The 141,401-nt window shown below is 43.3% G+C and overlaps 5 protein-coding genes and 1 long non-coding RNA gene across 37 annotated transcripts; 2 read left to right on the top strand and 4 right to left on the bottom strand.

Annotated features, from left to right (window-relative positions):
* The first annotated feature begins 19,493 nt into the window (after positions 1 to 19,493).
* SEPTIN8 (septin 8) lies at positions 19,494 to 44,931 on the top strand. Of its 23 annotated transcripts, none has more exons than XM_023617710.2 (10): positions 19,494 to 19,657; positions 31,438 to 31,558; positions 31,994 to 32,189; positions 32,539 to 32,725; positions 33,745 to 33,906; positions 34,464 to 34,560; positions 34,781 to 34,949; positions 35,170 to 35,302; positions 35,433 to 35,623; positions 43,578 to 44,931. In XM_023617710.2, exons 1-10 carry the CDS (start codon positions 19,628 to 19,630, stop codon positions 43,741 to 43,743), a joined length of 1,452 nt encoding a protein of 483 aa, XP_023473478.2. In that variant the 5' UTR covers positions 19,494 to 19,627; the 3' UTR covers positions 43,744 to 44,931. The 23 variants fall into 23 exon arrangements, with proteins under 23 accessions (XP_023473478.2, XP_070090453.1, XP_070090454.1 ...); XM_070234352.1 differs by having other exon boundaries at positions 19,497 to 19,657; positions 43,581 to 44,931; XM_070234353.1 differs by having other exon boundaries at positions 19,497 to 19,657; positions 32,545 to 32,725.
* On the bottom strand, positions 41,691 to 48,089 carry CCNI2 (cyclin I family member 2). Of its 3 annotated transcripts, XM_070234370.1 has the most exons (6): positions 47,321 to 48,089; positions 46,950 to 47,078; positions 46,304 to 46,378; positions 44,758 to 44,898; positions 43,563 to 43,793; positions 41,691 to 42,941 (listed from the first exon to the last, which is right to left on the bottom strand). In XM_070234370.1, exons 1-2 carry the CDS (start codon positions 47,946 to 47,948, stop codon positions 47,026 to 47,028), a joined length of 681 nt encoding a protein of 226 aa, XP_070090471.1. In that variant the 5' UTR covers positions 47,949 to 48,089; the 3' UTR covers positions 41,691 to 42,941; positions 43,563 to 43,793; positions 44,758 to 44,898; positions 46,304 to 46,378; positions 46,950 to 47,025. The 3 variants fall into 3 exon arrangements, with proteins under 3 accessions (XP_070090471.1, XP_070090472.1, XP_070090473.1); XM_070234371.1 differs by lacking the exon at positions 46,304 to 46,378 and having other exon boundaries at positions 47,321 to 47,897; XM_070234372.1 differs by lacking the exons at positions 41,691 to 42,941; positions 43,563 to 43,793 and having other exon boundaries at positions 44,725 to 44,898; positions 47,904 to 48,073.
* Positions 48,090 to 53,058: 4,969 nt separating this feature from the next.
* KIF3A (kinesin family member 3A) lies at positions 53,059 to 99,560 on the top strand. Of its 4 annotated transcripts, XM_001502905.7 has the most exons (19): positions 53,059 to 53,296; positions 55,848 to 56,121; positions 67,755 to 67,899; positions 68,048 to 68,132; positions 73,687 to 73,792; positions 78,620 to 78,759; positions 79,157 to 79,354; positions 79,671 to 79,845; positions 83,478 to 83,576; positions 85,474 to 85,545; positions 87,692 to 87,700; positions 90,680 to 90,836; positions 91,234 to 91,414; positions 91,626 to 91,736; positions 92,088 to 92,213; positions 93,353 to 93,406; positions 93,760 to 93,828; positions 94,404 to 94,528; positions 96,499 to 99,560. In XM_001502905.7, exons 1-19 carry the CDS (start codon positions 53,291 to 53,293, stop codon positions 96,545 to 96,547), a joined length of 2,181 nt encoding a protein of 726 aa, XP_001502955.3. In that variant the 5' UTR covers positions 53,059 to 53,290; the 3' UTR covers positions 96,548 to 99,560. The 4 variants fall into 4 exon arrangements, with proteins under 4 accessions (XP_001502955.3, XP_023473482.1, XP_003362869.1 ...); XM_023617714.2 differs by lacking the exon at positions 87,692 to 87,700; XM_003362821.5 differs by lacking the exon at positions 85,474 to 85,545.
* A 3,165-nt stretch (positions 99,561 to 102,725) lies between these two features.
* Positions 102,726 to 113,655, bottom strand: IL4 (interleukin 4). 2 transcript variants are annotated; one of them, XM_070232625.1, is made up of 4 exons: positions 113,430 to 113,655; positions 113,093 to 113,146; positions 108,064 to 108,192; positions 102,726 to 103,090 (listed from the first exon to the last, which is right to left on the bottom strand). In XM_070232625.1, the coding sequence occupies exons 1-4, from the start codon at positions 113,562 to 113,564 to the stop codon at positions 102,995 to 102,997; spliced, it is 414 nt and encodes a 137-aa protein (XP_070088726.1). In that variant the 5' UTR covers positions 113,565 to 113,655; the 3' UTR covers positions 102,726 to 102,994. The 2 variants fall into 2 exon arrangements, with proteins under 2 accessions (XP_070088726.1, NP_001075988.2); NM_001082519.2 differs by lacking the exon at positions 102,726 to 103,090 and adding an exon at positions 105,567 to 105,668 and having other exon boundaries at positions 113,430 to 113,564.
* An 8,369-nt stretch (positions 113,656 to 122,024) lies between these two features.
* LOC111767952 (uncharacterized) lies at positions 122,025 to 122,986 on the bottom strand. The gene is made up of 2 exons (XR_002799914.2): positions 122,817 to 122,986; positions 122,025 to 122,226 (listed from the first exon to the last, which is right to left on the bottom strand). It is a non-coding gene; the product is annotated as an uncharacterized lncRNA (long non-coding RNA).
* A 1,949-nt stretch (positions 122,987 to 124,935) lies between these two features.
* Positions 124,936 to 129,446, bottom strand: IL13 (interleukin 13). Of its 4 annotated transcripts, none has more exons than XM_070232616.1 (6): positions 129,284 to 129,446; positions 128,847 to 128,918; positions 127,714 to 127,988; positions 126,634 to 126,687; positions 126,264 to 126,368; positions 124,936 to 125,911 (listed from the first exon to the last, which is right to left on the bottom strand). In XM_070232616.1, exons 3-6 carry the CDS (start codon positions 127,840 to 127,842, stop codon positions 125,798 to 125,800), a joined length of 402 nt encoding a protein of 133 aa, XP_070088717.1. In that variant the 5' UTR covers positions 127,843 to 127,988; positions 128,847 to 128,918; positions 129,284 to 129,446; the 3' UTR covers positions 124,936 to 125,797. The 4 variants fall into 4 exon arrangements, with proteins under 4 accessions (XP_070088717.1, XP_070088718.1, XP_023472665.1 ...); XM_070232617.1 differs by having other exon boundaries at positions 124,936 to 125,908; positions 129,284 to 129,423; XM_023616897.2 differs by having other exon boundaries at positions 124,936 to 125,908; positions 127,714 to 129,446.
* Between the last annotated feature and the right edge of the window lie 11,955 nt (positions 129,447 to 141,401).

The raw sequence follows: 141,401 nt of genomic DNA on the forward strand, positions 1-141,401 counted from the left end.
CGATGGTCCTCCACCCCAGCCCGCCCCCACCTCCTCGCACCCAGTCTCCTTGCTCCCTTGTGCCTTGTGTCCACTCCATTCTCTACATGTAGGCCAGAATGGTACATTTACAACACCGATCTCATCACTTGGCTGTCTGTGTAAAACTGTATTTTAAGAGGCTCACGAGACCCTCCATGATACAGCTTCTGATCAAAGCAGCACATGCACATGAGCTTATAATGGAAAGCATAGTGCTCTGATACACCGTTCCCCACCCTCAGGCTTTCTCCCTACAGAACCTCTTTTGGCCAGTTCTGAGTTTTGGTACTTCTGGTGGTCACTCCCACATCCGCAAATATTGTGCTTCTACTGAAGTTTCTTGATTTAAAATCTCGAATATCCTAGTACAGTAAATAAGGGTTTAGTTGACTTCTATTACCTTTTGTCTCACTTCTCCATCACCAGACTATTCCTAGTTTCTCCTCAGGTCTGTTCTGAAACTTCAAAAATATACTTAAACCTTAATTTCTTGTTTCCTGAATCTTGAACAGATTTACCACTAGCTTACGACTTTGTAAGGTGGGAACATTAGAGCTCCCAGCCTACCATCCCCTTTCCATGCCCCGACATTCCTTTCCTTATACAGTATACAATTTGATGACGTTTATATTCCATTTAACCATAGTGAACTCTTCCATAAATTCTTTCCAAGTTGATTTGAAAGGCAAAAAAATTCTGACTTTATAATAACCACTAAAAACTGCTCACTGCACCTCCTCTCTGTGCTGTGTTTCCGTTTGCTTCGTACTTGACTGCTGCCTTTCTTGTCTACCTTTTTGTTTTTCTGGGAGTGTAAGTATAATTGCCTTTCTTTTCTTTCTTTTTGCATTCTATGAATTTCCCAAGCCATCAGTCATACTATCTATTCTACTGAATCCCTGCGCCCAAACCCTGACCTTTCTCCAAGAGCCCTCAGGTCGGCCTGGCCTGGTGGCTGTCCAGGCTTGCTGCCCAGCTCCCAGCTCTCATCCTGGGACTTCCCGTAATTGCTCTCCTGGGTTGGATGCACAGTTCGTGAATGTCGTATCTTTTTCTTTCTCTCAGCAACTGCTGAAGCATGCTATCAAGTAACTTCTTAAGAAAAGATGCTTAGGGAGTAATTTTTTATTTGTTACTTTTTTGTTATGGAAAACTTCACATATAAAAGGAAAGGAAATGATATAATGAACCCTCGTATACCCATTAACCAGCCCCAATAATTATCAACTCATGGCCAGCCTTATTGCACCTACACTCCTAGCCATTTCTCACCACTTCCAGACTATTTTGAAGCAAATTCCAGATATCATATAACCAGTAAATATTTAAGTATGTATCTCAAAAAGGTAAGGGCTCTTTTTAAGAAACGTAATCACTATACCATTAACACACCTAAAAATTAAATATAATTTCTCAGTATCATCAAATAACCAGTCAGTATTCACATTTCCCTGATGTATAGTAATGTTTGCTTGTTTGAATCCAGTCCAATTGCAGTTATTCAATCTGTCTCTTGAACCTTTTCTAGTCTGTGGTTCCTCCATCTCTTTTTTCTCTTACAATTTATTTGCCGAAAAAGAACGGCTTTTTTGTTTTTGTTTTTCTTGTAAAGTTTCCCACAATCTGGATTTTGCTGATTGCATTCCTGCTGTGACATTCGCCATAGTCCTTTATCTCCTGTACTTCCTGTGAATTAGTAATTAAATTGAGAATCTTGATCAGATTTCAGTGTGATTATTTTGGGGGCACCTTCATAGGTGGTTTTGCGTGCTTCCAAAAGGAGACACATCGTGTCTACTTGTCTCTCTGATGATGTGAGCAGCCATTGGTGATCCTTGCCTAGATGCATTATGTCATTGGGGATTAAAACATGGTGATATTCTATCACTCCTTCACTTATTAGCTGGAAGACTTCTATGTTAGGGAGAAATTTCCCTTTTACTATTTAGTTACCTTGAATTTCCTTGGGAAAGGTCAGGCAAAGTCACCCCCCCCTTTTTTTTTTTTTTTTTTTTACCATTTTTCAAAATAATGAGTTCCTAGCATCTTCCAAAGGCAACCTGTGAGCTTTTAAAATTTTACTCATGAATTTAAGCATATTTGATGTGTTTCAGTTCATTACGGTTATCATCCTTAGTGACACTCACCTCATCCCTTCTTTTGCCAGTGGAAACTTTGTGCAGTTGGCTCCTGAGCCTCTTGCCTTCACTCTTCCTTGATATCTGAAATGATAAGATGTTTCGCTTTCCTCTTGTGTATTTCCTATCCTAGACATGGAATAAACTATTATTTATTTATTGAGGTAACATTGATTTATAACATTGTATGAATTTCAGGTATACATCATTATAGTTCACCTTGTGTATAAATTACATTGTATTCTCCACCAAAAGTCTGGTTGCCATCTGTCACTGTACAAATATGCTCCTTTACCCCTTTTGCCCTCCCCCCACCCTACTTTTCCTCTGGTAACCACCAATCTGTTCTTTGTATCTATGAGTTAGTTTATCTTCCACATATGAGTGAAATCATATGGTATTTGTCTTTCTCCCTCTGACTTACTTCGCCTAGTATAAAACCTTCAAGGTCTATCTGTGTTGTCACAAATGGCAAGATTTCATCTTTTTTATGGCTGAGCAGTATTCCATTGTATATATATACCACATCTTCTTTATCCGTTCATCCATCGATGAGCACTTAGGTTGTTCCCAAGTTTTGGCTATTGTGATTAATGCTGCAATGAACATAGGGTTGCAAATATCTTTTCAAATTAGTGTTTTCATGTTCTTTGGATAAATACCCAGAAGTGGAATAGCAGGATCATATGGTAGTTCTATTTTGAAATTTTTGAGAAATCTCCATACTGTTTTCCATACTGGCTGTACCAATTTACATTCCCACCAGCAGTGTATGAGGGTTCCCTTTTCTTCACATCCTCTCTTCCTTTTTTTTTCTTCTTCTTCTCCTCACTGAAGCCCCCCCAGTACATAGTTCTATATTTTAGTTGTAGGTCCTTCTGGCTCTGCTGTGTGCAATGCTGCCTCAGCATGGCTTGATGAACAATGCTAGGTCTGCGCCCAGGATCTGAACAGGCAAAACCCTGAGCTGCTGAAGCTGAGCGTGCGAACTTAACCACTCAGCCATGGGGCCCACCCCTACTTGTTATTTCTTGTGTTTTTAATGATAGCCATTCTGATGAGAGTGAGATGATATTTTGTGTTTTTGATTTGCATTTCCCTAATAATTAGTGATGTTGAATATCTTTTCACATGCCTGTTGCCCATCTGTATATCTTCTTTGGAAGAGCGTGTGTTTAGATCCTCTGCCCATTAAAAAAAATTTTTTTTAATTTATTTTATTTTATTATTTTTGTCTGTGTGTATGAGGAAGACTGGCCCTGAGCTAACAACTTGGTCAATCTTCTTCTTTTTTTTTTTGCTTTTTCTCCCCAAATCCCCCAGTACATAGTTGTATATTTCAGTTGTGAGTCCTTCTAGTTGTGGCATGTGGGACGCTCCCTCAACGTGGCCTGATGAGCGGTGCCAGGTCCGCGCCCAGGATCTGAACCAGTGAAACCCTGGGCCGCTGAAGCGAAGTGTGCAAACTTAACTACTCGGCCACCAGGCCAGCCCCTCTGCCTATTTTTCAATTGGGTTTTTTTTTGCTGCTGTTGAGTTCTTTATATATTTTGGATATTAACCCCTTATCAGATGTATGATATGTAAATATCTTCTCCCAATCAGTAGGTCGTCTTTTTGTTTTGTTTTGTTTCTGCTTTATCTCCCCAAATCCCCCGGTACATAGTTGTATATCTTAGTTGCAGGTCCTTCTAGTTGTGGCATGTGGGACACTGCCTCAACGTGGCCTGACGAGTGGTGTGCCATGTCCATGCCCAGGATCTGAACCAGCGAAACCCTGGGCCGTGGCAGCCGAGCCCGCAAACTTAAGTGCTGGGCCACGGACCGGCCCCATTTTGTTGATGGATTCCTTTGCAATGCAGAAGCTTTTTAGTTTGATGTAGTCCCATTTGTTTATTTTTTCTTTTGTTTTCCTTGCCTGCCAAGACATATTCAAAAAGATACTGCTAAGACTCATGTCAAAGAGCACACTACCTTTGTTTTCCTCTAGGAGTTTTATGATTTTGGGTCTTACATTCAAGTCTTTAACTCATTTTGAGTTAATTTTTGTGTAAGGAATAAACAATTTATCATTGTTACTGGGTTGGTCTTTTTTCTAGACTTTTTAAGTAGACAGAGCTAGAAATGCATTTTTAAAAAGAGAAAATGCATCATGAATTCATACTAAAACTTCTAAATCAAATTGAAGACTAAAGATTTTTACTTATCTCGTGGATCTTATATCTCCTTTCTCCCACACCCAACATGAGGTAAACTTTGCACCTTTTTAAATGTCAAAACATTTCTTCATTCTCCTTTATGGTGAATTGACCACTTGACTTGGTGTGGAATTCTGGGTTGAAAATAGCTTTCCTGGAAAACTTTGAAGATGTTGCTCTGTTTTCTTCTACCAGTGTTGCTAATGCAAAGTCTAATGCCATTCTAACATTTTTCTTGTATGTGGCCAACTTTTTTTTTTTAAGGGAGATTTTAGGATCTTTTCTTTATCTTTACAATTCTGAAATTTCATATTTCAATGACATGTCTTGATGTGAGTCTTTTTAAATTAACCCTGATCCATACTTGCTTGAGAAGGTGGATGGGGAGAAATAGTCAATATACCAGTGGCCAATTAGCCTCTGGCTTTTATCTCCTCTTCAGATACCTGTTGGCCATGACATCTGTGCTCTCCGAGTCCAGAGCCTAGGAGGGGCATGTCAACAGTGGATGCCACCCCTCTGTGAGAGCTCTGGGCTTCATCCACTTGGCTTCATCCCTTCATCCTTCCACTTTCTGCCTTCTAGAAATTTGTTGAAATCCTTGATCTGCAGATATCTCCTCCTTTTCTTTTCTGTACTATAGAAGAAATGAATATACTTTAAAAATTTCCTTACAATTGTTGTGATGGGATCTTGGAAAGAGAGGAGCTAAACATGATCTGGGACTCTCAGCCTTGTCCCTCAGTACTCTTTCAGTGACATTTAGCTCTTCTCAGTTCCTAGAATGGGTCTCACTTCCTCTAAATTCTGGTGCTTTGACTGGGAATATTTCTCCCTCCCCACCTCCGCCCACACAGACTTTGTGCCTGGTTAACTCCCACTTGTCTTCCAGTCTGTGTCCCTTCCTTGAGGTCGTCTCCTCTGATCTTCCTCTAGGTCAGGTCCCCCCTTATTGGTGCTCCCCTCACATTCTATACTTTCCCCATCACCACACGTCTCCGTCTACTGCCATTACTTGTTCAGTGCTTGTCTTCAGACCCTGAGCCCCTTGAAGGTAGGATCTCACCTGCCTTGTTCAGAGTTATACTCCTGCTTCACAGAAGTTCTCTGTGGGCAGCCAGGAGTCAACGCGTGGCCAACGTGGCTTCTAGGAAGCTACCTGGTGGCAATGTGGGTGATGAGCTGGAGAGAGCCATGTGAGGGAGACAAATGAGAAAGTTATTGCTGGATTCCACAGGAGATGAAAAGCCCTGAACTAGGGTGGAGGCAGGAGGCTGGAGAGCCTGGTTGAGGACAAGTTTATGAGGCCTCAATCAGGATTTGGTGACCTTTCATATAGAGATGAGGGAAAGTGAGTCTTCAAAGATGATTTCACAGTTTCTATCCTGTGAGGGGAGGAAAATAGTGGTGCCGTTTGCTGAGACAGGAAGTTTAAAGAAGGGGAAGGAGCAAGTTGAGTTTGGACAAGAATTTTTCAAGTTAAGAGGGGTTTGTGGGCCACGTGGGAAATAGCTGCAAATGAAGATTTGCAGCTACTGCAAATGGAGCTCAAGAGAGACATCTGGGCTGGAGCGATGGGAGTCATGAGCCTCTAGAGGGTGGATGACCTGAGGGTGTGGGTGAGCCCACGTAGGAGAAGATGTAGAAGAGCAGGACGGAGCAGGTAGAATCTCGGTCCTGAAGGGGCAGGTGAAGGAACAACCCACGGAGGGTAAGAGGATGGACCGGACAGAGAGGCAGGAAAGCCAAGGGGAGAAAGAGTTTCAAGAAATAAGGACATAGGGAAATGGCTAAATTGTGGCACGGCCATCCCCTTGGAACATGAATGAAGAGCTGAAGGTACTGACAAGGAGCAAAGTACATGCAGGATATTTGCTAAATGAACCCAGGAACTTTATTCGTTCAACTAATGTTTACTGAGGACCTTCTAAGTGTCCAGGCACTGAAGATTCATTAGTGAGCCAAACAGCCAAAAATCCCTGTCCTCGTGGAGCTTACACTATAGAGGAGAAGGCAGAAAACAAATAAGAAAAATGGAAGACACAGTATGTTAGAAGGTGGCAAGTGCCAAGGAGAAAAAAATAAAGCAGGTGAGGGGGGATGGGAAATGTAGGGAGGGTTGCGATTTCATGTAGGGTGGCCAGAGGAGGCCTCACTGAGAAGGTGACTTTTGAGGCCAGCCCGGTGGAGTAGTGGTTAAGTTTGTGCGCTCTGCTTCAGTGACCTGGGGTTCACAGGTTCAGATCCCAGGCACAGACATAGCACTGCTCATCGAGCCACACTGTAGCAGCATCCCACATAAAATAGAGGAAGATTGGCACAGCTGTTAGCTCAGCAACAATCTTCCTCACAAAAAAATAAAAAGAGAAAAAAATCAAAGAGTGAGAAAGCTAGCCATGTGGATCTCTGGGGAAGAAGCATGCCAGGTAGGGAAAGGAAAGAGTTACGAGTGCTCCAGGGGTAGCAAGGAGTCCAGGGGGGTTGGAGCGGAGAGTGCAAGAGAAGAAGTCAGAGAAGCAATGAGATGCTCATATCAGGTACAACCCTACAGGCCATGATAAGGACTGAGGCTTTTATTCTGAGGAAGGAGGGAGCCATTGCAAGTTTAGGAGCGTGGTAGTGATAGGATCTAACTTGTGCTTCAACAGAATCACTCACCCAGCAAGAGAACTGGCATTGAGAGAATTGGCATTGAAAGTTCTTGCTTTGAAGCCCCAAGGCAACGATAGATAAAGCATAGAAGGAGAAAATTCAGAAGTCGGAGGTACAGTCAAACAAGATAAACATTTCCGTGGACCAGAAACAGAACGTAAACCCAGAGACTCCAGCCACAGGTCTGATGGGTCTGCAGTCCAGATGCAGTGGATAGACCCAGGAGCTGGGCTCTTGTGAAGTGTGAAGGGCCAAAAATACTCCTTATAAGGTAGGCGACTAGAGTCAGGCTCACTGAGGGAAATCAAGTGCTGGATGGAACTTGTAGAATGAGGTGTATAGTTTCTCATGTTTGCTTAAAAAAAAGAAATCCACACTCTAAATGTGCATGAATTCTAGTTTTGTTTATGCCTGGACAGATATCTGGAAAGACATGCGTCAACCCAGCGAGTGGAGTGGGGGGGGGTTTCCCACTCTTTCCTTTTTATGTACTTCTGATATATTTGGCTCTTTTTCTCAATGAGCATGTACAATACAACAGAGAAAGTAACAGGAGCTTAGTGCAGTGTGGGCGCAGTAGGATCAGAATTGAAAAGAAGCCTCTGGGTTTGGCCATTAAGAGGTCACTGGTGACATCAGCAAGAATAGTTTCCATGGAGTTATGGAGACAAAAGACAGATGACAAAAGACACAAGACACCTGAGTGAGTTGAAACATAGACTGCTCTTTCAAGGAGTTGGACAGGAAAGGGAAGGAGAGAGATAAGAAGGGGACATGAGGGGGCAGGGGTCAAGGCAAGGCTTTTTTAGATGGACGAGACTTGAGGGTGTGGCCTGATAAGAGAGAAGGAGTTGGGGGGCGGGGGAGAGACTTAAGATGTGGGAAGAGGAAGTACTAACTAACTTTGTAAAAGGGAATGCCTGGGGAAGAGTCTGAGCGCTACTTTCCTGGAGCCCAGAGGGAAGGTGGTCCAGGCAGTGCCGCTGGACACAAGCGCTGGGCTGGGTGAGTGGTGAACAGTGGGCTTGAGGGTAAAGGCTTTGGAAGCTGGCCCATGCCTGGCAGCTTTAGTTAGTGTGTAGCCTGTTTGCCCCCATGTCTAGCCTGTCTGTATTTCTCTGACTGTCCACCATACTGTGAGAGCAAGAGCCACACCTGATTTATCCCCATGGCTCCAGCACACAGTAGGCATTGAGTTAATGTTTGTTGACTGAATGAATAGATTTTCTTTGTAAAAATGAGGTCAAGGCTTCGGCTGAGTGTGAGGGGGGATGGCCTGGGGGAGAGTGATTAATATTAGGAGCAGCTGCCGTGGGGAATGGGCCAGGGTGGTGACTAGGTACAAGGGCAGGATTTCTAAGCGACTCTGGGAGGTCTGCTGAGCATGCAACCATCAGTAGGTAGTGCTGTCAGGCAGCAGGACTGGTGATACTTTTTTTTTCTCATGCAACTCCAGGCAGTGCAGGAGCATGCTGAGAAAGCAGATGGTTTTTTTGTAATGTGAGTTGACCTGCTGTCATTCTCTCAGTGGAGGCCTGGGAGAGTTATTGTAGCTCCCCAAGGCCCTGGCTTCATTCCTAGAGAGCGTTTTTGCCTTGGGTGGGTTCATCCTTTGTGTTTGTAGCTGCTGTGTCCAGAGCAAATTAGTGTGCAAGCCTCAGCCCAAATGTCATCCTCAGGGAAGCCTTCTCCTTCCCTCTCTGTCCTCGAATCCTCCTCTGGATCCCTGGCAGGGCGTACCATGAGTCCCACTAGGAAGCCTGGGCTTGGGGTGCAGTATCTGCCAGGGCAGAGCACGCACTGGGAAGCTGAGAGCCAGCTTGAGCCATGGGGTATCCACCAGCAGGATACTGCCAAGCCCAGGAGAGCAGGAATGATGGTTCTGGAGGCCAATAGAAAACCAAAGTACAGGTCACACAGGGCAGGGTGGTGAGCGAGACAGATCCAAGGGGGAACAAGGTGGAGGGTGGCAGTAGGAGACTAGAGCAGGTTGCTGGCACAAGGCGGCTCAGGATTTGAGCTTAATAATGCTGGTGCTTGTGCCTTTGTATTTGACTCCCAACACATTTTGCTTTGCTGAGGGCAGGTTCTTAAAGGGGTGGCCAAGTTCTGCCGTACATTATTATAATTAATAATTTTTATGTTTGCTCTCCTGTTGAACTCTGGCAGGCAGTACCCATGCTTTATTACTCTCCTGCTCCTGAGTATGTGCTCAGTAAATCTTTGTTGTATGAATGACTAAATGATCTCAGTGTTCAGTCAGTCCAAGAACTTCTATAATCATAATAGCCTGGGCGAGCAGGATCCTGAGAAGTGAGGAGTTCTTCCTCTCTCCTCCAAGAGGGACTTCACAGATGAGAACAAATTCTAAAGGCCCCGTATCAGCAAGCTGTCAGAAAAATGGACTCTTATCTTAAATGAACTCAGTGTATCTGACCTGGAGTCAGAAGACCAGACTAAGTGAACCCTTGTGACTTTGGACACCTGCCCAACGGCTATTTTCCCCTTCTTTTTTTTTTTAACAGGATTCCAATGTTGTTCAGATAGCAGTGCTCCCAGCCTAGGGGATGAATAATTATTGTTTGTCATGTGGGATATTATCTTGATGTGATGAAGCTTCCAAGTACTCTGTAGGCAAACTGTCCAGAGGTCATGAACAGGGTTCCTAGACCAATTTAAGATGGTCGAATCACCCAGATTAAGGATTCAATATCAAGCTTGCAGTGAGAAACAGGGGAAAGAACTGAGGTTGGTGAACCCACTTAGGGTAAGGTGAATGCAGGGCGGAAGGAGGACACGGCCTGTGTCCCGTGTTCCGGTTCACCTTCTCTCCCTCTCCTCCATCACCCTTCCTGCTGACAGTGTGGTCATGAGAACCAGAGTTGAGATTGAACAAAGGGCTCAGGAAACAGAAGGTGCCTGGAGCCAACACACACTCTATCAAAGAAACACGGAACAAGGACCCCAATTACAGCCACAGCAAGTGGATGACCCTATGGGCAGAAAGGGAAGAGCACATGAGGGCCAGATGGGATCCTAATGGGGACTGCCAAGGGGGCTGATTTGGGGATGACAGCTGTCAATCTCGAATTAGCATGATCCTTACCTTATAACTTGGTTTTTTCATCCCTTTCTATCTACAAGTAACACTCTGTGTTCTTGTATCCTTTTTCTCTATTTCAACATCCATATGTTTCATTTATTCCATGTCTAGCACATCTTGCAAGTTACTATCTATACTTAACACATCTTATGAATTTTGCCCATTTCTTGTTTTTCTTGCTTTCTACAGCAGATTTAAATATTCTCAATAATACAGCCAACACATATTACATTAGTCTGAGCCAACCTTTGGCAATTTTGAAACTTCTGTGTGGCCATGTGACTCGTTTCTGGTCAATGAGACCCCAGAGGGAGTTTTTAGGGGGTATCTGAGAAAGATTTTCTTCCTCGAAAAAAGGCAAGACCAGTGCATGGAAGAAGTCCTTTGTCCTCCTTCCTTCCTTCCTATGTCTTTGGCACGAAACAGTGGCTGCTACATAACAAACACTCAACAAACGGTTGGTTGATGAGTGAGCGAACGGTGCTGGTGCCCAGCCTTTTCATCTGTGACTCTGAGATCACGCTTTATCTTCCAACCCAGCTTCATTTCTTTTTTTTTTTAAAAGATTTCATTTTTTTCCTTTTTCTCCCCAAAGCCCCCCGGTACATAGTTGCATATTCTTAGTTGTGGGTCCCTCCAGTTGTGGCACGTGGGACGCTGCCTCAGCGTGGTTTGATGAGCAGTGCCATGTCCCCGCCCAGGATTCGAACCGACGAAACACTGGGCCGCCTGCAGCGGAGCGCGCGAACTTAACCACTCGGCCATGGGGCCAGCCCCCAACCCAGCTTCATTTCTAAGGCCAGGGTTGGGAAGGTGAAAGCAGGATGCTGAAAATGAATCTTGTAACCGTCATTTAATAATAATGTTGTTAACAGCAGCTAACATTTATTGAAAGTTTACTCTGTATCGGAAATGGTTCTAAGCATTTCACATTTAATCCTCACAATAACCACATAAGGTGGAAATTTTGCACATGAGGAAACTGAGGCACAGAATGTAAGGTAACTTACCTGAGGTCACCCAGCTGGCAAGTGGTGGCCCTGGAATTTGAATCTAGACAACTTGAGTTCAGAGTGCACAGAATTAGACACATTGCCATGTGTTGCTGCTGTAACAAATTAGCACACACTTTAAGCAACACAAATTTGTTATCTTATAGTTCTGGAGGTCAGCAGTCCAACACAGTCTTACTGGGCTAAAATTAAGGTGTTGGCAGGGCTGCAGTCCTTCTGCAGGCTGGAGGATAGAACACATTTCCTTGCCTTTTCCAGTTCTAGATGTTGTCTGATTTCCTTGCCTTGTGGCTGCATCACCCTTATCTCTGCTTCCATTGTCACATCTCCTTCTCTGACACTCCTGACTCCCTCATAAGGACTCTTGTGATTACATTGGGCCCATCTGAATAATCCAGGATAATTTCTCCATCTCAAGATCCTTAATTTAATCACATTTGCAAAAATCCCTTTTGCTATGTAAGGTAACATATTCACAGGTTCTGGGAATTAGGTTCAATATCCTGTACTACACCAGGTCCTGGACCAGCAGGCCCCAGGTCCTGCAGCAGCAGTTCTGTTACACACCAAGGAATGAAGGAGTGTCCCCTCAAACCTTTGCCTGCTTTCCTAAAAGCTTCTGACTTGTTTCCTGCTCCCCCTCAAGCCTGCCCTACCCTCCCCAGCACCCCCAAGCAGGGGAGGAATACTCAGTAAGGCAGTCATATAAACCAAACAGGTGTGTTATGGGGCCTTGGACTCTTGCTCATCAGTTCATCTAAATGGGGTTCTAGTTCCCTCTGTTTTCTTTTTTCTTTTTTCTAAAGATTTTATTTTTTCCTTTTTCTCCCCAAAGCCCCCCAGTGAATAGTTGTATATTCTTTGTTGTGGGTCCTTCTAGTTGTGGCATGTGGGACGCTGCCTCAGCGTGGTTTGACAAGCAGTGCCATGTCCGCGCCCAGGATTTGAACCAACGAAACACTGGGCTCCCTGCAGCGGAGTGCGTGAACTTAACCACTCCGCCACTGGGCCAGCCCCTAGTTCCCTCTGTTTTCATTCCTCAGTCAGCTGGCCCCATCCTTATGTGTATGTTTTCTTTACTGCTAATTTAATTTTATTTCTACTTCTAATTCAAGTTAGAGTTTCAGCAACCTTGAATTTGTTCTTCCCATCTCCCTGGCCAACCTTTTGGTTCCAGGTAAACTTTACCTCAGTTCTCTTGACTCAGACTCAATGGTTCCCCTGGATTCCTTCCAGTAGCAGCCTTTTCCAGACCCATTTTATCTGTCAATAAATTCCTCCCAGAGATGTGGTTTTCAGACTTATTTTTGGCTGCAGAAGAACCCTTTGTTGAAACGAAAGCCCAATATATAAAGCAGGTGGAAGGGAGCTGTTAGGAGTGGGGATAGAGCCCCACTAGCTGGGTCCCTTCTCTTCCCCACTCTTCCCCATGGCCACTCTGGGCCCAGTTTGAAAAGTGTCGCTCTGCAGACCCCTCCCACTTAACGTCTTGCCCTGCCCATTTGCTTCTCCTCAGTTAACTGTCTCCTTTCCTAATGGCTTCCTTTAGCGCCTTGGCCAGCACGAAGCATTCTTTCTCTGTCCGCTTCCCTCATGCTCTTTGAAGGTCACATTTTTTCAAAAAAGCAAAACATTTTAACTTCCTCATCTCTGCCTAGCACGTCACCATGTGGGGCTTCCTCTCACCTGCTTGTATCCCACCCGTTTACGGCTGCAGAGATGGAGGCCACGCTGAAAGGGGCTGGCCAGCCAGCTGCACATCACCTGGCCTTTCTGTAATGTGAGCATCTTAAGCGCTCCGCTTACATAGATTGTAGCTCTCTGCTTACTGGACAGTTGCTGTATTTTTTCCAGAGAATTATTTTTGGTCACAACTACCTTGAAGGAGCAGAAATGCTTTCATCTCAGGGAGGCCCAGGTACCAATGTGCCTGTTGGGTGGTGAGGATGGGGGCAGAGCCGTGGGCAGGATCTTCTGACGGGTCATGTGGAGCCACTTGTAAAGTTGGTATCGACCCCTGTACTCGGGCCCTCCAGACCGGGTTTGGAGTGGGGTTTCCTCCTCAGTGGGCTGCTCTAGACCACATGGGTTGCTTCAGGAGTCCCTGTAGCCTCAGGGACAGGGGACCTGTGGGTGTCTCTGTGGCCCATTTACTGAGGACATCCACGGTGCCTCCTGAAACACATGGAGCTGAAATTTCCAGGCCTCTCATTTGTATGGTCCTGTTCTTCCAAGTCTTGTTCTTTGCTCATTCTGAATAAATAATTACTTCCATACCCAATCTTCTTTTTGTAATTGTGTATTCTTTTTCTTAAAGAAAGCCTACCAAGTTCTATAAGCTTCAGACCCTACAAAACCTGGATATGTCCCTAGAAACCACGGTCTTAAGGCTGTCCCAGGGGACCTGGGAACCCTGTGCTAGGGGAGTCTCTTCTGTGAAAAAAGGCCGAAATTGTCACCTCCAGGGCTTTCCAAGGCATTCTTAGTGCTTTGTGTACAGGGCACCCATGCCAAATGCTCTGGCAGAAGGCAGGGAGGTCCAGGTTTGACATGTTTCTTGCCCCATCTGCAGCCTGCAGTTTCCACTGTGGAACTCTGAACTCGGACAGCCGGAAACTCATGAGGCCAAGGAAGGGTTCCCTTCTGCTGGTTCTCCCCCCTGTGCCACACGCTCCTGCATCCAGCCTTGGTGCAAACTCTGGCCAGGCTTCCTGGAAGAAGGAGTCAGAACACGGTTTCTTCTCTTGGGACAAATTTTCCATCAGGCCAAGACTCCTGGTCTAGGCCTCAACCTGGCAGTACTGCCAGTTGACTGTAATTCCTAAATCTGGCTTTTAAGAGTCATGTTTTGCAAAATGAGGGAGCTTATCTGCCTGGTTGGGACATCTCAGGACTTGTGAACTCAGTGCCTAGGACCCAGCAGGCTCTTTGCATCTGCTCTGTCTTTGTATAATTTCAGAGCTGTGGATACAAGTCAGACATGAAAGCCAGAGATAGCAAATGCTGCTTTAAAAATGTGAAGGGGCACTTCTAGATACAGAGAGTGGATTAAAGCTTCCCCATGGACTTTCTCTTTCTCAATTCCTAACAAAATAAAAGAAAGTAGATAAAACCACAGAGGAGATTTACTATCAGCAACCAATACAATAATCTTCAAATTTGGCATCCAAAGAAAGATACAGAAGATTTTGGAGTGGCAAGGAATGGCACAACGCATCTCTGCTCCCTCCCCTGCCCTCAGTGCCCAGAAATGGACAAAACCCTGAACATTCTCCCTAGTGCTCTTGAATCTGAAAGGAAATAGATGTGAGTCATGCCCTTATATTCCTCCTCTTCTGAATGAGCAGTATTACAGAGTGTGCTGGGGAGAAATAGGGGAAGTAGGGAGCATGATGCATGGAGCTGACTCAGCTGATGGAAATAAAGGCTCCAGAACAACGCTTCGACTTGAGAAATTGATCCAAAGCCTGGCTTATCCCCCTTCCTTGGAAAAGGTGTATAGTGTCCTCCTCTCCAGTCCCAATCAGGCGACATGAGCCTTGTGCCGGACATTAATCAGAACATCAGGACAGGAGCTCACGCAGGTATTCCAACAAAGACTGCACTCTGCTTCGGCTGAGCTCTCCTCTTTCCCCTCCTCCCCTGCAGACTTCCAAACAGGGTACAGAATCCAAATACCCAGCCTCTCACTTAGCTCAGAGGGAAAAATAATGTGGTCTCAAAGAGTGGGGAGACCGTCAGTGAGCCCCCCTCTCCTGCCATTATGTTACAGCAGCATAAAGAAGGTCTGGACAGAATCATCAAACCAAGATGGAAAGAAATGGATGCAAACACATGGCAGCAAGTTATTGACGATAATAGCGGGGAAACAGTGGGCAAAAGACAAGGGCTCCGCTCCTGCCCCCCAAAAGGAAATTCTTCACAACTGCTTCACATGTAAAATGACTTAATAAGAAGATGAATTTAATAAATTGGAGGCTCAAAGACAGGATGATAAAACAAGAGAATTGATGGAAAGGAAACAAATCGAGGACAAAACAACATTATTATAGAACAAATAAATAATTAGAACTAACAAGAAAGAGAACTGACCCCACTGAAACTCAAATTACTGAATTGGGGCAGCTAAACAAGGTAAAGAGAGTCAAGAAATTAGAATTAATAGAAGTGGAATACAGACAAAGATGATCCAATATAAGGATTAATTAATATCCCTGAAGAAGAAAAACCAAAAATAAAGCCAGAAGAGAATGTCTAATGAAGAAAGAACAAAACTAAAACTGCAGATTGAAAGACATACTGTGTTTCAGAAAAGCTTGATTCAGAATCTTTAATACTAATAAGTGTCTTAGTTAAGTTATTGAACTGAAAAAAAGGATGAAGAGTGACTTCTTTAGGAACACAAGCAGGAAAAAAAGTCACCTACAAGGGGAAAGACTGAGGCTGGCCTCAGACTTCTTCCTAGAAGAAAAGGGAGCAAAACCCACCACATTCTGTGGGAAAGAAAGAAAGTGAGGCCCAAGAGTACTGTACCTAGCCAAGATATGGTTCCAGTATGACAGACGTTCTTAAACATCCAAAACCCTTCTTGAAAAAACAGCTAAATTCAGCCCATTAAGAGATGAACTGAAATAAAGAATTTGCAAATGGAGAAGTCTTGATAAAAGGACCGGCGACAAGCATTGAATTCATTTAAATCTAGAATGTATACCAAGTAACTATGCAATTACATTTTTACAAAACAGAATATGATTATCATAAACTTGGACAATGTAATAATAATATAAGTAACGAAAGTCAGGAGGCAGGATCAAGGGAGATGCAAAGATAAAAAGAATTGTGAGATCTAATACACACATACACAAACATAATTGAAATGTGTAATTTCAAAAAACGACTTCAACCTCTTAATGCTTTTCACAACTTTTGTTTAACCTCAGAGGTATCTTTTAGGAAGTAATATCTCTTGTGGTCAAGAAACATTATTTGAAGTTCATCTCTTTCTTCAGTTTCACTTCTTCTAAATTCAAGTAAAATTAAATTTAATACTTTTTATTAAAATAGCATCTGTGTTATGGTCCAATTCTTATAAAATATGTCTATGATCTTTCCTCCTATCTGTAAATATGCACAGAAAGCTTTCTGGAATGATGTAATGTAATGGTCATTTCTGTGGTTGATTCTGAAAGGTGGTATATAGCTGATTATTTTCTTGATTGACTTTTTTTATATTTTAATTTTCCAATAGATGAATACAAATTTTAAAATATTAGGAAAGTTTTTTTCAGGCATCTCACTGGAATAGAATAAATAGTCCAGAAACAGTCTTGGTAGAGATTGCCACTCTCCCCCAATGTCTACTCTCTTAACATTTTATGGAATTTTTAGCTGTATACTTGATGGCGAGAATTAAGACCCCATTTCCCAGCTCTAGCCAATAGGATGTAAGCAGACGTGCCATGTGGCAGCTTCCGGAATCATTCCAGAGTGTTTGCTCATTTTCTTTTTATCACTGTCATCCCTCCTGCTGCCTGGAATGCAGGTAACACCATAGGGGACCCTGAGGTCAAGGCCTTTCAAAGCAACAAACATAGATGAGTGTAGAATGTCACATCATCCAGACTGCCTATCTGGATAACGTGAGAAAGAAAGAAACTTCTGTCTTGTCAAAGCAACTAATCTAATCCCAACTGATCCACAGACCTGATACCGACCCTGGTATCAGTTTCCCCACATTAAACCCAGCATATATGGGGTTAAAACCAAAACACTCATTCCCTGCTTACTCTCTGGCTTCCTGCCTCCAGAATCCGCTATCCTCCATGGAGACAGACACCGTCAAGGACAAGCACCTGGACCATCTCCTCCCCACAAAGAGATACGAGCTGGTGGGAAAGCTGCTGACCAGCAAGGTCACGAGCTCCCTTCTCTCTGCAAGTGTCTCAAAGCCAAAGACAGGATGGTGGGAAAGCTCCAACCAGCAAGGCCATATGCTCCCCCACCCCTACCTAAAGCCCCAAATAAAAACCCTTCCTTTTAGCTTTTCGGGGAGTTTGGGATTTGAGCGTTAGCTGCCCTCTCTCCTTGCTCAGCGCTGTGCAAAAATAAAGTTCCTACTTTCTTCTACCACACCCGGTGTCAGAGATTGGCTTGCTGCACAACGGGTGAGTGAACTCACTTCAGGTTCGGTAACAGACCCACACACACATATAGAAATTTAGTCTGTGATACTATTTGCATTACACATCAGTGGGGAAAGATGAAACAATTGGCTTGGAACCCACATTAAAAAAAATTATTGATGGACTGAATGTGACAAAAAATTTTAAAACATTTTATAAGAAAATATAAACAGAATATCTTTATGAATTTGAGATAGGGAAGGACTTTTTAAAAGGAGTTTTATGATGAAAACCATAAAGGAAATAACAGGTAAACTTTACAACATCAACATTTTAAACTTTTGTATCAAAAGAAACTATAAACAAAGTAAAAGAGAAGCAACAGTGAGGTCTGTCCTGTTCAAGTTCAGTGTGGTGCTGGGTGTGTGTTGGGGGTGGGGCCAGAGGAGTGGTCAACAGAGGAAAGCTGCATATTCTCTTTTCCTCTCAGACAGCAATGATGCATTATCAAAAGATAATTAGCCTATCAAAAGATCTGAGGACTTGTACAGAAAACTTTTTCCTATATGGAACTCAGCATTTCATACACACAGTTATTTAACTGTGGGACCACTATGTGTGTGCGTCTGCGTGTGTGTATAACATCCTTGAGCCTCTCCTGGGTGTATAAGGAACACTTGGAAATGCTGCTATAAGAAATAACACTTTGCCTCTTGTGAGAAATGATTGTTGCATTCACCTTTGTGTCCCCACAGGTAACTCTCACTCCTTCAGTAGTTCTGACCAGCCGTAGCATTGGGGGGGGGCGGGGAGGAGAAGGAGAGGAAAAGAGAGAAGAAGAGGAGGAGGAGGAGAAGGAAGGAGAAGGAGGAGGAGGGGAAGGGGAAGAGGACTAAAGGAAAAGAACTTTGGGGTTTGGAGAGTGGATGTAAATTCTCCTAATAGAGTGAACACATCCCAGGAGAAGCAAGTCAGCTGTCATCTGGGCTTTTCCTTCTCACAGCCACTAGCTGGGGCTGCTAGAAGTAGATGTTTTCAAATATGCTCAACCAGGGATAAAAAAGATCATTTTAAAGATAATTTAGGGCAGATCCCAGAGATCTGTGATGCAGAAAATGGCAGTTGGGACAGATTTCTTGCCAGTTATAGGAAAAGAAAGAGGAAAGAGAAGACATGGTGTAGGATGATCAATTCGACATTGATTGACCTCTTTCTCTCTCTGGGCTCTGACATTAAGGCCTTTGTAGTCTAGAGAGGGAGATTTTAGTAAGCATTTTATTCTGAGTATAGTTTAAAGCCCTGTACTTATTTTATCTCATTTAATCCTGTGACATAGGTACTACAATTATTCTCATATTTAGGATGAAGAAACGGAGGCACAGGTCAGTAAATTGCTTAAGGATAAAAGGTTGGCAAGGGATGGAGGCAGGATTCCAACCCAGGCGGTTTGCAGTCGGTCCAGCTTTCTTTACCACTGCCCATTTCTTGTAGATAATACAGCCGGTAAAACACCATGATAGAGAGGAAGAAAGGGAAAACTTGAGTCAGAAAGGACCAGCAGGATGTCAGTTCATCACAGAGACAAGCTACAGTTTGCCCGAGAGAAAAGGGAGGGGAAAGCCATTTCCCAGTAAGAAGGTCAACTGCCTGAAAGCCAGTGGAAGAGGCAGGGAGGGGCTCCTCTTAAAGCCAGGTGTGCCAAGACCAGATATGGTCTTTGGGCACCTCCAGCCAGCACAAGTTTCTGAGTAGCAGGGACAGGCCGGGTTGTCTCTCAGGAATATATGGGGGTTGGGGGCTCTGTGGAGAGTGGACGGCCTGGGACCCGGCCAGGGGAGGAACAAGAGGCAAAACTTGCCACATTCCCAAAGAGAGAGCAGAGACAAAGGCAGCGGGAAGAGAAAGAAAAGGAGAGTTTCAGAGGGTTTGGAGCTGGATTTTGTATGGATAGTCAGTGAAAAGGACCAGAGCCCCCTGAGGCCTTCAGCTTGGGCAGAGGTGTTAGTTTTCTGAGTTTTGTGCACGTTTTGAGTAGCGAGATTGGCAGAGAGAATGTGCATACATTGGAAGCCGTGGTCCTCTTAGCGGTGTTCAAATTCCATTAAGACCTCGCCCCAAGCCCTTGGGGCAGGCAGGGTGATGGTCACTAGCAATTTGATGCCTTGACTGTTGAGGTTGGCTTTTCTATTGCACGAATCCCGGGCGTGAACTGCGCATCCAGAGCATTGGTTGCGCAAGATGTTGAAGGCTGGTCCCTTGCCCTGGAAGGCCGCTCGGCCGGACGCGCGGGTCCCGCCCCGGGTCCCGCCCTGGCTCCGACCAGAGCATCAGGTGGGGTCCAGGGTACAGGCATACGACACTGAGGCCCCTCCTGGACCCCATGGGCCGCACGCAGCCCGTCGACACTCTGGTGGGTGGTCCCAGTGTATTTGCAGGCCCCGAAGGGGTAGAGGCGGTCTGGTGGGGGGAGACCCCTAGGGCGCACGCTGCAACGCGCTTCCCTCCCGACGTCACCGGTTTCTTTGCGCGCGGGCCCGGGACACTGACATCCGTGCTCGGCTCCAGCCTCCCAGGGACGCGCGGCAGGCCGGCCGGCACCAGCCCCGGCTCCCCAGGCACTGCCCTCCCGGCCCCCCAACTCACGGACTACAAGTCCCAGCAACACTCTCAGCTGGCACCTCCCGCCTCGCCGTGGAGACCCCCGGCCGTCCAAGCGGCGGGGCTCGGGCTGTGCTCGTGGCCGGGCCAGGCGGGGAGGCCGGTCCCGCGGGCGGGGGCGGGGGCGGCTCCGCGGCTTCTCCCGCCGCCGCCGCCAAGGGGAGTTTCCAGGAAGTGGCCATATTGGATCCATTCAGCCGCAGCCGCCCGGGCGGAGCGCGTCCCGCAGCCGGCTTGTCCCTGTCGCGGCCCGGGTGCTCGCCCGACCCGCCTGCCCGGTGCAGAGCTCACCATGGCGGCCACTGACCTGGAGCGCTTCCCGGTGAGGGCTCTGCTGGGCCGCGGCGCGCGCGGGAGGCGCGGGGCGCGGGGAGGGGGCCGCCCTGCAGCTGGCCAGGGGCGCGAGCCGGGCTGTCAGCGCCGCGCCGCCGGCCTCGACGCCGGGCGGGCTTGGGGGCTCTTCGCAGCGCTCGCCTGGGGTTCCGGGGCGGCGGGCGGCGGCGCCTTGCCGGGCGGCTGGCGGGGTCGCCCCCGCTTGGGCACGGGAGAAGCAGACCCCTTTCGCGGGAAGGAGCAAATAAATACGCGCCTGGTTCCGGCCAGGTGCGAGGACAGACTGGAGCCCCGCGGGCCGGGGCGGAGGAACCGGGATACCCCGGCCCCCATCTCCCTGGGTGTTTCTGTAGTGCTGGGGAGATTCCTAGCCGCGCAGGTGCTGTTGGATGGACACAACTGGTGAGGATGAAGACCCAGGGATCCGAGGGAGTCCCTCAGATGAGCTCAGGGCAGTTGCAGACTTGAGTCCTAAAGATCCTGGGCCTACCTTTCCTTCCCCCTCCATCTCCCAACCCCCACGTCCACCTCTCCCCCAGACCTCTATCCCCCACCTAAGCGCTTGGATCCTGGGTGCGATTCCAGGCAGGTCTGGCCTCAGTGATCGGGTCTGAGGCAGCCATTCCCCAGGAACTGGAGGAATTCCAGATTCAGCCCAGTGGATGTTTGTTTGGGCCTCAGTCCGCGTGTGACTTCTGCAGGGCTAATGTCTCTGATGGTCCCTGCAGGGGTCTCTCTGGGCCTGAGCCAGCCAATAGCCAACTTCCTCAAGGTTTTTATAATTCACTCCGGGGGAGGGAGGCCTTTTGGGGATTGTGTCTGCTTGTCCTCTGGTGTCTAAGGCTGGATCTGGGTGTGTCTGGGAGGCTGGGCTGTGACAGTGAAGGAAGCTGTGTCCTCTTGCCAGCATGTGAGGCCCTGGTCGTTGGAAGGGGGAGGGAGGATCCGGGGCTGTTGAGGGGAGGGGGAAATGCTGAGTATGTGACTGATAAGGAATTGGTTCTGGGGCTAAATAAGGGAGCCAGGACTTATGTAATTAATGCTATAAATACTATCATCTGAATTTGTGTATGTAAATTTTCTCTTTAATCTGAAAATACATTTTGTTGGTCTATTTTGGAACAGAAGCTCTTGATTTCGTAATTTCTAGACTGGGGTGTTTTATTCCCATTGAAGAGAAGGCTATGTGTCAGTTAAGTAAGTTTAAATATAGAGAGAACGGTTTCAGGGGTTGGGCACATCAAAGGTTCACCTCACCCCTGCAACGTAAATAGGAACTTATGTCCCCAAGGAGGGCAGCGCCAGAATCCTAATAGACCTGTGGATCAGCTGGAGGCCAAGAGACCTCTAAGTGTTTGCGTATCTCTGCATGCGTGTCTGTGTGCATTTTCTGTGTCCAGCTGACTAGAAAGTTATGTCTGGGTCGTAGGTCTGTCTGTGGCCGGAAGTTGCTCTAACAGCTGGTCTTGCAGGGGGAGCGGTATGTAGAGTAACCAGAATCAGACTGCCTGGTAGGAGTCCTAGACTGCTACTTACTGGCCATGTGACCTTAAGCAAGTTATTTAACCCCTCAGTGTTCTCATCTGTATAATGGGATAAAAATACTGCCTCCCTCATAGGGTTATTAGGAGGATTCAATGAGAGGATCCAGGTGAGGTACTTAGAGCAGTATCTGGCACGTGCTAAGGACACAGAAAAAAATGATACATGATATCTCATGTCCTTGTGGATGTGAAGACTGGCCCTCTGTATAAGAAGGCAGCAGAGAATGAGTTTGCTCTGTTACATGGCACTCTCCCTAGGGGCTCCCGTCACTGCTTGTCCAGAGTTTGTCCTCAGAGGCTGAGCTGAGAGGCCTGCTGCACTACCGGGAGGTGGGCTGGAAAGGCCATTCCTCTCAGATTCCTGTGTTTGCTGTTAGACCATTTCTGTGAGGATTTGGGGTATTATCCCCATGGTGGGCCGAGGCACAGAGAGGGGACTGACTCAGGTAAGATATACAGCCTGAGCTCAGGAGCCTTGGCTACCGGGCCAGGTTAAGCTAGATGGATGGATGCCTTTCATGCCCTCCATGCTCTGGGCCATCAGCCTCCTGAGAGGACTTGGACAGGGTTGAATTTGGGTGGAGTTTGACCTTGGATAGGGTAGGGTTTGACCTGAATTTAGGAGTTTGGACTCCATTCTCCTCTCCTTGCTTGCCATCCTGGGAAAATCGTTTCTTCCTTTATCTTGCTTTAAAATGGGCACAACCATATTGATAATTCTTCAAAGAGTTCATGGAAGGTTAATTGCAGTCTATGCTGTGTTTGAAGATATGCTTGGGTGTCTCGCCAGCCCCAGGGTTGATGCTGGTGTTAAGCAGTGGCCATGAGGCTGTGATCTGTTTGAGCTGTGTCAGGTCTACACTGCCCGTCAGGCCAGCCCGGTGATCAGACCAGCCCTAGAGGGCCTGGAACTGTACCAACCTGGAGCTTTGAAGGGCATACAGAGTTGTACTTTGAGGTCAATGTGTGCTGGGTTCCTATTCCCCACATAGCATGATGTAAACGCCATAGGCTCAGCAGCCTTTACATCTTGGCTGGGCCCTACTGAAGCCTAGATCGGCCACAGGGTTGGGGTGGACATCTCCTGGACAGCTCTCTAGGGAGTTTCTGTTGCCTCTTGCTGTCTACTCTTGCTCAGCTCCTCCTCCTTACTGGGTCCCAGACTCTGGGGTTTACCCTTTCCTGCCCCCACGGGCCATCTCCTGGGTTTCTCTTGTCAGAATCTCAGGTTCTGAAGATTGTTTGAGGTTCAAACTCCATGGCGGGGGAGGCTTTAGGGCCAAGGGAAAGTGGAGATGTGAGGGGGAGAGGAAAGAAGCGTGCAGCATGGCAGCCTCACGCCTGGCATTCCTCCTAGTCAGTCACCCCCCCATCTCCGCTTTATCCCAGCACCATCTGTCACTTCCGTTGTCACCCCTGTAATCCTGACTCTTCCCCAAGAAGCAGGCTATCCAGACAGTGCCTCTTCCCTCTCTGAATTAAGAGCTGGTGGGAAGGGATGTGGGAGGCAGCCCTCTCACCAAGTGAGGCTCTGTCATAGAGGGGTATCTCCCTGTCCTGTAAAAATGGCCAGGAACCTTGCTGAGCTGTTCCGGAGGAGAAATGAGAGCTGAGCAAAAAACGTCTGTGCAACTCTCAGTGCCTGGTGGCGTTGGAGGGTCATAAGTGAGCACCACCTGCAGAGCTGCAGCCCTGCTCCCTTCTCTGGGAGGGGGTCTGTCCTGTTCTGCCTCCCTCAGGCACATCGTACCATGCTGTGGGTGCTCACTGTACGGAGGGCTTCCTGGGATCTTGATTGGAATGGGTCAGAGCAGGGAGGCTGATGGGAAGGCATTGGTCATCCAAGGGAGCACGTGATAAGGGACTGATGAGGGTAGGAACAGAGAAGGTGGCAAGAAGGGGAATGATCACAATGCCAACAAGATGGGAGAATGGATGGAGGCTGGAAACCTAGGGCCTAACTTTTGCCAAAAGCTTTGGATGGCAGGGAGGGCGCTGGATGCTTTGTGCTTTGTGCCCATCCTCTTGTTGATGCCAGCAGCTCGCAGTTGGATGAGGACTCAGACTCTGGTCATAGGCAGATTTGGGCCTGAGAACCAATCCCATGACCCGAGTACCCCTTGGGATGACATAGAGGGTGGAGCCTTTTGAGTTTTAGGCCCTAAGATGGACTAGGTGGAGGTGCGTACTTGGAGCAGTAACTACCACAAATGTCTCTGTGGCTCAGGTCCAGCTACCAGAAGCAAGCAGCTGCAGGATGACAGAGCAAAGGGCCTGAGGGCTGGCTGGCCTTTGTGTGTCCCCTGCAGCCTCTTTAGTCTTCCTGCCTCTGTGCTCCCAGCTTGGGTCTTGGGATCCCCATGCATGGCCCCTAAGGCACAAATTTTGGCAGACAACCAGATGTGGAACTGTGCAGACAGGAGTGAGACACATCTGCCTGGGGAAAGGATGCCTCCCAAGGTCGGTGTGCCCTCGTGATCAAGCTTGGGTGTTCTGTGCTGGAGCCATCTGCATCCTGAGGGCTCATGTGAGGAACCATGGCTGGGAAGAGGTGATAGAGGACAGGGCAGGGGGCATCTTGGCTATAACTTAGGTTGTGCTGGGTGGTCTTGGAGAGAATTAGATAGTTTGCTCCTCAGAACATATGGCTTCCAGGTGGTTCTTGGCTCCTACCTAATGTGGAGCCGGGTTCTGGCTACTCTCTGAGGGGCTTCCTGGGCTTGGGCCACCTAGGGCCTGGGGTTCAGGAGGGGCTGTGGGCATGGACCCAAGTCCACTCACCAGACCTGGCTGTGGGACCAGTGTGCAAGTCTGATACTCTGCCTGGTGCTGGGTGAATGGGGCAAGAACAGAGAAGTGTAGCAGTGCTGCCCCAAGCCTCTGCTGGCCCATGTTGGTGCCCATACATCTCTCTGCCACTTCCCAGCACTGGCGTCCATCCTAGGCTGGGAGGAGGGCAGGGTCACCTTTGCTGCCCACAGTCCTCTTTCCAAGGGTAGGGTCTCATTTTCTGTGGAACACAGGCTGCCTCCTTCTAGTGATGTCCAGACCACTTGTGGCTTTCCTGGCTGTAAGGCAGTTGTGCTGCCACCAGAGTCCCTGAGCCAAGTGGGAAAGTATGAACACCTGGGGTTCCAGCACCTTCTGAAGCCCAGAGAGCCTTCTCCATCTGCTCCATGGTGGAACGGACCACTCCTTCTCAGGCGGTGCAACAAAGCTCAAGAATGTGTCTGTGTCCTAGGCCTGGGGCGTGGTGGGTGGGCCCAGAGACCAGTAACTGTGCTCTTGGCTTCCTGGAAAACTGATTTTCACATAAGAAGTGTGAAACAAACCATTCCAAATTACTAAGCAGCAGCCCTGGCTGTCTCTGTGCAGAAAAAGGGAGGAAAGTGCCTCCTGGTGAGACAGGGAAGCAGAGAGAATGGAGTACTGGGGTCAGGGCATGGGATGGCCTTGGGCTTCTGGGGGTGGTTTTGCTCCCAAAGTCTCTTCACTTCCCAGGATGGGGGAGGGGATGAATGGCCTTGTGAGAGTGACTGGTGGCCTCCTGGGACCCAGCTGTACCTTGCCATCATTACCTCATCTGCCATCATCCTGGTGCTGTGAAGCTTGATCCCTGCTCATGTCCTCTCAGGTTTCTGTTGCCGCCTTAGAAGAGAGACACTTTGTTTCCCAGGTGTCCTCTTGATTCGGGACAGGTATATGTTGCCTGTGTTCTTCCTCCTGCCCAGGGTAGCAGCATTCCCAGCCCTACCCTCCCACACACATCCCTTTGGTTATTTCCCGTAACCTTTGACCTGGGCTTAGAGGCTTGCTGTGGAATCCTGGGACCAGAGCCTAAGCCTTTCCTGGGAAAATTCCTAGGATTCCTCCTCGGACTCAAGGACAGTTGCGCTTTGACCAGGGTTCTGGCCAGAGGCCTCTGCTCTGGCTATTTAAGGCCCAGGCTGCTTAGAGTAGCTAGAGCTGGGGGTAGAGCAGTTTGTGCCAGGAACGTGGGTGGAGAAGGCTCCCAGTGGTGCGATGACTCCTGGGTCCATTGCTCACCGACTTAATGGAGGGCTGGAGCACTCCTGGGGAGTGGGCTTCCCGTCTGCCTGTCCGAGTGCTCAGGCCAGTGGGTGCTAGGCATGGGAGCCTAGCAGAGAAAAGTGTCCAAAGTCCAAGGCACCAGGGAACTCTGTGGAAGGCCTGGGGTGCAGGGCTGCTCTTTGTCAAGGATTCAGGAGCCAGATACTTATGGTGGGTTATCCTCTCTGCTCCCACCCTGACAACTAGCCTAGTTTGAGGGGTTTGATCTCAGGGTTCTTTATTCACCCACAGCTTCCTCGGCTCTATTGGTCCTGACATTCAGCAGATTTCCAATTCCTTCTGGATAAAATCCTGTTTTTATGTGGTCAAGCCATGAGACATTGTTTCTCTCCAAAACCCATCTCTCTTCTTGGTAAAAGGGGCAGCTCCTCTGGGCTGGCAATCAGAGCTGCTTCAGAAGGCTCAGACTGAGCATTTCCTGGTCAGAAAAGGACGTCCTGACGTCCTACTTATCCGCTGGGCTGCAGAACAAAATGCCATTCTCCACTTTGTTCTGGACAGCCGGGCATGGAGGAACAGAGCCGGCCTGAGCAGTTATTTCGGTGGTTGTCTTTGATGTGCCCAAGAAATGATGACACAGAAGCCTGGGACCTGGCTCAGGAGCCAAAAGCTTGTTAGTGATTAGAGAGGGGATAATGGCCCTGTGGAGTTTCCCATTATGTACGTAGAGCTCAGGGCTGTCAGCTCTCTTTCCTGGAGGTTTGAGGACAGAGCCCCCTGAGCCGGCACCCCAGGAAGTTGTGTGTGTGCAAGGGCCCAAAGCAGCTGGGTCTACCTCTCACCGGAGTCCGAGTTAAGTTGTGCAGCCTGAAGGCTCCTCCCTCGAAGCAATCTCCTGTGGTCTCCATGCTCCAAGAATGGAGACTTGGGTGTATTGTCCTTCCAGCTCACTCTCCTACCAGATCTGGGGTTGCAGACTGTCAGGCCATGGGCCACATCCAATCCCCAACATGTTTTGTTGGGCCCTCATGGTATTTTCAATTTGTATTGGTTGCCAACCTTTAAAAATGAGGGGGTTTCACATAAAAATCTAGATTTCTGGAGTCTCTTGAAAAACTGGAAGGTTTGGCAACACTACGCCTGGATTCCCACAGTTGGCTGGCGTCACAGAACCATGGCCATGGTGGACCGAGCCCAGGCTCTGCAGTTCCCCACCATTCCGGCCTCTCCCCGGGGGACCCCACACTCGGCCAAGTCAGCAGGTCTTTTATCCAGCAGGCAGTGGAGTGATGTGGCTGGAAGCATGGGTTTGCAGTCATACTGTCTCCATTCAGATCCAGGCTTCACCCTCCTGAGCGGTGTGGTCGTGGGCAAATTACTTAATCTCTTGGCACCCTAATTGTCTCATCTGCACGGTGGGGGTAATATTACAGCCTACCCCACAGGCTGTGATCCGTGGACTAAATGAGATTAGTTAGAGTCAACCCTGGTGAGCACTCGATAACTGCTAGCTATTGTTTTCATTGTTACTATATTGCTTCCCTTCCCTCATTTATAGTACCTGCCTGGCCTCTACAGCCATTTGAGCTTAGATTGAATTAGACTGAGCCCCCGAGGTCAAGGATCTGGTGTCCTCATCTTTTCACTGGCAGCCCTCCCAGTGCCAGGCACACAGCAGATGTGCCCAGTGATTGTATGTTGAGTGACTGAGTAACTGAGTCGGGAGCCTTGTAAGATTAGGGGAGACACTAGAGCAGAGTGGTTGGGGCAAGGGCTTGGCTGCTCTCAAATCCCTGCTCTGCCCTGATTAGTTCTCTAGCTTCTGTGCACCTCAGTTTCCTGACCTTTAAAATGGGGATAATAATGGTGTCTGCCCCCCAGGGCGGGGAAGGACTGTGTGGGAGACTAAATAACTCGGCTCAGCTCACACAGGGTGGTCCTCAGTGGGCTGCTGGTGTCATCATTTGACATCCGTTCCTTCCTTTGGTTGTAAACACAAACTACTTTCCACACGTTTTCCTTCTCTCCTTGTCCTTGCTCTCCTCGCTTTCTCCCTGTTCCTCGACACTCAGAGTTTTACTTCAGAGACTAGCAGTCAAGATTCTTTTAGTTGCAAGTACTAGATAGCGCCACTCAACTGGCTTAAGCAGTAAAGGGAGATCTGGCCAGGGCTAAAGGGAAAAGCCCAGAGGTAGGGCAGAGCCTGGCTCTACTCTGTGATGTTCTTGGCTCTGCCATCCTCTGTGAGTGGGCTTCAGGCTTAGGCTAGCTCCCCTAATGGTGACAAGATGGTCATAAAGGTTCTCTCCTCCTGGGTCACTTGCCTATACCTGAACCAATCGTGGGATCATGCTGATTGGCTTGGGACTATTAGGACCCACCCCTGGAGTTGGTGTTGAGGCCTTCCCTGCCAAATTTTAGGGCTGGTGGCCAGGTAGCCAGTGAGAGACCTGAAGTTTCTCTCTGAGTCATGGTAGCTAAGACATGCCAGTGCTGCTTTGGTGCTTTGGGTGCTCCTAGGCTGCGACCCCACACAGGTCAGCAGAGACACCTGGGGCGGGCACCTTGGAGTGAGTGGTGCACCTTGGATCACATGTTGTCGATGCCAAATACAGGATCAGGGAGCTTGGCATTAGTGAGAGTCACACCTCAGTAGAGGTGGGAGGTCAGATCAGTCTCCTGAGATCAGGTAACAGCACCCTGCCCCCATCAGGACCAGTGGCCATTCTTCTGTGTGTGTACATGTGTGTGTTCACACGCTCTGGAGATTGACACTCCTATGCCTGAGGCTCCTGAAGGCATTGATTACCCCAGGTCTGTGGCCCCTGGAGTGACAGAGTGCAGCCTGGGCAACAACTTGGGAATGAAGACCTGCCTGAACTCCACACACTTCTGGAGTGAGAGCTGAGCTGTGTGAGCGAAGGCAGGCAGGGCCCGCTGAGCGTGGATGGGTGGGCTTATGTGAGACCCCCGAGTGCTGCTGTTAGCCTTTGGAGCCTGGAACTGTAAGAAAGTGGGGTAAACTCAGGAATAGGATGGTTTTTGTTTCTGGGCAAGTACTCTGCAGTGGAGCGTGTGTGTGAGTGTGCGTGCGCGTGTGTGGTTTCCAGACACAGCTGACTGGGTGGGTTTTGGCGGCAGACTACAGGATGTTGGATTGCATCCTGATTGTGTCACCCTTGGAAGAAGAGGATGAATAAACACATAGCCTTCTTTGCAAGCGCAGCATGCCTTAAAGTTTGGAGATTTTCAGTCTCGCCTGAAAAGAAGAAAGCTCTAGACTAACTATTCTGTCCTCCATTTGATCCTCAAGCTGCTGCGAGCAGGTGGAACAGAGACTCAATAACGAAGCTCTGTGTGAGGTGGGCAGATGCCCCTGATGCTGCAGCAGTTGAAGATGGTGTTCAGTAATTTATGAATGGTAGTGTTGTCTAGCATGTTGGGCTTAGTGGTGGGAGGGTGGGAAGGATGGAAAACCTGACCTCCCCCAGCCTGAAGCCAACTCTGTGGAGCTTATGGGAGAGTTGGAGAACCAGGATGCATTAAAAAAGGACAACTACTAGTTGAAGGAAATAGGGTCACAGCCAAGTGAGGGCTCTGGAACGTCAGCACTTAGGGGCCAGGTCAGAGCAGGTGCGGGGGAAAAAGTAGAGTGAGCTCTGGAGCCCAGGGAAGGGGCTGAGTTTGTAAAGTGCATTCAGAGGAAACCAGCTGGGTGGGAACTAAGCCTGTGAGGAAAGCCTCAGACTGTGGAGGGCCTGCGATGCCATGCCAGGGACTTTGGGTCTGACCCAGAACATCTTATGCTCCATTTACTGTTTTTGATGTGGGCTCCAATGAGAGGAAGCTGCCTTTGGGGCCTCTCTGTTGGGTTATGTTTGCAGCCCGGGAGGGGTGTTGGGGGAGGACCTGGGCTTGAGTGGGGAGGTTGTGACATGATGCCCTGGGGATAGTAGATAGGGAGAAAGGGTCAGCTATAAGAATAGAGGCTCTGTTGAGAGAGGGTTGTTGAGAGAGCAGGTTTAGGGGTAACCCCAGTTTCTTTGAGGGGATAGTACAACTACCCAAATGGGCCACGTGGGGTCTAGGCTGCCAGCAAACACACTTGGGTGTCATCAATGCAGAGCTACAGTGATTGAGCCCAGGGGCAGTGTTGCGGGGGATGCATGATTAGTGGAGACGAGAAAGGGGTTTGGGTGCCAGGGGCTATGGTTGGGAGGAAAGAATGGTTGGAGGGGTTCAGGCTGAGGCCACAGTCTGCGGCTGCAGAGAGGTCAAGAAGAGCTCAAGAGCGGATCCCTCTGTGGGAGGGCAGGGAGCCAGCGCCCTGCATCTGGTCTTGAGCCCCCCTCTGCCCACTGTGCCCATATCCACATTGACATAAGGGCTGCCACGGTCCTAATCAGTAGCTTCTGGGGCTGTCTTCAGTTGGGCCTGTTTCCTCCCCTCTGGAGCCGTGGGCAGGATGGCAGGATGAGACTCAGACCCACTGCCCTTTCCTGTCCTTGCTCTTTCTAGCTGGCAGTCAGGGCAGAGGGGCTCAGAATGGAGGAGGCATGTTTCTGCCCAACATGGAGCTGTCTGGGGCCTGCCCTCGAGAGGGGCCAAACACGGGAAGGCTGAGCCTGGGAACCTTCCCTCGGAGGATAGCATTTTACCCCTATTCCCAGGGAAGCCACAGAAACCATCTACACAAATTGGAGTCCAACCTTGACCCTCTGCTTTGGGTCCTTGTGGTTTCTTTTTATAGTGCTGTGGGCCAGCTCCAGTGGCCCCGGTTCACTCGGGACCTTCTGCCTGCCTCTCTGCTAAAGCTGGGCCTCCACATTCTCATCCAAAATCCTCTGTCTAAATAACTAGGGTTAGGGTGGGGTTGGGAGTAGGGGAGGAGGTGGGGGTAGGGGTGGGTGTGAGAGGGTAGCATGAGCGAGAGGCTGGGAGTCCCTGGAGAACAGCAGGGTGGCAGCAGGGAGGATGCCTCAGAGACCAGCCCTCAGACCCAGTGGTGGTCTGAGTGAGCGCTGGTCCCTGTAGCAGTGCCGGTGTATGCGTTCCACGCTTGGGTGCGTGAGGAGCAAGGGGTGCACGTGGAGGACCGTGAGCCTGGCCTCATGGGGAAGGCCCCCCGATGGAGCACATATGTGAGGAGGCTGGGCCAGACCTGTCTCTGCTCAAGTTCTGCTTCAGTAGGAGGGTATGTGAGGCCCGGGAGGGGGCTGCAAGAACACACACATTCTCCAGTCTTGGCCTCTTGAAATCTTTAAGATCCAGGGACCATCTGGGGCCTCCTCCTGTGGGAGGACAGGTGAGCCGTCAGGGGTAGCAGTCATAGGTCCTGGGGCCATCCATGCCAGGAGATGCCCCAGGCTTTGGCAACCCTCATCCGTCAAGTGGAGCAGAGCCTTGGGTGAAAGGGACCTTTCCCAGATGGTGCGCTGAGGCCCAATGGGCTCCCTCTGTGAAGACTCGGCCTGGAGTTGGAGCTCTGGTGCATTCACGCTGTGTCCTGAGATTTGAGGAGAATTTAGACAAGGGGGGGCGGTTGACTCAGGTTTAGCTTTCCCCCTACTTGGCCCCTCTTCCCCAGTGGGCTCACTGCCTTGCTCTATTTCTTTCTTGGCAGAATGCAGAGCCAGAGCCCCGGAGCCTCTCCCTGGGCGGCCATGTGGGCTTCGACAGCCTCCCTGACCAGTTGGTCAGCAAGTCGGTCACTCAGGGCTTCAGCTTCAACATCCTCTGTGTGGGTGAGTGTCATGGCCTGGCCAGGGGGCACCCTCAGACAACACCAACGAGGACCTTCTGGGAGATAGGGTGCTGCTGCCCTGGCCACCTGTTGAGCTGCAAGGGGACCTCACAGGCAGAGCGACGCTTCTGGGGTCAAGATGAGGCTTTGATTGATGTCTCTGCCAGGGTCAAGGGCAGAGTTGGAGCCAGGGCCTGACTTAGAGTTGCCGTGAAGTGTAAACAGGATTAGACGTGTAAACTAAGAGTGTTTATCACAGAGATTTAGATTCATTTGTTTGTTTAGAAAAACATTTACTGTTGTTCCTACTATGTGTGCCCCTTTCTCTTGTATGGAGGCTGAGGATGTTCAGGCACCCACCCAGCCTAGCCAACAGCCAGGGACAGCCCCAGTTCCAGCCTTTGACAATCCCCTCCTTCCACTCCCCGCTCCCCAGGGGAGACTGGCATTGGCAAGTCCACACTGATGAACACGCTCTTCAACACGACCTTCGAGACCGAGGAAGCCAGTCACCATGAGGAGTGTGTGCGCCTGCGGCCCCAGACCTACGACCTCCAAGAGAGCAATGTGCAGCTCAAGCTGACCATCGTGGATGCTGTGGGCTTCGGGGATCAGATCAATAAGGATGAGAGGCAAGAGGCAGGAAGGGTGGCCCCGCCTAGTCTCATCCCCATCTCACTCATGTTGGCCTTGGCTTTAACACTTTGCCCAAGCACTCCTCATGCCAAGCTGCTCCCATATGAATAACCGAGCCCCACACTCCATGGGGGCCAGAGGAGGGCCTCTTGGGGGAATATCTGAGGTCCTGAGGACCCCTTGTGGGTCAAGAGAAGGGGTCAACCACCTGTACCCAGGCAGGGATTCCCAGGGAGAAGCTGTTTGTTCCTACAGAGAGAAGGCTGGTGGGCAGCCTGGCTTGGCTCCAAGCCGCACAGGTTGCGGCTCAGCTGCCTGCCTCCTAGGTGATGGAGCTGTCTGTAGTTACAGGCCTATAGTCGACTACATCGATGCGCAGTTTGAAAACTATCTGCAGGAGGAGCTGAAGATCCGCCGCTCACTCTTTGACTACCATGACACCAGGATCCACGTATGCCTCTACTTCATCACGCCCACAGGGCACTCCCTCAAGTCCCTAGATCTGGTGACCATGAAGAAACTAGATAGCAAGGTATGCACCTCCCACCCCAACTTATTCCATGGGCTCCATGGTCCTCCACTGAGGTGAGGTGGGGTGTGGTGGCTGCACTGTGACTGTCCACTACGGTCCTCAGGGGCTCCACTGGTTGGGGGCTTGCAGACAGCCTCCAACCTTGGGTTGGTCTTCTCTCTATTTTCTCTTACCTCTGTCCCTATTGCTGCAGTGGGCCCCCATTGCTCTGGGCTCTTTCTCCAGAGCTCTGTCCTCTGGGTCTGGCCCTGAGCCCCTTCCTTCTAGCTGAATCGATTCTTATTCTCGGCCTCCTCCTCTTAGAGTTACCTCTCCCCCTCGGCCCTCTGACCCTCTCCCCAGAGCGTCCCAGTTCTCTCTCAGTTCCTTGTTCCTCTGCTCCCTTCACTTCCCTTGTCTTCCTGCTGGATTTCCCTTGGGGTCCTCCTGAGCCCACTAGAGAGAGGAGAGTTAAGGCCCAGATTTGAAGGCGAGTGAGAAGTAGGTAATGAGAGGGCAGCTTCATGGGGGCAACAGGAAGGGCTTGGGGTCCTGGAGGGCGTGTGGCCACACAGTCACCTGTTAGCTCTCACTTGAGTGCCATCCGCATCTCAGGAGTTAATTTTCACTGTGAAAACTGGGATACGCTTGGCCTAGGAGATTTTAAGGTCTTCCTGTGGCTACTGATGGGTCATCTTACCTGCTTACAGAGGAGCTCAGCCCCCGCTGCTGCTTCTGTCAGGCCCTAGGCCAGTGAAGACCTTCAGAGTACTCTGGGTCAAAGCTGCATATGCCCAGGGGTCTAATTTTGGGGCTGGATGGTGGTTTGGGGGGAATCGGGGCTGTAAGAAGCACTGCAGCCAATTGTTACGACCCATCAGAATGGCCCCAGGTGGCTGGGTTTGGGCCAAGACTACCCATGGGAGCAACAACTCCATCTCTCTGGCTTCCTGCCCCTCTGTCCAGGGATGTGGCCTGGGCAGGCTGTCCACAGTCAGGGAGTAACTAATCTGCTGCCCCCTCTTCCTTGATCCTGGCAGGTGAACATCATTCCCATCATTGCCAAGGCTGACACCATCTCCAAGAGTGAGCTCCACAAGTTCAAGATCAAGATCATGGGCGAGCTAGTCAGCAATGGAGTCCAGATCTACCAGTTTCCCACTGATGATGAGGCTGTTGCAGAGATTAATGCAGTCATGAATGTGAGCGCTGGGCAAGGGCCTTGGGACTCTGTGGCCAGAGGGCTTGGAGCCGGCACAGACTTCTGACAGCCCCGGGAGACTCGGTCCCCAGGATTCCAGCCTTAGCTTCTCCAGGACAGACGGGTGGGCATCTGGGAGCCAGCCAGTCCTTTGTCCTGTGGGAATCGGGTATTGTGCTGGTACTGGTGCTTCCTCAGGTTTCACAAGATACGGACTCAGGGCGGGGACCTGAAACCTGTAGGAGTAGGCAGGCAGGATGCCAGGCTGGGAACTTAGAAGAGAGCCAGGCCCACAAGATCTTTGAAGGAGCCTCTACTGGCCCCTGGGGAGCCCAAGGGCTGAAAGAATACGCTAGAAAACGTGGAAGGGGTATTGTGGGTTCAGCCCACTTCCCTTTTGGAGGTTCTAGGATACTTCTCTAAAAGACAGCCAGGAAGTGAGCATCTGGCTAGACCTTGTTCAGGTTTGGGCAACCTTCCCTGGGGCCCAGGGGCAGTGAAGGAGGGTCTGTTAGCTGTGTCAGCTCAGTGCTCATGCATGTGTGGGCCCCTTTCCAGGCACACCTGCCCTTTGCCGTGGTGGGCAGCACCGAGGAGGTGAAGGTGGGGAACAAGCTGGTCCGAGCACGGCAGTACCCTTGGGGAGTGGTGCAGGGTGAGTGTGGTGGGGAGTGCACATCCCCAGCTGGGGGCCTGAATTCAGCCCCTGTCCTGCCTTGCTGCCTGTAGCCCTGTCCTGTGTCCTCCCTGTGCCTATTTGTTACCTGCCCTGCCTCTGGAGTCAGCCTCTAGCACTCTGACCACTGTCTTGAGCCCTGTCCTCCCCGTGCCCTTATGTGTGCTTGCCTAATGCCCCATGAGCCCTTTGCTTTCAGTGGAGAATGAGAATCACTGCGACTTCGTCAAGCTCCGGGAGATGCTGATCCGGGTGAACATGGAGGACCTCCGTGAGCAGACCCACAGTCGGCACTATGAGCTCTACCGGCGCTGCAAATTGGAGGAGATGGGCTTCCAGGACAGTGACGGTGACAGCCAGCCCTTCAGGTGACAGCCTGCACAGGGAGTGAGCCTGTGTTCACATCCACAGCTAGACTTGCCATGCTGGCATCTGCTTCTGGGGTCTAGTGAGCCAGGGAGAGCAGCTGTTGGGACCCCAGCATCCTCTCAACCCCCCTGGAGCCCATGTGATTCTGCTTCTCTGCCTCTGCCCTACCCCATCCCACCAAAATCCCATTCTTGGCCTCTGTTCTCTGGGTCACCACAGCCTACAGGAGACATATGAGGCCAAGAGGAAGGAGTTCCTGAGTGAGCTGCAGAGGAAGGAGGAAGAGATGAGGCAGATGTTCGTCAACAAAGTGAAGGAGACGGAGCTGGAGTTGAAGGAGAAGGAAAGGGAGGTGAGTGCCGGGCTTGGGTGCTGTGGTGAGGCCAGATGAGGGAGGAGAGGGCCTGGCTTAGGTGGCAGGAGGGCCTGGGCACCTTCCTGGCCCACACGGAAGCCTGGGCTCCCTCATCTTCTGCTCCCAGCTCCACGAGAAGTTTGAGCACCTGAAGCGGGTCCACCAGGAGGAGAAGCGCAAGGTGGAGGAAAAGCGCCGGGAACTGGAGGAGGAGACCAATGCCTTCAACCGCAGGAAGGATGCGGTGGAGGCCCTTCAGTCTCAGGCCTTGCACGCCACCTCGCAGCAGCCCCTGAGGAAGGACAAGGACAAGAAGAAGTAGGTGGCGGGCTCCCTGGCCTGCTCTGGCTCTTGCTGTCTCCTGGGCACTCACTCTGTCCTGCTCTTGGCTCCTACTTTCGTTCTCACTCACTCTCACTCTCTTTCACTTGTTCATCATTTTGCTCTCTCATTTCACTTGCTTTCCTGCCTCGTTCTTGCTCACCTTTCTTTTTCTTTCACTAGGGATCTTGACATCTCAAGATACAAGTATCCGTGCACTATCTTGTATTCATGCACTCTCTTGTACCAGTGACCTGCCTTCCTCTCTCTCTCTCTCTCTTCTTTTCCTGCAGCCTCCTCAAGAGCTGAGGTTCTGAAGGCTGGGTCACACAGGCAGGGAGAGGCCCCCAAGAGAGTGGAGGGGTCTCAGGGAAGGTCTCTCAGGCCAGGAGAGGGACAGCATTTCCAGAAAGATTACAAAAGCTTCTGTGGTTTCTGCTTGGACAGCTATGGTGCATGCCCCTCAGTCTCGGAGGTGGTAGACATGGGACCCATATTGGCTGGTAGGTGGTGACTGAGAATAGTAGAGACTTGAGCCCAGTCAGCACTGACCCCCTGGAGACTATGATCACTACTTGGCTGAAGGAAGGACAGCAGCTCCCTGTCGGGGCTCTGTGAGTCCTGCTAGGGAGAGAGGCTGCCCTCAAGCAGAAGTTGGTTTTTCCCCCAGAGAGTAGACTTGGAGGAGAGAGAATGATGGAGGACAGCAAAGAGGCTTTATCCCAGCTTCCAGGAGTGCAGTCAACTTATTGGCCAGATGGGGGTAACTCTGAGTAACTTCCCCTGGTGTTTTTCATAGCCTGTTTCCAGCTGTCAGCTGGGTCCAGATGCCTTGGCTCCTGGGGATCTTGCTGTCCCATCCCACTTCATTCAGTGTCCCAACCACATCACACTATGTGGATCTCATCTATCCTTGCTTCTCTCTGCCTCTGGCCTGTGTTGGGTACCTTCCTTCTCTTGCCAAACCAGTAGCTAAGCAGGTGTACCCATCTTGGCCCTCATTCTTGGGCTCCTTGGAATCCCATTGCCTTCTGAAATGTTTGGGAATGTGTGTGCCCAGCCCCTTCCTTCCTTGGTGGCAGTGGAGCCTTGTGGTTAGAGCCATGCAGTGCATAGCTGTGGCGCCAGGATGCTGCTTCTGGCATTAGCACTCTCCCTGCCCCCCAATACTGTATTCCCTAATACATACTCATCCATGTACACACATACATGTACACATATGCTGTCTTACCCTCTCTCCTGCCCTCCCTCATACACAGATGCAGGCATATAACCACTAACACACAGAGCCCCCAGACACACATGCACAGAGGCACAGACACATCTAAGGAAAAGAAACTTAAAGGGCTTCTCCCTGGGAGAGGCCAGGGGGACAAAGCCAGGCATTTAGGAATTGGATGCTAGTTCTCATTCCTAAGGCCTGTCCCTCTGCTTTGGGACAGACCCTCGTCCTTTCTGTAGTCTCCCCGATCCTGCTGACTGGTAGCCCCACCCAAGCTGCTGGCACTGCTGGGATAGATGAGTCCCTGCCTGCCTGTCGCCAGGGAGGACCCCAGCCCCATACTCTCCTCAACCATGTGAATTGTGCTCTGCTTTGCATTTGCTTCCAGCTCTGGTCCATGTCCAGCTCTTGGAGTGGTGAGCCTGGGGGTTTTGTGGATTGGAACCTGTGTGGTTTTCAAGCTAGTGGCCCAGAAATCTGGTTTCTCCTGGAAGACCTGGGGTACGCAGGTCTTTGACCTAGGTGTTAGTACCCAAAGTGGCTTTGTCTTGCTTCCTGCCAGCTTGTCCCAGGCCATCTTGTTAAAGAGGAGGCAGGCAGAGTTCCCTAGGAAATAAGCTAGGAGAAACCACTCGGAAACTGAAGACAAGGACCTGTGGCCAGGTCAGGTCTGAGGGCCAGTGCGGGAGGTTCAGGCTGGCTACAGGGGCACCAACACAGCTCTCAGGGTGGAAGCTCATCACTGGGTCTGGTCTTCCTGCTTTTCCCATGTGCCCTGGGCTTAGAAAACAGGTCTTTTCTGTTTGCTGGACATGCTAGAAAGCTTCAGTCAGTTTGGCCTCTGGGAGAGACTGCTCCTTTCCCGCTGGCCTTACGGAGGCTGGGAGTGGGGTAGGTGGGGTGGCTGGGAGCACCCCTTCCTCCTGCCCTGGTCAGGGGAATGGGGTGAGTCGGGAGTGCATTTGGGGGGTGTTGTTTTTCATGACCATTTAGTTGAATGGGTTTGATTGGCTGTACTTATTCTGCAAATTTCGGTCCTATGTTGTAAAATTACTTCCCAATCAGATCTAGACCCTCAGCCTGGGACACCACAACTGAAGCGAATTCTCTGCTTTGCTTGTCACAAATGCCAAACTGACTGCCCTTTCCCAATGTCCATCTTGCTGTCTATTGCTTCCGTTTGATTTGGTCGTCTGCGTACCTTTTAATGTGTCTGTTTTTGTTTTGTTTGTTTTATTTTTATTTTTCAGTTAACGCACGCACAGACTTACATGTCAAGAGCGGACTTTAGACTTTCATGTGTTAAGTTGCTTGAGTTACATCTTGTGACCCTTCTCCCATAACATGGTGTGAGGACGGACTGGGAGCCGGTACAGACTCCAGTGTTTACAGCCATGCTTTTTCCCCCACCCCCACCCCCAGGCTGCCTGGGGCCTGGCGGGCCACCCCTCTCTATGCAAACGTGTCAAAGCCATGAATGCTGGAATCCAAAACTGACGAGGTTTATTTTTTTCAGAGCCAGTGGCTGGTCTTCCATTTACAGTGTCACTATTCCTTGACGGAGCAGTTATGTGCCGCTCTAGCGAAGGCCCCAGCCGCGATGCTCGGCCTAATTGTTCAGCGTCAAGATGGGGACTCACGCGGTGCCCTAGGTGCGGCCGCGTGGTCTGGTATACATGCTGCAAAATTCGCCCGATTCCCCTTCATTTTAATTTTTCTAACCTAGAGCTTAATTTCAATAATAACTTTTAAAACACTTCTAAATTTTTATTTTGGCACGAGTGTAAAGACAAATAATATCCTCTCCCATTATTTTCATAAGTAACACAGATTCCCTGATTTTTAAAAACTAAAAATATCTCTAAACCTTTCTTATGTATAAAGTATCCCTATAATACATAGGGAGAGGTGGGTAATAAACATCCTGTAATGACAGTGTTTGGAATTTATTTACGGATGAAAGTGGAATGTGAACAAGGCCACGTCCAGTGTTTTCACTGTGAATGTAAATGGAACAGCAGCCCAAAGCCGTTGTCTGTGTGCCCCAGAGGTGCTACCTGTAAACAGGGACCAACTCCACTTGTGTGTGTTAAGTGTTTGACTCCAACTAAGACCGCAAACCAATCCTGCAAATCCCAAGTGCACAGAGTACTCAGCTGAGGAAAGGTTCTTATCTCAAGGTCATTGTGTCCTTTTTCCTGGCAGAGTCACAGGGCAAAGAGATGACGGTGTCTGGTTATGTGGACAATTTAAGAAAACCTACCAGCAAAGGAGCTTTTCCCCTTCAGCTGCATTCTTAAGGGGAACATTTTAAGAAAGTACTAGCAGTGTTGATTCTTCTGTTCCTGTTGGTTTGCAAGCCATTGAGAGTATCAGGGATGAAAATATCGCCTGATGAAATGGGAAATGAATAGATGAAAGGAAGGATTTCATTTAATGTTGATGAAGCACTGTGCAGGGTACAGGCCACCAGAGTAATGTGAGCACCCTCAGGGAGCTCACGGTCCCGTGCACTCCCTATTAGAAGCCTTAGGAAGCTGCGCTGATATATTACTGGATCAGTAGTTTGTTTTTTGTGTCCTTCATCATGTCCCCATTTCCCCCTTTCTGCCTTGGCCTGTTTTTTGATTTCCAGGACCAAGTCCTGCTTCCTTCCGCCCTTCTGAGATGGTGTTCCATTCAGAGTGGGGTGGAGGGGTAAGCTTTGTGTGTCTACCAAGGCAGGGGCAGAAAAAGGCAAGCTTTTTGTCCTCGCCAGGAGCAGAGCACCTTTTACTGATGCTCAAAGAGAAAATTCTCCAAGGGTTATGCTATGACCAGGGATGGATACAGATTTTGAGAGGCTGGAAGCTTGAACTCTTTGATAAGCCTTCTTCAAGCAAAAGAAAATGAATATAAAATTAGGTACAGGGCCTTGGAAGGGGCCCTGGCGATTAAGCTTCATTAGCTTCACAGTAAATCCACCTCTGGTTGTGACTGATCACTGATCCTCCAGTATGGGCATCCAGAAAGGTAACTCAGCATATCTAAGGCACATGTGGACTATGAGTGTCTTGTCTTTAGGGTAATTATGTGTCTGAAAATTTATTCAATTGGGTCAAAGTATGACCTTTAAGACAGCCTCTGTCAGCTAATGTATTTTTGAAGATGAGGCTCAATGACCCAGCGGGTTCACTGGTTAATTAAAAAATGAGGACTCCTGGTTCATAGGCCCATCTGGGGACTCTGGAATGGGCAGATTCTGCCACTTGTCCACTGCAGCCTGTGGGCTGCATCCCGGGCATCCTGAAAGGCCAGAATTGTGGCTGGTTACCTGCCTGAGGGCCCATGCATGGCTTCCCAGCGTCTCTGGGGAGACCTGTCATTGTCGCATTTTCTGGGGTCTGAGCTGCCTCCACAGGTCCCATCGGCTTTAGTGAGCCGCACTGCACTTCTTTCCCTGTGCTATTTGTATTTGGGATTTTGTCATCTTTAGCTGAGACCAAATGAACCCTTGATGCACAAGGTGAGCTTAAAACTTGCCATTCTTTAACAGGCTACCCCTCATGGATTGTGACTCCTGTCTGCAGGGTCTGATTTACCCCTCCTTTTCTTTCTCAGTATCATCTGTTGGCATTGTTAGGGCTGTCAGTAGGATCAAGTTGGCATTTACTATCATGTTTTTCATGAACCAAGTTGGTTTTGGGTAGAACCGCCATATAATTTATTGTCCAAACTGAGACTTTTCAGAGTGAGATGCTGTTAATAATTATGCCAAATCAACAGGCATAAGCCAGAACTGTCTCAGGCAAACCAGGTTGTACGGTCACCCTAGTTATGGGTAAGCTGAGTCTGCGTGGTTTGTAATTGTGCAGACTGACTGCATATGTGTTTGTGTATGTCTGTGTGTGGGTTCCTGTTAAGCGGGGCTCTTATTACTGGATTAGAGGCCCAATGGAAGTGTGGCTTGCTAGTCTGTTACGTTAACATGCTTTTCTAAAACTGCTTCACTTGTTAATTCATTTACTCCTTCATTCATTGACTGTTTTTGTTCCTTTCCATTCACTTTGTACTTATTTTTTTCATTAAATTTTGCATTTATTTTGAGTTTTTGTGGTGTCTTTTTTGGGCAGTAGCTTTTCTGATTTAACAAGTTTCCTAGCTTATTAATCTGCTACAGCTGTGTTAAAATACGGCTTGTCTTTTCTGTGAATTTTGTGAGGTTGATCAGCTTCTATGGGAATTTTATGTTTGAATAATGAATCCGGCTATGGGCATCTGCAAAAGGCTCTTGAACGGGTGTGGGATGGAGGAAAGAGTCATAGTTAGGAAAGAGAAGATGCTTGAACAATGTAAAAAAAATTTTTTTAACTCACAAGTGGTACTTTGGGAATACAGAAGTTTGCTTCCTCAAAGAAGAGTTATATTTATAGAAAGAGCAACAAGGCTGTCTCTTACCCCAATGCTGGGGCTCACATGTCTACCTTCACCTTTCTCCAAGAGATTGAGTGTTGGATTAGCTCTGGGGACCCAGGTTACATCCAGAGCTACCTGGTTAGGAGATTTAGATACCTCCCAGCAGTGTCCCCCGAAGTCACAGACAGCCTGAGCTGGTATGGCGCCTCAAGATGACCCCCACCCCACCCACTAGTGTACACAGAGGAAGGAAGGAGGCAGAAAGCAGTCGTGGCCACTGGTGGGAGCTGTGGCCATGAGCAGCGTGCTGCCCCTTAGCACCTCCATCTGTGGCGGACTAGAGGACAGTTACTGACAGGACTCAGGAGATGGTGTTCCAAGTATACTTGACTCTAGCAAGTCTAAATGCATGGCATCCGATACAGGTAACATATGACTGAGACAGGGTTGAAAGGAATTAAAGTTTATTTTTACAAAAGCTCCAACAAGCAAATTTATGTCAAGGAAAGATAGTGATGTGCATTGACTACAGTACAGACACTATTATAGTATATCTGGTCCTTGACCACTTTGCACCTAGTAGCAGATCACATTTCCCCTAGCATTTACAAAAAACTGTTCACAGTGGAAAGACTTCACAAACCTCCTCTAAATGTGTGGCTCAGTCATTCATATCCCCAACACTACTTACACAGCTCCAGCTGGCATCTCTGCCAGCTGGACTCCACTGCTTAGAGAATGGCTCTATAGTGTCACAGCCTCAGAGAGGCAGCTGGCTTCTCCCTCACAACCATGCTAGTAACCTCCTCCTGGCAGCGCAGCGGTTGGAGCAGGCTCGCCCCCAAAACCTGCTCATCTCAACGGAAAGATCTCAGAGCTATGCCTCCCCATCACAGGGGTCACTTTTAATACCATTCTTTAGCATAAAAATTCTACTAGTTAAACTAATAAACTGCTTAGAGTAACAGAGGAAAAATATGCTTAAAGCTTGATCAAGTTACTGTACATTAAACAAAGCATACTTTATAATCCAGTCCTTGTGAAGAGAAGGCATAGGTCACGGCCAAGTCAGGGTAAATGTATCTGGCGAGACGGTTCCACTTCTGCAGTGGCAGGCAGGGTAGTTCGGACTTGAAGTGCTGCACATGTCCTTGGTATAAGTCTGGGAAGTTGGAAGGACCTGGCCAGCTCTGGTGGGTGGAGCAGCATGAACTGGTCAGTCAGAACCAGCCTGCTCCTTGGGCCCTGATCAAGGTGCACCTCTGGCCTCATACTGCAGCTCTCTTAGAGCCCTTGCTGGGGAAAGGAAGGAAACCCAAGCTGCAGTATGAGCATTCATTCATTCCCCCTGGTTTCAGGCCCAGGGGAGAGAGGGAGGCACGGTTGTGATCTGTCAGACTACCCATCCCTCTAGTGACTCCGACCTGCCTTTTTCCCCCTTATTGTCTAAGGACCCAGGAACTTTTTCTCAGTTGTTCTTCCAGGGCCTTCCTCCTTTCTTGTTACAGGATCCATAAAGCCTAGAATTTAGAGCAGTTCAAGCAAGGAGGGGTTGCTATTATGCTCTAAAGGGCACAAGGGTAGGGGCACGGAGGCTGGCAGGTGAAACAGAAAGTTGTCTGTGCAGGAGGATGACTAAAAAGTTCTCAGCTGGTGCTTTACAAGGTCCATGCAGCATCTCAACTGCTCAATACTGATCTGTAATTAAAACAGGAGTGGTCAGCCTTGAAGCAGAACCATTTTAAATCCTAAGGAATGAGCAACTGAGTGTCAAAATGTTAGCACAGAGCAATTTCAGGAAGGTCCAACCACCCAACTTAAGAGCATTAACTCCACCATCTCAGGGACATCTATCTCCAAGCTCAGTAAAACTGTCATTAATTGGCCTAACTATGCATTCCATTCTACCCCATCCATCTTGAGGGATTCTGAAACCCCCAGTGCCTGGTACCATACACTCAGATAGAGGGTGAAGTGTCTGAAATTTACACTCCTCAATATTAAGCTCAGAGTTGCTTTCTCCTGAGCTGGACATGACCCCCCCCCCCCCCCCCATCCTCTTGGCTATAAGGGCTGCCACAGAGAAATCTACCACAATTGTCCAGTGAAGGGAACATGTGTACCATACTGAAGTCCAGAGGTCATGCCAGGTGTGGAAAACCTAGCCCTTGGGTAGACTCTTCATAGAGTCATTATGGCCAGAGCATCTTCTGGAGCCCACTAGGGCCAGTAAGGGCCATGGGTACCCATTTGGGGGCAGACTGCATCAGCTAAAGGGGCAAAACTGAGAGCCTGGTCTGGGGCAAAGTTGATGTCTACCTGTGCTTTCTTTAGCAGATCAGATATAGGAGTCCACCAGTCGGGCATGAGCCTCTCCAGCTCTAAGGTGATGATGACCAAAGCCAGTGTGGAGCCCTTGAACTGCAGCAGCTGGTGGCCCGCCATACAGTGCTGCAGCTGCCTGGTCAGGGACGCGACGTGGAGGGAAGGATTCCTCTGAGGCAGCAGCTCCACCACGTGGGGCCAGCCCAGGACCACCAGGGCGTGGAACTGGAGACCGTGGTTTTTAATGTTAGAACAGAAAACCCCATACTTTTCATATATCAATGACCAAAAGTGCAAACAATTTCAAATTCCATCAGGGAACATCGAATGTTGCCCAGCCCTTTTCATTCCCATCCATGGCCCTACAAGGGGCTTGAGGCTTAACGCCCTTTCTATGGCCAAGCTGAGCTTCAACCCTGGAGAGAAAAGACAGTCTGCTTTGTGACATGATCACATTATGAGCCTAACGTACTTAGATGACAATGTTTCAATTTTCTGAGAAAAAGCAGCATACTATTCAAGATTAAGGTAGCAGGAAAGTTACTTGTATCTGTTTGACAGGAGAAGAAACTCTGTAACTTGGCAACAGTGTCCAGTTTTCCTAATGAAACAGTCCTTAGTGATTTAATCTCCATGCTTCATAACAAACCAAAACTCCATGACATTTCCACATTGCATAATTTTGCCTTACTAACAGAATCATATCCTTAAGGATGACCATCATTCCCTAACTAAAACAAATACAAACTAATATGATATTTTTTAAGTGCCAGATCAATATGGTCTAAAGCCTCAATAAGGATTGTGTGTAGGTAAATAAAGACAGCTAAGTGAATGTGTGTAAAGTGTAGCAAAAACAGAGAGCTTTTTATGTACAGTATTCATAGAATGGAAAGTTAAATATTTTTGCAGTGTGTATTTAAAAGAGAAACTTAGCACAATAGTGCCGTCTAAAAATTTTTGTAAAGTTAATTTAATGTCCTTTAGAAGTGGGAGTCTGGTGGAACTATGTTGGATCTAAGATACATTTTTACTCTTCCATATGTCGTGAGCCTTGTGGGTCACCTCACTGTGGTGCATGTGCAAGAAGGACGTGTGCACGCCTGTGCTTTGCCGTCCTATGTTGTAAACAGCTGTTCCAAAGGCACAAATGAGTCTAGGATAGACTCTGCAAACTCCTCATACTTACTATGGTCAAGAAGTCCAGTGGCGTCCCGATATAGAGGTCCCAGTGCAGTTTGTCCAAAATAGCCAGCTCCATCCTCAGCAGCTCATTCGGGGTATAGCCAGAGCCATAGTGCTTTATGAAGTCTTTTATGCGTGGAATTAACTGTAAAAAGAAAATAAAGAGGCCAAAGCCCTATATCATGTCATGGTAGCTTTTGTTTTCTTATCCATGGGGACTGGGCATCCATGACCCTGGTAGAGTTGTCTTCCAGAAAATGCTTCTATAAGAAAATGCAAACCAGATCTTGGCTATCTGTTAAGTCGCCAGGTAGTTGTGACAATGTCTAGTGAATGTCACATGGTCACCCTCTGCAGACAGTTCTTCATCCCCAACTGCTCCAGCTTGTACCCAAAGGTGCTTTGGAGGCTGGGGCTGTGCCATCTCCCCCATTCATCTAGAAGAACTCACCTAAAGCTTTCCAGGGGCTGTGGGCTCTACTCATTTCTGTTCCCCATCCCTATCATGATTAAGTATCGTAGAGAGAAAAAGTATGCCTTTGAGCTTCCTGTCTGCACCAGACAGGCTCACTGATAAAACCTCCCATGGTTTTGGCAACACCATAGCTGCAAACACATTCCCTTCAACCTTGATCGAAAGCAGGTCAGTTCTGGAAAAACTATGACTTTTCCCCAGAAGAACTAATAAGGCTTGTCAAGTACCAAGTGCATTAAAGACTTGGTGATACTTTTTAAGATTATCCAAAATATTACTATAACCTCTAGAAATACTTGATTTTTAGTTGGATATAAGCAACTTTTGGGGGGCACAAATTATATTCTAATAAACAAAAATTAAAAGCATTTTTATTGAAACTGGACACACAAGCAACTTTTTCTGCCTCCTTGGACCTTGAGATCAGTCAAGGGAGACCCTGTGAAAATGGCAGTGGTTCCATTATCCCCAAAGGGGAGAGGTCAGAAGGAGGGAGTTAGGTCTGGGAAGGGTATTGGGAGAGGATCTTCTCCCAAACAGAAGCCACAGTGACACTGAGAAGTTCAAGCAAGCCTGACACACTTATGGGGGCTTCTCCTCACTCGCTGCACATGGCCTTCCTGCTGCTCTCAGAGAAGGGTCTCGGAGTCCCAGAGGACCGTTTCATTGACACAGCCAAGTCCTTAATCCTCAAGCAGCTTTCTTAGATGTCATTTCTAGGGGTGGACGTTAGGCCACGTGATTTGGGAGGCCTTTTTCCTAGTTCAACAGCAGATGCCTCTGCTTAGTGGGAGGTGGCATCTGGCATCAACCAGTGAGGCAAGATATATCTGCCAGGAGGTCAGGCCTCTAGGTTTGCTGGGTCAGGGGAATTCACTGTTCCAATTCCCCACTTGTAGGGTGCCAGAGTCTGACAAGCCTAAGGAAGGGACAGTAGAGATTCTGGGAAGCTGGTGACTTTTCCCAAATGCCCACCATTCTCGAGGGCACAGATTTTTTCAGGAAACTTGAGTGCTCCAGTGTTATACCCCTATATCTCAAAAGCAGCCCCAAGTGGACCTCCAGGGATGCATACCTCCTCTTCTTCGTTAAATTTTACAGCAAGTCTCAAGGAAGTAATTGTGACACATTGGAGTAACCTCTCCTTTACCTGTAGTATGGAACAAACACATCTGAGCCAGATACGAATGCTAGAAACAAATTGTAAAGCAACTGTGTTTTTTTCCTCTAAGAAATTGTCTTTTTTTAAAAAGACCTGATTCTATTCCTCCACAAGAAAGTTAGTGCCATTTTTAGATTTGACCAGTGAAAACGCGCCTGATTTCAGAACTACAGATGACTAGTCAGTAGTCTTTAATTAGAGGACTGACTGGAGGTGGGAAATATGGCACCTTCTCAGGGAATACACAGTCCCATCCTGGCCTCAGGCCTCACTGCACAGGCCCAGACAAGCATACCCTACCTCATCACACAGGCAGTCCTTGCCCAACTAGGTCCTCTCATGCTCCCTAAGTCCACCTCTGATGGCCACAGACACTGAGCCAGATAGACACCACGGTAGGATGTGGAGAGGTTCCAATTTCAGTCCTACCGCTTCAAGCAAGTTAGTTTATGCACCTCCATTTGAGCATCGCAGGTGGCTCCCCTCTCAGGCAGCAATGGGGAACAGAGGTCAGTTTCCTCTCCCATCATCTTTCATCATCCCTCAGAGGCCTCCCTACCTTTACTGAAGCCAGGAGGCGGCTGAAGATAGTGAGAGCCAGGTTAAAAGTGGACTGAGAGAAGTGAAAGATGTTCTTAAGCCTCAGGAGCTGCAACACGACTTCCTGGAAGGCGTCGCAGATCTCGACCTGGAAAGAGGGAGTAGGGGAAGGCAGGGAAAGCCGTTGGTGGCTAGTCTTGGTCTACCAGTGGCAGGAGCCATCTGCTTAAGGTGACCAGAGGGGCTGTGAGTAGCCCCTTCACCTTAAATCGTGGTGGGATTAAGTGTTGCCCGGCGGGTCACGGATCACCCCCTCCTCTCCGCCTCGCCCCCGCCCCTGGTTCTAAGCAGAGTCCCCAACTCAAACAGGCCCTCTTCCGAAGCACCTACCAGAAAGGCACCCTGACAGTGAGAGACGCCAGCGAATCCCGCCTCGTGCCTCGTGCGGGGGTCGCACCTGGAGAAGGTCCCGGGCTCCAGGGTGCGGCTCACCTGAGCGCGGGTGCAGGTGGAGCCCGGCCGCGTCCCGTGCACGCGTGAGGAGGGGGATGAGGGTGCTCCCGGAGGGCCCCGCCGCGGGGACTGGTACCTGGGGTGTGCCGGCCCGCCACAGGCGCGCCTCGCGGCCCAGAGCCAGTTTCAGGTGGGTGACCAGCCGGCGCTCGTCCAGGAGGCCTCCCCAGTCGCACGGCACCGGCCGGCCTTCAGCCCCGAAGAGCAGCGGCGGCGGCGGCGGCGGCGGCCGCGGGGGCTGCGGACCCTGAGCCGCGTCGGGCGCGGGGCCTGCCGCTCGCGGAGCCTGCGCCGCCCCCTGCCCGGGTCCTCCCGGGGACGGCGCAGGGAGCCCGGCCGCTCCGGGGTGGCACGCCTCCGGGAAGCTTCTCCGGGTCGCCGCGGGGAGACAGACGTTCCACCGAGGCGGCCGGAGAAGAAAGCAAAGGGCCATGTCGTCTGGACGCCGGACGGATCTTACCTCCGAGGCTGCCGGCTGCTGCGGGGGCCGTGCGCCCGAGTCCATGGCGAGAGCGAGCTCCAAGGTCTGGGTCCCAGCTTCGGCCGCTTTTTATAACCCAGCGCCCGGGACTCCAGGCTGGGGCCGCACCGGGCGGGGCCGGCTCGGCGGCCCACCCCCAGCCGTTGCCAGGGAGCTGCCCCCGGCGCGCGGGCCGCCCCTGCTTGACGCTTGCTCCTCTGGTGGGGGGTCCCCGACCTGGAGCGCGGCGGGGCAGAGCGGGCGCAGCCGGTGAGAGTACCCTCCCTCCTACCCCCACTGCCGCCCACTCAGCGCCTCTTCCTTGCCCGAAGCCCGCGCCCCGTGCACAGAGAGTCCCCAGCCTGGGATGGGGCAGCTGGTGACCACGCCAGCCCTGGAGAAGGACACCCGGCACAGACCCTGCCTCCTAACTCACAGTACATATTTGCGGGACACAAAACCAGGTAGAGAGTCCTCAAAGTGGGCTCCTCAGTCGGATAGGCTTGGGATGGAATTCCTGACTTGCTGTGTGATCTCGAGTATGTGACTTAACCTCTCTGAGACTCGGTTACTTCTTCTCTAAAACAGTGATATCTCCCTCACAAAATAGTTCATTCATGCATGCATTTATCCATTCAGCAGTTGTTTATTGAGGCCTATGATGTGTTAGGCGCCAGGACATAACAGTGAGTAAAATAGACGTGGAACTTACATTCTAGTCAGGAAAGACAGACAATAAACATGAGTAGAAGATATGGAAACCCCAGCAATTCCACTCCTACGTATATGCTGGACAGAAATGCATATGAGTGCACCGAAAGACACCTGCATAATGTTCAGAGCAGCACTATTTGTAATAGCCGCAAACATCTATCAACAGCTGAATGGGACAAAGAAATTGTGGTATATTCACACAGTGGAATATTACACTACATTGAAAAAGAATGAACTACTGCTATACCTAACAAGGAAGAATCTTACAAACATAATATGGAATGTAAGGAGACAGATACAGAAGAGTTCATATTGTATGATTCCAGTTATGTAAAGCATAAAAACAAGAAAAACAAATCTATAATGTTAGAGTCAAGATAGTGGTTACTCTTGGGGGGCAGTGGGTAGTGACCGGGAAGGCACACAAGGAGCGTCTTGTGACTGGTAATGTTCTGTTTCTTGATCTAGATGCTGTTACACAAGTGTGTTCACCTTGTGAAAACTGATGAAGCTGCACATTTATGACTTGTGCACTTTTCCTTATGTGAGATATACTTCACTAAAATTTTACATTACATTAAAATATATGGGAATATCAGAAGGAGAACAGATAAAGGAACAGGAGAAATATTTGAAGTGATAATGACTAAGAATTACCCCAAGTAATATCAGACACCAAACCACAGACCCAGGAAGCTCAGAGAACAGCAAGTAGGATAAATGCCAAAAAACTCCCCTAGGCATATCATATTCAAACTACAGAAAATCAAAAATAAAGAAAAAATCTTGAAGGAAGCCAGTCAGGGGGAAAGCCCTTACTTACAGAGGAGTTAAGAATTACATGGGACTTCTCTTCAGAGATCATGCAAGCAAGAGGAGAGTGGAGTGAAATATTTAAAGTGTTGAGAGAAAAAACCACCAACCTAGAATTCTGTATCCAATGAACTTATCTTTCAAAAGTGACAAAGAAATAAAGACCTTGTATATAGAAAATCCTAAGAATCCACTAAAAAACTACTAGAAGTAATAAACAAGTTCTTGAAAGTTGCAGAGTAGAAGATCAATGTACTACAAAAATCTGTTTTATTTCTATACACTACCAATGAACAATCTCAAAATGAAATTGAGGAAAAAATTCTATTTCAATAGCATAAAAAGAAGAAAATATTTAAGAATATAATCAAGGATGTGCAATACTTATATGTTGAAAACTACAAAACGTCACTAAAAGAAATCAGAGGAGACCTAAATAAATAGAAAGACATTCTGTGTTTGTGGATTGGAAGACTTAACTTGTTAAAATGGCAATATTTCCTCAATTGATCTATAGAGTCAACATAATCCCTATTAAGTTTCTGGCTGCCTTTTTGCAGAAATTGACAAGGTGTTTCTAAAATTCCTGTGGAAATGCAAGAGATTGAGGATGGCCAAAACAATCTTGAAAAAGCAGAACAAAGACAGAGGCCTTACACTGTCTGATTTCAAAACTTACTACAAGCCTATAGTAATCAAGACAGTGTAGTACTGGCATTAAGATAGACAAATAGATCAATGGAAGTGAATTGAGAGTCTAGGACTCAACCCTCACATGAATGATCAATTGATTTTTGACAAGGGTTCCTCGACAATACAGTGGAAGAAAGAATAGTCTTTTCAGCAAGTGGTAATGGGACAGGTGGATATTTCCAAGCAGAAGACTGAAGCTGGACCCCTATATCATACCATAAACAAAAATAACTCAAAATAGATCATAGACTTAAACGTAAGAGCTAAAACTATAAAACTCTTAAAAGAGTAAATCTTCATGACCTTGGGTTAGGAAATGGTTTCTTAGATATGCACCAAAAGTACAACAAAAGAAAAAAATATAGAAATTTGACTTGATCAAAATTTAAAACTTCAGAGCTTCAAAGGACACCATCCAGAAATGAAACAGATAACCCACAGAACAGAAGAAAATATATACATTTCATAGATCTGAAAAGGGACTTGTATTTAGAATATATAAAGAACTCTTTCAATTTAATGATGAAAAGATAAAATGGGCTTGACTTTTGAACAGACATTTGAATAGATTGAATAGGATTTGAATAGACATTTCTCCAAAGAAGATATTCAAATGTGTCAATAAGCACATGGAAAGATTCAACATCATTAGTCATCAAGAAAGGGGAAATCAAAACCACAATGAGATGCTATTTTACATCAGTAGGATGACTATAATAGAAAAGACAAGACAATAGCAAGTATTGGGGGGGGACAGGGAGAATTGGAAACCTCATACATTGCTGGTGGGAATGTAATACCTCTTACATTGCTGGTGGTGCAGCCACTGTAGAAAACCGTTTGGCAGTTCCTCAAAATGTTAAACTTTAGACTTACCAAATGACCCAGCAATTCCATTTGTAGGCATATACCCAAGAGAAATGAAACATGTTCACACAAAAACTTGTAGCAGCATTATTCATAATAGCCAAAAAGTAGAAACTACCCATATGTCCGTCAACTGACAGATGGATAAAAATGTGGTATAGCCATACAATGGAATATTATTCAGCCATAAAAAGTAAGGAATTACTGATATATGCTTCAATAGGGATAAAGTTTGAAAACATCAAAGTGACAGAAGTCATTCACATATATGTGAACAAAAGCCCACATATTATATAATTCTATCTATAGGAAATGTTCAGAATAGGCAAATCTGTAGAGACAGAAAGTAGATTGGTGGTTACCTAGGGCTGGGATGTTGGTGGGAGGAGCATGGGGGAGTGACTGCTATGAGTACAGAGTTTCTTTTTGGGGTGACGAAAATGTTTAAAATTGATTGGGGTTATGGTTGCACAACTCTGTGTATATAGCAAAAACATTAAATTGTACAATTAAGTTGGTGAGTTATATGATATGTGATCATATCTCAATAAAGCTGTGTATATGTATATATGTACTATATATCATATATATGGTATATCGGATGATGATAGAACTATGGAGAAATATAAACTATGGAAGGAAGATAAGAAGAGTGGGACTGAAGTTTGGAGTTTTAAATAGGGAGCTCATGGTAGGGCTCACTGAGAAGGTGATGTGTGAACAAAGACATTCTGAAGGAAGCGAGGGAGTCAGGTGGATGTCTAAGGGGAGAGTTTTCCAAGGCCAGGGTTTGAATGTGGGCTTTGTCACTGCCCATATGTCTGACGTTGGGCAAGTTACTTAAAACCCCTGTGCCTCAGTTTCATTCTCTGTAAAATAATTATTCCTATTTTGTATTAAAATGACTAATACTACCTATTTCAAAAGGTTATTATCTAGATTAAATTAGTAATAAAAGAATGTAAAGCACTTAGAATGGTACACTGGCACTAAGTAAAATGCTTTATAGTTATTTTTATTAGCTCCTCCTGCAACGCAAAAGCCCTTGCATTCCATCCATTTGGTTCCATCCAGATGGAACCATACCTGGAATGTCGGATAAATCAAGAAGGCCAGGTGGGGCTGGTGCAGAATAATGCAAGACAGAAGATTGCAGGACATGGAGAGAAGGCTTGTGATGTTTACTCAGTGAGGTGGGAAATCATTGGCAGGTTTTGAAAAGAGAAAATACACTATTCAATTCACGTTTTAACACCATCACTCTGGCTCCTGTATTGAAAATAGACTAAGGGGAGAAGGATGCACACAAGGAAACCAGTTCTGAGCTGTTGTAGTAAAGCAGGTGAGAGATGGTGGTGGTGATAAGTGGTCAGATTCTGGTTCTACTCTGAAGATAGAGATAAGCTCTATTGAAAGATTGGATATTGGGTATGAGAGAAAGAGACTGTGGTTTTGAGCTGAACAATGATTAGAATTCAGCTTACATTTATTGTGATGAAGGAAGTATAAGAGGGCCCCCCCCCTTTTGACGTTTGGCGGTGGGGGGTGGGTACTAGTGGCGGGGAATCAACATTTCAGTTTTGGACACGATAAACTTGAAATGCCTATTACACATCCAAACAGAGTGTGTTCAGGGGGGAGGTTCGGACAGGAAAGAGGATAGGGCATTCGTTCTTTCACAAATATTTCTAGAAAATCTGCGCTGTACCAGGTGCTATTCTAGGTCCAATTCTAGGCTCTGGAGACACTGGTGAGAAGACCGACAAAGCCCTCACAACATCACCTTCCATTGGTGAGACACTCAGAAACAAGACAGCAATCAAGCGCAGTAACGTATGTAAAATCTTTAGCTCTCCATATGGGACACGATGTGCAATTGCTGTCGTTTTTAATATTCGGAGTACATACTGCAAGCGCCAGAAGATACGCCTTGCGATGTACGAGCGTCACGTCCTCCAAACCGGCGGCAGTCAAGCATCCCCGCCCCAATGCGGGCCAGATTTCTGGCGCAGCGGAACGACAGCATTGCGCAGGCGCGCCTCCGTCTGGCGTCCTAGGAGACGAACTCGGAAAGCCTTGGCGCAGGCGTAATTCAGGAGGCCGAGGAAGCTTGGGGCAGGGGACGAGGCGGGGCGAGTTCGCAGTGCGCCTGCGCACAGCGCGCTCTCGCCCGAGGAGCCGCAGTCTCGAGAGCGCCGAGGAGGTGTTTCAGAAACCTCTGGCCAGCCTCCCCCGCGAGCCCGGCGTCGTAGGACTGCGCCCAGGGTGGGGACGTCCGCCGGGCACGGGAGGGAGCCACGATGCCGGTGAGGAGAGTCGCTCAGCCTCTGGGGTCCCTCCTCATCCCAGCGGCTTGGCCCAGGGGCGCGCCTGTTGCCATGGAGGCGCGGAGCAGGCGGGCTGCCGGGGTGGGGCGGGGCAGGGCCCGAAAGGTTGGGGAGCCTGGCGGGTGGGCCCGGGGCCCGCGGGGGTCCAGCTGGCCCTGGGAGGGGGCCCGGGGCGGGCCCTGCCGCCTTCTTCGCTGCTGCATCCCGCGGGGCCTGCACTGCTTGATATAAAGGCACTGTGCCAGAGGATGCGCTCTCGCTGCTAGCCCTGCCCGCAGAGTAGGGCGTCAGGGAGCGGCCGCGGAGGGTCGGCCCTGGGTGGGCCAAATTCAGTGGGGTCTCTGCGCCGCGGAGCCAAGCAAAGCGGGGGCTGCCTACCCCTACTCCAGGCCCCTGACTCGAGCTGTCATTCGTCTCGTGGCTTTTTAGCTTATGGTGCAGAATGTAACCCGTAGGTGTCTTTGTGTGTGAGGCGCCTCGTAGGATTTCACAGATTGCTATCGTGCACTTAATTAGAGGACCTCATAAGTCCATTATAGCGTTATGGAAAATACTTGAGCTGTGGCCGGTTGTTTACTGTTGCGAGGCCTCGGACAATTATTTAATCTTTCTGGGCCCTTAGTTCCCACGTAATTAAACTTTTCCTCATAGAATTGTTATCAGGATGAAATGAGGTAATACGCAAGAGACCTGAAGGACAGCGCTTGACATTGAGCATTAAATGCTCAATATTAGTTCCTTGTCGTTGCTTTCAAGTTATTTACCAATTCGTTCAATAAATATTGGGCACCAACCACATGTTAGGGACTGGAAATACAGTATTGGGCAAAACCAGTCAGGTTCTTGAATTTAGGAAGAGAGGAGCTTGCCTTCTTGGAAGGTGGTGAAAACAATACGTGTTTACAGAGACAAGACACTTAATATTAATGAATGAAATGAATGGGTGGTGTACAGTAGATAGAAGTAGATTCTGGTGAATTGTAAAGTGTTGTCATGTAGGAATGCTTGCCTACAGATGTCAGATCATCCATTTTTTCAAGAGAATCTAGAAATTGTCATTTTTGTGAGATTTCTCGAATTTTAGATTTTAGCAACTAATTCAAAAGATTTTTTAAATATTTTGAGTCTAAGAAAAGACATTTGTGGGCTGAATTCAGCCCCTTGACTACCTGTTTGCAATGTCTGATGTAGACAGGGAGAAAGGCAGACATTAATTAAATAAGAAACAAACAAAAGTAGAATCGCGATGGAATGTAGAAGAAGGAGAGCTAAGGTCCTTTCAGGGCCCATGCGTGCAAGGATTTGACCTAGTTAGGGAAGTCTTCCCAGATGAAGTGGCTGTTGAGCTGAGATCTGCAGGATAAGTGAAGACGAAAGTGAGGAATGTTCTAGGCAGAAGAAACAGGACATGGAAAGACCTGTGGTGAGAAGGAGCGTGGTGACAAGAAAAGGCCTAAAAGAAAGCCAGTGTGGCTGTGGCTAAGAAAGCCACACAGGGTAACTTGTGAAATAAGGCTTGAGAAGTAGACATGGGCCAGAGCCAGATCTTACAGACCACCTTAAGGATTTTGGTTTTTGTCCTAAGTTCTGTGGGAAACCATTGGAAAGTTTTGTGATAGATTTGTGTTGAAGCTGACTGCCTTGTAGAGGACAGACTGTAGGGGAACCTAATTAGATGCAGGAGTACAGTTGGACTCTCTCATAATCCAGGGTGTGATAACGGTGGTGAGACTAAGGTGGTGAAAGTAGATATGGAGAGAAGTGTACTGTATTGATATAATCAATTCCTTGTCAATGACAGTGGTGTATATTTATTTGTCTAATGCTTAGAAGAGTATCTGAAACAGTAGGAATTTAACAGGTATCTGTTCAGCTAAACTATTGAACTTCACTTCAGTAATAGGATTGTATTTTAATATAGATTCTTAATCATAAAATTTCAAAAATTGAAACTTTATGTATACAAATGTTCATAAGGTTAGAGTCATATTAAAACATTTTTCTCTGTCTGCCTTTGGACTTCGTTTTCTGTCTTTTATTTATTGTTGTCTTCTATAGAGAAGATAGACTATATATGGAAATATGATAAATATTTTACTAATGCATTATAGAAAATAAAACTAAAAGTTTCAGGAACGCAGGACCTATTACTATATTCTTGATTAAAGTTGTTAACCATGTTCGCATGTGTTTTCCTGCAGGCACCTCAGAGGAAGTCAGGGACTTCTGTGCGGAAAGACAGTCCATAATATACTGGTTCATTTTCTGCTTGAATAGCATTTACTATAAAGGAAAATTAGATTTCCTTTACCCTCATTTGTATTGTAAAAGAAGCTGTTTTCCTTTTCCTATCTCTTAAGCTTTTTCAATGTCTGTAAGATCGTTAATTGCATTTAACACATATTTATGGAGTGCTTAATATGTGCAGGGCACTGAGATGGCAAAGTAGCCTTCTTCAAATTTTGAATTTAATCTGTTGAAGGTAAAAGTAAATGTTCTTTTCGTTATTTGTAAATGTTTTCTCCACCAGATCAGTAAATCAGAGAAGCCGGAAAGCTGTGATAACGTGAAGGTGGTTGTTAGGTGCCGACCCCTCAATGAGAGAGAAAAATCAATGTGCTACAAACAGGCTGTCAGTGTGGATGAGATGAGGGGAACTATCACTGTACATAAGACTGATTCTTCCAACGAGCCTCCAAAGACATTTACTTTTGATACTGTTTTTGGACCAGAGAGCAAACAACTTGATGTTTATAACTTAACTGCAAGACCTATTATTGATTCTGTTCTTGAAGGCTATAATGGTGAGTACTTTGTATAGTTGCCTTTTTAAAAACAACTTTATCGAGGTATTATTAATACCCTACAAGTCCACCTATTGTAATTGTATAGTTTGATGAGCTGTAGTAAGTACATACAGTTGTGAAACCGTCACCACAATCCAGTTTTATCACCCCCCAAAGTTCCTTATGTCCATTTGCAGTCTCACCTCCAGGCAGCCATTGATGTGCTTTCTGTCTATAGTTTTTCCTTTCTTCGAAAGTTCATCATCGGATCATACACTGTCTCATCTCTCTTACCTGTTTTGTTTCACTTAGCATAGTGTTTTTGAGGGTCACCCATGTTGTTGCTTTTTGTTGCTGAGTTGTATTCCATTGTATGAATATACCACCTTTTATGATCTTTGATGGAAATCTGGATTGTTCCAGTTTTTTGGCTATTATAAATAATACTGCTATGAACATTCTTTTATAAGTATTTGTGCAGATATATTTTAAAGTTTCTCTTGGGTAAATCCCTAGGAGTGAAATTGCTGGGTCATATGATTAATATATGCTGGTCTTTTGAAGAAACTGCCAAACTGTTTTCAAACGTGGTGACTGTACTATTTTTTTTTTTCCCTCCAGCATGGTATGAGGGTTCCAGTTTCTTCACATTCTTGGCAGCATTTAGATTATCAATCTTTTTAATTTATAGCCATTCTAGAGGATCTGTAGTGGTATCTCATTGTTTTCACTTATATTTCCCTAACGAGTAAGAATGTTGAGCATTATTCATGTACTTATTAGCCATTGTATATCTTCTTTGGTAAACTATCCCTTAAAATTTTTTTACCCATTTTTAAATTTGATTGCCTGTCTTCTTATTGAGTCATGCTCTGTATACATTTTGGATTTAAATCCTTCATCAGATGTGTGATTTGAAAATGTTTTCTCCCGGTCTGTGGCTTGTCTTTTCATTTTCTTAGTGGTGTTTCTTGAAGAGAGAAAGTTTTGGATTTTGATTAAGTCCAGTTTATCAGTTTTTTCTTTTATCGTCATGCTTTCAGTGACATAGTTAAGAAATTTTTGCCAAACCCAAGACCACAAAGCTTTTCTCTTTTGTTTTTATCTAGAAGTTGTAAACATTTTAGGTCTTACATTTAGGTGTGTGATCCATTTTGAGTTAATTTTTTTACATGGTGAGATAAGAGTCTAAGTTGTATTTTTTTTTTCCTTCTTGCTTATAGATATCTGGTTGTTCCAGCACCATTTGCTGAGAAGGCTATCCTTTCCCTATTGAATTAACCTGGTGCTTTTGTCAAAAATCAACTGACCACAAATGTGTGGGCTTCTTTCTGGGTTGTCTATTCTATTCCATGTCTATCTTGTTTTGATTGTAGCTTTGTAATATGTTCTGAAATTAGGTAGTATATGTTCTCTATTTGTTCTTTTTCAAAATTATTTTGGCTTTTTTAGTTCATTTGTATTTTCATATAAATTTTAAGATCACCTTGCCAATTTCCACTACAAAAATCTGGTGGGATTTTGACAGGGATTGTGTTGAATTGTTTTTCTGACAATATTGAGTCTTCCAATCCAGGAACATGATATATCTCTCCGTTAATTTATGTCTTGTTTAATTTCTCTCATCAGTATTTTCTAGTTTTTAGTGTACAAATCTTTCAATAAATTTATTCCTAAGTACTTTTTTGATGCTATTGTGAATAGAATTGTTTTTATAATTTCATTTTGGCATTATACATTGTCAACTTATAGAAATGCAGTTGATTATTTTGGATATTTTTTTTAAAGATTTTATTTTTCCTTTTTCTCCCAAAGTCCCCTGGTACATAGTTGTGTGCTTTTAGTTGTAGGTCCTTATAGTTGTGGCATGTGGGACGCCGCCTCAGCATGGCTTGATGAGCGGTGCCATGTCCTGGCAAAACCCTGGGCAGCCGAAGTAGAGCGTGCAAACTTAACCACTCAGCCGTGGGGCTGGCCTCATTTTAGTAGATTTTTTAATTGAGATAAAATTCCAATGACATAAAATCCACTATTTTAAGCATTTTACAGTACACACATCAGGGGATTTTAGTACATTCACAGTGTTGTGCAACTATCACCATTATCTGTTTCCAGAACATTTCCATCACCCCAAAAATAAACTCTATATCGGTTGTCAATTACTCCCAATTCTGTTCCCTCCTGCCTTGGCAACCACTTATTTACTTTCTGTGTGTATGAACTTGCCTGTTCTGGTCATTTCATATAAAATACACTACATAGTCTTTTGTGTCTGGCTTTTTTTCTTAGCATAATGTTTTCAGTATTCATCCATGTTGTAACATGTATCAGTACGTTATTCTTTTTTATTGCCAAATAATATTCTATTGTATGGGTATACAATATTTTGTTTGTCCATTCATCAGTTGATGAACATTTGGTTATTACCATTTTTTGGCTATTATGAAAATGCTGCTATGAACATTCTTGTACAGGTTTTTGTGTGAATATATGGTTTCAGTTCTCTTAAATCTGTACCTAGGAGTGGAATTGCTGGGTCAAAAGGTTAACTGCCAGACTGTTTCGCCACCAGCAATGTATGAGGTTTCCAATTTTTCTGCATCTTTGCCAAAACTTGTTATTGTCTTTTTGATTGTAGCCATCCTAGTGAGTGTGTAGTAGTGTCTCTTGTATTTTGCAATTGATTTCATATGTTGACCTTGTATCCTGCAACCTTGGTAAACTTGCTTATTATTTCTAGGATGCCTTTTTTTTTTTTGCCCCTGAGGAAGATTCACCTTGAACTAACATCTGTTGCCAGTCTTCCTCTATGTTGTATGTGGGTCGCTGCCACAGCATGGCTGATGAATGGTGTAAGTCTGTGCCTGGGTTTTGAACCCGTGAACCTGGGCCACTGAAGTGAAGTGTGCCAAACTTAACCTCTAGGCCACAGGGCTGGCCTCCTCTTTGTGAGGAATATTGGTCCTGAGCTAACATCTGCTGCCAGTCTTCCTCTTTTTGCTTGAGAAAGATTGTTGCTGAGCTAACATCTGTGCCAATCTTCCTCTGTTTTATTTGGAATGGTGCCACATTGTGGTTTGATGAGCAGTGCTAGGTCTGCGCCCAGGATCTGAACCTATGAATCCCGGGCCATCGAAGCGGAACACACAAACTTAACCCCTATGCCACCGGGCTGGCCACTCCCACCCCCCCCTTTTTTTTTTTCAGTAAAGTTACCTAGGATTTTTTACATTCAAGATCATGTTGTCTGCAAATAAAGATAGTACTTTTTTCTTTCTAATCTTTTTGTTACCTGAATTGCACTGGCCAGAACCTCCAGTGCAATATTGAATAGAAATCATGAGAGTGGACGTTTTTGTCTTGTTCCTGTTCTTAGAGAGAAAGCATTCCTTTTATCAGTAAGTATGGTGTTATCTATAGATTTTTCATAGATATCCTTTATCTGATTGAGGAAGTTCCCCTCTGTTCTTAGTTTGCTGAGAGTTTTTTTCAGGTATGTGTATTGGATTCTGTTAAATGCAATTTTTTTGCACCTATAGAAATGATCTTTTCATTTTTCTTTTTTTTAAGTTTGTTAATATGGTCAGTTACGTGGATTGATTTTTAAATGGCTAATCAGCCATGCCACTTTGTTATGGTGTATTATCCTTTTGTGTATTGTTAGATTTGATTTGCTAAAATTTTAAATTTTTTGCATCTGTGTTCATGAGGGATGCAAGTAGATAGTTTTCTTGTAATGTCTTCATCTGGTTTTGGTATCAGGATAATGCTAGTTTCTTAGAATGAATTCAGAAGTATTTTCTCCTCTTTAATTCTCTGGAAAAATTTGTCTAGAACTAGTATCATATCTTCCCTAAATGTATGGTAGAATTTACTGGTGAAGCCAACTGGGCCTGGAGTTTTTTTCTGTGAGAACGTTTTTAACTACAGATTCAATTTATTTGATACAGGGCTATTTATCTGTTTTTTCTTTAGTGAGCTTTGGTAGTCTGTCTTTTGTGAAATTTGTCTGTTTCATCTAAGTTGTTGAATTTATTGGCAAAAAGTTGTTTATGTCAATCTCCTGTTATGCTTATGTTCGAATGTAGTGGTATAACCTTTCTCATTCCTGATGTTGGTAATTTGTGTCTTCTCTTTTTCTCCTGATTTTTCTCTGACCAGAGATTTATCAATTTTATTGATCTTCTCAAAGAACCAGCTTTTAGTTTTATTAATTTTCCTTTATTACTTTTATATTTTCTACTTCATCGATTTCTGCTTTGAATTTTATTTTTTCTTTTCTTCTGCTTACTTTGTTCTTCTTTCTCTACTTTCTTAAAGTGGGAGCTGAACTCATTGTTCTTAGACCTTTGTTCTTTCTAACACAGAAGGTTAGTGCTATACACTACCCACTAAGTGCTGCTTCAGTGGCATCCTACAAGTTTGGACATGCTGTGTTTGCATTCTCATGAAGTGCAAAATACTTTCTACTTTCCCTGTTGATTTCTTTTTTGATCCCTGCATTATTTAGAAATGTGTTAGTTTCCAAATATCTTGAGATTTTCCAGAGATCTTTCTGTTACTGATTTTTAGTTTGATTCCATTTTAGTCAGAGAACATACTTTGTATAACTTGAGTCTTTTAAAGTTTATTGAGACTTATTTTATGGCCCAGAATGTGGTTTATTATTATTAACTGTTTGTGTGTACTTGAAAAGGATGTGTATTTTGCTGTTGTTGGATGATGTGTTCTGTAAATGTCCATTAATTTATATTTGTTTGATAGTGTTGTTCAAATCTTCTATGTACTTCATCGTTGTCTACTTGGTCTGTCAGTTATTGAGAGAGGGCAATTGAATTCTCTGGCTATATTTCTGTATTTGCCTATTCCTTTTATTTCTATCAGTTTTTGCTTCATGTATTTTGAAACCCTGTGAGTAGGTGCATAAATGCTTAGGAGTTTTGTGTCCTCCTGATGAATTAACCTCTTTTTCATTATGAAATTCCCCTCTTTATTCTTGGTGATGTTCTTTGTTCGAAAACTTACTTTGATGTTAATGTAGACATTCTGGCTTTCTTTTGATTAGTCTTAACATGGTATATCTTTTTCCATGCTTTTGCTGTTAATCTGTTGGTGTTTTTACGTTGAAAGTGCGTTTCTGGTAGGTGTGCTGGAGGTCACTGAGATCACTCCAGGTTCAGTGATTGCTGGGAGGACTCACAGGACTCAGCATATAGTCGTACTTATGGATTTGGTTTATTAGAGCAAAAAAGATACCAAAAAAGAAAAAAATTCAGCAAAGGGAAAAGATACGTGGGGTAAAGTCTGAAGGAAACCAGGTGACAGACTTCCAAGAGTCCTCTTCTAGTGGGCACACAGGATGCGCTTAATTTTCCTAGCAGTGAGTGTGACAATATGTTGTCCGTCAGGGAAGCTCTGTAGAGACTCAGTGCCCAAGGTTTCTGTTGGAGCCTGCTCCTGTAGGCACCCTCGGCCTCGCCTGTGCCAAGATCCCAGACTCTCAGAAGAAGGAGAGTAGGTGTTTAGCATAAATCACTTTGTTCATATGAACAGTTTAGGCATCGTGAGCCACTCTTATCAGTTAGAGATTGGTGGGAACCCTCCCTAATTTCCAATTCCCAGATGCCAGCCAAAGGCCATCCTTAAAAGTAGGACTTTCAAAGGATAGAAGTCTCAGGTTGGCTGTGTTAGCTCTTTTCTGGACAGCAGTATAGAGTTTGTCCTGTTTTTTTAATCCAGTCTTGCTATCTGTGCTTCTTAATTGGGGTTTTGAGACCATTTACATTTAATATGATTGTGTGGTTAGGTGTAATAGCATTTTATTATTTGTTTTCTGTGTCTCATTTGTTCTTTGTTCCTCTTTTCCTCCTTTTATGCCTTCTTTTGTATTAATCAAGTATTTTGATTATTTCATTTTATCTTCTCTGTTGGCTTACAGCAATACATCTTTATTTTATTTTATTGGTTGCTCTAAGGTTTATAGTATAAACCTTTAGTATATCAGTTTACCTTCAAGTGATATGCCACTTTATGTATAATATAAAAATTTTACCATCCTTCCATTTCTCCTAAGTTTTGTGCTGTTTTACTTCTCTACATTTTGCTTCTATATGTTATAAATTCCAAACCACATTGTTACTATTTTTGTTTAAACTATCAGTTATCTTTTAAAGAGATTTAAATAATAAGAAAAAATCTTATGTATTTATTTACTTATGTAGTTACCATTTCTGATACTCTTTGTTCCTTATGTAGATCCATACTTCCATCTAGTATCATTTTCCTTCTGCAATGAAAAACTTCCTTTAACATTTCTTAAAGCACGAGTCTGCTGGTGATAAATTTTTTTAGCTTTTGTAGTCTAAAAAAAGTATTTATTTTACCTTTTTTTTTGAGAGACATTTTCACTGGGTATAGGATTCCAGGTTGAGAGTTTCTTCTTTTAATATATTAAAGATATTGCTTTCCTATCTTCTCACTTGCATTTTTTTCCTTACAGAAATCTGCTTTCAATCTTATCTTGGTTCTTTATGTAACGTGTGTTTCGTTCTCTGGTTGCTTTTAAGATTTTCTTCTGTATCACTGGTTTTGAGCACTTTGATTGTGTGTGCCTTAGTGTATTTGTCTTCATGTTTCTGTGCTTATGATTCATTAAGCTTCTTGGATCTGTGGGTTTCTAGTTTTTATCAAGTTTGGAAAATTTTCAGCCATTATTTCTTCAAATACTTTTTCTGTCCCCACTCTCAAGTTTTTGGAGGACTACAATGACGTATGTATTAGGCTGCTTGAAATTGTCCTGCAGCTCATTGGAGCTGTTTTTTATTTTAAAATTTTTTCTCTGTGTTTCATTTTTGTTTCTGTTGGTATGTTTTCAAGTTTACTGCTTTTTTTCTTCTGCAATGTCTAGTCTACCATTAACCCAGTCTGTTGTATTTTTCATCTCACATATTGTAGGTTTCATCTCTAGAAGTTTAATTTGGACCTTTGTTATATCTTCTGTTGAAGTTCTTCCAAACTTCTATCCAAATTTTCTGCTTAACTTTTCTTTTTTTTTTAAGATTTTATTTTTTTCCTTTTTCTCCCCAAAGCCCCCCGGTACATAGTTATATATTCTTTGTTGTGGGTCCTTCTAGTTGTGGCATGTGGGACGCTGCCTCAGCGTGGTTTGATGAGCAGTGCCATGTCCGTGCCCAGGATTCGAACCAACGAAACACTGGGCCGCCTGCTGCGGAGCGAACTTAACCACTCGGCCACGGGGCCAACCCCTCCACTTAACTTTTTGATATATAAAATAGTTCTTATAATTGTTGTAATGTCCTTGTCTGATAATTCTAACATTTGTGTCAGTTCTGAGTTGGTTTTGATTGATTGATTTCTTCATCATGAGTCATATCTTTTTGCTTTTTTGCAAGCTTGGCAATTTTTGGTTGGATGCCAGACATTGTGAGTTTTACCCTGGGTCTTGGATATTTTTAAATTCCTATAAATATTCGTGAGCTTTGTTCTGGGATGCAGTTACTTGAAAACAGTTTGATTCTTTCAGATATTTTAAGATTTTTTAGTTAGGACTAGAGCAGTGCTCAGTCTAAGGTTATTATTTCCCACTACTGATGCAGAACCCTTTTGTATACTGTACCTAATGTCCTGTGAATCATGAGGTTTTCCATTCTGGTTGGTGGCAACAGATACTGTTCCTGGCCTGTGTGAGAGCTGGGGGCTCTTTGTTCCAGCCCTTTCAGATGATTTTCCTCCTGTATTTAGATGGTTTCCTCACACTCTTGTGCTGATTGATCCTCAGCTGAATACTTGAGGAGGCCCCTCTGCAGATCTCTGGAGCTCTTTCTGTGCAGCTTTCTTCTCTCTGGTACTGTGTCCTGCAAATTCTAGCTACGTTAGTCTCTCTGGACTCTTGGCTCCTTCTCAACTCAGGGAGTCTGCTGACCACCATTTGGGTTCCTCCTCCTGCTCCACAGCTTGTATTGTCTCTTAAGACAGGAAGCTGGGCAATCACAGGGCCCACCTCACCTGCTTCCCATCTTTCAGGAATCACAGCCCTTTGTTGACAGATGTCCATTGTCTTAAAAACTGTTGTTCCATATATTTTGACTGCTTTTTGTTTCAACCAGGAGGGTAAATCTGGTCCTTTTTACTCCATCTTTGTTGGAAACAGAAGTGTCACTAATTTAATTTTGAATTGACAGAATTATGTATTTTAAAAAAATAAATGTTATACAGAGTGGTAGGTGAATGTCAAGGGACTTTTCACCTATTTTCCAGTGTATTACGCTGACTGAAAATTGTTGATAGTAACAAATAGAAAAACATTTTGAAAAAGGACAAAAATTAGGAATGCTGTAACATATAAAGCAGTTCACTCTGCAGTAGTCAAATGTGGTTTAGCTATAACTTTGGATTCTCAATAACAAGTACATAATCCTTCTGCCATTTGAAAAAGTATTTTTTAATTACTGAACTTGATTTTTTAGAGCAGTTTTAGGTTCACAGCAAAACTGAGCAAAGTACAGAAGTTTCCATGTATCCCTTGTCTCTAAACATGCACAGGCCACCCCCCGCCCGTGGACAGCCTACACCACAGTGGTACGTTTGTTGCAATTGATGACCCTATGTTGGCACATCATTATCAACCAAAGTCTGTAGTTTACATTAGGTTTTGCTCTTGGTGAGGTACAGTCTGTGGGTTTTGGCAAATATATAGTGACGTGTCTACCATTGTATCGTGCAGAAGAAGAGCTTCACTCTGTGCTCTGCCTCTTCATCCCTCCCACCCACCTAAACCCCGGCAACCACTAATCTTTTTACTGTCTCCGTAGTGTTGCCTTTTCCAGAATATCATATAGTTGGAATTACACAGTATGTAGCCTTTTCAGATTAGCTTCTTTCACTTAGTAATATGCGCTTAAGTTTTCCCCATGTCTTTTAAGGCTTGATAGCTCATGTCTTTTTAGTGCTGAATCAGATTCCATTTCCTGATGTGCCACAGTTTATTTATTCGCCTGCTGAAGGACATCTTGGTTGCTTCCAGGTTTTGGCAATTATGAATAAATGTGCCATAAACATCCGTGTGTAGGTTTTTTTTGTGGACCTTCTGCCATTTTTAATATATAGTCAGGAAATGAGACTGGGTAAAATTTCAGGTCATTTTTAGTTTTTAAAAAGTAAAGTTTTACGAAAAGTTTATATCGAAGGGAACGATAGCGTTAGATTTGTTAAGTTTGACATTTAAAAACGAGAAATTTGGAGTCTCACTCTGAAAATGAAATGAGATTCTTTTATTTTGGGGGAGTCCTGCTCTTTCTTTTTCAGCTCTAAGATAATTAGATTAATATCCTTTTTAAATTAGTTATCTTCATATGTTTAATACATTCATAGAAATTGCATTAAGAATTAATTTTGAGTTAAAAATTTTTGGTTTCCATTACATACTGGTAAAAATTGTGGACTCTGGAGCCAAATGGACTGTGTTCAGATCTTGTTTCTACCTCTTACTATGACATTGAGCAAGTACCTCAGCCTTTCTAAGCCTTTGTTTCCCTCAAGTAAACTGTGGAAATATAAATAGTGCCTAGCTCTTAGGATTAGGGTGAGAATTAAATAAGGATGCATATAGAGGACATAGCCTAGTGCATTGCATTTGATCAGTAACCGATAGCTGTTGTGTCTGTTCTAAAATGCAGTCTGTGAGTTCATGTTATTTTCGGCTCCTTTGAATGCAATAAATTATATTCTTAATGGCAGAATTTGAAATATTTAGTGAGTTAGAAAAATTAAGACTTTTTTATTCCCATGTGTAAAAAATGGCTTCTGTTATGGTTAATTTATTTTCATAAGAATCTGAAAATGATGACAACATTTGAAGTTAACTGAATAGAGTGGTAGTAGTTGAGAGACCTTTTCCATTCATGCTGTCACTTCCTAGGCTATCCTTATTCTACACTGTCTCCTGAGGAAGTCTCATCCACTCCCTGGATCCAGTTGGCAGATGAATCTCATCCATCCCCCTGCTTGCTTGACACATCCATTTGGGTGTATCCTAGGCACTTAAAACTCAGCATGCTCCAAATTGAGTTCATGATCTTCCCTTTTAAACCCTTATTTCTCCTAGTGGTATTCACCATCTCCGTACATAGCATAGCTGTATAGCCCCTTGTTCAAGCCAGAAATTTGGAAGTCATCCTCAGTTTTTCCTTTTCCCTGGTCCCCTTACAGCTAGTTATTTCCTAAGTCCTGTCTATTCTAGCTGCTAAATATCTCTGACATCCTTCCACCTTTCTCATTCCCTTCTTTTGTCAATATCATCTCTCACCTGGCTAACTATTCCAGCCCTCTAACGGGTTTCTTCACATTTTCTCTTGCTTTCTTCCAATTCTTTGTACACAGTATAGCTATGGTGAACATGATGTCACTCCTCTGATTGAAAAATCATTCTGTGGCTTCACTTTGCTTTTAGGAGAAGCTCTAAAAGCCTTAACATGATCTTGATGGCTCTGCGCCAGCTTCTTTAGCTCTATCTGCAGCCACCTTCCTTTCCTTCTGTTTCTTCCATTCTGGTCTCATTTTATTTCCTCAAAATCTTCATTCTCTTTCTTGTCTCTTGCTATTCACTCTGTTCCTATTAGTTCTTACTCATATATCAGTTTGTATCTTAAACCTTACCTCTTCTGGAAAGCCTTCCCTGACTCCTCCCCTTTCCTCCTGCATCAGTTCTCCTGCTTAGATTATTTCCCTTACTCCCTTCTAGAACTCTGTGTTTCTCATTCCTAACTCTCATCCTGCTTGTAATTCTTCAACCAGTATCTCCTCCCGGAGATTACACACCATGAGATTAAGGATTGTATTTGTCTTGTTTGTCACTGTGTCCTGCCTAGCCCAATGCCAGGCTCAGCTGTGTGGTAAATAGTTGTTGAATGAATGAATTTAGATATTTAGAAAGTTTAAGTTGTGTCTGTAATTACCTGTAATCATGGTATTGTCGCCTTGTTTTAACTCCCCCATTCCTTACAGCTGTTACTTAAAAAAATTTTTTTTAAATAATGAACTATGTTAAGATTAAGAAGAGAAATGCTACCGTTTATGTGTACTATATACACCAGGCATCGTGTTGGTTGCTTGAAGTAAATTGTTTCATTTGGTTCTTACTATCAATATAGGGTAGTTATTCTTATCTCCATTTTACCATTGAGGAGACAGTGTCTGGATAGGTACTTGTCTAAGGTCATGTGGCTAAAAATTGGCAGATACGTGGATTCGTACTGAGGTCTTTCCACTCTGGAACCTGTATTCTTTTGTTGTAGTTATAGTACCTTCTCCAATTTGACGTCCACATTAATTAATATACACATTACAAGAAATTTCTTATAATTAGCTATAATGTAAGATTTTGCATTTAGGGTTTGGGGTACTTTTTGTTAGTAATTAGGAACATCTCATTGACTCTAGTGCTTTAACAGTGCTTTGCTCGTGTGGCACAGAGTATATATTGTAATTGTGGATAATAAAGGTGAAATTTGTATCAGAATGCATTTCAAATCTAGGGAAGAAATCACATCACAGTGTCAAAGAAATTAATTTTAAGAGCTATTCTTCTGTAACATAGACTCTGAAAAGTGATTGATTCTTTTTGTCATTTTCAGGGACTATATTTGCATATGGACAAACTGGAACAGGCAAAACTTTTACCATGGAAGGTGTTCGAGCTGTTCCTGAACTTAGAGGAATCATTCCAAATTCATTTGCTCACATATTTGGTCATATTGCAAAAGCAGAGGGTGATACAAGGTAAAAAAAAATTCTTTTATATTCTAATATTGAGAAGCTCAAGCATAAGAAAGGCATATAAGTACAAATTTTATAAACACATTTTAAAACTGTTCTTATAACTATTTCACTGTTTTTTATGTTTTTAAAAATGATGTTTTATTCATAGATTTTTGGTTCGGGTGTCTTATTTGGAAATATATAACGAAGAAGTTCGTGACCTTTTGGGCAAGGATCAGACACAGAGGTTAGAGGTAAGGATAATTGAAATTGGTGTACTTTCCAAAGCAATAGACTACTAGGGGCTGGCCCCGTGGCCGAGTGGTTGAGTTCGCATGCTCTGCTTCAGTGGCCCGGGGTTCACCAGTTTGGATCCTGGGTGGGGACCTACACACCACTCATTAAGCCATGCTGTGGTGGCATGGCACACAGAAAAACTAGAATGACTTACAACTAGGATATAACAACTATGTACTGGGACTTTGGGGAGGGGAAAAAAAAAATAGGAAGATTGGCAACAGATGTTAGCTCAGGGCCAATCTTCCTCACCAAAAAAAAAACGCATAAAAAAAGAGAATGTTTACTAACATTAAGGTCATTTTTGTACAAAAGGTACTTTTAATATTTTACTTATTTTTTGAGTATGTAATATGATCACATGGTTCAAACATAAAAATATTGTAAAAATTTATGCATTGAAAAGTCTTGTTCCTACCCTATCTGCCCCATTTCTCCCCACCCTAAGATAACCACTTTCGGTGTTCCTTTATGTAAGAACAAGCAAATATAATTTTGTTTTTACTCTAAAAGTAGCATACTATATACATTGAACTTTGTTTTTTTTTAATTAAAATTTTTATTAAGTATACATTCACATGTGGTTGTAAGAAATAATAGAGATTACCCATTACACAGTTTTCCCCAATAGTAGCATTTTACAAAGCTGTTGTACAGTATCACAACCAGGATATTGATGTTGATACAGTCCAAAGATATTATTCAAGTGCCCCCAGTTTTTCTCCTATTCCTTTGTGTTCTACTATTTTATCACATATATAGATTGGTGTATCTACTACCACATACTAAACAGCTCCATCACCAGGATGCCTCATGTTGCCCTTTTATAACCACATCTGCCTCTCTCCTGAACTCTCCTCTGTCCCATCCCTAACCCCTGACAACCCCTAGTCTGCTTTCCAATTCTGAAATTTTGTCATTTCAGAAGTGTTATATGAATATAACCATACAATATGTAACTTTTGGGGATTGGCTTTTTTCACTTGGCACAGCTCCCTGGAGATCTGTCCAAGTCATTGAGTGTATTGATAGTTCACCCTTTTTACTGCTGAGTAGTGTTGCACGGTATGTGTACGGACCACAGTTTGTGTAACTATTCATCTGTTGAGGACATCGAGGCTGTTCATAGTTTTTGGCTATTATGAATAAAGCAGTTATGAACATTTACGCACAGACTTTTATGTGAATTTAAGCTTTCATTCTCTGGTATGAATGCCCAAGAGTACTCCACAATTAATTTTAAGTCAGAAATTTTTAAAGTGTTGAAAATATAGATATTAAGACTAATCATGAATGTAGTCAAAAATATTAGTGTTTGCAATCTTTCTTTCACCTGAAGGAAAGACCAAACTTCCTGACTGAGAAATTCTAGTTTGTACACTTTTGGGTAACAGATTGACACCAAAGATTTTCATCATGCATCTTAGAAAAGGGAAATGTGAGAGTATATGCATAAATGTCAGATAATCACAAAAGTTGTGAATTGGTACATTATGCTGTTAACTGACACAGGTAGCGGATTCACATTCATTATTTTATTAAATTGAGATAGAATTCACATAACCTAATATTCACCCTTTTAAAGTCTACAATTTAGTGGTGCTTAGTATATCCACAAAGTTATGCAACCATCACCACTGTCTAATTCTAGAACATTTTCATTACCCTAAAAAGGAACGCCATGGCCATTAGGAGTCACTCCCCATTCCCCCTTCTCCCCACCTTCTGGCAACCAGTAATTTGCTTTCTGTCTCTGTAGACTTGCCTATTTTGGATATACTATATAAAGGAATAATACAGTGTGTGGTCCTTTGTGACTAGCTTCTTTCACTTAACATAATTTTTCATGGTTCAGCCATGATATTGCATGTATCAGTTCTTCATTTCTTGCTGAATGATAATCCATTGTATGGATATACCACATTTTATTGATTACTTCATCAGTTAAACATTTGGGTTGTTTCTACTTTTTGTGTATTATGAATAATGCCGTTATGAACATTCTTGTACAAGTTTTTGTGTGGATATATTTTTTCAATTCTCTTGGCTGTCTATCTGTGAGTGCAATTGTTGTCTCGTGTGGTAACTCCATTTTTAACCATTTGAGGAACTGCCAGACTGTTTTCCGTAGTGGCTCTACCATTTTACATTCCCATGAGTAGTGTATGAAGGTTCCAGTTTCTCCACATCCTCACCAACACTTATTGTCTTTTATTTTAGCCATTTTAGTGGGTGTAAAGTGGTGTTTCATTGTGAGCTTGATTTCCATTTTCCCTAATGGCTAATGATGTTGAACATCTTTTCACATGCTTTTTGGTCATTTGTGTATGTTCTTTGGAGAAATATCTGTTCAGATCCTTTGCCTGTTTTTAATTGGGTTATCTTTTTGTTATTGAATTGTAATAGTTCTTGTGATAGTAGTACATACTTTATTTCGTTTAATCTTCCCAGCAGTTCAGTTTTGTTGATGTGAAAACTGAAACTAGAGGAGTTTCCTGACTTGCTCAAGGTCACGTGGCAGGTGAATGGCGGTATCACCTAGGGTTATGAGGGTGGTTTCCACGGTCCTACCATCTTAGCTTGAATTTTGGCTCTGATCTCTTGAGCAAGTTACTTAATCTCTGTGAGCCTTAGTTTTGCCACATGAAAATGGAAATAATAATAATATCTACTTCATGGGATTATTGCCAGCATTGACAAGTTAATGCAAAGTATGTAAATCAGTGCTTGCACATAATAAAGTATTCAATAAATGTTAGCTTTTTTCTTCATAAGTTTACTATGTAAACTCAGCTTTGGAGCAGTATATTCAGGCTTAGGGATTATTTGTTTGTTGGACCTTAATGAAGGCTTGTTCTATAATGATAATGTGTGCATAGCAAATGTAGAGATGTTGCTTTTTTGCTGGTTTTCATCTTTAGTTTTGATGGATACTTGGTTAATTCTATACTTTTACCTTTTAAAAGTTTATTGTTTCATTGCACAAATTATTAGAATAAAAATCATTTGGAAAAAGCATTTCCATTTTTGTACCAGTAATTATAGATCAGATTTATTCTCAGAAATAATCTTGTCAGTGGTTCTCAACCGTATTAAACCCAATGCCCCTTTTTTATTACATATATTTTTTAATGTCTCTTTGACTCTCCTGAAATTCATAGATGATAAAAATATATCTATATACATAATTTTTAAAATATCAATATACTACCCAATTGTAATATAAAGAAGAATAAAAGTACTTAAAAAGTAAATGCTAGTGTTTCAATATATAAATGCTCAGATGTGACCGTACTTGATGACATAATGAAGTGGTCAAAGGCATATGTAATCATCATGACTGCAATAGCTACAAATGCAGACTGTTACAGGTATGTTGTATTGGTGATCTAAACACCTTGATTGGTGTTATTGTTAGTAACATGATCTTTTAAAATAGTGACTAGCTCTTGGTAGAGTTCTGAGCAAAATAAAGTAGTTCTTTCCTCAGTTTTCCTGGATTCCTATATTATTATTATTACCATGGAAAACCACTTTGTTTTTACGTGTAAAATAGAATTAGGGTCTAGACTCAGGTAATTATAAATTTTTTTTTCACCCATGTGAACATCTGGTAAGACTTTCAAAACTGAGTGGGACAGTTCTTCATTGATTGAGAGATTCCCCCCATTTCAGAATGTTTAGTATCTCTGGCCCCTGCCTGTGGATGCTAATAGCATCCTCAAGTGAACCAGAAACTCCCCCAGAAATTTCTAAAACGTTCTGGGCAGGGGAGTGACTGCTCACCTTGAGATCCATTGTTGTAGTGTTATAAACTGTGTATTTGTTAGAGAAATTAAATTTCCGTTTTTATGATAAAATTTTTTTGATAGTATTACCACCCAAGTTTTTACACTTTTATAAATTTGGAATCATATTTGATTCCTTCATCTTTCATATCTAATCAGTTTATCTATACTTATTAATTGAATTTTGAAGTAATATTATATTGTGATTGGAAACAACCTGAGACTTTGCAGACTGATGCCAGTTTGAAGAATGTTTCCAGTTTGCAATGAGATGACTACAGAAAGTGAGAGTAAATGCTTAAAAACTTTTAAAGCAATTTGACATCACCATGGCATTAAAATGCATGATTTTGGTATTTTTCAGAAATGTCAACATCCCAGATTAGAAATATACGCATTGTTCTTTACCATAGATTTTCTGAGAAGTGTTGATATAGACCAGTACTTTTCAAACCTGTTAAAAGGTTTAAAGCATTTAAACATTTTCATCAAAGTAAACCGATATGGAAGCGCGATGTGTGACATACGTGAGAGTGAAGTTCTCTTTAGAACTTGTCTGGGCCTGGAGACCCCCACACTCCCACCGCGGCCCCTCAGTGCCACCATGGACCCTCTAGGGCTTCTCAGAGCACAGTTTGGAACCCACTGGTTTATACAGACCAACACCCTCCTTTTCTACTAAAAAATTAGGGCTTAGTTTATATCCTATGACAGAAAAAGGATAATTTTTCCTAATGTATAAATACATCTTATAAATTGTTATAAAAGAGATCAAAAAACCCAGAACGCCCCAACTAGATCTAAAATCAACACCTGGAATTTGGAGTGTCCACCATTGTGACTTTTGTCTCTGAGATTGTTTTTTAAACTTTTCTTTGTTGTCTTTGTCTAGGTCTTACTACCTGTCAAATGGCTCTCCTCACTGGCAGCCACAGGCCTCTGCCTCAGTTTCACTTTATTCTCTTGACTTGTGGAAGTGACTTCTAGGGCCTTCCAAAGTGAATTTTGTATTTCTAATAGCATCTGTATTTTAGGTAAATCTGTCCTAAATACATGTTTCAAATTTGGTAAAAGTTCTCATAAAATTACGCACAGAAAGGTAATATTTTTACATGGATGCCGTAGATCTCATTATTTCATTCAACTGTTTGAAATCCTCCAGGGGTTTCAAATTGCTGTGAAGATAAAGACCATTAACTGTGCTTACTGTTACGTCTGTCTGCCTCTATAGCCAGACATCCCACCTGTTCCCCCAGCGTCTTCTTTCCAGCCACTCTGGCTTTTTTTGTTTCTTTTTTATTTTTTCTAAGTGCCTAATTTTTTCCCATTTCAGGATCTTTGCACATACTTTTTCCTCCTACCCCAACCCAGACTGGCTGCCTCCTATTTCTTCAAATCTTAGCTTAGACAGCACCTTGGGGACACGTATCCTGTCCCTGCTTCACTAACTTAAGTCCGTCTGTATTGTATTTTCATTCCGTTCTGTATTTTTTTTCTTCATAGCATTATCACAATTGAAACAAAATAACTTTTTGTGTAATTATTCATTTGCGTGTTCTCCCTGTAGACTGTCACCTCCACAAGTGTAGAGACTGTGTCTGCCTTGTGCATCACAGTATGCTCACTATCTAGCAGAGTGTGCAACACCTAGTAGATGTTCAGTAAATGACTATGGAAGAATTATGCATATATGCACAAAGTCTTATCTCTTTGTTTTTTTCAGGTTAAAGAAAGACCTGATGTGGGAGTTTATATCAAAGATTTATCAGCTTACGTGGTAAATAATGCTGATGACATGGATAGAATTATGACACTAGGCCACAAAAATCGTAAGTGTAGTGCATGATTGCAGTGTGTTGAGTAGGCTGGTTTAGAAGTCAAATTGCTATGGCACTTGGCCCTGTAGAGACTGGATTTTTAGGTTTCTTGAAAACCCTTCCTCTTTGGTTGTTTACTATGTAGAGAGCATATGTGAATGAAAGGTATTACAGATTGCTTTCCGTGCTGACCCAAATTTTGTTTCTTAGTAATAGTTCTGTATCTTTGAAATTCTCATATGGCTGTCTCTTGTTTGCTGTAATAATGTTGGTAATGTTTATTGAGCACTCACTATGTGGCAAATGCTTATGCTAAGTGCTTTGTAAGAATGATCTGTTTTAACCCTCACGATGGACTATGAAGGTGTTAAATTTCTATTTTGTGATTAAGGAAACTGAGACTTAATTTGAGTAACTTATCTAAGGTTATATACTACTTAATAAGTTGCAGAGCGAGTATTTAAATCTAGGCCATTATTCACCATTAACCAGTCACTATACTGCCTCCTCTTTGTTGACAAGAAAAGCAAAATGAAATTAAAAATATTGTCATTCTTTTTAGTAATTATTTCAAGTTTTGTCTAAAGAATGAAAAGCTTCAATAATATTTAATATACAGATGCCCCAGGCCTGCTACTAACAGCAATTAGAGGTTAAAGGTATTTAAGATAGGAACATAGGAAGTAAACCTTTTTTTTTGTTTTTATGACTAGACTATAAATCTAACAAAGTCAGGGAAACTAAACAAAAAATTTAAAAAATCAATTGTCAGGGGCTGGCCCAGTGGTGTAGTAGTTAAGTTCACATGCTCCACTTTGGCAGCCTGGGGTTTGCAGGTTCGGATCCTAGGCACAGACCTATGCACCGCTCATCATTCCGTGCTTGGCGGCATCCCACATACAAAATTGAGGAAGACTGGCACAGATGTTAGCTTAGCAACAATCTTCTTCAAGCAAAGAGAGGCAGATTGGCAACGGATGTTAGCTCAGGGCCAATCTTCCTCACCAAAAAGAAAAAATTGGATTCTTATAAACCAAGTAATAGAAAGAAAAAGATGGAATTTTAACAGGAAAATGGGCAAAAGATGTGTATGAATATGTTATTCACAGAACTATACACAGCAATAAGCATTTGAAAGGATCTTCAACTTCACAAGTAATAGGAAAATGCATATTAAAACAGTAGTGAGAGAGGTTTTACCCATTGGTTTGGATGAAAGGATTTCTGTGTTAGTGAGGCTTTGAAGAAATGGGCACTGGTGATGGGAATGTAAAGTGGTACAGCCTTTTTGAAGGGCAGTGTACTAGTATCTGTTGAAATTTTAAAAGTGCATTCATTTTGACTCAGTGTTTCTAATTCTAGCTATATAGTCTAGAAAAATATTTTTAGATGTAAACGAGGAAAACCTTGTTACAACATTATTTGAAATAGCAAAAAGTTTGATACCATCTAAATAACTATCTATAAAACATTGCTTAGGTAAATTATAGTACAAAAATACTGTGGACTATAATGAAGCTGTAAAGAAAAAAACCGAGTTGAACTACGTGTGGAGACTTGAAAGATTTTCAAGGTATATCATTAAGTGAAAAGAAAGCAAACTAGAGGACAGTATGTACTGCCAAATTATTAAACTATATATTTGGGCATTGTTTGTGTGTCCACATGTATGTATATGAAATACGAAATGAAAGGACGTTTAATAGTGGTTACCTTTAGGGAAGGGGAAGTAAGATTGGAGAAAAGGGATGTAGGGAGCTTTCTTTCTTTTTTTTGAGGAAGATTAGCTGTGAGCTAACATCTGTGCCCATCTTCCTCTATTTTACGTGTCGGATGCCTGCCGTGGCACGGCTTGGTAAGCAGTGTGTAGGTCCACGCCTGGGATCCGAGCCAGAGAACCAGGCCCTGGAAGCAGAGTGCACAATCTTAACTGCTGTGCCACCTGGCTGGCCCCCATCACTTCTTTTTGTATGTCTGTCTTTTTAAAATTCTTATGCTAGGAATATGTTCATGTATTGCTTATTTAATTAAAAAGATGTTTAGCGTAAGATTCCATTCACAATAGTGACCAGACTCTCCCATTAACTCCCTGAGAATTAATTTAATTTGGTATGAGATTTGCTCAAGGAAAACTGAAAAAATTCTAATGAGAGAAATGAAGATAAAAGGATTTGAAGACCTAAGATAGCAGAGAGGAAAATACTCTTCATTAGTAAATAGACTGAGTCCAGGAATTAAACATTTGGTACAAATATCCAAGTAGAAAAATTCCAACATAGAAGTACAAACTTTATTATATTGATATATAGTAAAATAACTATCAAGAGGAAAATAGCAGAGGGGGGAAATGTGGCCATAAAAGCTGCTGTTCTAAATAGATGAAAAATTGATACAAATATGAAATTTGTATCAATTTTGACAGGTGATCATGCTATAGAAATAGTTAATTTTACATTTAAGAAAATAAGTGAGTCATCTCATGAACACAGCCTGCCTAGTAACTAAAACACAAATTTAAGCTAGTCAGATAAATTTACATTGTGGGTATCATTGTAAATTGGTTAATACATCTGCAGAGCAGAGTTTTTCAACCCTTAAACCATAACCCTTTTCTTTAAAATATTATCTTTTGAATAGATAATCCAAGCACGTGGTATAAAATTCAAAAGGCACAAAAGTATACATTGAAAAACAAGTTTCCTCCTACCCTTGTGTCCCAGTCACCTAGTTCCTATGCCTGGTGGCACCTCCGTTGGTGTCTCCTGTGCCCTTCCTGATATTGTCTGTGTGTGCCCAGGCGTGTGTGTTTCTAAGGGGAGTGCTTGTCCTCTTTATGAGTCAGATGATAGTAAATGTACTTTATTAACAATATTACCTTGAAGATAATTTCACATTAACACATAAGAGTACATGTATAGGCATTTTTAAATAACTATATAGATTTCATTGGATAAATCTACATAATTTATTTACCCAATCTTTTATTGATGGACTTTTGAGTTGTTTTCAGTCTTGCTATTATGAGCAATATTCAGTAAATATTATATATACATGAGTTTATACACATGCAGGCATGATTATGGGATAAATTTTTCCATATCCTGTTGAAAACATAAAAACTTAATTTTTTTCTTGTTCCAAAATAAATATTTCAACAAAAATTAAAGCTATGAAAGTGTTTATTATTTCTGTTAGGTGATGTGTCTGTAGGTTGGGGCATGGAGTCTACTTGATTGCTGCCAGCTGTTCTCTCTTAGGGATTGTAGAGTTCACTGTTGGTCCCTTTTAACAGCATGTTGGTTGCATTGCTTTGTTTTCATAACCAGAAATCACAATCATAAATAGCATGCTTTACTTATATTGCGAAAACAATAAGTATTAAAATATTTAATATGATTTTTTTCAAATTACATGTTCTTTCTCACTCCAAATTGAAAAACACTGCTACAGTGTGATTTAATAATCATATAGTTATAAAACTATTCCTACCCTTTGACCTGGTAATTCCAGTTTGGAAAATACATCCTATGGAAATAATTCTAAAGAGAAAGAAAGGTATCTGCTTAAAGGTGCTCATGTTGTCCTTCTAAGGACCTAGAATGGGAAACGATCCCAAATATCTTTCAGTAAGGGAATAGCAAAATCAATTTTACTAAAGTTTTCAAGTTGTTTTTACATGGAAATATATGTAGGAGCTAATGTTAAGTGGAAAAAAACAGGAGGTAAAATAAGACCTAATACTCTGGAAACGTGTATGTGTGTCACTACTGATCAGATGATTTGAAGTGGTGTCAGATTTAACAGGGTTTCATATTTTTTGGAAAAATTCAGAATTTGATTTAAAAGAAAATAGAAAAATAGTATAGAGTCACAAATCCTTGCATTTCCTTTCACCACTTTGTCATTTACCTTCTTTCATTGGGCTTTACTTCTCTTTACAGTGCAACTTATGTTCTAGTTATGTGACTTCTAATATAGCCATATGCTAATAAAGAATACCCTTTCAATGTTTAAATTCTAAAATCAAAGCTTGTATGGAGAGGTTCTGACTGAATATATAGTAGGAAGATAATTTTGGCAGTGGGTAAAATTAACAATGCTTTTAAAATACTTTGCAATTTCAGAGAAAAACCAATGCATGCCTATTAAAAACAAGACCTTTTTCTTATTTTACACAATATATTCAGGTAAAATATTTATGCACACACAAATAGTATATTTTGAATGGATGCTGTTGGTTTACAGATATTGGATTATACTATATATTCCTGTAACTTTTATTTTTTTTCAGTACATTTGTTATGAGTGTCTTTTCATGTCGTACAGGTCTACCCTATTTTTTTAAAGGACTGCTTAGTAATTCACACTATGACTATTCTGTAATTGATTAACCACTGTCCTCTTGATTGTTTCTGATCTCTCGCTGTTGCAAACAGTGCAGCATTGAATATCCTTGTATCATTTAATGCATATATGCAGGTATTTCTGTGGTTTAGACTCCCAGAACATAATAATTTTTAGAGACAGCTGAAACCGCAGTGATTTTTCAGATTGACGTGTATTTTTTTATGTAAATTTTTTTTTAGTTTTTGGGATTGAAATTAAGTATTGTGCTAAAGTTACCTCTTTAATATGAGAAACATTACAAATTCTTTTGTTGTCAGCGTAAGTTGTCAGATAAATTTCTAATAATGGCTAAATATACGTATGCTTTTATGATTTAGCCATACTCTCTGACTTTTGGCTGTGATGAAATTAAGTATTTTAAACCATTCTGGATTATTATTTTGAAGGGCACTCCTTGTTATACTTTTTAAGAATTTCCTTCCTTTATTCAAGGTTCTGTTGGTGCAACTAATATGAATGAACATAGTTCCCGTTCCCATGCCATCTTCACGATTACTATAGAATGCAGTGAAAAAGGCGTTGATGGTAACATGCATGTCAGGATGGGAAAGCTCCATCTTGTAGATCTTGCTGTAAGTAACAGGATACTACTTAAGGAATAACTCTTGTGATTTCTTTTTCTTTTATAATAAAAGTTCAAGTGAAAAGATGTGATTTACATAGGATTTTAAGTTGTTTACTAGTGTATATGTTTAACTTATTATTTGTTATGGAATATTTCAAACCTATACAAAAGCAGATGTAAGTATAATGACCTCCCACGCACCCATCACCTAACTTCAGCTGTTACCAGTTCATGGCCGGGCCTTTCATCTTTATCCTCAGCCACTTCCCTTCCTGTATTATTTCGAAGTGAATTCCACATATCAAATCAAATTTTTATGGTTAAATTACTTCTTTTTTTGAACTTTGGGAACAATATTCTGTATTTCTTATTTTAGCTTTATTTCTGTCTCTGTTTATTGCTAGGGTTCAGAAAGACAGGCAAAAACTGGAGCTACTGGACAGCGCCTAAAGGAAGCTACAAAAATCAATCTTTCACTTTCCACCCTTGGTAATGTAATTTCTGCCTTGGTTGATGGAAAAAGCACTCATGTGCCTTATCGTAACTCTAAATTGACTCGTCTTCTTCAGGATTCCTTAGGAGGAAATTCAAAAACCATGATGGTAAGAATTAACTGGTAGTATAGTTATCATTAGACAAGTTTAAGATTCCTGTTTATGCCAATAATTGATAGGCATAACATCTTAAAAACTATTATTATTTTCCTTTTTTTGATTTGTGGTTATTCTTTTCTAGTACACCATGTGTACTAGCCCGTAATAGTGTTGTTTGGAAACCAACGTGGTTGATGCTGTCTTTTTCAAGAAGGCCAGAGTGAAAATATGCTTCAAAAATTCCTTCTGATATATTTGTAATGATAGTATTAATTTTAACTGTGTGAAATGTAAAATGTTTTGTTTTCTATTCCTAATTCAACAGTGTGCAAATATTGGGCCAGCAGATTACAATTATGATGAAACTATCAGTACATTACGATATGCTAACCGTGCCAAGAATATTAAAAATAAAGCTAGAATTAATGAAGATCCAAAGGATGCTTTGCTTCGTCAGTTTCAGAAAGAAATAGAAGAACTGAAAAAAAAGCTTGAAGAAGGTAACTTTTTCTCAAAATATTCATCTTAATGTTGGCTAAAAATACGGTGCTTAGCTGTTCAGTGTTCTAATAAAAACCACCCATTAAAAATTCTTTGAGCCTCTAACATTGCTCTTTAAAGGAATATTTCTGCAAGGTAACTTGATACTTAGATATGTTAGCATTTTCACGTTAAGCTCAAGTAAAATGATATATTTGTATGTGTGATTTTAAAAAATTCATTTAACTTAAACCTCCATCTCAGTCCCCATGACCTTTTGTAGATTTCATATGACCACTTATTAAATGATGAATTTTTATTTGTCTCTGTATAAGAGCAACTTCTGCCATATATGTATTTAGGTGAAAACAACCAGAGTTCTTTGCGATAGATATCAGTCACAATTGTTTGAAGTAAAGAAAGCTATCAGAGTCGTGGGTAAACCAAGTTTACTATAGTAAAAATTCGTTACATGACCCTGAAAATGTGCTTTCGTACTTAAATTTGAACGTGAGATTCTATTTTGGAAATTCTTTTCCAACAAGATAACGTTAGAAGGTTAGAAAGTTTGAGGACCTTGTTCTTGAGGGTGAGGAACTTCCAGCTACCATCGTGTTCAGTGACTCTCTGCCCCGTCACGCCAAGATCTGATTGGCGCAGGGCTCCTTTGCCAGGTAAACAGAGGGCTTTGAAGCTGCCTCTTTTTCAGTCACTGGGGAAACTGCTTAGATCAGATGTGAAATCCAGAGATGCCAGCATCGCAGATGTTCGGAGAAAGTGCTGATTCAATAAGCTGGAATAAGATTCTTGAAGAAAAGCAGTAATTGAGCTGCCTCTTAGATAATGAAATTTGGTGTTTTAAATGTGACCACTAGGTGGTATTTATAGTCAGTATGTTTTAAAGATTTAAAATTTCTTACATTTGTTAATGTTGAGTTCATACCTTTATTTTGCTGACTTTTTTACATTTTTTATTGTAAAATATAACAAAATTTATCGTTTTGACTATTTTTACATGTATAGTTCCGTGGCATTAAGTATGTTCACATTGTTCTGTAGTCATCACCAGCGTCCACGTCCAGAACTTTTTAGTCATCCCAAAATGAAACTCTGTACCCATTAAATGCTAACTCTTCACCTTCCTCTCTCCTTCAGCCCCTAGTAACCACTGTTCTACTTTCTCTCTCTCTGAATTTGACTATCCTAGGTACCTCATATAAGTAGAATCATGTAATATGTGTCCTTTTGTGTCTGGCTTCTTTCACTTAGCATATTGTCCTCAAGGATCATCCATATTGTAGCATGTGTCAGAATTTTCTTCCTTTTTTAAGGCTGATTAATAATCTACTGTCTGTATATACCACATTTTGTTTATCTGTTTATCCATTCATCCGTCAGTGGACACTTGGGTTGCTTCTGCATTTTGGCTATTGTGAATAATAATACTATGAATGGAGGTGTACAAATACCTTGTCAAGTCCTTGCTTTCAGTTCTTTTGGGTATATTCCAAGAAGTGGAATTGCTGGAACACGTGGTAATGCTGACTTTATTTTTAACACTTCATTTTATTTATGGCATTTGTTTTTATAATCCAGTTAACAGAGTTCTATAATCTGGTTAATAGAGTTGATCATATAAACAGTTAAAAAGTAGGCAAAAACATTAAAAGAATTTTTTTAACTTTTTATTTTGAAATAATTTTAGACTTGTAGAAAACTTGCAGATATAGTAAGGAGAGAGTTCCTATATACCTGGCACCCAACTTCCCCTAATGTTAACATCTTACATAATCATAGTACAGTTATTGAAACTGGGAAATTTACATCGATACAAACTTATTAACCAGTCTACAGATCTTACCTGAATTTTGACAGTTTTCCCTCTTTTGCCCTTTTTCTCTAGTCCAGGATCCAATCTAGGACCACATTGCATTTAGTAGTCATGTCTTTTTAGTCTCCTCAGTCTTTATCTTTTTTTTTTTTTTTGAGGAAGATTAGCCCCTGAGCTAACATCCGCCACCAATCCTCCTCTTTTCGCTGAGGAAGACTGGCCCTGAGCGTCATCTGTGCCCGTCTTCCTCTATTTTATATGTGGGATGCCTGCCACAGCATGGCTTGATAAGCAGTGCCTAGGTCCGCACCCAGGATCTGAACTGGTGAGCCCTGGGCCCCCGAAGCAGAGCATGTGAACTTAACTGCTATGCCACTGGGCCGGCCCCAATCTTGACACTTTTGAAGAGTACTGTTCATATATTTGTAGAATGTTCCTCAGTTTGGGTTTGTCTATAGTTTTCTCTTAATTATTCTCCAAAGTTTCTCTCCTATAAATCTATTTTATTTTTTCCTTCGTAAGTAATATGTGTCTTGTGGGGAGATATGTAGAGACTATACAAAGGTCCTGTTTTCTCATCACACTTTCTCCCACTCATGTTAGCAGCCATCAGGGGTTCCTGCCTGCAACAATAGTTCTGTAGTGTTTGCTCAGTAATGACTTTCTCTTCTCTTCATTCCTTCTGATGTTTACTATCTGGAATTCTCAGGAAGAGCAGTCCCTTCTCCCCCAGTTATTTGTTTATTCAATTATTTATTTATGTCAGTATGGACTCATGGATATTTATTTTAGTCTGTGGATTATAATACAGTGGTATTATTTATTTTGTTTTTCAAATTATTCCAGCTTTGGCCATTAGGAGATCCTTCAGGGGAGTTTCTCTGTCCTTTCAGCTTGCTCCCCCCAGGTTTTTTTGAGCATTTCCTTACTTTCTGGCATGACAGATGTTTTAGGCTCATTTTGTGTTTTCCCTACCCTAGCCTTAAAATCATTTATTTCTCCCTGGTTCTTTTCAGTGGAGAATGGTATTTAGAAACCAAGAGTTGGGCATTAGGTGTGCTCATTGCTACCAGGGTGCCATTGTTTCTAGGCCTAAAGAACAAAATATTTTTAATGAATTCATTCTCCCGAGACTCTGTGATCTTTTTCCATTCTTTATTTACAGGTTCAAATATTACCTTGTTGTGATTAGTGTATATTTTACTTCTTTTTTCCCCAATTACCTTTGTTTTCTTAGACATTTCATACATGAACAGTAGTATTTTTAAATGTTTTAAAGGTGATATAGTACTGGTCTGATTAATGTTATTCTCCTTTATTTTATTTTTTTAAGTTAACATAATTTTTGTACAAATAAGCCCTTCTTCTTTTGAAGTATTTCTTGTTATGTAGTCCTAAGAGGGTTATCTCTGTATTACATGACAGTTTTATGGTTCTTAAAAAATATACAGGTTGAATGAATTATTTAAAATCTTAAATGGAAAACTGAGGAGAAAATGCTCCTCAAAAGTGATCATATTTTTAAAAGACTGAAACAATAACTCTAACATGTAATTTATATATATATATTTAAAGCTGTACTTGAACTAATCATGTGGAATTTTAAATGGATCCGAATTTAACTTCTCTTTAGGATCTTTAAAAATAAAGCCTCTGTTGTATATCATATCTATTTCTGAGGTTAGTGAATCTCATATACTGTATAAAAATATTAAAGTCTAGGGCAACAAAAACCTAATGAAGAAAGTTGATATAGGCATTTCCTAAATAGCCAATGACCTGGTACAGAATAAAAATACTTGTGTTAAATTTTTATTCAAGGGGAAGAAATATCAGGCTCTGATATCAGTGGGTCAGAGGAGGATGATGACGAAGAGGGTGAGATTGGAGAAGATGGAGAGAAAAAGAAAAAGAGAAGAGGTAAGTTCTTTTTAGTGTTCTAGAAATTAACGGATTGCTACCTATGCTACCTAAAGATGGTTTAACATTCCTGAGGCAGTTGAGTGCATGCCTTTTATTTTGCCATTTTTAGTTATGGTAGCAGTTTGAACAGAGGAAGTATGCCACATACCTAGTTAGCTGTGCATTATTTTTTTTCTCCTATTTATAGCTGAATCAGAATACTGTATGTTCTGGGTTCTTTTAGAATTTACGATTGTAAAAATCTGTGATAGTGGGTATACCATTTTAAAATTTTATGTGGTGTTTTAGTTTTATGTGGGGACTTTCATCTATGTTAGGAACCTAGGTTTTTTAGGAAATTAGGATAATGTGGAGTTTTTCTCAAGCATTATTAGGCTTTAGAAGTCATTGCATTTTTAAATAAGAAATTTGTATGAGGACTATTTTTTAATTTGACTTTTTTATTTATGAAATATACCTCATTCTCATCCTGTAATGGGGCATTTTTTGCTGAGTGTGAACTGACTGTTTATTGTGATAAAGATGTAGATAACATTCAAAAGAGAGAGACATATTATAATGGCCTACATTTCACCCTAAATATTTACTTGTTTCAGAACTCTCTTCCATTAACGTGGATCGTTGTTTTCAAGTTGGTGTATATTTTGCTTGTCTTATTAAAATGATCTTGCTGAAAATAAACCCATCATTCCTTGATCAGGAGTCCCAAAGTTAAAAACTATAAAGATTCTGTAACTTCAAAAGACAGGAAAAGCATGATTTAGAGCAAGAGTTGGCAAAATATAGTCTGCTGGCCAAATCCAGCTCACCACCTGTCTTCATAAACAAAATTTTATTAAATGGCCGTGCTCATTGTTTACACATCGTCTACAGCTGCTTTCACATGAGACCGTATGGCCGCCGAAGCCTAAAGCACTTACTATCTGTCCCTTTACAGAAAATGTTTGCCGACCCCTGATTTGGAGAAGTGGTTTTGTGTTCATACCTATTTTTCAGAGTAAACTATTCAAAGCTAAAGCAGATAATAGATTTGTTAAAAATAAAATTTTAAATAGAAAAAAGTGCCACTGCTTAATAGGTTAAAAGATTTAATAGTAAAATACCTTCTGGGGCCGGCCCCGTGGCTGAGTGGTTAAGTTCGAGTGCTCCTTCAGTGGCCCAGGGTTTTGCTGGTTCAGATCCTGGACGTGGACATGGCACCACTCGTCAGGCCACTTTGAGGCAGCGTCCCACATGCCACAGCTAGAAGGACCCACAACTAAAATATGCAACTATGTACTGGGGGGATTTTGGGAGAAAAAGCAGAAAGAAAATAAAACCCTTCCTTCCAGGCTTAGATATTTAAAACTTTTCTGTGAGCCTGTCACAGTTTTGCCATGAAACTTTAAACACACGTAGTTATATCTGATAGTTTGATGTTTTGGAGGGGAAAGAGTGAAATTGGAGACAAACCAGCCTGTCTATAATGAAGGGTAATTTATCATTCCTATAATTTTAAGTGTGCATGGCTTTACATTTTAAAACTCAGTTCCTTTTACTTTATCAACCTAAGTATTTTAAATAAACTTTAATGTCACCAAATGACTTATTTATTTTTTATTCTTGTCATTCCAACCCTCTGAATTACTATATTTTAGGTGAATAGTGGGGTTTGCCCACAGTAGATGCTTAAAGGAATACAGTTTCTAATTGCCCTGTATGGTTTTGTAATTAGAGAATATTGGATAGACTACCAAGACTGGTTTTAAGGGAAAGTACATTTTAGTTCTTTGATACAAAGCTTGATTGTCCTTTAAAATTCTTTCTCTGGAACTGAATTTTTCTCTGTGTATATGTTCATTTTCTTGTTTCCTCTTTCTTTGGTTCCCGTTGGGCTCATTTCTTTGTCTTCCAGGCAGTAGCAGCAGCAGTAGTTCAGACTCCACATGTTCTGTCATAGAGAAACCTCTGGATAAGTTCTTGCCTAGTGAGTGGTAGCTCTTCAATTCTCTAACAGAGCTTTGGCTTTTCCATAACCCATGGGCTTCATTTGAGAAATGCTGCACCGCTCCCTGTCGTCACTTAAAGAATACATGTTGGACTTCCCAGGGGAACAAAGCATGTGATGGTTTTCCCTCTGTTCATTGCTTCCAGTTAACCATAATTGTTAAAACATATGCTTAAGCTTATGTTTGAGACAATGGAAGAGAGATTCATGCTTTCGCAATTGAGATAATGTAAAGAGAGCTAGTAAGCTGTATAAAAGAATAATTGTATGGTTCCTTTCTATGTTTCATGATAAATTTCTAATCCTAGTCAGTATATGGGTCATGTAATAACAAATCCTGAATTTCTAAAAGTACAAATTCTATTTGGAAGTACACCAGTGCCCATTATAACATGTCTTACAGTTATAAAGATTTTATGCTTTGGTGTCCTCTTCTGAGGAGTGGCTTAAGATTGAAAGCTCCCAAATAAAGAAAAATTTGTTTGAAAAGAAAAAAAGTTTGAAATGAATAAAGATAAATTGAATAGTATTTTATTTCAAATGGCAGTTTACGCCTAATCTAAATTGCCTGATTGATTTTTAAGAAACTTTCTAAGGTGTGATTTGAGAATTCAGATCCACGAGAAATTGTTTATGCAGGATCTGTCTAGACTTATTTCAACCTAACGGCTTTTTCTTAAACCTTAGATTAATTAAGTTGAAAAGTATTATTAATTTTATTTATGTTTTATTTTCAGAAGAAAAGGGAATTGATGCTTTCTTGTACTAGCTTGCAGCTTACTGCCTTTTAAAGCATTATCTATATACTTACCTTTCCAAATCTAATAACAAAAACATTTGTTGTTGTTCTCAAGCTTTTAGCTTTCTAGGGGAAGAATTTCAAGAATATTAGAAATTGTTTTCTCTATGGACAATTCTTACATTTTACCAAAACAATTAATTTCAGAGGATAACTTAAAAATATATGAAATTGCTTTAGAAACCATATAGAAATATTATTTTGTATTATGAACTGCGAAATATGAGAAAATTTCTGAGTGGAAGGCATTATAATTTAATCTTCTGTTTTTAAAACTTAGTCCTAAAAGAGTAGTGATATGAAAGTATGTTATGAAAAGAGTTGTGCTTTGTTCAGTTCAAGCAGTCTTAGTTACTATTTTTGTACCTAGCACATAGCACTAAGTTCTTTTGTTGTGATGTGGGTGTATTGGTGAAGTGGAGAGATCGTTGTCCCAGCATGTGGTTGCTGTGTATAACTTGTATGTACCTTCTCTTTTAAAAATATGAATGGCCTTTTTTTAGGTGTTTTTTGCTTGAATCATCAATTGATCACTTACTTGTATAGAATCATTATTATAATTACCCTTAACAATCTACTGATAGATCGAATGCAAGTTTGTTATTATACAGGTGTACTTCACTTTATGCAATAAATGACTTTTTTTCTGAAAAAATTGCTTATAAGTCAAGTTGGAAAATCAAATCTATTGGGAGAACTTGCAGTCTTTAAAAATTCTTCATTAAATCCTTTTGTTAATAAAATAATCACTGCAAATTATTATAATCTAATTTATATGTTTAGTTGGTGGAGGCTTTTGTGTTGGATTTTCTTTAAGGGGGGCACACCTGTGGTGGATCCGTGTATTAGAAGAACATTGAATTGCGAAATTTTGAAAATGGACAATGTGAATTTTGACACTTATAAATTTTTTTTAAATTGGCTTAACTTTCTGTTTTGCCCTTTTAGATTACTTCCCAGGTCTTAGCAGGTCAAAATTCCATGTCTACCCTTAGTATAACCACCTGGTGCTGAGCTGTTAGATTTGCAGGAGTTTGGGAGTCAGTGTGAGCTGTTGAGATTGATTTGAATTGTAACCTTAGACTAAATTAATCTTGTTGTTATCCTTGCTTAGATTTCATCTGATTGTGTTGAATATGCTTTTCTTTTTATATAAAACTCTTCTATTTCAGTTTTGATAATGATTTATTTCTATACTTATACTATAAATAAATGCTATTACATTTTTCTTTGTTTTACAAAAGAAATAATGTTTTTCTTTTTTCTCTTCTCGTCTCTGTGCATATGCTTCCTGTCTACGGTTTGCTTACCACTTCTTATTGACAGACCAAGCAGGTTGGTGTGATTGATTTGCACTCCACGCGGTAGAATTATTTAAACTATAAATAACTTTGTTATTTAACTACATTTTTTTAATTTAGTTTTTTTTACAAGGTAAGTACTAATCTTTTATATTTAAAAAAATCTTTCAACTTTAGCTTTTTTTTAAAAAAAACTTCCTTTTTTCCTAAATTATTTTTTAAAATTTATTTCAGTTTTTATTGAGGAAGATTTTAGGAATATTCTTGTTTCTAAATGATCTTTTTAGGGAAACAATTCAGAAGCTTTAGATTGACAGTGACAAACACACAGGATGTTCTAGACCTAATTAACAAAACAGACAAAAATAAATAGATCACCAGAACCAAAAGGTATAATTTTTTTCCCTAATTCTTAGAGACCCATTAAGCCAAATTTTGGAAATACAAATATAAATGATTTCACATTCAAGCATTTTTCTCTTTTTTTAAAGCAAGGAATCACTTATGCCCATGGGTGTTCATGTAATGAAAATGAAATTAATTCAGTTAACACTTACCTGAAATTCTTCCCTTTACCTTTACTTTGCCAAGGTTTGCCTTCACAGTTTTGGTAGAGCAGATGGCAAACGGCAATTACAAATATTACTACTCCTATTTACCTTCATTAAACACTCTATGACGTTAGACTATAGATTTATTTACCTGAAATTTTGTACTGAATTCTATCATGTAGTATTAGAAGAAGGATTTTTAAAAGTCTTTAAAAAAATCAATGTAAAAGTGACTTTTAGTGATGTCACATTTTTAAATGCCTGATGAGGAGAGTTGTACGTATTTACATTTAGCTTAAAATATTATTTTGGGGTGAAATATGATTTATCAGAGTAATTTTGGCTAGAATAATATGTTACTTAAATATGTGACTTTTGAAACTGAATCTAGCAGTGTATGCATGATCATCTTTATGAAAATGTTATAAGAACACAATAAGATTTTTGCTGCTAAAGCATCAGTTTGAAAATATTACCTGAATCGTTTTGAATAACTAATGCAATTCAGGCGTAGGAGTAATTCATCACTAGGCATATGCTTTTGTATTTCTACATATGGAATCTTTTTATTTTACTGCCTCTTAATGGGTTTGGAAACTGTATGTTTTTAACTATTAAGAAAACAATTAAAACCCCAAAAGCCTAAAAAATTAATGTACATGTGTTGTTAATCAGATCATTTCCTCTATACTATTAGTATCCATATCTTTGCACATACAGTTTTTTTGTCTTAACGTATTTGCCATTTTTTCTTTAAATATTTGTAATTCTGAGGTGGAAAGAAAGTTGTAATTTTTTAATACGTGCATTTACTTTATACCTGAACTTATACTTTCCCCCCTCAGATTTCTAAGAAATAGTATTACTGATGGAAAACTCTAGGAATTCATTGGGAATAGGAGTTAGATTACTTTTTAAAATTAATTTTTTAACAGCATAAATCAGATCATTCAGTATAGGTGATTGTGCCAAAGAAACCATCCAGAATCAGCTCTACATTCTGACTTTTGGAATGCAATGAATCACACCACACCAGAGCATGGATTTGGATCAGTGCTTTTATTTACTCTTTTATTTCACTTATTTGTTTTGTGGCTTAAGTTTGCTTTGAACTTAATATTTCTATAGAAATGAAGGGTAATGTATTTTAAACCCTTGGGTTTTTTGTATAATTTTATCCTAAAGAATTAAAGTCTATGAATGATTTTTCGTCTTATGGTTTCTGAAAGAATATATTCAGGTATTTATCTCCATCATCATTATTGTTCATTTCTCTTTCCTTGTTAGCAAGAGGGGTTAGCTTTTGGGTGGAGACATTAACAATTTATAAAGTCTTCTGGTTTACACTATTTTGTGGTCCTTTGGGAAGGAAGTTAAGAATGACAGAAAGCTTTCAGGAGAGCTCAACCCAGTTCTACGAAAAGTTTGATTGTTTTTCTGAAGGAAAGTGTGTTTCAAAGAAATTGTATTACCAGAAATGATTTATCTTGGATTCAGTTTCATGACCAGTTTAATAAGCTAGTTTTTATCTTTTCTTTTTGATTTTTCATTTTAATTTCATTGAGTAAACTTGTAATGAACACTTATTATGTGTGTATAAAACACTACTAGGCATTATAATCAAAATACTCAATTGGAAGCTGTATTTCCAGCTTTATTATTTCATAGTATTTCTACTTATATTTGACATTTGGCATGTTTAATCTGACTTAGGGAGATTTAGGATCCTGAGTTTGGTGTAATAACAAGCTATTTTGGTTGTTCATTTAAGATATGAGGACATATCATGACAGCTCAGCAACTGTAAAATGCCTGGTTAATTACTATGTAACTATTATGTAATTAGTATAGAATTTCTTCTTTTAAAAGTATACTATGAAATGAAATATTTTCAAGTAATCTTATTAAACAAAAATTTTAGAAAAATTCTGAAGATATATATTAAAAACTACTTGCGTAAATTCTGCCGAATGTTTTTATTTGTGCGTTTTATAACTATATATGAGTTCTTTTTGTTATTTTAATAAATTTTGGGGAAGTCACTTAATTTTTGAGAAGTGGCTTGATTTTGTACCTGGTTATCAGAAAGAAATTAATTAAATAATCATTTTGGATTTTTGACCATATGTTATTTGGGAACACACAGACCTTTGCTTTTTATTTATTTGGCTTTCCTGTTAATCTGTCTTTCTTTTTTTTCTCGCTCATCTGTTTTGCTTCTCCTTCACTTACTTTTGTTCTTAGTTGTCATCGTACAATTGAGTAACAGTTTGAATTTAGCAATTAGTTAAAAAGTTCTTCTAGGAACATAATAAATAGAAATAAAATATATTCGTTTGGTTTCCTTAAAATATTGATATTTGGTTTTGTATGATTGAGGAATGTATCTTTTATTCTGATAATTTATACAAGTCTGAAGCATTGACTCTAAAGTGATTGTTGCAATTAAATGACTCAAATAGGTAAAAAGAAGGTTTCCCCAGATAAGATGGTTGAAATGCAAGCAAAGATTGATGAGGAGAGAAAAGCACTTGAAACAAAACTTGACATGGAAGAAGAAGAAAGAAACAAGGCTAGAGCTGAACTAGAGAAACGGGAAAAAGATCTTCTTAAGGCCCAGTAAGTATTACTGATTGAGGTGGATTTGTGATTTAAATTTCTGGTATTTTTCATAGGATGTATAAGCAAGAAATTTGAACAGTAATTAAAAGCTTGATTTTTGTCTCCAGAGGGGCTATTTTTGGTTAGAAAGTTTCATTGTATGTGTTGTATTTCTAAAAATTACATCTGTTTTGATTATTTCATCTCTATATGGGACGAAAAAATATCAGTGCATTTGAGTTATAGGTGAAATCATAAATTAATACTACACAGTGGCATAATTTGATAGAGATATTACTTAATTAGATTCCTAGTTTGAAATTTTGCCTCCAAATTCTCATTAAATTATTGGAAATGATATTAGTAGAATACTAGATAATCGATGGATGTAGAATATTCTCATTTTAATCGACAGACAAGAGCATCAGTCTTTGCTAGAGAAATTATCTGCACTGGAGAAGAAGGTAATTGTTGGTGGTGTTGATTTGTTGGCAAAAGCTGAGGAACAAGAGAAACTTCTTGAAGAATCTAATATGGAACTGGAAGAAAGGAGGAAAAGAGCAGAACAACTTCGCAGAGAACTTGAGGAAAAAGAGGTAATATGACTTTATGTTTGGGTAACACTTTGCCTAAGGTATTTAACTTTTCTTGTGAAAAGCTAAATAACTATAATCTTAATAACATTTTAAAGCAGATCTGTGGATTGCTTTGAAAGATAATAGTTGCTAAACATTTACGTCATTTGTTAAATAATTAAATTTATGATTTAATGAAGAAAATTATTAAGTTTATCCATTTTTGTCATAGCAAGAACGCTTGGATATTGAAGAAAAATATACCAGTTTGCAAGAGGAAGCTCAGGGAAAGACCAAGAAATTAAAGAAGGTCTGGACTATGCTTATGGCTGCAAAGTCAGAGGTTGGTCTCTTAGAAAATACCTACCAATGTAGTTCTGAAAATTTTGAAGAAGAATTACTTTGATTAAGTATGATTAAGAATCCTAAAGGAATCAAAATGTATGCTTACTAAAGAAATAAAATTTTCTCCTTTATGTGCAATTTTTAATTTATCTACTGAGGTAAGTTGTTTCTTTCCAAACTTAACTAATAACATGGAATAGATAGTGATAGTGTCATTCTGTGCACTGTCTCTGTGAAAGAACTGGATAAGGTCTTACAAGGTTTATTAGACCAGTGCCCTATGTCAGATGGAACTGTTTCGTATTTAAAGTCTTGTTTGTCCTTAATGTTTTCATTGATCTTCTCGTAGATGGCCGATCTCCAACAAGAACATCAGAGGGAAATTGAAGGCCTGCTGGAGAATATTCGACAACTTAGCCGAGAGCTTCGCCTTCAGATGCTTATTATTGATAACTTTATACCTCAGGATTATCAGGTAAGAGGGAAGTTCTCTGACCTAGATGTTAGGTCACTTGGCTGGGGTTAAGGAATCAGAAAATATAATTTCTAAATTAATTGATGGTAAATATTTACATTTCACTTGTCAGCAATAAAATTTCATTGAACTAATACCATCACATTTCACTTCAGCTGTTAACTTTTCTTAAAACATAATTCTCAGTTTGTGTATGTAAGTACACAAAGTATCTAAGAATAAGAATTTCTCAGCCGTTTGGAGGAACCCAGTTTCATGTAATTGCAATCAGAATCAAGGTATAGGTCCTATTTATTCATTCAGCATCCTTTATTTTTTAAGTAGAATAAACAGAACTCCTGTGCTTTTTTCTCCCTTTTTATGGATGCTAATTCTCTATGTGTTTGGTAAGATATACATAACATGAAATTTACCACTTTAACTATTTTTAAGAGTGCAATTCAGTGACATTAAGTACATTGACGGTGTTGTGCAGCCATCACCACCATCCATCTCCATCTCCATCAGGATGCTAATTGTTAATACCAGTATAATTTTAAAATGTCAGCCTTTATTTTTCTTTACCCAAAATTTCCATCTTTCCAGTACATTTTAGTAAACTTTAGCATGTTGATTTTTTAAAAATTTATTTTGAATCTCTGTACAGCTTTAAGAAATTTCTCTGAAAGTAAGCCTTAGTGTTTTTTTTCTTTGGACCTTGGGTGCAGAGAATTAATCTTTGGTTTGTGGTGCCCTCTCCTTCCTGGTCCTTGGATGGTCTGCTTTTATTTGTTTAGTTAGTTATTTTGTAGTGAACTCATCCCCCAAAAACAAAAGCTAGGACCATGTCTGTAACCTAGTTCTAGCCAAATGGTTTCCCTCTCCCCTTTTCCATCCCTTTGCCTCTTTCAACTCAAGGTAACTGTCATCCTGAATCCCATGTTCTTCATTTCCTTGCTTTTTATTTTTATGTAGTTTAATTTCATCTACATATATTCCTTAAAAGTATGTATATTTAAGTTTATAAAAAGGATATGCAGACTATTTTTGAGACTTAACTTTTTTCACTTAATATATTAAGATTTTAGTATCATGAATATTTTTCAGTATTTTAAATGTTATTAAATATTAAAAATAGACCATCTTTGACTCTTTTAAAGGAAATGATTGAAAACTATGTCCATTGGAATGAAGATATAGGAGAATGGCAGCTAGTGAGTATTACCTTCATCCTTCCATGGTATGCTTATGGAGTCCTTCCTGTAGACTAGGAACTGTGCTGGCTACCTTGGGAGATAGGTGGTCCAGAGGATGCATCAGATGAAAATCCAGTAGGTGGACAAGACGTTTTTCTAGTTGACTGTATTATAACACACAGAATATTCAGTGGAAATGGTGTCGATGGGGGCTATGTTGGACTGAATGACCTCTGGGTCCCTTTTTGTTCCAGCATTCAAATCATGTTTTATGAGAGTAGCATTGGTATATCTCCTAGTAATTTACCTTATTCAGAGTATTAATTGCTAATTAAGACAATTCTCCTCCCCCCTTTTTTTCCTTTTTTGAGAAATGTGTTGCCTACACAGGAAATAACATGCGGAAGCAGACTCCAGTTCCTGATAAAAAAGAGAAAGATGTAAGAATGCTTTTTTTTTTAAACTACAGTTGTTTCTTGATAGGAATGTGGGTCACTAATTTGTGTTATCAACGTGATATCTGTTAGCCAGCTCTGTTGAAAAAATAGGCTAATCTTTTGGGACTAGAGGCTCTGCGGTGAGGGGATTATTAGGACAGATCTGCTTGCCTTCAGTCCTGATGGCAGGCTTATCATTTCTATCACAAGAGTGGCGTGGAGTCATCTTTGGAGCACTCTCTTCACCTCTCTGAGTCGTGGAGGTGTGGTTAGAGGGTAGAATGTGTCCTTTTCGAAGCTAGTCTGAGTCTTAGGTCAACAAGAGGAAGTAGCAGCTTTAGGGAAAACAGCAACAGTTTTTCTCTACTACACAGGAATTTATAGTGTGTCAGGGCATCTTATTCATCAACACTTGGTGAATACATTTGAGATAAATGGCATTAGAAGAAGAAATCTTTAGACATTTATTTGGTCTTCTGTGGCTTTTTTCTGGAGTTTATTCAGTATTTTAAATCTTCCCCCAGATCTGGTTTAAATCCGTCCTATAAGAGCATCTTGTGTTTGTTTCCTTTACTTAGCCCTTTGAAGTGGACCTTTCCCACGTGTATCTGGCCTATACTGAGGAGAGCCTACGGCAGTCCTTGATGAAACTGGAGAGGCCACGGACTTCAAAGGGGAAAGCAAGGCCAAAGACAGGGAGAAGGTAAAGACTGCCTTTGAATACCATGAAATAAAGGCAATGAGATAATCTAATTAGATACATTTAAAGGAAATTAGTTAACGTGATAAATATATTGGCTGATATGTTTAAATAAATATCAAAGTCCTTATGTAGTTAGGATTTGAGTAAATAGAATCTGGCTAAACAATTAATGTCCTCCAACTTCTTTAGCCCCCTGAGTAATAGAATTTATTTTTAATTTACTTTGTTCTCTCTAATGTATAGTAAGTCATGTACTATCTGAATTCCTTAATTCTTACACTAATTGCTATAGTGAGATGCTAATTAATTTGCCTGATTAGACTCCCAAGGTATTGTATTCAGCTGATTTGGTTTTCTATCATAAACATTGCCCCAAGAACCTTGGTTTCTTCAGTCACCAGTTAAAGAACACTTCTCTGACCGTCCTTCCCTCTTCTTTGGCTGCTGGTTTTGACTGTTGAGTAGTCTATATGTATCATAACATAATCCCAGGGAAATCAGGATGTGAGAGCCCTGTGCTAGAATTTATTTTTCCTCTCCCTTCCCTTCATCAAGTACTCTTCCACTTATTTAAACTCATTGTAAGACTTTGGGGCTCCTGAAATGATAGGAAATAATAAGCTTATTTTTTCCCGTACTTTGAGTACATAGACTTTTGAGTTACCTGTACGGTGAAGTCGTATGGTTTTAATATTTTTGTGTTACATAATCTCATAGACATACCTAACATTTATAAATTTGGGATAGTTGAACTCAGGGAGGAGGAATCAGTAGCATATTAAAAGTGTACAAATTTTTACGTTCTTTAGCATTTCGGTGCCAGGGGTTAAAAACTTTTCATATGGCAGCAAAAGTCATGGATGTAATATTAAAGAGTGAAGCAAATCAGTTCAAAGAAATACAAATCTCCCTAGATCTTCCACTTTTAATAGAAATATTTTCCTCTTAACTCTGCAGTTAGTAAAAAAAAAAACAAACAAAAACACCAACAATGCAAGTGTGATGATACATGGTAAGACAGTTGGCCTCAGTGTAGGAGGAAAACAGGCAGTGGTGGGGACTGAGGCACACTGGAAAGTGGTCTGTCTAAAGTGGCGGCCACTCTGTTCCTAGTTAGTTTTGGGAATAGAATGCCCATTGTTTCTGGAACATCTTGTTTCAAAGGAGAAGCCAGAAATCCAGATAATATACATAAGATCTCTCAGTTTTTATTCACTTTTTTTTAAACTAAGTGGACCTAAAACAAACAAACAAATAATAAGGTATTTGGATACAGTTCTCAGAACGCTTATTTTAAAATATGCACTCTTTTGGTTTAACCTAAAGAAAAATAGATGTGAACCAACATTAGATGAGCCAAACCCAGCATCTCTGTGTATCAGAATTGGCCTGCAGTATTATGAAAACAGTAGATGGCCATAAACAGACAAATATACACAATAAATGCTTTGTTGATATCACATTACATTACATGATAACGTTCAATGTGATGTTCCTCATTAGAAGTTCAATGTGCTAAGCAAAATTGCACTAAGCACGGTACGTTAATGTAGCGTTTCCATCAGTCCCTGCAATGCAGCTGTGAGGTGTTGCTTCAGATGATTTGCGTCTCTGATTTTCACTGCATAAACTTACATCTGTAGCATACCCAGAAGAGATCATTGAGAGGTTCAGATCTGGTAAGCATGCAGCCCGCTTGACCTGACCACATTGTCTAGTCCAGTTTTGGAAATGATCATCCACTCAGTCCCTCGCCACTCTGGTGGTGGGTGGAGCGCCATGCTCTTGCACCTCCTCTAGGTGCCTATAGGTGACCTTTCCCTAGGCAAGCATTAGTGGTCAAACATGTCAAACCTTGGCCTGTTGCTAGACTCCGGGGCCACCTTGTATTATCTACTATATAATGTAAAGTGTTTGCGTTTCAATCTTTTAGGAAAGCATTCATGTTTTGTTTTTCTCTTCTTCAACAGAAAGCGTTCTGCAAAGCCTGAAACTGTAATTGACTCTTTACTTCAGTAAATGTTACAGACTTCAAGTCACAATAAAAATTAGTGATATTCTCATCCCTAGACAAAGTCTTTAATTAAAACACTGAAGACTTTTGTGTAATTTTAAATAATGGAAACTGTAAGTCATGGAGTAAGACTGGAACTAGTAATTTGCCTAATAACTTTCAGTGTCTATATGTTAAATTAACATTAAAATTGTACAACTGGTAATTGTTCAAATTGTCATATTAATCTTCAGTTTATGCTGTGCAGGGAAGTTGGAGGGGCAGCTCTTACTAGAGAGAGTTGCAGTTTAAATGTATACACCAATCTGCTGGTAATTTACTCAACTGCTGTATATTTAGATAACCAGATATTCAAAATAGAAAAAAAAATATGTTCTGTTTTGCACACAGAAAGTAGCAGATCTAATTGTCCTGTGCTGTGAGATATGAATGTATGGGCTGCGTATCTAAGAAATGATTCAACCCTAACAGCCACCTGACCTGTTTAAATATGTTCTAGTTTTTATACTAACATTCATTGCATTTTAGGTATGAGATGACTGATCTCATTCATCTGTAGAAAATTTTATAATTCGGCAGTCAATCTTAAGAAGTATACATGTTTAAAAAACAGAAGTTGAAAATATGTTTCATCTGGACCTCTCTTGACCTTTTTTGCCACTTTGACTTCAAGTCAAATATACTTTTTTTGTTCTGGTTTCATGTTCTCTTGAAATGTTGAGTTTGTAGCTAAATATAAAGGAGGCACAGTTGTAGAAAATTAAGAAGCTAAATACTGGTCTCTAATCTTGCTCATACGTGTGTATTTTTAAAAATTCACTTTGAAGTGTGACTAATGGATGGTTTCTTGTGTCTGAGTTCTCAATTTTAATGGAAGTTGGTCTGTGTTTCCCAGTTGAGAAAGGTCTCCATTTTCCAGAAAATGCAACTAAGGCAGGAAAAATATATTAGTCCTTTGCCTTTAAAACCCTTTGTTTCTTCATATTTTATAAAAAGAAAATATTCTTCCCTGAATTTCTTCCATTGACAAATCCAGTTAGACCATGTTCCTCTAAAAATAATAATTATTTTTATCGTATAGTAAAATAAGTTGTAATAGAATTGTTCTTTTGTTGGCTGCTTACAAAATTTTTATTTTTTTTGAAAGTTATGCTACTCCTAAACCACTTAATATATCTCTTATGAGTTTTAAAATTATGTAATCAGCCCTGAAACACATTAGTTGCAAGTTTTGAGACTTCATAAATTAGTATTTATTAAGTTCACATTATTTTAATAAGTTTGGTTAAAATACTGGTTTATAATTATAAAGCTGTGTGTGGAGTAGGGGTGAGTGAGGGCTGTGTACTTGTGTGGTGGTCATAAAATGTGTCCACAAATTTAAAGTATGTTCCAAAGGTGGTCTCAATGTGCTGTGTGTGGTGACTATTGTCTAGGCAGTAAGAATTATAGTTAACTGGCAGCATTTTCTTTGTAATGTGTAAGACAGTTAGAAGTTTATAACTTGACTCTGTGGGGCATTGTTTAGATACTGTGAAGACTTCAAGTGAATTTTTGTCGTGTAATAGCTTTGTGTGAACAGAATATCTTGGCAGTTGTAGATGCACATTTAACTCTATTAGTAATTACTCTAGAGAAATCTTAGTTTTACCAGTAGAAAAAAAAGATAAGTACTTCTTCTTTTTAAAAGTCCATGTTTCTAGCCTTTAACCATGCAGTCAATAGGAAAGGAATAACTATTATATTAAGCTTTAAAACATTATGGAAAATTTAAGCCAGTCTGCTAGATGTTTTTTCTATTCCCCTCCACTGCATTAACAAAAAAAAAATCTGTAAAAATTGAAAAAACAGCCTGTTTTAGCAGTTTTTTTTTAAAAGCATTTGCGTTAGAACTGATTATACCAGATGGACAATAAATAGTCATCTTATGAAATAACAAAATTAGATATTGGAGCCTGGCCTGAGTATCCACAGGAAAGCACGGGACACTGACTTCAGAGCCACTCGTTTAGCTCCAGTCATAGAAGTTCTGTGGTTTCTTCACATTTACTGCGTCTTTGTCCACAAATGAAATATTTTTAATTTCAGTTTAATTTCATGAAAGGGTACAGTTGAACAAACGTGCTCATTATTTAAAATAAATAGGCAGATTTAAAATGAATGTCACCTATAAATAGGTTGTTGAATGGGTATTTTCTTTTCTCTTTAATTTAAAAAAGTAATATTTATTTATTAAAAGGAGCCTTCATAGAAAGTTAATTTGTGGTATGTTCTTTAATAAACCCTGTAATTTATATATACTAATAGTTAGGATATTAAAATATAATAGTATTTCCCATTTTTCTTTAGATTCTTGTAAAGTACCAGATTAATCGGGGGGGTTCTGCGCCTGTGTGTTTATCGCTCAAGTAGACTCCATCTGATAAGCTGTGCCGTCTGCTTTCTGGGGAAGGGAACCTTTTTTTGCAGCAAGAAATTTAAGGTCACTTTGGGGGAGGGGGGTGGTGCTGCTTCATCTGTACCACCATGTTTTTAAATTATGATTATGGCTTTTGGGTTGGTTTTTTTGTTTTGTTTCTTTTTAGTCTTTTAAAAATATCTTTCCCTTTAACTCTTAAGGAAAGTCCCTTTCTTTCCTACAGGGCTGTGAATTAAGGAATGGGCAGAGTTTACATTCAAGCCTGCTAGTGTCTGCCCAATGTTTAATGTATAAATTTGTTTTCCTTTTTAGTTATTCTTTGTTCTTAAAATGCTAGAAGAAAACAGATCATCCTAGTGCCTTTGAAATTGTTAGCAGTGGTCTAAGTTAAATCATTAAGGACTTGAATAGCGTTACTATAGTACTGCATCCTGGCCAAAATTACAAATTGTACAATAAGTTTGTTGCATTAATTTCAAAAGCCACACACTTTCATTGTATTTTATGTATAAATTGTATTTGTTCAAGTTGTATATATTGATATTGTATGTTTACATGCAGCATGGTTAAATAAAAAATAAAAATCTTTGCCGAATGCCTATAGTAGTGATCTGCTTCTTTACTGAACTATTTTTGTGTCTACATACATCCTGATATTAATAGTCAGGTTCTTGTGCTTGCCTTCTCAATTTCATATGGTTAAGAGAGGTCTGTGTAATTTCACACCCAGAAATTCGTAATGTTCTGAGTCTTTGAACAGAAATCATCATGAAACAGAAACCTGGGAGAGATGTTTTTAAATATGCTTCTCATTGTGATAAAATATATTTTTACCAAAAATGTTTCTATCTGAGTTTTGTTATCGTTTTCGTTAGGTTTTTGAGAGCAGAAACTTAAAGCTTTAAGTGTCTATGCAGAATATATCTCACTGAAAGGTAGAAGGAGACATTTCTCAGAGGTAACAATACCACGATCTGTTTTAAAACCTTTTAATGAGCTTACAATATCTCCAAAATAATAACATTGCTTGGATTATTGTTAATCATGTGTTATTTTGACAAACGTATATTGATTGCCAGGCACCGGGCTAGGCAGTCTTAAGAAATTCACAGTGAGCATTGAGGAGTTTTGATTTGTCGGCAAGTTTCAAAGGACTTAAATGTGCTTTTTGCGTATGAGATGACTTCAGCCCTTTCAGGCCTTGTTCTCTTCCTTTTTACAACTGCTAGCTTATGTAAAACACCTACATCTGTGTAGAACATGAAGATAAAAATTCAAGGCCTGTTATGGCGTAAGCAAGATGGTAACTAGTGCCGCCTGCACACCCTCTGCCTCTCCTCCCCAGCCGAGTGTTGGAGCTGTGGTACTCACTTTCTTTTTTTTTGTTTTTTAAAAAGATTGGCACCTTAGCTAACAACTGTTGCCAATCTTCTTTTTTTCTTTCTGCTTTTTCTCCCCAAACCTCCACAGTACATAGTTGTATATTGTAGTCGTGGGTCTTTTTAGTTGTGGCACGTGGGATGCCGCCTCAGCTTGGCCTGGCGAGTGGTGCCATGTTCGCGCCCAGGATCCGAACCAGCAAAACCCTGGGCTGCCACAGCGGAGTGCGCCAACTTAACCACTCGGCCGTGGGGCTGGCCCCCAGTACTCACTTTCGTTAAGCAACTCCACTGAGGTGCACCTTTAGGAAACCTGTTACCGCCTGTGTTGTCAGGATGCTGCTGAGGACATTGTCCGTCTCATCTTCTCATGAACACCCTCAAGAAACCTCTTTTAAAGCCAAGTACAAAAAAACCCCAAAGCAGACCCAAGTACCAGCAAAAACGGGAGCACAGTTAGTGTGTGCCTGTGGGATCAGTTAACATGGTTCTGAAGCCACAGCCTATACTTAAAGTGAGCTGGAGGATCCTTGTAAACACATTTGTGTTTAGAACATTTATAACATTATCTGAATGTCTCATTCTTAAGCTGTTTCATTTGCAAAGCAAATCAGGTATTCAGTCCTCCTTCAGAAGTTGAACAAATGTGTGGGAAAATGATTATGAAGAGGCTACTTCAAAAAGAACTTGTTTCCTCTCAGCATTTATCTTGGGCTTCCTGTGACCCAATCTTCACGTTACTTTTATCAACATTATCAGAACATCACTTTATCTTACCCGAACACGTTTATGGCTCTGACTAAAGAATATGACAGATCAGACATTCTTCCACACCTGCTCCCCTCCCCCATCCCTTTTTAGAGGGCTGGGGAAATTTTAGTTTTTAATCAAAGGCTTTATTTCTCCAATTGTACAAAGGAATTTAACTGGGACTTTACAACTGAATGAAATATTTCTCAGAGTTGATACCATCTTAGCGAGAGGATATTGCCTAACCCAACCTAAAAGTACCAGAGTCGTAACAGAAATAGTATGTCGGCCTTGATTTCTACTCCATCATGAGTGATGCCGCTCAGGCACCAGGTGTCTTCTGTACTGACTTTGTACCTGTGTTGTGCTGAGTAGAAGGTCATTGCAGAGCTCACAGCCTCCCTCAGGAGAGAGAGGCGGCCATATAAATGGAGGATGAGAGCGCAGCATGTTGAGGGCTGTAGTAAAGGGGGTGAATGATGAGCTGCCGGGCAGGGCGTTCTTCCTAACAGCTAGCTTGATGCCTAGCACATGTCTGCCTGATCTGCCTGACCAAAAGGCCAGTAAAGGCTTCTCAGCCTTTGAGAGGTGTTAAAGTGGTCCATCCAGTGGGGAAAGGCATTCTGGACAGGAGGAATAACAGGAACCTAGATGCCGTGTGCGTTGTTGGTATGTCTGAAGTCGGGTAGAAGGGGTGGGAACGGATGAGCCTAAAAAGGAAAGAGATGGGCCAGGATCCTACTGTGACAGAGTGTTCTGTAGGCACTGGGAAGCCATGGAAGGATTTTAAGTGGGTCACTCACATTGTTTGTGTTTTAGAGAAACAACTGCTGGAAAGATTGTGAAGGATTAGATAGGAGGGAGCTGGGGCAGCAGATGTCCACACTTGTGCCCCAGAGGCCGAAATGGTCATGAGCCAGAGGAGCTAACCTACCTCTCCTCTCAGCTGGCTCTCTTGCACTCATGACAGGTACCAAGACTGAGGGAACATATGTATCTTTACTCATGTTGCCTAGCAGGTACCTAGGTGTGCAGTCAGCACACAAAACATCAGAATGTGCTTCTGGTTGTTGTAACGCTGGCTAATAGGAAACAAGAAAGGAACAGACAGCTTAGAGACTGAACATTGAACTAGGAAGAAGTTGACAGAAAGATGGATTAGAAGAGAAGCACTTTAGAAAGCTAAGGAGAGAATGTCTGAGTGCTTAGGGCAAGGGTCAGTTCAGGAAATGCTAGGCGTGACAGCTAACTAGATTTTGGTACCCCACCTGGGAATGGAACTCCAACTTGAACTGATAAATTGAACCGAGAAGTCAGCCCCAACACTACAGAAAGCACTTGCCATGCCCTCGATGGAAGCTGGTAGGAACTGAGATGCTAACCTTGCATGATGATAGGCCTTTAGGAAGCTGTGCTCTGCACTCTGCCCTGAAAGTCCCCATTCTCAGGTGATTTGGGCAGCCTGAGAGGCTGACCAAGATGACATGTGGAGGAGGGTGAAGAAAAACAAGGCAGGGGCACTGGCCTGGATAGACCAATAGCAACTAGAGAGCCCCCGATGCATTTTTATCAGAGGTCAGCATTTCTAACTGTGTCCCAAGAAGGTTTCAATGAAAGACGTTCACCCATAAATTTGAAACTTTTTTTTCATTCATTTATTCAATAAGTATTTATTGCCTACTAATGCCAGTTAGAGATATAATATATTCATAGGTAAAAGGTGGAGTTCTAATAGCAGGGAGGGAGGGGTTCAGCCTTTGCTGTCAATGTCACACATTCCATGCACAGACAAGAGATATGTCCCACGAAGCAGGCATAGACTGTGGCTGTGTCCTAAACAAATGTGCATACATGACAAGCATCTCAACTTTCACTTAATCCCGAAGTTTCTTTGCTCATTCTTTTTAAATGTGTCTTCTTCCATTCATGTTCTCTCTCTCTCTTGGTAAACTCAAGGGCCTATTGTTGGGTGTTTCCATCCAGAGCCCAGAACGACCTGTCTGGAAGAAATCAGAAATGTTAGTTGCATCATAACCATGGAAGCTTATGACAGACCTGCCTGGAACCTACATCTGTTCTTTCTATGGCCCGTTCTAAATCTTTCTGCCTGACAGCCTTTTCTTTTACCATCCTGGCCTCATACACAAACGATAACCCACAACTCATATCCTGTGGTAAACTACAGCTCACATTAGCCATTGAATGCAAATGGGTCTCAATTAAAGAAGAAAGGAAATTAAAATGTTCAGTGTGGCCTCAGAAGGCTCCATGACTCTCTTAGTTACTTGTTGCCCTTGGCATGCTGGTATTTTATGTGGGCAGGGTGAAACTGGCTGTGGTCAGGGTGAGACTTTAAGCTTTTGATTTGTTCCCTTATTTTGAAAGGGTTAAAAAGATGTTACATGTTTTGGTATAATTTTAGTACTAGTACTAATTTTTGTCACGTAAGTATAAGCAAAGATGAAAAGAGAATGCTTGTTCACTGTTACTAGATCCATATTCTTGCAGAGTACATGTCTTCAAAAGGCAAGTTTCAATGATGTGACACTGGTTTTTGGTTTTTCTCCATTTAATTTTTTTAAATAACAGCTTTATTGAGATGTAACTCACCTACTATAAAATTCATCCTTTTAAAGTGTACAATTCAGTGGTTTTTAGTATCTTCATAGAGTCGTGCCACTGTTCCACTAACAGAACATTTTCATCACTCCCGAAAGAAACCCTATGTCCATTAACAGTCACTTCCTATTTCTTCACCCTCCCAGCCACCAGTATTCTACTTTTTGCCTCTATGAATTTGCCTCTTCTGGACGTTGCATATACATGGAATCATATCATGCGACCTTTTGTCTCTGTCTTCTTTCGCTTAGCATAATATTTCCAAGGTTCATCCATATTGTAGCATGTATCAGTACTTCATTTCTTTTTAGTGCCAAATAATATTTTGTATGGATATACTACATTTTGTTTGTCCGTCCATCAGCTGATTGACATTTGGGTTATTTCTATTTTTTTGCTGTCATGAATAATGCTGCTATGAACGTTTGTGTAGAGGTTTGTGTGTGGACGTATGTTTTTAGTTTTCTGGAGTAGATGCCAAGGACTGGAATTACTGGATCATATAGTAACTATGTTTAATCTTTTGAGGAACTGCCATGCTGTTTTCCAAGTGGCTGTACTGTTTTCTAATCATACTAGCAATGTATAAGGGCTCCAATTTTTCCACATCTTCGCCAGCGTTTGTTATTGTCTGTATTTTTAACTTTGGTTTTTTGATTTTTAAAAACACATTATCATTTATGCACATGGTCATGAGTGCACATGCACACACAGACTTACAAAGCCAACAGTCTCCAGCCCTGCTTTCACCAATCCTTGTTCCAGGCCCCATTTCCAGCAAACCACCATCCCTTTTTTGTCTTTAGTTTTTCTAGTGGCTACCATCATAATTCCAAAGATTTCTTGATTCACTCACTATTGATTTTTTTTCACTTTTTATTATGAAAACTTTCAAACATGTATAAAAGCAGAGTAGTACAATCAACCCCCATATACCCATTCCCAGCTACAACAATCATCAACTCATGACGAATCTTGCCAACTATTTTTTGATTTATCAACGTTAGATAGTGTGTGTTGATTTTTCTATTGAAAAGTGAGGGTTTACCTCATTTATACTACCCCTTCCAAATTTTTTATAGTAAATTATTTTTAGATCTTCTATTACCTTTGAAATTTTGAATGAATACTTAACTCTCTTGTTCTCGTTCCATCAGCCTTAGACAGTATTGCTTACGTGACCCTTTCCCCTAATGAGCTAGGATCTCAGTTCACCTCTCTTTCTTTCCTTCTGCTTTTACCGCTCAGCTGTGTTCAGCTATACCGTTTACATTGTCAGGTTGATAGCATTTACAGTCTGTTCTGTAACCATAATTAAGTCTTCTGTGCTTTGTCTATTGGTTGCTTCTAAGACTTGAGAATCAAGAGAATTTACATTATTAGGACTTTAATTATTGTTCACTGAAAAGCCATGTAGTGTGCTAGATTCACTTTTTTCCCCCTATAGACTCAATATCACAACCTTTGTGCCAACGGGAGAAAAATGTTCTAAGCATCCAGTTGACATCTTTTCAATTCAGAATTATTTGGTAGTCAGTAGAACTCTTGGACCCATTCTGCAAATCATCTTACTTATTTATGTCCTGCGTGGCCTTGTATTCTTTAATCATTTTGTGCATTATGTCCCCAACTAGAGAGGGAACTCCTTGAGAGGGAAGAGGTCTTTCCTGTTTTATTCTCACACCAATTTTAGTCTCTCAATAAATAAAACTGATTTCCCCCCAAATCAAGTAAACATAGCCAATGCTATTAAAGTGACAACGTTCTACATATACTTTGTTTTATTATGAATTATAAATATATAAATATTTAAAAAATAAAGCTATCAAAATTCATAAATTAAAATATTCAGCTTATTCAGCTTTGACACTTTGAGTATTTCTCTTTCATGATCGTCTTTAGCCTTTCCAAAAAGTCTTTCAATGTGCTCTTCTTGGCTTCATTCACAGTACAGCAGGTCTACAAGAGAAACATTCCATTAGCTTGCATTGCTAAGTATTTGAGTCTTGCTGTTATGCCCGTCTGCTTGAGTCAAGCCTACTCTGGCACCTGCCACCTGAACAGTTAGAAACCAGACCTCCAGTCTCGCTTGATTAGAAGTCTGACTCTGCCACTAAGCCAGCAGGGTTTGCCTGTTTTTGGTGCATACTATATACACTCCTAGAAATGGCTACTATTCCATCACTGACTGTCTGCCTTTGGGAGTGCCGCAGTCTCTGGGGCGGTGTGTCACACACAGCTGGGTGCTGCTCAGGAGCGTAACGTGAAGGTGGAGTCTCAGACCTGCCCTCTGCTGTGCTAGGCCTTCTGTATGGCCGCCTGAACTGCCAAGAGAGAGTCAGTCCGTTTGCCCTCCTGCCCATTAAATAGCAACACCACAGCTCGGTAGCACTTCTGGTGGAAAGGATTCCAGGTACCTACCATGAAGTCACTGCATCAGTTTGAATCTCAGCTCTACCAATTTATTAATTGCATTGCTTAGGACAAACTACGTCATTTCTAAAAACTTCAGTTTCCTCCTTTGTAAAATGGGGACAATAGTGCCTACTTCATCAGATCGTTAAGAGGATTAAAAGAGAGAATGAGTGTAGTGTCAGTTCCCTATTCCATTACCTTATCTTATAAATAAAGCACTAGGCCCAGGAAGGGGATGAATGTCCCCCATTCCTCTACTTGGCGTTAGATAACATCCACTCTTGCCTCTTGCTCTCTTACACCATCAATTCTCCCCTCTCTACTGGATCATTCCCATTGGTATATTAACATGCTGAATATAATCCTACCTTAAAAGAACTTCCCTCACTCCATACCTTCCCTTCAGCTATTGTTCCATTTCTCTGCAACCTTACAGCAAAACACCTCCAAAGAGTTTTCTGTACTCACTGCCCCTTTCTTTTCACTCCTCCCCAGCCCCATTCTCTGTGGAACCCACTCTAGTCAGGCTTTCGTTCTCCCATCTCCATCTATATCAGCATCACTGATGACCTCCATCATGCCAAATCCAGTGGGTGTTCTCAGTCTTCATCTTACTTGACCTTTCAGTACATTTGACACAGCTTATCACTTCCTTCCTATAACAGAGTTTCTTCCTTTGCCTCTGGGGCATCACGCACCCTTCAGTTTCCTCCTCCTTCACTGGCTGCTTCTCAGTCTCTTTTGCTGGACCTTCCTCTCCCTGACCTCTATATGTTGGAGTACCTCTGGACTCAGCCCTTGGATCTCTTCATTTCTCTATGTCATTCAGGTCTATAACTTTAAATAATATCTTTCTGAGGACTCTTCGTTTTATATCTCAAGTTCTGACCTCCCCTAAGCTTCAGACTTTTCCAACACTCTTCTCAACATCTCCACTTGGCTATCCAATAGGTACCTCAAACTTACTATGTACAAAATTGAACTCCTGATCTTCTGCTCAACCTCTAGCCCTGCTTCATCCCCAGTCTTCCATTTCTGTAAACAGCACCAACCATCCCCCAAGGGGCTCAGGCCAGGAACCAAGAGGTCACCTTTTACTCTTTCCCTCACCCCTCACAATGGATCTGTCAGCGAGTCCTTACGGTTCTATTTTTGGTTATATCCAAAATCTAACAACCTCTACAGCTCCCACCCTGTCAAAGCAACCATCACCTCCAGCCTGGATTACTGCAGTAGCCTCTCAACAGGCCATCTTGCTTCTGTGCTTACCCCTGTTCAGTCTATTTACCGCACAGTAGCAAGAGTGATCATTTTAAATCACGTAAATCAGATTATAGTCTCTGTCCTGTTCAAAACCCTGTGAGTATTTCTCACCACACTTGGGGCAGAATCCAAAGGCCCTGTGTAATCTGATCTCCCGTTAAAATCTCCCTCGCTCACTCTGATCCAGCCACACGGCCTTTCTACTGATCTCTGAACACATGAAGCTCATTTCTACTTTCGGGTTTTTGCACAGCTGTTCCCTCTGCCTGGAATGTTCTTTCCCCAGTTAGTCCTGTGGCCTGCTCCCTCACTCAATTCAAATATCTGCTCAGATGATGTCACCAACTACTAAATCAGCCCTCTCCCTCATAACCCCTATGTTCTTTATTCCTTTATTCTTCTTCATAGCAGTTATCACTACTGGACATCATACTATATGTTTGTTTGCTTTTCTAACTCCCCCACTAGAACACTGTGAGAGCAGAGACTCTGTCTTCTTGCCTTTAATACTGTATCCTCAGTGCCCAGAAGAGCGCCTGGCGCTCATAGAGCCTCAGCCGGTATTTGTTGAATGAGTGGATGGATTGATTAATCAAGAGAACGTTAATAAGGAGGAACATTTAGAAGTGAGGCTGCTGTCCATCAGGAGCCAAGCCGTCAGCATGATGCAGCTTACCCCGTTTGCCATGCCCTTGAGGTTCCTGTCCAGTCCGCTCAGGCATTCTTTGATCAAGGACCTGTCATGTCTTTTATAGAGCTGTTGAAGCACCTTTGCAGCCCTGCAGATTTCCTTTCCATCTGTGTTCTAGAAAGAGAAATGCCACAGATAGCCATGTGCTAGCTGTATTTTGAACATGTGAGAGATATTTTTTCTTCTGATTTCTTCTTTCCAGGATGACAAGTGGAGAAGGTGAGTTTACTCAACTATGGATCAGATATTCAAGCATTGCTGCCATATGAATGAAGGCTGCTCGTCACAGTCATAAACCTCTCTAAACAACCTCTACCCGTTACCTGCAAATGCAGCATCCTTTTCCTCAGGACCTCTCAGTTTCTTTTCCCTTGGAGGGTTTTGCTCAAAGAGTACCTGAATAAAGTCACCCAACTGAGTAAAATTACAGAGTGGGGTTTGAATGCAGAGCCATCTTTCTATAGCTCATGTCTGTTTTTTACGCCATGCAAGCTATTCTTTCTGTGGAAGGTGCTTATGTGAGCTCGCAATCAGATTCTGCTCTCTTTCATTCCTGTAAGGTTTTAAAATCCAGGTTTGCCTGGAAATCCTACATGCTTGTTGAATAAATAAATGCCCATCCTTTGGCCTAGACATTGCTGCTTTGAGCAGCACTCTCCATATCGCCGTCCCATGGGAGATAGCAGTATGTGTAGAAGCTTGGGTCTGGGTGAGGAGATAAGACATTTCCCTGCACAGCTAGAGGTGAGTGCCAGGATCAGGACTGGATGTCCCAGGAGTCTGGCCTGGGGAGGTCAGAGGATGCTTCTGAGAGAGGGTACCATTGAACTGGGCCTTGGACAGAGCTCCTGTCAGGGGCCTTTGGCCTAGAATATGCTCAGTCAGAACCTCCTTGGAATACTGGCAGCTCTGATAGGGGTCTGGCCACATGGCTCTTCCTGGGGACATTTGGGCCTTAGAAGAGGGAATGTACAAGCAAGGAAACAGCTCTTTTTGGGAACCCAGGAGTGGAATTGTGCTTCAGTTTGACTCAGACCTGGTGTGTCCTCTCACTTTCCACTGAAGAACAAAGGCACAGAGCCTGGAGAGCCCCATCCAGCTCAGATAAAGCTCTCTCTAGCCTCTGCCAGGACATGCTCCAGTCCCCTGTGGTCCATGGAGCAGCAGCATGAGCATCACCTGGGAGCTTGCTGGAAACGCACAGTGTCAGGCCTCACTCCAGACCCATTGAATCACAAATGTGCATTAACAAGATTTCCAGGGGATTTATACAAGAAGCACAGTCCAAGCAGCTTTTTAAATCCTTACATATTTTTTTCTGATTATCAAGGTAATACATGTTTACTATAAAAGTAATATATTTTCAACAAAAATGAATTCACTCATTATCCCATCAGCCAGAGATAACTACTGTTAATATTTTGGCAACTATCTTCCCAGGGTTCTTTTTAACTTTCCTTTTTTCAAAATAGGGACCAACTATTGATACTGTTTTGTAACCTTTTTACACTTAACATATGGTACAAACATTTTCTGAAGTCATTCAGGCGTATTTAAGAACGTGGGATTGAGAGCTGCGTAGGAACTCCTGGCATCTTTGTATCATAGTTGATCAATCCCCTGTCACTGCAGGTTTTTGCTTCTGTATATAATGTGACAGTGAGTCATCTGTGTAAATCGTTGTGTTCATCTCTTATTCCTTTAGGCTAAATTCTGGAAGTATAGTTCGTATTTTAAGGTTTTTCCAGGAGGCTCTAGACCTAGACCGAGGCATCGGAATCCCAGACTATAGGAGCTTCCCCTTCCCCCTGTGGGGCGTGATGGCCCATAGGCAGGGCCTCTGGAAGGACATGGGCTTAATGAACTAGCCGAGAGGCCTCCTGGGCCCTGATTCTGGTTGGGAACTTAAGAGCAGCACCAGTAGCTCTGGGCTCAGGGAGTCAAGAAACCCCCCATAAATCACCACACACCTCTAGGGGCTTTGTGGCCGAGCAGAGGCAGTGAGGCCACGGTGAAGGCAGACGCTCCCTGACAGTGAGGTTCCAGGAGGCCAAGAATAAAAGAGCCCCTTTGCTTATTTTTCCATCAAAACCTAATGAGACTTTTCTGAAACTGTCTTGGAGCCTAGAAATTAAACTGCCTCTTAGTTTTGAGTATATGGCCATTTAATATATGGAGAAAAAAAACCCTCTAAAGCTATTTGTCAAAGGACTTTCTAAGGTAGTTAGGATAAAATAGGAATTGCAAAGAGCTTGAATCAAATGGAAAAACTTTAAAAGAACTAGTTCTAAAGAGTTTTAGTTAAAGGCCTTAAAGTCTGAGTTCCATTGGCATTGCAGCGACAGGATGACACCCCATACCAACTGCTTTCGTCTGCTTGTCCGCCTTTCACTGGCCAAGTGTGTCCAGCATAGCTCAAGGCTAGTGGACCTGGCAGTTCAGAACTGCTCAGGAGAAGAGACTCAGAAGGCGGGCGTAGGCCCACGCCAGGAGAAAACCCGTCCCTCAGCAGATGTGAGCAAATAGCGGAATGCCATCGGGGAGATTTCTTCTGCGGTAGCGACTCTCTTAGAGTTCTAACTTGGTTCTTGTCAGCTTCATTTAGGGCCATAAAAATCCAGTACTATTTGAGTTATCTCCATTTCTGCCCAAATTTATTCAGCCAGTGCTATATATGAGAAAATCCTTTACTTTCACTTAAAGAAGATTTGAGGATGGGCATAAAGCTCTCTGAAAAATTATGGACTTGAGCTTTCTTTGGTAAATAGGAAAGACCTCCAACTAACGGCCCACCCAAAAAATCCTTCCTAGGACACCTCGCTTGCTTGTTTTCCACTTTGCTCTTCCTCAGACCACCTTAATTTCATAGACACCCAGGTAGATGTTAACCGTGAAACCCAGCATTTAGATCAGCACATTCTTTCCAGCAACTGCCAAGAGCAGACGCTACCCAACTTAGAGATTCTGGAATTTTTAATCTCCAAAAGAAATAAAAGTAATACTCTCGATTTTGGAAAGATGTCCTTCTTTGGAAACACAAAGAAGTCACGTTTCCTTCCACAGACCACCTCTGTGGGTTTTGAAGACAACTGTTCCTTGTTCTGAAATATTCTAAGAGATAAATAAGCAGTGTTGAGTCTTCAAGGAAAAGAAAAGAATGGAGGATGCAACTGTTAATCCAGGAGGAACAGAAGCAGCAGGGGAAGGTGTAAGAGAGAGGTAAGAGTGAAGGAAGGCGCTGGGGCCTTGTTTCAGGAGACGTCTGCCCATGTGGCGAGGGAGGGATGCGAGAATTGAGTGAATAAGAAGGCCAAGAATGGGAGGAAAGCGGTGTGGCCTAGTGCGGGTGAGGGTGGCCGGGTCTTCTAGAGACAGCCCAGAGTAGGGTCGCCTGAGCTTGGAGTCATGGAGGGGTCGATCATTTCCAACCTCTGGCCCCTCCTTCTTAGAATGATTACTTCTCTGCAACCAGTTTTTGCTTTTAATCAAGAGTTATATCATCTTACAATAACACTTTCCACTAACTCAAGAGTTGGAGTCCAACCAACTTTCAAAATCACTTTCATATCGTCAGCTGTGAAAACTGAGGCACAAAGAGGTGTGCAGACTTGCCAGAGGCCACACAGCCAGTTAATGGCAGAACTGGGACTAAAACTACAGGCTGCCTCACTTCCAGACCCTCCGCTCTTCCTCCTGGGCCCTGCCCTTGGCTTTGGTAGACCTCTCACCAGTGCGGCTGCCCTTGGACAACCCAGAGCACACCCTAGTGAACTCTTGGCTATTTTATCTATTCCTCTATATTTTATACAAAAGATAATATTCTATATATACATATAAAATCTGCAAATCCTTCTAACCTACTGAAGGACAGAGTCTGATACGTGATGACATTCTGAAGGACAAAAGCATATAATATATATAATCATATATTATACATTATACATTTATTTTACATTATATATTATTATATACAATTACATTACAATATTATATATTATTATCTATCAGACTCCTGGAATAATCTTTAATGAAATGAGATATCCAGATAAAGGCCGGAAGAACAGTTTTCCCCGTGAAGTGGGACAGGCCTGTTCCAGGTCTGAGGGCTGGGGTGTGGCCCTGCCCAGCTCCCAGGGCTTTACCTGGCCAGGTTACCTGCTCTAGCGCACATGGAAAGCAAGTGGTTAGGAGACCACTGGTAAATTGATGCTCTGGGTTTTTCATTCTCAGTCGTGTGTTTCCATGAAAACAGGAACTGATGTTCACAAAGCTATTGATATGGCTGTAGTCATGTGTTTGTCAGAGAAAATGCCCTATCAGCTGTCAAATCTATCTCCTCCCACTACAGATAGAGGGGCGGGGGTGAGACGGCACAGGAGGTGGAAAGGCGAGATGCCCAAGCAGCCAGAAGCAGGGATGTGTTGGACCCCATCTGGCAAGACGGCCCCAGACCAGGCTGGAGGGGAGTTGGCAGGACAGAGCAAGCTGAGGGTCTCTGGACAGCCACCCCAGAGCTGGCGGGCTGTTAGGTGACCAGGCTACGGAAGAGGAGGGGCTCTGGTAATACCTTTTCTGTTGCCGTAGGAAGTCTCTTAGACAAAATGAAAGCTCCCTCAACCTGTAATCTCAAATATCTGTTTTTGTGAGAGTATTTGGTTTTTCAGAAATGTATAGGCCAGGAAAATTCTCTCCTTCCCCAAGCATTTATCGAGTGCCTCCTATATTCCAGGCAGTAGGCCTGGGCTCGGTAATATCCTAAAGAGCTTTTCCTTGACCAGGATCTGAATTAGGATTACAAAATCCAAGCTTTCTATTAAACATCTTCTAAATCAAGTGAAACCGGAAACACCAAGACACATTTGAGAGTAAAGATCAGAATTCACATTCTTTGAAAACATTTAACACTTTATAGTTAATTTGGGCCTGTTCGCTTTCCGCTAAGAAAGTCTCTCGTCAAACACCTGTGGATTGGCTCTCCTCTCCCAAGTCACCCGTCTGCCAAAACAGCTCTTACCTTCGGGCCAGCAAAGGCATCCGCTACAGTCAGCTCCATGCACGAATTCTTGCCCTGGGCAGGAACGAGAAAGCGAGAGACAGAGTTACCTCCCACTGTACAGAGGAATCCTTGCTGAGCAGCTCTCACTCCCTCAAACTGAAAAAAACTTCCTACGATCCCTCAGAAAAAAAAATAAAAAGCACCAGGGAGAAGTGTCTGCTGTGCTCTGCTCTGCTCCTTGTCCTGTCGCCAGCTACCAACTTCTCTAGAAGCTGTTATGCTCTTTCTCATAGTCTAAGACTACTCACAGCATCACCAGAACATCTGGAGAGATGGTGCCAGATAGCTTACTCACCTTTCCATCTGTGAGGTTGTTCAGCGTTTTGATGATCTCTTGTAAGGTGATGTCGTATTTGCATCCCTGGATGAAGTTGCTGGTACATGCTAGTAAGCAGACCAGAGCTGGAATCAGTTGGGAGATGAGACCCATTAATATATCTCTATTTGCAATGACAATGTGAAAAGATTAGTTTACCAGGAGAAGCTAACAATGCAATTCTGACAAAGACATCTCTATATATAGATTTAAAATTGCTGAAACTGAGGGAAAATGAGTTTACATTGGAAAATTTCATTACACCAGGTTGTCAGTCGTTTGGGGCCAATCAGCGCCTCTCTTCCAGGAGAAAAAATGCCTCACAGAAACAGGTAAAATGTTCCTGTGAAATCAGACCAATAGGAAAATGAAACCTTTTTTTAAAATTAACTACAAAGTATCAGCATAGGAAATTACACCATAATTTTCTCTTTAGATTAATCTTATCAGCTTGGGGTTGTTGCTGGCTTTTTGCTTTGCATAGAAGGAAGAGGCCACAGGTGTCCGAATTTATTTTAGTGCAGTCCTCCTGGGGAAAGATAGAGTAATATCAAGAAAGTTTGACTTGAATGGTATTTCAGCCTGGCTTTTTCCAAGTAGGGGTAGCATCTTGGAAACTCTCTTTTTGTGGAAAAGCTGATATCAGGTTCTTTCTCTGGGTAGAAGGACAGTAACAGGCACAGATTCTCTCCTGTCCTAGCACTCAGGCACGCCATTCTTCCAGGGTTGGGACTTTGGCAGAGGACGGGTAACACCAGGTGGGGCTGCGTTTGGGTCACAGCGGGTCTGTAGGTCTTTCACAATAAGGAGGCCCTAGGCAAGTTAGGTCTATCCTGAGGTTTCAGAAATGACCGCTCTTTAACTGAAACGTAAATACATCTTCAGCTAATTAGGAAAAAGAGCCAGAGTCTTCCTGATTGACAGTTTGGTTGTCTTTGTCAGTGCCCACCACATGCCCTGCTGTCTTACTTTAATTCCTGTGGACCTGGTGGGGCGCTGAGCACCCCCACCGCCACTACTTTCTTCTACCTGAGCCTTTCCTTCTCTTTCCTCTCCACTTCCCTTCTCTTGGTTTCTGACCTCCTCTCCCTACTGATTTCCTCTGGACAATCACATAGAAAAGATTACGGCTACAGTTGTTCCTGCGCTTTGGATCTTGTTATAGTGCCTTGTGATCTGTGAAGGAGAGGCCCTGGATAATTGTTTCAGGAAGGTCCTTCTACCACATTTTGGATGCTTCCATTGGAACTGTACAATGAGTTTGCCAAACTCAATGCAGTGACTTCTGACACCGACTACACAGAGTTGGGCCAAACTTCACAGGTTAAGGACACAGCTTCTCCAAGACTGCCCTCACTTCAGACACGGGCCCCAAATTAGGAGGTCAGCAGTCCACCCTTACTTCTGGCCAACTGGCTACAAATTCAAGAGCTCCCACTAAGCCCTCAGGTTCAATAATTTTCTAGAATGACTCACAGAACTCAGGAAAGCACTAGACATAAGGTTTCAGTTTTGTTACAGCAAAAGGATATCAGTGAGACCCAGCCAAAAGAAGATACACAGAGGGTGAGGTCTAGGAGGGTCCCAAACATGAAGCTTCTGCTATCTTCTCCCCACAGAGTCACCTCCCCAGCGCCGTGATGTGTGACGACATGAAGAATACTGCCAACCAGGGCAGCTCACCCGAGATTCAGTGTCCAGAGTTTTCCTGAAGTGTCATTCCGTAGTCATGATTGATTGAATTATTGACCACTCAATTGACCTCATTCTCCAACCCCCTCCCTGGAGGTTGGGCTGATATCACAGTAGCTTAATGGTGTGGCTGGCCCCCACCCTGAATTGCTTCAGTAGCATAAACTATCAGGGCCCACCATGGAGAGCAAAGACGAATCCCAAGGATTTAGGGGCTACTTCCTAGGAACTGGCGACAAAACCAGCCAAATACTTTCTTTCAGAGGTTTAGAGTTTACCTCCCAAGAGCTGGGACAAAGGCCAGACCTCTCTGGGTAAGTTAAAATTTTTTTAAATAGATATTTCTCTTTTTTCCTCCAGTTTTATTGAGATGCAATTATATACAGCACTGTGTAAGTTTAAGGTGTACAGCATAATTATTTGACTTACATACATTGTGAAATGATTACCACAATAATTTTAGTTAACATCCATCATCTCGTATAGATACCTCAAAAAAAGAAAAAGAAAAAATGTTTTCTTTCCTTGTGATGAGGACTCTTAGGATCTACTCTCTTAGCAACTTTCCCATATACCATACAGCAGTGTTCACTCTAGTCCTCATGTTGGACATTATATCCCCAGTACTTGTTTACCTTATAACTGAAGTTTGTAATTTTGACCACATTCATCAAATTCCTCCTTCCTCCACCCCCTGCCTCTGGTAACCACACATCTGATCTTTTTTCCTGTGAGTTTGTTGTGTTTTGTTTTTTACATTCCACATATATGTGAGATCATACCATTTGTCTTTCTCAGTCTGACATTACTTCTCATCATGCCCTCAAGCTGCTTCCAAACAGTTTCTCGCCAACAACAGGATTTCCTTCTTTTTTGTGACTGAATGATATTCCATTGTGTATATCACATCTTCTTTATCCAATCATCCATCGATGGACTCTCAGGTTGTTTCCATGTCTGGGCTGTTGTAAATAATGCTGCACTGAACATGGGAGTACAGATAGCTCTTCAACACAGTGTTTTGTTTCCTTTGGATAAACACCCAGAAGTAGGATTGCTGGATCGTATGGTAGTTCAATTTTTAATTTTTTGAGGAACCTCCACACTATTTTCCACAGAGGCTGCACTAATTTACAATACCACCCACACTGCACCAGGGTGCCCTTTTCTCCACATCCCCGGCTGCCTGTGTTATGTCCTGTCTTTTTGATAACAGCCATTCTAACAGGTGTGAAGTGATATCTCGTTGCGGTTTTGTTTTGCATTTCCCTGATGATTAGTGATGTTGAGCGCGCTTGTCGTTTACCTGTTGGCCATTGGTATATCTTCTTTGGAAAAATGTCTGTTCGGGTCCTTTGCCCATTTTTTAAGTGGATTAGTTGGGCTTTTGCTAGGCAGCATGATACACTACACAGACGGAGGACTTCATGAGAAGGGCAGACACTTCCTTGCAGGGTAGGTGGAAGCTTCAAATCCAGGCTGACTATTGTTAGGAGTACAGTGGTGCATACTCCATTCTTGAGAAAAGGTTCAAGTTAAAACAGGAGTGAACTTGGGACTGCAGACACACCGGAGGAGAGGCCAGGGTTCAGAGAACACCTGTCAAAGTCTTGGAGATGTGGGGGAGCTGGAGAGGACGGGAGGTGAGCAGGGTCCTCCAGCTGAGAAGTGTGTAAGAAGCAATAGAAAAGCCATCCCCATATTCAGCAGTTGTTTTTGTGGGCGCTTGCTTTCCCTGAGTGCCAGACCCTGGGCTTGGGGCTCTGGAGGCAAAGATCTGAGTCAGAAAAGGAATATAAAATGGGAACCAGTAGCTCAGAAGTAGAATACAGCTATTTTGTTTTGTTTCAATGGTTAGATGAGGCCATAGAAAAAAGGATTAACTTTTCAGAATGGCAGGGAGTGACCAGAAGGTCCCCTCAAAGGGAAGAAGGGGAACATGGGCCATCCTCCCTGCAATGTGGCACCATGGCAGCTGTGCATGTGGCTGGCTGGGCAGAGGCCAGGTAGGTAGGGGCCTGCACATCAGGGACACAGACAGTCACCACCTGAGAAGGAGCCTCTCCCAGCCTGCAGGGGTCATGGACAGTGACTGCACAAGGATGGGGAGCAGGCACCGAAGCTCAGAGGAAAGTTGGAGACTGCCGTGTTCTGGCTGTCAGTCATAGATCCTCTTCCCTTCACCCTGCCTGAGAGCTGAGAACCAGCCCTGGCCCCTGTGTGGCCGCAGAGCTTCCCTTTCAGACTCTGGAATGTAGCAATTATGAGCTGGGTTTTGGGGTCCAGCAAACAAGTCACTTGTCAACTCTGTGACCGTGGGCAGATCATGAACTCTATGGGGCTCAGTTTCCTCACCTGTGAAATGGGAATAATATAGCTCTTCCTCATGGAATTCCTGTGAAGAGCGAGTGAAAGATTCCATGGAAAGTGCTCAGCAGATGTCACTCCATAAAGGGTGGCTGTTACTGGACACCACCACGGCACTCTGTGGGCCCACGTGGCTTGTCAGTCCTGGCTGCTCTGCTTTCTCGCTGTGCAACCTTAGGTATGCCACACAGCCTCCTTTGTGAAGTGGGGGAGATAGTTGTACCCGCCTCATGAGGTTCTTCTGAGGAATAAATAAGTTAATGTTCGTAATCATATCTTTAGTTGGACAAATGACTGTGGTACTTACTCTGTTAGGCAAATCTGAGTGTGGACAGGACCACTGGAGGTTTTGCCAGTGGACATTTCCCACATACGTCCCTCCTGGATGGGTCTCCTTTTTAGTCTTTGAGGCCCTCTCCTTTTTTCAAGGAGCCACCGTTAGTTGCTACAGTGCAACCCTTATACCTGTGTATCTGCATTTGTTGCAGGAAACAGACACTGCTGTGGGCAGGCACCTCAGGCAGAAGGAAAGTAGGTGCTTACAAAAATGTTGGGAGGGTGGAGGAGCAGATTCCAGGCTGGGTCCAAAACTCGAAAGAAATGATGCACAGCACGGACCACTAGCCTTGAGGCTGCCACTGCATCTGGAGTTCAAGAATGCCCCCTGAGGCTGCAATCCAGGGGTCCCAGAGCTGCTGCCTCAACTGCCTCCCCACAGCCACAAAACTCACCAGGAGAAACCTCATCTCCCCACGCCCCAGCCCAAGGGAGCAGGAGGATGGCCTCTGTCCCCTTCCGCCTTCCACGTCGCACGGGGGAACAGTTCGCACCCAGACACTAACCTCAAGGGGGTCTGCTCAAGGGGAAAGGCATGGAGGTTGAACAGAGCATCCCAGTTTCCCTGGCTGATGATTCTTGCCCCCACCGAGCCCTGCGAATCTCGTCTTCCCTCCTCTTCTACCAACTGTGCAGGACGACACACAGAAGAGCCCCTTCCAACTCCTCATGGGCTTATTCTCGAAAAAAAATCAGACTCCTCCAAGGGAGTGATGTTTAGCAGAGATCGGAATAAGTAGGTCTTAGCTAGGAGCAGAGGACTGGGAGTGTGGGGAGGTGTGAAGAGCAGGGGGACAGCATGTGGAAGGCCTGAAGGCGGGCGCTCCCTGGGGCCCTGGAGGAACTGCGGAAAGCCACTGGGCCTGGGAGGGGGAACAGAACACGGTGTCGTCCTGTGAGAGAGGGAACTGGCGTGGATAGGGTGGGGCGGTGGGAAGGAGGGCTGTGGGTCTGAGTTGTCCGGCAGCAGCGGAGTGTGGAAGTGAAGGTCACATGTCCAGGAGTCAGTGGGACCTGGTAGTTCGGAATCCCAGCTCTGCCACTTACTCTCTGGGTGACCTTGGAAAAGTTACCCTGTCCAGGCTTCTCTGTCAAACTGACCTAATAATAGGGGTGTGGGGAGATTATATGAGGGGCTAAATATAGAATGTTTGGTGTCGTGCCTGGCATGTAGGAAGCCCTCAATAAATGCCAACTATCGTCATTATCATTATTAATAGCACATGGAATTGGCTGAATATGGGGGTGAGGAAGAGTGAGAAGTCACAGAGGACCCCAGGTTTCTGGCTCGGGGAAATGCTGTTCATGGAGATGGCAGTTTAGGAGGAAAGGAGATGGGGTGAGGGGGACTCTGAATGGAGGGGCCTGCTGCTGGGTCTGCAGCTCTGAGCACAGAGGAAGGTCTGGGTTGTAGACACAGAGGGTGACAAAGCCAAGGGGAAGAAGATACCACCTCGAGGGTGAGGGAAGAGAGTGAACAGGAAGTGCCTATGACCCTCTCTTGACACTGGAAGGAGAAAGGAAGGAGAGGGAACCCAGGCCTGAGAGAGTCTCGGAAGAGAAGTGAATGGTCAGCAGTGTCAGACTTTCCTCTGGGTCAGGCGAGATAAGGATTTAGTGATAGGAGACAATCGATGACATCACTGAGACAGCTTCTGGAGTTCAGTCAGGGCAGATGCCCGACAGGAGCGGGACTCACGAAATGGAAACAGTGGTGTAGACGCATTTGAGAAGGCAGGCTATGTTGGGGTGCTGACTGCGAAAGATGGGCGAGATTTTAGACGGGACACACTTGAGCCCAGGCTTCCCCAGCTCAGTGAATGGCAACTCCATCCTTCAGGGTGCTCGCACCACCGTAAAAACCTCCCGTGTCCCACATCCAATCCAGCACCAAAGCCTCTGCCTGCAAACTGTATCCAGAATTGAGTGATATGCTGGTTTGAACTCGGGGCCGGGACGTGGCGGGGGTGGGCCGGGAGCAGGTGGGGCAGAGACTCAAAACTAAGTTGGCCACGAGTTGCTAATTGTTGAAGGTGGGGGCAGACAACCAGGAGTTACCTTTGTATGTCTTTGAAATTTCCCATAATAAAAGATTTTAAAAACCTATACGAATAGAAAAGTTAAATATATAATTAATATTTCTATATTATATAATGTACATATATTTATACTTTTATATATCATATATAATATGTTTATGTAAATGATATATAAATATAAGCGTATGTTGTACAGATGACACTCACATATCCCCAGAAGCTGACCAGCCCTCCACTGCCACATCCACTGTCATTTCCCATATGGGTTTCCACAGGAGCCTCCTAACTAGCCTCCTGCTCCGGCCCTTGTCCCACGCTCCGTTCTTCACACCGCGGCTGGAGCACTTCTGTTAAACCTGAGCCAGACCGTGTAGCTCCACGCGAACGATGGGAGGAGCGTTCCGGATCTCTCACGCTCAAGACTGTGGTGCTCGGTGTGCCCTTTCTCTGGACCTCTGTCTCCCTTACGTAGATGGCTTTCCCCCTCCCTCACTTCATCCAGATCTCCCTTCTATGTTATCTCACCAGGGAGGATATCTCTGAGCTCCCCTCACAATATGGCGGCCCCCACCTGCCCTCGCAGCCCCCTGACTGCTTCGCGGACCTCCGTAGCACTCACCACCACCTGCACGCTCTGTGTTCTCTTGTTCGTGGATTCTGTGCCCCGACTAGAAGTAGCCTTGTTTTGTTCACCATGGATTCCCAGTGCCTAGAACAGTGTCTGGCACCTAGTAGAGGCCTCAATAGATAATTGTTGAATGAATGAATGAAGCTCCATTTCACGGAGGGGACAGCTAAGACTTGGCCTAAGTAGGAACGAGGGAAGTCAGGGGCACAGCTGAGACTTCCAAGCTAGGGCTCTTTGGACCCTGAAGTCCTTGCCCTGAGCCCCAGGAGAAGACAGGGGAATGGGCTCCTGAGCATAGACACAGGGAGGGGACAAGGGGACCAAGGGGAGGAGGGAGCCAAGGTAGGAAGGGCAGTGGACTCGGGCTTCCTTGAGCGGATGGTGAAGTAGCTCCATAGGCTACTGGCTTCTCTCTTTTTTGAGAAGCAGGTGAAAAGTCCTTCTCCTGAGAGAGAGGGAAGCCAGCTGAGGATCTGAGGGACCTCTCCATCTGTCCCTGGGGGAATTAATGTCGCTTCAGTCTCGAGCTGGACTGGCGGCCTACCATTTCCCATCTCATGCTCCCTGATCCCGCTGCCCCAGCCTTGCAGGCCAGGGCTGCATGAAGACCCCCAAGAAATGAGCCCCTTCCTTTGTCTCTGGCAACACAGGATCTGACATGAGAGGAGGGATGCTGGACCTCCTGCCTCCCAGACCCCTGCAAGTGTCCACCGCCTCTCCTGAGACAGCCAGCTCCCAGGGAGGAGTTAGAACTGACTGAGGGGTCCTGGCGCTAGTCCATGGGGGGGGGGGGGGCGGGGGCGGTGCCGCTGGCCCCTCCCCCACCCTAGCTTTGATCAGTTCCCTCATGGACCAGACATCCAGTTCACGTTCTTTTTTAAAATTAAATTTGCCTTTGTCCCTTCATGGGAAATGAATGTATGCTCGTTATAGAAAACATGGGAAAACAGAGATTAGAAGAAAGAAGAGACAATAAACGAGAAATTGCTTTTCTAATGTGGTATCGCTGAAGCTGCTTCTGGCCTAGGGCCCCGGGCCTAGCAGGGGGCGCAGACTCTGGCTGGTGTGGTCAGCAGACCGTTGAGCGCCGATCTACATGGGACACCACAGTCAGCTCGGGCCTTCCTGCCCCCACGGGTTTCAGGAAGAGCCACTGGGCCGCAAGCTTGTCCAAGTGATGCAGAGAGCAGAGCTAACAAGAGTTGCTATATTTAATTTTGGTATCTGCGTCACAGGTGACCACACAGCAGTGTCTGCCCGGGCTGTGGGGCTGGGGGTGTTTCTGAATGGCTCTGTGAGAGAATCACTTTCCACAAGAGAAGGCAATGTGGAGGGGAAGGGAGAGAGCGCAACAGAAAGTGAGGTCGTAAGTAGAAAATCGCTTCTGGGATTTCAAATGGCTTCGTCATGGGGCCCTCCCTTGCTGCCGAGAAATCAGTTGATCTGGGAAAGTTCGTTGCAAACCCTTTGCTCTGTTGCATTTGGGTGGAGCCGAGAAATGAATGAAGATAATGAGGCTTTCTGACTTTTATTTTTCAGAGTAGGAGTGGGCAGTGATGGGGGGAAGGGGTGACCGTGGATACAGCCATCTGTACTGATGCTGCCTGGACCTCAAGGAAGGCTGGGTAACTGGCCAGCATGTCCCAGGCCAGGCCGCCGCGTCTGGAACGTGGTCAGCCAGGACTCGGGCCGGGCCTTCTTGGAAGGGAGTCAGCTGAAGGGAGGAAAGGTTTTTGAGTTTGTTCAAACTGACCAGCTAAATTAAGATAATAAGCAGAAGACACTTACTTCCCGGTTGATCATAATGAAAAACTGATAAGCTGATGGACTTGATAAACCCCAGCCTTCAAGCTGCTCGGTCATAAGGAAACAAGATGCAGGCCCTCATCCTCCCGGGTCCTGAGCAGTTCAGAGGGCCAGCCTCAGAGAAAGCCCCAAGTGACTTGGAGTGTTTTCTGACACCTCATCTGAGCAGCACACAGAGGTGTTTAGAGCCAAGTTCACCGGAAACTCGCGTGTGTCTCTCACTTCTCACTTGAGCCCCAACCCCTCTTCCAGTGAAACCTCCTGGGCCTGGGGTTCCTGGGGTGCCAAGGGGCTCCCCACCCTGGGCCCCACCACCAGCATCTTCTCTCCCACTCACCACGCACTCTTATCTCTTCCCAACCCCCCTTCACTCTGGGCCCTGCTCAGCGTTGCCTTATGCATGAAAAGCGAGACCACACGGTTAGGGAAAACTCCCACAAGTGCCCCAGGGGTCAGTCCCCAGATGGTGATGCTCCAGCCACAAGAGCTGACACCTACCTTTTTTTCCTCTTTCTTTTTCTTTCTCTCTCATTCCTGGCTGGGCCCACCTCCTTGTTGCTCCCAGCGGTGGCTTGGTTCTGTAGCTCTGTGAGGTGTCCTTATCCCTGAAAGGCCCCGAGCCCCCTCCAGCTCACCGCTCACCACTGATGACCAGAGGTCGCCTGTCTAAGGGACAGTCTTGGAGGCACAGGCAGGGAGCTGTGGGTGGCCCAGGATGTGGCACGCTGCGGACCCCTAGTGGTGGGGCCTGAGCGGCCCTGTCAGCACTGTGTACCCAGCTACAGGGCCCTCCTGACTGTATGGCTTGGAATACATCCTCGGGAAATCCTGAGGGACCCTCCCCACACCAGCCTTAATTCCAGTGTTTGTTCTGGGGAGATTCACATGGAATTTCATTGGAAGACTTTCCCTCTTTCTTGTGGACAGACAGGCCAATGTCCTGGTTGGCAGAGAGGACATGGGTCAAAGATGATGCTACTACTGGATGGATCGCTAAGTTCTGTATTTAAAAAAAAATCCTTCTGGCCTTAAGATCCTCGAATCTCTGGATAGAGAGGGATAGCAGAGATCTTGCCTCCTACCCCTACCCCCGACTTTTGAACCTCCCCGCCCTCCCAGGGTAGAGCACCCTCCATCATTTAAAGACTTCTTTCTGGTGCTAGACCTTGAGTGCTTGTGGTGTCTTGGTCATTGCTAGCCCAGAAGGCTGGTGCAGGGCAGGCCATAGGCAGTCCTCAGCAAATATCGTGGGACTTCACAGGTTCTGAGGCCTCTTGGGACCACAGAGACAGTACACTCCCTGCTCTGGACAGCCCATGGGACACTCAGCCCCTGTACCTCCTCCCTAGGTCATCCCACTCTGGGCTGAGCATCCCTAGGCTCTCGAACTGTCGATTATGGCTTCTTCCCTCGTCTCTGCCTGGGTGCAAGCGAGGTGTCCGCTCTATTTGAGAGTGGCTCCTGGAGCAGTCTGCCATGGTCATTTGCTCCCTGGACAAGCCCTGCCGTGGCCTGTGTTCCCTGAATCATCCACGGCATGAGCTCTTGCTGCTCCTGGGTGGCGGCCTCCCCTGACTTCTGAGCATCGCTGTAGATGTTCCCACAGGGCTCTGGGCTCTCCAGAGAGGGCGCCTGCATGTGACTCAGTGTTTGAGACTGTTCTCTGAGGACCCACCACCCACTGCAAAGGCATCCTGTCCTTCTGGGGCAGCCCTCTGCTCTGGACACCTCCCAAAGATTAACAGTGGAAACCACTGCTGACGGGCATGACCACCATGACCGTGAGCTGTGGCTTGCTGAGGCCTGCTGCTTCTTGCACTCCAAATGCTGACATGGGCTGAGGGAGAAGTAAAAAGACCTGCTTAGAAGAATGGTCTGACCAGGGCCCTGCAGCCTTGGCTCTCCACTCCAGTCGCTCCACAGTCCAGGGGCCACCAGTCAATTGATGTGTCTTTGTTCACAGAGGTGATAGTGTGTACCCTCTAATGATGAGAGGTGTCTAGAAATTGAATGGGCTGTCCCTAGAAAGAAAGTAGTGAGCTCCCCATCAGGGGAGGTACCCAAACAAATTGATGACAATATTATAAAGGTCGTGTGTTCAGGCCAGATGACATTTGGACAGAGGCAGGAAGGGTGGTTAAGTGAGCTTTGGAGTTGGAATGAGTTTTGGGTTCAAATCCTGGCTTTGCTGCTTATCAGCTGTGTGACCTTGGGCAAGACACCTTCTCTTCTCTCAGCCTCAAGAGGTTATGAGGGAGGCATCAGAGGGTGTGTGGGTGGTTTCAGACACAGGCCGGCCACTCATCAAGAGCTGTGATCCTGAGATGACTTCTGAGGTCTCTGCCTGCTCCAGACACCCTCCTTGAACCCTAACACCTGGCCCAGGCTTCCTCCCCCTCCCTGTGGGCGGTAGGTGGGGGGACTTCCTCCAGGCCAGGTATCCCCTCCCCCAGAGGCTTGCTTACTTTCTTTCAGCCCAGATCTTGTCCTTTACTCCCACTCCACTCTATCTTAGGGCCCCTCCTCCAACTGGCCTGCTTCTGGAAGAGCTCCTCGGAGTCTTAAGAACACAGGCCAGCATCCCCGAAGGCCGAAATAAAAGGCAAACACCATCAGGTCTCTTGTCAGCATCTTTATTTCTGGTTTTCAGTTTGACAGTCAGTGAAACAGCTTATTCAATGACCCCGTCCCCCAGTCCACACACACCATATGCAGTGTTCTAGGCTGCTCTTTTATATATTAACTCTGTGATAACATATTTTAATACTTAACTTTAAATACAAGGAAAAACAATAAATTACTCCTTGGCTGAGGGCCGACTGCTGGCTGGCAGACAAGAGCGGCTCCTCCAGCCGTCTCTCCTGTCCACTGCCCTGGCCCAGGACCCCAGTGAGGTAGCAGAATTTTGCACACAGTACTTGATCCCAGGGACTCTTCACCCTCGCTGCTTTAGTGCTGGAGCCCCAAGTTTCCACACCCTGGGCTCCAGGTTCTGGCTGCAACAGTTTCCCCTTATCCCCAGTATAGACAAACACACTTGTTTAAATAACACATAATAATAAATAAGGCCAAGAAGAAATGTGTCTGAACTGCTTTCTGCCTCAGTCGCCCCTGTGTAAAGCAGGTCCCTCCCCTGCCATGTGTCAGGTAAGGGTGGCGCCCACTGTAATGCTAAAGTTTGCTCTGAGGAGGGGGAGGTCGTGTGGGGCAATGCTCCACCCTCGTCCACCAAGCTCCGAGCCCTGGATGGAGGAGGCCCAGTGGGGTGAGCCCCAGGCACCAAGGCAAGGGGCAGCTGGGGTCGGCTAGGCAGAAGGCAGGCAGCACAGGCTGAGGTCCAAGCTAAGGAAATCTCCCCCCCACCCCACCTCCCCAGCCCTCCTCCCCATCTCCCCAGGAAATTTCTGACATCCGAAAGAAAAACGGATCTTCAACTTAAATGGTTAAGGTCTGCCTCCGCAAATGATGATGCCAGCTTTTCAGGCGTCCACATGCTTTCCACCGTGAAAAATTTTCCTTAAATTTTTGAGCAGGTCTTTTACCAACACGATCACTTCAATTTTGGTGTCTCGGGCGCGCTCGCTAGAAACCTGCTGCAGGACAAAGAAGCCAGCGAGTTAGTGGGACGCCAGAGCGAAGATGACCAATATCCACCAAGGGCTTTCCAGGGCCCGGCTTGTTTAATCCTCACAAAAGCCCCAACGAGGTGGGTACTATTATTACCCCATTTTACAGATGTGGAAACTGAAGCGCAGGTAGGAGTCAGGAGCCCTCAAGCCCAGGTCCTAGAAATCCCAAAGGCCATGTCCCTGCTGCCACAGTGGACCCAGCCCTGGGTGGACGCATGCCTCAGATGCTCAGCCAGGTTCCCTTGGAGCTCCCAGGGTGAGCCCAGGGCTGGCAGGAGTGGGTGCAGAGGAGGGGGCGCAGGGCAGGGGGCCTTACCCCGGCTGAGAGCTGGTGAGGGCAGAGTTTAGTCAGCATCTTCCGCGTGTTTTGGATGGCACTGCAGGTGGAGACGTTGCTCAGGGACTCCAGGGCTCTACAGTACTGAGGGGAGGAGAACACCTGGGCATCAGGTCCCGCTGGGCGCCCCCAGCTGTATGGCTCAGGTGACTCTTTCAGTGAGTTTACAGGAGGAGGGGGACTGGTGGAGGTGGGTCTGGGTGGTGGGAGGGGCCCAGATTATGAGAGGACAAAGGGTGGCTCTTGAAGCTTGCTTGAAACCCCCCAGGTGTGTGCACAAGGCTCAGAGATGACAAGCCCAAGGCTTACAGCCTCAGCCACCTCCCTCCCAGCACCCAAGGATCCTTACCGTGTCAGCTGTCAGGTTGACGCTCCACACCATGCTGCCATTGCAGAGGGGGGCCTGAGGGAGCAAAAAGACAGTGAGCTGAGTACTGGTGGGGGCCAAGCCTGCCCCAGGCAGCCCAGGCCAGGTCTCTAGAGGGGTCAGGCCCACAGGCATCCCTGGTGAAGCACAGAGGCAGGCCTGGGCCCCCTCCATATTCCTGAGCTTCATTTCCTGCTCTGCATAATGAGGGAGTCCCATTGCATAGGGTTGTGGAGCTGAGAGAAAAAGTGTGTGACACAACCAGTAAAGGACAAGCCTTGTGCAAAGCTTGCCAAAGCCAGGTCAGGCAGGTCAAGAAGGGGGGCTTGCCCGGGAGGGCAAGGCCAATCAGATGGGGAGCAGTGGGGTCTAGTGTATAAACACCCTGCCTTCTGAATTGGGGGAAACCACAGTTCAGAGCATGGGCAGTCTGGTGTTGGGCAGGCCTGGTTTGCATCTGGCTTTTGTCAGTTAACCTCACTGAGGCTTAGTCGGTAAAATGGGGTCATCGTACCTGCCTCTTGAGGTGGTTGGAGTGATGCAATGAGATGTAACGCAGCTAGCGCCAGGCCTGGCACCTAATCAGTGCTCAGAAAGCGTGAGCTGTCACCACTGAGGAGCAGAGCTGACTCTGCTAATGAACCCTTCCATAAGAATGGGCTTAACAAGGATGCTGTGAATAATGGCCCCATTATTGTGTTCAAATACAGTTGGCAAATGCAAATGGTTCTAGGAGGGTGCTGGCCCTTCTCTGCTTTCCTCTGTTCAGGAATGGCTGAGTAGGAGCTGACAGTGGCAGGCAGGGCCAGGCCAGGGAAGCAGGTGGTCCCTGGGGGCTCTGCCAAATCCCTTCATGGGTCCCTCCATATTGCTGCACCCCCTAGCCTTGCTCTTTTCTCCTGCATGGCTGGGCCTGTCCCCTGGTCCATGGGCCTACTTCCTGACCCAAAGGCATCTTAGGACCAGGCCCAGCCTTCATGGGTCAGGGCAAGACCAATACCCTTTGGGAGAATCACCCACCCAACACCCTCAGAGCTGGGACCCTGGCCAGTGAGCACTCACCTGGTTCTGGGTGATGTTGACCAGCTCCTTAATGAGCTCCTTGAGGGCCATCGAGGATGGCAGAGGGGCTGGGGAGGCAAGGCCACCAAGGCAAGCGAGAGCAATGACTGCTGTCAACCAGAGCGCCATGGAGCTCAGAGCCAACACAGGAGGAGCCAGGAGCGGACACGTAAGCTGGCCTAAGCTGAGGCTTGTGGCCTTGGCCTCCTGAGGCAGCTTTTATAGGCCCGAGTGGTGACGCTTCACATTCTGGTCTCCGCTTTGTCGGGCACTATCTAGAAACCACATCTTTACTCATCTTGATTTTACTTTGTGGAAAATCCAGTGTCGCATAAAGGAAAGAGTTTGATTTCTTGTGGACTTATTTTTGGGAGGGGTCCTGGGCAGTTCCAAGACCTGGATGGGCTTACTCCAGGGGTAGGCGAGAACGCCCTGGGGGGGGCCTGGTGTCAGCCATACCAGCTGGAGCTCCAGCAGTTTTGCTTGGTGACCACCATGAGTGGCTTGCCCAGCTCCTGTCCTCAGACAGTTTGGTTCACCGGAAGCACTGGGCAGACAGCCCTGTGACCGGGGTCTATCAGATGTGGGAATTTGGAGGTTCTGTTTTTTCAATGAACGGGTCTCTTGCATTACTAGAGTAACACTTGATTTGGATACACAATTCAAACAGAGTAAAAGGAGAAGAGTGAGGGTCACTTATTTCTTGCTTCCCTATTGGCCCCACCGTGGGAAGGATTATAAAAGTTCTGATTCCCAGGTCTCCACTGAAAGATCCAGTCAGATTCAGGGAGCCTTTTGGGACCTTTCCTTTTTAAAAAGTTGCTTTGATGATAACTCTGAGCACAGGCACCCTGGACACTGGGTGCCCTACCCAAGCCTTCAGTGTGTCCCCATCCTGGTGGGAAGCCCTTAATATGCCAGGCCAGCAGGAGGCGGACCCAGCCTCAGCCCAGGTCAGAGAGTGTAACTGTTTCCAGGGCCACTGAGACCTCAGGCTACCACTTTTGTCCACCAGTCTCTATGGGACCAACCCCTGCCCTCTGGGGGCCTCAAGTTTCCTTTGTGCAGAATGAAGGCTGTCGAGGGCAGCTCCTGGACCTGCCCCCATCCTGGGTCCCCAGTGGGCAGCCCACCTCCTGCAGGGACACTGGCATGTAGACATTTTCCTGCTCTTCCTCCTTTCTCTAGAAGTCCTCCAGAAACCCCTGCAACAGAGGCCACAGCATTTGCGTACTGGGTGCTGATGTCAAGCTCTCTCCCTCACCCACTTCCTCCCCTAGCCAGTGCTTTCCTCTCCAGGGCCCCTCTGCCTACTCAGGCAACCTCTGCCCTCCTCCCAGAGGGGCTCAACTTCCTCACAAGGGTCTTCTAAAGGATGCTGGAGCTTTCGTCCTGCTCAGAAATCCCCCCCACCCCCCCCCCCCGGCCTTGCTGACCCTCTCCTCCCACTGGTAACACGATTCCCACACTCTGTTCTGTCCAAACCCCAAGCTTCCCAGTCCAATCGCAGGCCCTGACCCCAGGAAGCCAGCCCCTGCCCCGCGTGGCCCCCCAGTGCCTGGAGTGCTGCCCTCTGGCTGAGTGACCCCCTCTGTGGGCCTCAGTTTCCTCGTCTGTAGAATAGGGCCAATGACATCTCCCTTGGGGTCCCTCTGATGGAGCGGGGAACCACCGTGAGGCTAGTCCCAGATCCCTGCGCCAGGAAGAGTCAACGCCCCCTCCCCCTCAGGACCAGCAAAACTGACGCGGGGAGCCGTGGGCAGGCGCGCCCCCGCGCGTGGGAGAAGGCGCGCGGGCCCGGTGATCGCGGCGATGCCCCGCGGAGATAGCGGCGCGGCCTTTTGTAATGGGAGATGGGGCGATAAACGGGATCTGCGCGGCCCGGCCTTCCTCCGCGGCCTCGGGCGGTGGCTTGTGCCCCAGGGAGGGGCCAGGGCGCAGACCTGCCCCTCAGCGAAGCTGCGAGGCCCACGCCCCCGCCCCCGCCGGCAGAGGTCGGAGGCCGGGCAAGGGATCGGCGAAGGCGGAAGTGGGGGTTCCGAGCGCCGCGCAGGGCAGCGGCCGGCTGGACACGCGGGCGTCCAGCGCCCCGAGCGCCTGTGCGCACCGGTGAGCGGGGGCGCGCACGTCCCGCGGCCAGCGCCTAGCCGGCATCCCCTGGGCCGGGAAGCCTGCGGGGACGCGGCCGAGCTGCCCGCCACTCCCTTGCGCTGCCGTGGAGGGCTTGGGGCTGCGCCGTCCGGCCGTGGCTCGGGAGACCCGCCTTGGCCTCGGCCCCTGGACGAGTCAAGTGGTCTGTGTTGCTATTTCTTGATTTTCAGCGGGGTTCCATTCACACCCCGCATAATTGTAATCAACACAAACTACAAAAGGGCTGCTCCGGGCACTTGACGCACGTGGCTTGCAACTCTCCTACAACCCCCTGCGTGGGCCGCCCGTCGGGTTACAGGGCTGTGGAGGAGGCCGCCCCGGCGGCGCAGGCAGGGGCAGCGAGGGGCGGCGTGCGTGGCCTCACCGCCTTGCTCTCGCCACGGATGGGACCGCTGAGGTTGGGACCGCTGAGGTTGGGACCGCCCTTCCTCCTCCGGACGAGCCCTCCCCGTGCGACAGTTCGGAAAACTTCCTTTTCCCATTTTGTCCAACTTTGGGTCCCCATTGGAAAGAAAAGATGCCCAGTCAGTAGGAGTAAGGGTTAGGCGAGTTGTTTTAATAATTTAAAATATCTAACTTGTAAGGTTTTTATTCTTATGAAAGTCATACGTGCATGTAATGTTTAAAATAAAATAATGCAAGGAGCTCGATTATTAAAAACGGCAGTTTTGGGAATCAGTTCTTCGTGGGTCTCTTGCGTTTCTGCACGTCTTGTGAGAGGCATTGACTGCCCTACTTTGTTCCCTACTGTGTTTTAAAGGATGTTTGTAAGCAAACAGCCTTGGCAGAGACAGCATCATCCTCGGAAGCAAAAGGCAGGCAGTCTTACTGTCTATTATTAAAAATTCAGCTTCCCTAAGCTCAGGCTTGTCTCTTGTCATGCAACCCATTGTGTGTACAGGTGCCACCTGACTTGTCATTCTGCGAGAACTGGGATTCAGGGAACAAAATTTTAAAATGTTAATGCTCTAATACTACTGCAGTGCATAATAAATTGTTCTTTGTCTCTGATCCAAGAGTCTTGTGTCTTCTGCTATCCTCCATGAAACTGGCATGCTAACTTAGCGTGCAAGTGTGATAAAAATCTCAGAGCCTTCAGCTGTTGACAAGTAGCCCTTACCCCAAGCCCATAGCCTCTTCTCCAGAGGAACCAGGATTTTAACGGTTTCTTTTGATATTTACCTCCTTCCTGTCTCTAAATTTCTTGATTCTTGGGTGTAGGCATTATCGGTGGTCCACAATGAATATTTGCTTCTCTTTTCTCCTTGTCATCCTCCTTCCACTCGCCTCTTTCCTTTTTTCTCATCCTACCAATGTACATAGACAAGCTTTGCTTGCCGTTTACGTAATTATACTAAAATATTCACAGCTGAAACATGGTTAACTATTATTATTTTTATTTTCCCTCAAAACGTTTTTCCTCTTGGGTTAATAATTGTCTTGGTTTTCCATTTGCTTGGCTTTCTATGTTCCTCTTAGTGTTTTAACCCTAAATTCTCAGCCACTTATATAAATCTCTTCTCAGGAGATTTGGGTAAATCAGTTCTCACAATTTCGTCTTCTTAAGAAAGTCTTCCCTGGATCCTGCTGACCTGCTCTGACATGGACAGCTGCCCTCTGACCCTTCTATACAGCTGTCATCCTGAGGTCTCCTGTCACCACTGCCCTGGGAATTCCCTTCACCTCTGTCCTTTGTGATTCTCCTATTCCTTGCATCCCAGGTCTTCCTCTTTCTTGGAGGAACACATCCTAATAAACACAGAATTTCAGGCAGGAAATCATTTTCTTTCAGAATTTTGAATGCGTGTGCTATTGCCTCCTATATTTCAATATTGCTGTTCAGAAGTCCAAAAGCATTTTTGAATCCAGACCTTTTCTAACTCTCTCTCTGGAAATTTGTAGGAAATTTTCTTGGTCCCCATGCTCCAAATTTTACAATGATAGACCTTAGTGTAGTTCTGTTTCCATCTATGATGCCAGACACACTGGCCATTTCAAACCGAAAACATGTCATTACATTTTGGGAAATTTTCTTCCTTTAAAAAAGTAAAAGATCTGTTATCATTTTTAAAAATGCTGTGAAGCTGTTCCTTTTTTAATAAATAGATTTTATTTTTTTAGTTTCAGATTCACAGCAAAATTGAGCAGAAGGTACAGAGAGTTTCTGTATATTCCCTGCCCCCACACACGCTCGGCCCCTTCCATTATCAACATCCCTCCCAGAGTGGTACATTTGTTACAGTTGATGAATCTACGTTGACACATCAGTATCACCCAGAGTCTGCAGTTTACATTAGGGTTCACTCTTGAAGTTGTACATTCTATGGGTTTTAAAAAATGTGTAATGACATGTGTCCACTGTTATAGAAGCATACAGAGTAGTTTCACTGCCCTAAAAATCTCTGTGCTTCCACCTGCTCATCCCTCCCTGCCCCCAGCCCCTGGCAACCACTGACCTTCTCACTGTCCATAATTCTGACTTTTCCAGAATGTCATATAGTTGGAATCATACCACATTTAGCCTTTTCAGATTGTTGTCTTCTTCTTAGTAATATGCATTTGAAGTTCCTCCATGTCTTCTCATGGCTTGATAGCTCATTTCCTTTTAGCACTGAATAATATTTCGTCGTCTAGATATGCCGTGGTTTCCATTCACCTACTGAAGGACATCTTGGTTGCTTCCAAGTTTCGGTAATTATGAATAAAGCTGCTGGAAACATCCCTGTGGAGGTTTCTGTAAGGACATAAATTTTCAGTTCATTTGCATAAACACCAAGGAGTGGGATTGCTGGATCGTATGATGAGTATGTTTAGTTTTATAAGAAGCTGTCAAACGGTCTTCCAAAGTGGCTGTACTATTTTGCATTCCCACCCGCAATGAGGGAGAGTTCCTGTTGCTCCACATCCTCATGGCATTTGGCGTCTTGTCAGTGTTTCGGATTTTGACCATTCTAACAGGTATGTAACAGTATCTCACTCTTGTTTTAATTTTTATTTCCCTGCTGACGTATGATGTGGAGCACCTTTTCATATGCTTACTTGGCAACTGTGTATCTTCTTTGGTAAGGTATCTGTTAAGGTCTTTTGCCCTTTTTTTAAATTGGGTTGTTTGTTTTCTTATTGTTGAATTTTAAGAGTTCTTTGTATGTGTTAAATAACAGTCCTTTATCTGATATGTCTTTTTCAAATATTTTCTGCCAGTCTGTGACTTGTCCATTCTCTTGACAGTGTCTTTTGCAGAGCAGAAATTTTTAATTTTAATGAAGTCCAACTTATCAATTATTTCCTTCATGGCTTGTATTCCTGGTGTTGCATGTAAAAAGTGATCACCAATCCGGGGCCGGTCTGGTGGTGCAGTGGTTAAGCTCACACATTCTGCTTCTTGGCGGCCCAGGGTTCGCCCATTCAGATCCCTAGTGCGGACATGGCACCCCTTGGCAAAAGCCATGCTGTGGTAGGCGTCCCACGGGTAAAGTAGAGGAAGATGGGCATGGATGTTAGCTCAGGGTCAGTCTTCCTCAGCAAAAGGAGGATTGGCAGTAGTTAGCTCAGGGCTAATCTTCCTCAAAAAAAAAAAGTCATCACCAACCCAAAGGCATCTACATTTTCTCCAACATTATCTTCTAGGAGTTTTATAGTTTTGTCTTCTACATTTAGGGCTGTGATCCATTTTGAGTTACCTTTTATGAAGGGTATGAGGTCTGTGTCTAGATTTATTTTTTTGCACGTGGATGTCCAGTTGTTCCACACCATTTGTTGAAAATGATGATCTTTGCTCCATTGTATTGCCTTTGCTCCTCTGTCAAAGATCAGTTGACTGTATTTATGTGTGTTTATTTCTGAGCTCTCTATTCTGTTTCGTTATCTATTTGTCTATTCTTTTGCCAATACCACCCTATCTTGATTACTGTAGCTTTTATAATAAGTCTTGATGTCAAGTGGTGTCAGTCCTTCAACTTCATTCTTCACCTTCAATACTGTGTTGGCTATTCTGAATCTTTTGCCTCTCCATATAAACTTTAGAATCAGTTTGTTGATATCCACAAAGTAATTTGCTGGGAATTTTATTGGGATTGCATTGAATCTATAGATTAAGTTGGGAAGAACTGACATCTTGACTATATTGAGTCTTCCTATCCATGAACATGGACTATCTCTCCATTTATTTAGTTCTTTGATTTCTATCATCAGAGTTTTGTAGTTTTCCTCATATGGATCTTGTACATATTTTGTTAGGTATATACCTAAGTATTTCATTTTGGGAGTACTAATGTAAATAGTTGTGTTTTTAATTTCAAATTCCACTTGTTCATTGCTGGTATATAGGAAAGAGATCAACTTTTGTGTATTAACATTGTATCCCACAACCCTGCCATCCAGGAGTTTTTTATTGATTGTTTTGGATTTTCTACTTAAATTATTATGTCATCTGTGAACAAAGATGGTTTTATTTCTTCCTTACTAATCTGTATGCCTTTTCTTTTCTTTTCTTGTTTTATTGTATTAGCTAGGACTTCCAGTACAATGTTGAAAAGCAGTGGTGAGAGGGGACATCCTTGCCTCATTCCTGATCTTTGAAGGAAAGCTTCAAGTTTCTCACCAAGAAGTATCATGCTAGCTGTAGGCTTTTTGTAGATATTCTTTATGAAGTTGAGGGAGATTCCTTCTATTCTTAGTTTATTGAGAGTTTTTATCATGAATGGGTGATGGAGTTTGTCAAATGCTTTTTCTGTATCAATATAATCATGTGATTTTTCTTCTTTAGCCTGTTGATGTGATGGATTACGTTAATTGATTTTTTGAATGTTGAACCAGCCTTGCAGATCCAGCATAAATCCCACTTGATCATGGTGTATAATTCTTTTCCTACATTGTGAGATTCCATTTGCTAATATTTTGTTGAGGATTTTTACATCTATGTTCATGTGAGATATTGATCTGTAGTTTTCTTTTCTTATAATGTCTGTCTTTTGGTGTTAGGGAAATGCTGGTTTCACATAGTAAGTTAGAAAGTATTCTCTCTACTTCTATCTTCTGAGAGAGTTTGTAGAGAATTGGTATAATTTTTTTCCATAAATGTTTGGTAGAACTCACCAGGGAACTCAGCTGGGGCTGGTGCTTTCTGTTTTGGAAGGTTATTAATGATTATTCAGTTTCTTTAATAGATATAGGCCTATTCAGATGGTCTTTTCTACTTGTGTGAGTTTTGGCAGATTGTGTCTTTCAAGGAATTGGTCCATTTCATCCAGGTTATCAAATTTGTGTGCATAGAGTTGTTCATAGTATTCCTTCATTATCCTTTTAATGTCCATGGGATCTGTGGTGATGTCCCTCTTTCATTTCTGTTATTAGTAAGTTGTTTCCTCCCACTTTTTTCCTTAGTTAGCCTGGTTAGAGGCTTATGGATTTTATTGATCTTTTCAAAGAACCAGCTATTGGTTTCACTGATTTTCTCTATTGATTTCCTGTTTTCAATTTTATTGATTTCTGCTCTAATTCTTATTTCTTTTCTTTTGCTTACTTTGGTTTTAATTTGCTCTTCTTTTTCTAGTTTCCTAAGGTAGAGCTTAGATGATTGATTTTAGATCTTTTTTCTGTTCTAATATATGCATTCGATGCTACAAATTTCCAACTGCTTTCATCATATCCCACAAATTTTGATAAGTTGTATTTTCATTTTTATTTAGTTCAAAATATTGTTTAATTTCCCTTGCGATTTCTTCTTTGCCCCATATGTTATTTAGAAGTGTTTGGTTTCATCTTCACGTATTTTGGGATTGATTTCCCAGCTATCTTTCTGTTATTGGTTTCTAGTTTAAGTCTATTGGGGTCTGAGAGCAGACACTGTATGATTTCTATTCTTCTAAATTTGTTAAGGTGTGTTTTATGGCCCAATATGGTGCTTCGTGAACTTTCTGTGTGAGCTTGAGAAGAATGTGCATTATGTTGTTGGATTAAATAGTCTATAGATGTTGATTATATCCAGTTGATTGATGGTGCTGTTGAATTCAACTATGTTCTTACTGATTTTCTGCCTACTGGATCTATCCATTTCTGATAGAGGGATGTTGAAGTCTCCAACTATAATACTGGAGTCATCTATTTCTCTTTGCAGTTCTATCAGTTTTTACCTCACACATTTTCACACTCTGTTGTTAGAAGCGTGCACGTGAAGGATTGTTATGTCGTTGGACATACATCTTTGGAAAATTGACTCCTTTATCATTATGTAGTGCCCCTTTTTATCTCTAATAACTTTCCTTGGTCCGAAGTATGCTCTGTCTGAAATTAACATATTACTATTAATATAGCTACCCGTGCTTTCTTTTGATTAGTGTTATCATGGTACATCTTTCTCTATCCATTTACTTTTATTCCATATATGTCTTTATATTTAAAATGGTTTATAGTTGGGTCTCATTTCTTGATCCACTCTGACAATCTGTAAATAATGGGTGCTTTTAGGCTATTGATGTTCAAAGTAATTATTGATATAGTTGAATTAATATCTATCATAATTGTTACTGTTTTCTATTTGTTGCCCTTGTTTGTTGTTCCTATTTTTGTCTTCCACTCTTTTTCTGCCTTTTGTGGTTTTAACTAAGCATTTTATATGATTCCATTTTCTCTCCTTTATTAGTATATTATACTTCTTTTTTAATTTTTTTAGTGGTTGCCCTAGAGTTGGCAATATACATTTACAACTAATCCAAGTTCAGTTTCGAATAACACTATACCACTTCATGGGTAGTGTGCATGCCTTGGAATAACAAAATAATCCTGATTCCTCCTTTCTGTCCTTTGTTTCCTTGTCATTCGTTTCACTCATACAGAAGCATGTATGCTATGTGTGTGTGTGTTGTGAGTGTATATGTATATATATAAACAGTGTATATGTATATATATAACAGTGTATAATCAAATACACTGTTCCTATTATTATTTTGAACAAATTATCGTTGAATAAATTGAGAATAGAAAAAATGTTTCTATTTTCCCTTCACTTATTCCTTCTCTGATGCTCCTCCTTTCTTTATGTAGATCTGAGTTTTATCATTTTCCTTCTCTCTAAAGAATTTCTTTTAACATTTCTTGCAAGGCAGGTCTACTAGCAATGGATTCCTTCAATTTTTGTTTGAGAAAATATTTCTCCTTCAGTTTTGAAGGATAATTTCACAGGGTATAGAATTTTAGGGTTTTTTTCCTCTCTCTCTCTCAACATTTAAAATATCTTACTCCACTCTGTTCTTGCTTGCCTGGTTTCTGAGGAGAAGTAGGTGTAATTCTTATCTTTGCTCTTCTGTAGGTAAGGTATTTCTTTTTCCTCTGGCTTCTTTTAGGAGTTTTTCTTTATCTTTGATTTTCTGTAGTTTGAATCCGATAGGCCTAGACATACTGGGCAGGGGGGGGGGGGGGGGGCAGCATTTATCCTACTTGGTGTTCTCTGAGCTTCCTGGATCTGTGGTTTGTTGTCTGACAGTTTCGGGATATTTTCAATCATTATTGTTTCAAATATGTCTTCTGTTCCTTTTTCTCTTTATTCTCCTTCTGGAATTCTGATTATGCTTATGTTACACCTTTGGTAGTTGTCCCACAGTTCTTGGATACTTTATTCTTTTTTTTCCCCAGCCTTTTTTTCTTGTTGCTTTTCAGTTTTGGTGGTTTCTATTGAGATATCCTTAAGCTTACAGATTCTTTCCTCAGCTGTATCCAGTCTACCAATAAACCCATTAAAGTCATTCTTCATTTCTGTGATGGTGTTTTTGATCTCCAGCATTTCTTTTTAGTTCTTTCTTAGGATTTCCATCTCTCTGCTTACATTCCCATCCATCTTTTTTTTTTTTTTTTTTTTTTTGAGGAAGATTAGCCCTGAGCTAACTACTGCCAATCCTTCTCTTTTTGCTGAGGAAGACTGGCCCCAAGCTAACATCCATGCCCATCTTCCTCTACTTTATATGTGGGATGCCTGCCACAGCATGGCTTGCCAAGCGATGCCATGTCTGCACCCGGGATCCGAACCGGCAAAACCCTGGGCCAACGAAGCAGAATGTGTGCACTTAACTGCTGCGCCACCAGGCCGGTCCCTTGCCATCCATTCTTGCACACTGTTTACTTTATCCTTCAGGGCCCTCAGCATCTTAATCATAGTTGTTTTAAATTCCTAATCTGATAATCACAACATCCTTGCCATATCTGAGTCTGGTTCCCATGCTTGTTCTGTCTCTTCCAACTGTGTTTTTTTGCTTTTACTGTATCTTGTAATTTTTTCTTGATAGCCAGACATGATGCACTAGGTAAAAGGAACTGCTGTAAATAGGCCTTTAGTGATGTGGTGGTAAGGTGTGGGGGGAGGGGAAGCATTCTGTAGTCCTAGGAGTAGGTCTTAGTCCTTTAGTTAGCCTGTACCTCTGGACTGTGAACTTCACACTTGCTTCTCAGTCCCCCTTGCCCTTTGGTGGGGCAGGATAGCTAGAGTGGGCTGAAGTTGGGTATTTTCCTTCTTCCACATGGAGGCTTGGAAGGCTAGAGCCAGATGCAGCTGCATATTTCTCTTCTCCCAGGCCAATTAGGCTCTGATAATCCCCCATCAAGTTAGGCTCTGGTTAAATAGTTTCTCCTGAGGGCAGACATTGTCAAGAAGAACAGAATGCTCTGGCATATTTCAAAACGTTTCACTCCCCTTCCCCTACCCCCCACGATGGAAGCATGAGGGGATTTTTCTCTGATATTCACTGTGAGGAACTGGTGAGCTCCCAGAGGCAAAACTAACAAAGCGTGGGGGCCCTCCAATGACTGGGTACCCCTGGAGTTTTTTGTTTTTTTTTTTTTTGAGGAAGATTAGGCCTGAGCTAACTGATGCCAATCCTCCTCTGTTCGCTGAGGAAGACTGGCCCTGAGCTAACATCCGCGCCCATCTTCCTCTACTTTGTATGCAGGATGCCCACCACACCATGGCGTGCCAAGCAGTGCCATGTCCGCACCCGGGATCCGAACCGGTGAACCTCCGGCCGCAGAGAAGCAGAATGTGCACACTTAACCGCTGCGCCACTGCAGCCCCAACTGCTGGAGTTTTTAACCTCTCAGACTTGTCCATGCTAAGTCTCCAGCAATTCTTCAGTTACAGATCAAGTTTCTCTACCTTGACACTGGTTCCTGCACAATAATTTTTACTTCTAATTTTGAACAAGTATTCCATTCACATGGTTCAAAAGTCAAATCTATATAAATGAAAAAAATCAGTGGAATGCCTCAACCTCCATCACAAATGACTATTTTTATTAGTTTTTTGGTGTATCCTATCCAAATTTATGTAAATATAGGCATATGCCTATATGGTCTTATTTTTTCTCCTGTTCCTACATGTGAAATATCATCCTATACACATTTTGCACCTTGCTATTTCCCACTTATCTTTACAAGAAGATATTTCTGTATCCACACTTAGAGAGCTTGGGACATTTTCTTTAATTATTTTATGACTTTCTTCTCTCCATTCTCTGTCACCTCTCTTATCAGAACTATCAGTTTTGGCTATACACCTCCTGGACTGACCTTCTAATTTTATCTCTCTTTTTTTTAAGATTTTATTTTTCCTTTTTTCTCCCCAAAGCCCCCCAGTACGTAGTTGTGTATTTTTAGTTGTGGGTCCTTCTAGTTGTGGCATGTGGGACGGCGCCTCAGCATGGCTTGATGAGCAGTGCCATGTCCATGCCCAAGATTCGAACCAGTGAAACCCTGGGCCACAGAAGCAGAGCGCACGAACTTAACCACACGGCCACAGGGCCAGCCCCCTAATTTTATCTTTTTTCTCTTATTTTCCATTTAAAAAATTCTCTCTTCTCTGAGATATTTCCATAAGACTCTCCTCCATCTCAGGGTATCATATTCTTCTCAGAATATGTGTGTCCAATAGCACCATGGTCTTCTTTCATTGATGGGATATCTTTTCTTATCAATCTGAGAATTTTACTGATAGTTGGTATTTTTAAGTGAAATCTTTGTCTTTGTAAATATTCAGCCTAGTGTGGAAGACATATTTTAAACAAGTCATTCACAGAACAATTACAAGTTAATTCGTTATGTGTTTATTAAATGCTTACTGTATGCCAGGAACTAAACAAAACAGCACAGTCCTTACCTCTTGGAGATACATTCTAGTAGATGGAGACAGATAACCACATATATATATGTCAGATGGCAACGAGTGCAACGGAGTGGAAAAAAAGGCAGGGGGACAGGCAGAATGGATATTATTATACATGATTACATACGGGACGGAGAGGTAGGTGTTATTTGAGCAGAGACCTGAAGGATGTGAGCGAGTGACCATGCAGCCATTTGGGGGAAGAGATTTCGTGCTGAAGGAACAGCAAGTGCAGAGGCCTTACAGCAGGAGAACGCCCAGTGTTGAGGATTAGCAAGGAAGCTGGCACAGCTGGCCGGAGTGAGGGGCAGCATGGTGAAACACCGTCAGAAGGCCAACAGGGCCAGGGCACGTGGGGCCTTGTGAGCCATTGTGAGGGTGGGGGTTTTCACGATGAGTGAACTAGGTGGCAATGGAGGTTTTGAGCAGAAGACTTACCTGACTTGATTTACCTTTTTCCTTTTTCAAAAAAACCTTTTTATTTTGAAGTTGTTTTAGATTTATAGAAAAGTTACAAAAATAATATAGTTTCCATATTCCCCCATACCCAGCTACCTCTAATGGTAGCATCTCACATAATCATAATGCAGTTATCAAAAACAGAAAAATTAACATTGGTTTAGTATTATAAAGTAAACCACAGACCTTATTCTAATTTCAACAGTGTTTCTACCAACGGCATTTTCCTCTTCCAAGATCTACTCCAGGATCCCACATTGCTTTTCGTCGTTAATGCTCCTTAGTCCTCTGCAGTCTGTAACAATTCTTCAGTCTCGTCTCGTCTTTCATAACCCTGACACTTTTCAGGAGTATTCATCAGTTATGCTGATGTTTCTCAATTCCAATCTTCCTGATGTTTTCTCATAATTGGGCTGAAGTTATACATTTTTGGCAAGTTAATCACAGAAATAAAATGATATGCTCAGTGCATGTCACAGGGTTCACGATGCCCATGTTTCGGTATGGTGATGTTGACGTTGACCACTTAAAGTGTTTTCTACCAGCTTTCTGCACTGTAAAGTTACTTTTTCTTTTTAGTTAATAAATACATTGTGAGAGATAGTTTGAGCCTATATAAATTCTATTTCTCCTCAAATTTGCGCTCATTAATATTAGCACCCATCAGTGGATTTTGTCTGAAATAATTTTCACTGTGGCATTTGCCTAATGGTGATTTTTCTGTTTCCCTCTTTTCTTCCACATCTATCATTTGTAATTGTGCTATAAAGAAGAGCTGTCCTTTGTCCCTCTTTCATTGTCTAATTAAGTACTCGTTCACATCAATGTGACCTCATTTCTTTCGGACATATACCCTGGAGTGGAACTGCTGGATCATGTCGTCATCCTGTTTTAAACTTTTTGAGGAACTGTTATAGCATTATACCGTTTTACA

This window comes from Equus caballus, chromosome 14 (genome assembly GCF_041296265.1).
Source record: "Equus caballus isolate H_3958 breed thoroughbred chromosome 14, TB-T2T, whole genome shotgun sequence".
NCBI lineage: Eukaryota > Metazoa > Chordata > Mammalia > Perissodactyla > Equidae > Equus > Equus caballus.

Coding starts and splice junctions, on each gene's coding strand:
- KIF3A (XM_001502905.7), top strand. Junction 93,829..94,403: donor CTGATAAAAAAGAGAAAGAT/GTAAGAATGCTT, acceptor TCCTTTACTTAG/CCCTTTGAAGTGGACCTTTC. Junction 94,529..96,498: donor AGGCCAAAGACAGGGAGAAG/GTAAAGACTGCC, acceptor CTTCTTCAACAG/AAAGCGTTCTGCAAAGCCTG.
- CCNI2 (XM_070234370.1), bottom strand. CDS start 47,948: ATGGACTCGGGCGCACGGCCCCCGCAGCAGCCGGCAGCCTCGGAGGTA. Junction 47,079..47,320: donor ACTGTCAGGGTGCCTTTCTG/GTAGGTGCTTCG, acceptor CCCTCTTTCCAG/GTCGAGATCTGCGACGCCTT.
- IL4 (NM_001082519.2), bottom strand. CDS start 113,564: ATGGGTCTCATCTCCCAACTGATTCCAGCTCTGGTCTGCTTACTAGCA. Junction 113,147..113,429: donor ACAACCTCACAGATGGAAAG/GTGAGTAAGCTA, acceptor GTTCCTGCCCAG/GGCAAGAATTCGTGCATGGA. Junction 108,193..113,092: donor ATGCCTTTGCTGGCCCGAAG/GTAAGAGCTGTT, acceptor TTCTCTTTCTAG/AACACAGATGGAAAGGAAAT.
- IL13 (XM_070232616.1), bottom strand. CDS start 127,842: ATGGCGCTCTGGTTGACAGCAGTCATTGCTCTCGCTTGCCTTGGTGGC. Junction 126,688..127,713: donor TCAACATCACCCAGAACCAG/GTGAGTGCTCAC, acceptor TTGCTCCCTCAG/GCCCCCCTCTGCAATGGCAG. Junction 125,912..126,263: donor CTCACCAGCTCTCAGCCGGG/GTAAGGCCCCCT, acceptor TTTGTCCTGCAG/CAGGTTTCTAGCGAGCGCGC.
- SEPTIN8 (XM_023617710.2), top strand. CDS start 19,628: ATGGGCCGCACGCAGCCCGTCGACACTCTG. Junction 32,190..32,538: donor CAGATCAATAAGGATGAGAG/GCAAGAGGCAGG, acceptor AGCTGTCTGTAG/TTACAGGCCTATAGTCGACT. Junction 35,624..43,577: donor AAGGACAAGGACAAGAAGAA/GTAGGTGGCGGG, acceptor TGCTTTCTTTAG/CAGATCAGATATAGGAGTCC.